Source organism: Delphinus delphis, chromosome 20, assembly GCF_949987515.2.
Source record: "Delphinus delphis chromosome 20, mDelDel1.2, whole genome shotgun sequence".
NCBI classification, from domain to species: Eukaryota; Metazoa; Chordata; class Mammalia; order Artiodactyla; family Delphinidae; genus Delphinus; species Delphinus delphis.
This window is the reverse complement of record NC_082702.1, coordinates 4843149-4960496: the sequence shown is the minus strand read 5'-3', so window position 1 is coordinate 4960496 and position 117348 is coordinate 4843149. Positions and strand designations below refer to the sequence as shown.

Below are 117348 nucleotides of genomic sequence, written 5' to 3'. Positions count from 1 at the left end.
CTTCAGTGTGGCAAAGCCTTACCTATGATTGGATAATCCATGCTAGACAGAAACCATAGAAATGTAATGAATGTCTCAGAGTCTTTAGTCAGAATTCATACCTTAATATCCACCGAAGAATTTATACTGGAGAGAAATAGAAATCTTTCAGATATAATGTGTGGCATATCCTTCAGTTTACTTTCAGTCCTACCTTACCATCAGGTAATCCATACTGGTGAGAGACTTTAAGTGAGGGTTTTAGCAGGTGTGCACATGTTACGCTTCCTTGGAAAAATCACGCTGGAAAGAATCAGATAAACGTATTTAGTATGACCAGGCCTTTGGAGAAGAAATTCATTCACCAAAGAATTCATTCTGGAGACTACCTCACAAATGCCATGAATGGGAAAAACCTTTACTCAGGGCTCACGTCTCACCAATCATCAGATAATCTATACTGGACAGGACATTCCAGATGTAATGAATGTGTCAAAGCTTTTGTGTTGTGCCTTAAACTGAGTGTTCACCAAATACTTCATACTTGAACATTCAGTGAGTATTGCAAGGTTTCAGATTATTGCTCATTCATCACTAGATATCAAAATACTTATCCTGGAAGGAAACCACACAAATGTAATGTGTGTGGCAAGAAATGTAAAGGTTTTCATCAAGTATCAACACCTTTGGTGTAATGATATGGAAAGTTTTTGAGCCCTTCTGACAACAGACTGTATCAGAGAATCCATACTAGAAACAAATGTCTTTAGTTCTTTGAGAGTAATCTGAGATATTGCATACAAGAGAACAATTACAAGTCACGTATGGTAAAACGTATGACATGATGTGTATGACAGGAAGAAGGACGTGTGTGGAAATGGCCTGTTATCTTCAGTGTATAAATATTTGTCTTTTCTTGAAAAGGCTATGTTGCTCTTAATGCCTTTCAACCTGAAGTTTGAAGTGTGTTCATTTTATGCCTTAACTACAGGACTTTCAGAACGGTCTCTGGGAAAGAGTCAATAAGATGAGGGGGCTGACTTCATTAACTGTAGTTCATCCACATCCATGTCCCCTGGTAAAAGTGGGACCCTTTATTATCAAATTCAGTAGCGTGTGAATTAGCATTAGTTGGGGGGTGGCAGTGAGTAGTGTAAAACTGGGACATGACTAATCATGCTTACTATGTTCAGGCTCTTCTGTAGATAGGCCATTACAGGTTACAGCACAGAATGGTCTACCAACTGGCCGTGAACAGAGCAGAAGGGACATTAAGGAACTGGGCTTTTCCCGGGAGGAGAGTGACAGGTTCCTAGGGGCTGATTATGTGGTAGAAACAGTACAAAGGAAAAGCTGATCACTTTTTGCAGTGAATGGGAATAGCTGTTGTATATATGTGTGTTTAATGAAAAATTAGTTTTTTTCTTGGAACTTGAAAGAGAGCAGTTAGTGTGAGAAAAACAGTGTGTGCATGTGTATGATTTACATTTGACTGTTGCCATTACATTTTGCTTTGGTTTAATTCTGAATCAATTAAAATAGGTGTTCTTTAATTAATAAAATCAATCGTTTTTCATAACCCTGGATGAATCATGTTTCTTCCACCAACACAGTTTTATTCCACCTTAATACTTTATAACAGAAGCTAGCATTGCATCATTAGGCTCTCAGGGTTGAAAGAATCTGTAAAAATTTCTTTCCCTGATGGAATCAAACAACATACAATTTATGGATTATATATTCATAATTTGTATCTGATTTATTCTCTGCAAACTCTGCTCCAGAATATTTATGCGGCTATAGTGAAAATACCGTAGGAGTGCATTTCAGACTCTGCCTTCTGTTAAAGAACAAAAATTGAACGGAGTAAATTTAAAGAACTAACTGGCTTTCATGAGTGATTTGTGAATCAGTGTGCATCCCATCTAGTATCAATAAATAAAGAGGGGCTCAAAGCAGCTGTACAAAATGCAAATCATTTGTAAATAGAAACCAGGCAGGATAAGAAAGATATTTCCAAAAGAAAAAAGTTTTTTTGGCAAGGTTACCTTTTGCTGGGGGAGGGATTGCAAAGGTCTTTTCCTGTAGGTTACATCTGTAGTGTTGTTCAGGAAATTCCAGAGTGATTGATTTAAGGTCACATTCCTGGAAGGGGTGAAACTGCAAGTAAGTCTTGGTTTGCTGTCCTGGGGGCAGGCGACTCCACATTGGGGCTGTGCTTTTTGAACATTCCTTAAAACCTGCTCCACATCCATGAGTATGCATTACGTGAACGTAGTGCTTCATATTCTTTATTGTGTCCAAGGTAAACCGAAGGCATGCACCTTGATTTACATGACGGGAAAATAACAAATATAGTACGCGTATGCAAAATATTAGAAAACTTAAAAATCATAAATCTCTCTTTTGTGCTTGAATCACTCAGTGAAATAATTTGAAAATATTGATGTTCATGCGTTTTCTCTTAAAAATGAACAATGTACAATGGGAATATTTTTGTTTGATAGATAAACTTGAAATTTCATACATTCACTCCCCAAATATTTTTTGTTGTTGCTAATTGTAATTGTAGCCATTCAGTGGAAAAAGGTGGGACCCCACTAAAGGTCATTTAGATTGATATTAACGTTGAAGTGTTATGAGAATGTGTGTTACATTATTCAGGTTTCTAGGGGGACAGGGGAGACTTCTGAGTTGTTCAAAAAATGATTTGAGACAACAGGGAATGGTCACTGGCTTGGTTCGTTAACGTGATCACTATTTGAGGCTTGTTGGAGGATATGCATATGGTTTGAACTACCAGTTTGCATCGCAGGAGGGATCCATCAGGCTTCCTCATCAGCTTGCCCAGAGAAGCAGAATAGGAAGAGGTTGTGAGACTTAGAAGGTGTCAGTAATCAAGCATCAAAAACTGGAGTCAGACGCTTTAATAAAACACTGAATGTTTACTCCTGAAACTCCTGATTTCTTGGTTAGGATACACCATAGTTTTTTTTCCTTTTTTAAAAAAAAGTATTTATTTGGCTGCGTTGGTCTTAGTTGCGGAGCGCGGGTTCTTCGTTGCTGCATGCGGGCTCCAGAGCCCGCAGGCTTATTTGCCATACGGCATGTGGGATATTAGTTACCCAACCAGGGATCGAACTCACATCCCCTGCATTGGAAGACGGATTCTTAACCACTGGACCACCAGGAAAGTTCACCATACTTTTCTTCATGCTAATAATTCATTACAGTTTTCCCCCTGCAGCAGACATACGTTCCGTTGTTCAGTAGGGTTGTTGAAAAAGTTTGTAAAATACTATTTAAATAAATTGCCCAAGATATTTTTACCCTCGTTTAATAAAAGTTAATGCGTGGAACTGTTGTTTAGATAATCTAAGCAATTTACCAGAAGAGCAATTATCCAAAGGCTATTAAAATTTTGATTATAATCATTGTATTAAGCAATAGGTTACATGGTTTCTTTTCTTTTGATTTTTTTGTTTGTTTTTGTTTTGTTTTTTTGGCAGCACCGCATGGCTTGTGGGATCTTAGTTCCCCGACCAGGGAAAGAACCCAGGCGGTGGCAGTGCAAGCACTGAGTCCTAACCACGGGACTGCCAGGGAATACCCTACATGGCTTATTTTCTACTGTAATACATATATGTTTTAAATACCCCTTTTCTTCTGCATTATTTTTAAGGGTGAATAACAAAGATCACAAGATTCCAGCTATAGTTTTTGACAAGGAGACAATCTCCGTTGCCCGATATCTAGAAGCCATTCTCAGTGATTGGTATTCACATTCAGAGTCAGTGAATTCTGCAGAGAAAATAAGATTTGTGCTACTCATACCATGACAACTGACACTAGATATCCTCCAGTTAGAATTTGATCCTGACCAAAAATAAAATGTTTTCCTTGGATAAGTGATCTTAATTTTGATTTGTATTATCTTTTCTCTCACAGTTCCAAGTAAGAGTCACTGTTATTAAGGCTTTATGCCCAAAAACTTACTGAATTTTCATGTCTGAAAAAAGCACTGACGTTTACTTTCATTTCACAAATGAAGGATTTTAGGGCAAAGACAGATTTAGACCCATTCAGTTCCATCCCAGCAAGTGACTGAATCAGGAATTGAATCCATGTTGTCCAGCTTTAAAAACAAATCTTTTAATCAAGTTGCTACACTAGCAAGGCTAATTATGTCTATCCTTCAATTATTCAACATCTGTATTTAATTTTGCATCTGTTGCCTTTTTTTTTTTTTTTTTTTGCGTTATGCAGGCCTCTCACTGTTGTGGCCTCTCCCGTCGCAGAGCACAGGCTCCGGATGCACAGGCTCAGCGGCCATGGCTCACGGGCCCAGCTGCTCCGCGGCATGTGGGATCCTCCCGGACCGGGGCACGAACCCGTGTCCCCTGCATCGGCAGGTGGACTCTCAACCACTGCGCCACCAGGGAAGCCCTGTGCTGATGTTTTTATGCTGCAACTTTTGTAAAGTTTTCTTTTGAAGTAGTCGTTTTTTTGTGGGATCTTTTTGTTTTGTGTATATAAAACCTTGTCACCTGCAAAAAAACAATTTTAACTTTTTTCAATTTTCGTATCTTTGATTTCTTTGTCTTGTCTAATGGCTCTAGCTAGGACGTTCAGTACTTTCTTGAACAGCAGTGTAGACATCTTTTCCCTTTTAAAAAATATTTTATTTTATTTTATTTTTTTGGCCATGCTGTGTGCCATACAGGATCTTAGTTCCCCTTCCAGAGATCAAACTCATGCCCCCTGCGGCGGAAGCAGGGAGTATTAACCACTGGACCGCCAGGGAGGTCGTGCTTTTCTCTCTTTTGTTGTAAGCATTTAACATTGTAGACCTTTTTTTTAGGCCGTGCCATGCAGCACGTGGGATCTTAGTTCCCTGTCAAGGGATCGAACCCACACCCCCTACAATGGAAGCACAATCTTAACCACCAGAGTGCCAGGGAGTCCTTGACTTTTGTTTTAATACAGCTTTGACTGCATGTTATAAATTTTAGTATGTTGCGTTTTTATTCTCATTCAAATATTTTTAAAATTTCCTTGTGATTTCTTCTTTGACCCATTGCTTCTTTAAGAATGGGCTGTTTAATTTCCTCATTTGGGGGATTTTCCTGTTTTCCTTCTGCTCTTTATTTCTAGTATCTTTTCATTGTGGTTGGAGAAGATACTTTTTATGATCTCAACCTTCTTAAATTTGTTAAGATTTGTTTTGTGGCCTAAGATGTGGTCTTTCCTGGAAAATGTTTCATGTGTGCTCTAGAAGGATGTGTTTTCTGCTGTCATTGGGTGGAGTGTTCTGTACATGTCTCTTAGGTACAGTTGTCCTATATTGTTGTTTAAGGCCTCTGTTTCCTTATTGATCTTTTTGTTTCTATCTGTAGGTAGAACTAGGGTGTTGAAGTCTCATACTGATATTGTGCTGCTGTCTACTTCTCTCTTCATCTCTATTAACGTTTACTTCATTTTGGGGGGAGCTCTAATGTTATATGTGTTTATAATTTTTATATCTTCTTGGTGATTTGTACCTTATATCATTATATAACAGCCTTTGTTTCATGTCAGTTTTTGTCTTTATTTTGTATGGTATAATATAGTCACCTGTGCTCTCTTTAGGACGGATTATCTTTTTCCATCCTTTAACTTTTTGCCTGTCCATCTCCGCAGATTTGTGAACGTTAACTGTTCCAACTCTCTGACACATTTTCTGTTTTTCTCACTCTTGTTCTCTGTTTTTCCTGTTATTTCTTCTAGTTGCCTCTACGCAGGCACGTCGTACCGTGGCAAAAGGCAGGAGACCTAGTCAGCCCCCTTCACTCCAGGGTAGTTACAGAGAAACGCATCAAGTGTTTTCTTTTGATTATGGTGTATGGTGAAATGTTCTAGTTAACTGATTAATACCTTCATAGGTCAATTTTAGTGGATAAAATTGTATTTATATTTTTGAATATAGGTATCTATTGAGATCAGAGTTAAAGTATCCTATGTTTTCATGTTAGTACCATTTACTATAGCTGATACGTTTTCATTGTCCCAAAGATGCTGAAATTCACTTGAATAAAATTGATGATGAAAAAAATGATGCAAAAATATGTCCAGAGACAGCTCTCATTTCAGTTAATTGTGTGTTTACATATTTATGCAAGAGTTTGTGAATGTTCAAGTGCATGGTTTGATAAAGGACATCATGATTTTATTACTGCGTAAGATATCTTTTTCAGTTGAAATGATGTCTTAAATATATTCCATGGCCTTGAATTTTTTCTACACTCTCCTGTTAATGTTTTTTGTTTTCTCTTTCATTTTTTAAATGTTTTTTGGCCACACTGCTCGGCTTGCAGGGTATTAGTTCCATGACCAGGGATTGAACTTGGGTGCTCGGTAATTAAAGTGCAGAGTCCTAACCACTGGACTGCCAAGGAATTCCCTTAATGGTTTAAATAGTAATAATATTACTAACATTTTATGTACATTTTTGTGTGTGCCCACATCTGTAGTGACCTTTCAAGGTTTCTCCAGGAATTCTCTGTCAGTGTACTTTCACTGGTCTTTCTGTTACTAAATTTTCTGCTTCTTTAGCTTCAATTCCAGAGCCCAGCCACCTTAGTTCATATGCTTGCTCTGTCATTTCTTAGCTTCTTAACCTCAGTTGCGTTGCTCAGACTGTCTCTGACAGTTTTCTCCTCTGTAAGATGGGAACAGATCTTACTGTAAAGAGCTGTTAGGTTGATGACAAGCTCACATGTATAAAGCCTTTAGAGTAGTTTTTTGCATATAGGAAGTATTCAACCACTGTTAGTCATTGCTGTTGTCATCATCATCATAATTTAAGATTTTGACTTTTTTTAAAGCCACTGTGGACTTAAGACATCACTCATTCTATAGCTCATCTAGATATTGAGTATCACTCAGTATGTAGAACATAATATGTAATACTTCTGCATATATAGACAATCCATTCTTGAATTTTATTTGTATATATTTCATATATTTCCACAAAAATGAAAACTCCACATTAATTGGAAGATATCATAATCTCATGAAAAAGCATAAGAAATTAAAATTAGAGACTGATCATTTGCTCCAAATACCTTTACGTGGATTTGTCAGAAAACGTACTTCAACTGAATTCATCCTTACCCCTCTCTTCTTGTCATTTTGTGTGCAAATAAGAACTCTCCCCAGGACCCCCTGGTGAAATGTATTTTCATTTCAGGAACAGTTGACATTCAAGGATATTGACATAGAATTCTCTCAGGAGGAGTGGGAATGCCTGGAACCCGCTCAGCAAGCCTTGTACAGGGACGTGATGTTGGAGACCTACAGGAACCTGCTCTCCCTAGGTGAGGATAACTTCCCTCTAGAAGTAGGGATCTTCCCTTGGTATCTTTGCATTTCCTTTGTGTGCCTCATTTGAGCTGGTTTTCCTTGACTGATATGAAATCCCTGTTGACTCAGATGTGAAACGCTTCATGATATGGCATCAGGAGCATAAACCTACCTTTTCTTACGATGACCTGCGCACTTCATGATGCATCAGGGGTTGTTCCAGAGCCCACGTAGTTACGGCAAGCTTTTGATACACCCACTTTCCTGTTTTCTACCCATGGGCTTTTGATTATGGAGTTCTAGGAAAAGAACTATGTTTCTGCATATTATACTGTTCCCTGTGTATTCAGAAGGAGGCAAGTAGTGGATGGATTTTTGAAATACTTTTCTAGACCCATTGGTAAAGTCCTCCATCCTCTGGTGAACAAAGAACTAAGTTTCCGGAAAATCCATAGCTGATCATGTTTCTTGTTCTTAACTGGAGGAATTTCTGTTTCTGAATATTTTACCCACTTTGTAGCAAGAGAAAGAGCCCTAGGCTGTAGATAGTGAGGTGAGTGCCTTTGGGATTGTATCAAAGTTTGAATATAGGTCAGATCTCAGAAGGGCTGAGGGGAAGCCTCATTATTATAATAGTGTTTGAGAAACTCTGAACACTCCTGTTGGAGAGTTCTGTGAGAATACCAATGTTTGTTTATTATTATGAACTCTCAGAGGGAAGTTTTTCTTCTCCATAACTTATCACTCTTTCAACATGTAAAATGCATTCTTTCACCCTGCAGTGGTGCTGCAGCTCCTACAGAGACAAAGGCAAAGTCTTTATCATGATCTACAACGCTCCGTATCTGGCTCCCGTGAACTGGTTGTTGCTTGACTTTGAGGAGTGTGAGGCGGGCTGTTTTTCGTTTCTCTTTTAAATAGTACCACATTTTATTCGTGTCATTTATTGATGTCTCTGTGTTGTGTTGGCAGCAGGGGGAAAAACGGTCAGCTTTCTCATGCATTGAATATGACGGTAAAATTTCCTCAGTGTGCTCCTGCTGGCTAAGGGTGGCCTGTGGTGAAAGTTGAAAGCCAGTTCCCATTCCTGGAACATGCCCAGCATGGGCTAGGAGGCGCTTTGTGGAGGGAGGAATCCATCCCCTCCCTGGCACTCGTATCTTGCCTAGGGATGTTCAGCAGAAAAGGTTGCCAGTCCGGGCTGGCAGCGGCCCTGAGCAGAGAAATGCCCACCAGGAGGGTCGAGACCAGGCCGTGAGTCTGGCAGGCTGGCGGTGAGTCCCTGCTGCCCAGTGATCCCAAAGCCTCCCGCTCAATTGAGTGCCAGTTGTCCGAAGCGAGCTGTTTTATTGGGGTTTCTGGCCCCCTCATCTCTCCCTCAGGGCATGATTTTATTGGAAGCTCAGTTCTCAGTCCATATAGATAAGAGCTGATGCCTCCAGACTCAATACCTGAACCTTTCCCAGTTCCATCCACATTTGATGTTTTTAGGATACGTAATCAGAAGATGGGAGACACTGGCTGCCCTCTTACTCCATCTGGCACCTCAGAACCTGCATGGAGCCGTCTCAGGCCCTGCCTGCTTATTGAGATCCCTCAGCCATTTCTTGTGTTCTGCTTTTGCCACAAACTGCAGGATGTGTGTAACAGCCAGTTTGAATGGATCGTATGTAACTTTTACTTAGGAAAACTGTAAAGATAATGGACAGAGAGATCCTTTTTTTAATCCCCAATCTTTCATGAGGTGACTATGTGAATATTTCAGGGCTTTACTTTGGCATCTGTGGGTAAAGCTCATGGTTCCATCTGAAGGTCCTATAGAATCTGACACACATATCTTGCATTTTTTCCACTCGTGTACTGTGCTACCTAGTTGGGAAACGTATACCCTTCCTGATTTTGTACTCCTCTAAGTTTGTATGATTGTGCCTCTATAACTCTTTTTTTTTTTTTTTTTTTTTTTTTTTTGCGGTACGCGGGCCTCTCACTGCTGTGGCCTCTCCCGTTGTGGAGCACAGGCTCTGGACACGCAGGCTCAGCGGCCATGGCTCACGGGCCCAGCCGCTCCACGGCATGTGGGATCTTCCCGGACGGGGGCACGAACTCGTGTCCCCTGCATTGGCAGGCGGACTCTCAACCACTGCGCCACCAGGGAAGCCTATAACTCTGTTTTTGAAATACATAGTCCAAGGCTCTGAAATTTTTCTAGTTTGTTTGCTGTGATAATCCACCCTTAGTTAATGGACAACTTCTGGTGGACTCTCTATGGAGTGGGTTTACTGGGTAACAGAAAATTCTTACAGAGAATGCTTTTCCTCATATCTTGTAACATTTTCCTGCTACACACAGATTCACCACTTCAGGCTATTTAGTGGAGAGTTCAGCATGTTCCAGGTTACCATCAGAGCCTGGCCGATTAGTCTTTCCACATTCTTTTTTCTGCTTTTGTGGAGTGACACAAAGGCACGTCTCAAGGGCACTGTGACAGTGTTTCATATACGCTAATGACCATTCCCTTTCAGCCTCAGTTAAATGGCATAGGAATTTCTCCTAAGAAAAGTGTCCAAGTTCACATCCCCATATTTGTGCCACTGTTGAGTAAACTGTTGTTGATGCCATATTTTTCATTACCTGTGTGTGCACCATCGTTCATTCTACGTCTACACCTAATTTTGAAGCATCTTAATGAGAGAGCTTATGAGGTGGAGTGACACCTCCACTGATGAACCAGAAACCATTTCCAGGAGGGATGCCGGAACAACATTTTTAGTTACACAGCTCACGTCTTCTTGCATCTCCTTTGAAGTTTTCTTTTTAAACTCTTGGAATTTTCTGTAATATTATGTAATTTATACTGCTTGTCTGGGTAGTCATGCTTAAGTGATGTTGTCTTAGTCTGTAGGTCTAGGTTCAAATCCTGTTTCTCTCACTACTTTCTGTGTCAGTTGGGATCATGTACAGAAAACTGTGAGTCTTCTGTCCTAATTTGAAAAATTGTGGTAAGTTTCTTCAAGCCATTTAAAGGAAATTATTGCTGTTAGATGCCTTAGAATAGTGCACGTTTTTAGTAAAGACTCAAAAGGTAATTTTATATATCAAGATATATTAATAGTGTGTCATGTTTATTGACGTCCCTTTGCATTTTATATCGTATGCTTCTTTTGTTTGTTTGTTTTGCAATATGTCTCAACGACGTCGTTTCTGAGCGTAGTTAATAAATTTACCAGTTGCTCACTCTTTATTGTGTATATTGTGGAGCCAATGAGCTGGATGTTTAAGGGCACTTCATAGGTTGGGAATTGCTCCATTAATTGGTTGTAAATGTAAATGGAGAATATTTTATTCATAAATATCTAATTTTGATTTACGGATGATTGGCTTTTAGATGTTTTATGCTTTTTCATGGATACATAGTTTTATAGGAGGTACTGAGAAAAATATTTTGTTTTTTAAAAAGTTGTTTTATCAAATTCTTCATTTTCTCTATGCTATATTTGTTTCCCAATTCTATCTGCAACTCATTTAGATTATTCATCAATATGCTAGTTTTCTTTTTTTCCTTTTATTTTGGCCATGCTGCACAGCTTGTGGGATCTTAGTTCCCTGACCAGGGATTGAACCTGGGCCCTCTGTAGTGAAAGTGCGGCGTCCTAACCACAGGTCCGCCACGGAATTCCTGCTAGTTTTCTATTACTGACTGTTACAATATATTGTCTGCTATTTAGCCGTTATTTATGAATAATAGGTATGCAGAATATACGCATAGTGTGATGTTTTTTTCTCCTCAGCTATGAGACAGCAGTATGTTTACTGTTAATTGGTGTGTGCTTATACATCATGGTGGAAATATACTTTCTTTGATAGCTAACAGAAGTTATTCCTATGTGAGTATTTTTGGCATACGTTGTTTGAAAGTACAGTACCCTAAAATTAATCACTTTTTCTTTAGTGAAGAATCATTCCTTTTGTGTTCCTAAAAACTTGAAGATCTTTGTTGGAAAGTTAATAACTTTGGTATAAGTGTTAGTTTTGGTGTAATGTCAGGTATTTAACATGAAGCGTTTATTTACGAATTAAAATGAATAGGCTACTTATGGTTCTTTTATCTTCTAGACATCTCTGCTACACACGTGATCAAGAAATTACAACTAAAAGTAAACACTGGTAGAGGAGAAGTATTACAAAAAGTGATGTTGGGAAGACATGAAAGGAATAAAGTGAAACGTTTTAACCTCAGGGGAATCCAGGAAAATATATCTGACTTTGAGCCTCAGCAGAGAGATGAGGTAAGAAATTACGAAGGAACTCCTATGTCCCATAATGAAAATCCTACTGATAAGAGAGATGGACTTGGTAGGAGTGTTGCAGGAATTAAGCCTATTGAAAATAGGCTTGCATCAAGCTTTCGGGATGAATTGCATATATTTAAAAGTGAACAAAAAATTGGTGAATTTAATCAAGCTGACAAGAATATCAACAGTAGTGCCTCATTTTCACCACCTCAGACAGTTACTCCTGTTGTCCAGACAAGCATTTCTGATACAAATGGGAACGATTTTGTGCATCCTTCAGTACTGACACAAGACCAGAGGGCACACAGGGAACAACCTTACAAATGTAATGAGTCTGGCAAAACCTTTCATCAGGTCTCAAACCGCACTCGACATCAGATCATCCATACAGAAGAAAAATTACATAATTGTGATGTATGTGGCAAAGTTTTTAGTCAAAATTCAGACCTTGCAGTTCATCAGAGAACTCATACTGGAGAGAAATCTTACAAACATAACGTGTGTGGCAAAACCCTTGATCATGGCTCACACATCACTGGACATCAGGTAATCCATACAGAAGAGAAGTTTTATAAATGTGACATGTGTGAAAAAGTCTTTAGTCACAAATCAAACCTTGCAGTTCATCAGAGAATTCATACTGCAGAGAAACCTTACAAATGTAATGTGTGTGATAAAGTGTTTAATCACAACTCGAATCGTAGAAGACATCAGTTAATCCATACAGGAGCAAAACCATATAAATGTGATGTATGTGGCAGAGTCTTTAATCGAAGTTCAATCCTTGCACATCATCAGAGAATTCATACTGGAGAGAAACCTTACAAATGTAACGAGTGTGGGAAGGTCTTTAGTCGAAAAGGAACCCTTGCAAGTCATCAGAGAATTCATACTGGAGAGAAACCTTACAAATGTAATGAGTGTGGTAAAACCTTTTATCACAGCTCAATCCTCGCTCGACATCAGATAATCCATAAAGGAGTGAGAATATATAAATGTGATGTATGTGGCAAAGTTTATAGTCGAAATTCAAATCTTGCAGTTCATCAGAGAACTCATACTGGAGAGAAGCCTTACAGATGTAATGAGTGTGGCCAGGTCTTTAGTCAGAAAGCAGCGCTTGCATGTCATCAGGCAGTTCATACTGGAGAGGATCCTTACAAATGTAATGTGTGTGGCAAAATCTTCCGTAAGAGGGCGTACCTCAGGAGTCATCAGGTAATTCATAAAGGAGGAAAATTATATAAATGTGATGTGTGTGGCAGAGCCTTTAGTGTACGTTCATACCTTGCAAAACATCGTAGAATTCATTCTGGAGAGAAACCTTACAAATGTAATGACTGTGGTAAGGTCTTTATTAAAAAAGCAATCCTTGCAATTCATCAGAAAATTCATACTGGAGAGGAACCTTACAAATGTGGTGAGTGTGGCAAGGTCTGTAGTCTAAAAGCATCCCTTGCAAAGCATCAGGTAATTCATACTCAAGAGAGATGTCACATATGTAATGAGTGTGGCAAAACCTTTCATCAGAGCTCAACCCTCACTCGACATCAGATAATGCATAGAGTAGAGAAATTATATAAGTGTGATGTATGTGGCAGAATGTTTAGTCAAAATTCATATCTTGAAAGACATCAGAGGATTCATACTGGAGAGAAACCTTACAAATGTAATGAGTGTGGCAAGGCATTTAGTCAAAATCCAACCTTTGCAAAGCATCGGAGAATACATACTGGAAAAAAAACCTTATAAATGTAATTAGTGTGGTAAGGTCTTTATTCAGAATTCACTGCTTGCATCTCATTGTAGAATACATGCTGCAGAGAAACCTTTCAAAAATATTGAGTGCTGAAAAGGCTTTACTCAGATTTCAACCCTCACTACACACTAGGTAATAAGTACAGAGGGGAAACCATATTAATGTAATATAGGTGGGAAGGACTTCCTTGAAAATTGACACTTTAAGTTCATGGGAGATTCATAGTGGTAGAAATCATGCAAATGTCTTCAGTGTGGCAAAGCCTTACCTATGATTGGATAATCCATGCTAGACAGAAACCATAGAAATGTAATGAATGTCTCAAAGTCTTTAGTCAGAATTCATACCTTAATATCCACCGAAGAATTTATACTGGAGAGAAATAGAAATCTTTCAAATATAATGTGTGGCATATCCTTCAGTTTACTTTCAGTCCTACCTTACCATCAGGTAATCCATACTGGTGAGAGACTTTAAGTGAGGGTTTTAGCAGGTGTGCACATGTTACGCTTCCTTGGAAAAATCACGCTGGAAAGAATCAGATAAACGTATTTAGTATGACCAGGCCTTTGGAGAAGAAATTCATTCACCAAAGAATTCATTCTGGAGACTACCTCACAAATGCCATGAATGGGAAAAACCTTTACTCAGGGCTCACGTCTCACCAATCATCAGATAATCTATACTGGACAGGACATTCCAGATGTAATGAATGTGTCAAAGCTTTTGTGTTGTGCCTTAAACTGAGTGTTCACCAAATACTTCATACTTGAACATTCAGTGAGTATTGCAAGGTTTCAGATTATTGCTCATTCATCACTAGATATCAAAATACTTATCCTGGAAGGAAACCACACAAATGTAATGTGTGTGGCAAGAAATGTAAAGGTTTTCATCAAGTATCAACACCTTTGGTGTAATGATATGGAAAGTTTTTGAGCCCTTCTGACAACAGACTGTATCAGAGAATCCATACTAGAAACAAATGTCTTTAGTTCTTTGAGAGTAATCTGAGATATTGCATACAAGAGAACAATTACAAGTCACGTATGGTAAAACGTATGACATGATGTGTATGACAGGAAGAAGGACGTGTGTGGAAATGGCCTGTTATCTTCAGTGTATAAATATTTGTCTTTTCTTGAAAAGGCTATGTTGCTCTTAATGCCTTTCAACCTGAAGTTTGAAGTGTGTTCATTTTATGCCTTAACTACAGGACTTTCAGAACGGTCTCTGGGAAAGAGTCAATAAGATGAGGGGGCTGACTTCATTAACTGTAGTTCATCCACACCCATGTCCCCTGGGAAAAGTGGGACCCTTTATTATCAAATTCAGTAGCGTGTGAATTAGCATTAGTTGGGGGGTGGCAGTGAGTAGTGTAAAACTGGGACATGACTAATCATGCTTACTATGTTCAGGCCCTTCTGTAGATAGGCCATTACAGGTTACAGCACAGAATGGTCTACCAACTGGCCGTGAACAGAGCAGAAGGGACATTAAGGAACTGGGCTTTTCCCGGGAGGAGAGTGACAGGTTCCTAGGGGCTGATTATGTGGTAGAAACAGTACAAAGGAAAAGCTGATCACTTTTTGCAGTGAATGGGAATAGCTGTTGTATATATGTGTGTTTAATGAAAAATTAGTTTTTTTCTTGGAACTTGAAAGAGAGCAGTTAGTGTGAGGAAAACAGTGTGTGCATGTGTATGATTTACATTTGACTGTTGCCATTACATTTTGCTTTGGTTTAATTCTGAATCAATTAAAATAGGTGTTCTTTAATTAATAAAATCAATCGTTTTTCATAACCCTGGATGAATCATGTTTCTTCCACCAACACAGTTTTATTCCACCTTAATACTTTATAACAGAAGCTAGCATTGCATCATTAGGCTCTCAGGGTTGAAAGAATCTGTAAAAATTTCTTTCCCTGATGGAATCAAACAACATACAATTTATGGATTATATATTCATAATTTGTATCTGATTTATTCTCTGCAAACTCTGCTCCAGAATATTTATGCGGCTATAGTGAAAATACCGTAGGAGTGCATTTCAGACTCTGCCTTCTATTAAAGAACAAAAATTGAACGGAGTAAATTTAAAGAACTAACTGGCTTTCATGAGTGATTTGTGAATCAGTGTGCATCCCATCTAGTATCAATAAATAAAGAGGGGCTCAAAGCAGCTGTACAAAATGCAAATCATTTGTAAATAGAAACCAGGCAGGATAAGAAAGATATTTCCAAAAGAAAAAAGTTTTTTTGGCAAGGTTACCTTTTGCTGGGGGAGGGATTGCAAAGGTCTTTTCCTGTAGGTTACATCTGTAGTGTTGTTCAGGAAATTCCAGAGTGATTGATTTAAGGTCACATTCCTGGAAGGGGTGAAACTGCAAGTAAGTCTTGGTTTGCTGTCCTGGGGGCAGGCGACTCCACATTGGGGCTGTGCTTTTTGAACATTCCTTAAAACCTGCTCCACATCCATGAGTATGCATTACGTGAACGTAGTGCTTCATATTCTTTATTGTGTCCAAGGTAAACCGAAGGCATGCACCTTGATTTACATGACGGGAAAATAGCAAATATAGTACGCATATGCAAAATATTAGAAAACTTAAAAATCATAAATCTCTCTTTTGTGCTTGAATCACTCAGTGAAATAATTTGAAAATATTGATGTTCATGCGTTTTCTCTTAAAAATGAACAATGTACAATGGGAATATTTTTGTTTGATAGATAAACTTGAAATTTCATACATTCACCCCCAAATATTTTTTGTTGTTGCTAATTGTAATTGTAGGCATTCAGTGGAAAAAGGTGGGACCCCACTAAAGGTCATTTAGATTGATATTAACGTTGAAGTGTTATGAGAATGTGTGTTACATTATTCAGGTTTCTAGGGGGACAGGGGAGACTTGTGAGTTGTTCAAAAAATGATTTGAGACAACAGGGAATGGTCACTGGCTTGGTTTGTTAACGTGATCACTATTTGAGGCTTGTTGGAGGATATGCATATGGTTTGAACTACCAGTTTGCATCACAGGAGGGATCCATCAGGCTTCCTCATCAGCTTGCCCAGAGAAGCAGAATAGGAAGAGGTTGTGAGACTTAGAAGGTGTCAGTAATCAAGCATCAAAAACTGGAGTCAGACGCTTTAATAAAACACTGAATGTTTACTCCTGAAACTCCTGATTTCTTGGTTAGGATACACCATAGTTTTCTTTTCCTTTTTAAGAAAAAAGTATTTATTTGGCTGCATTGGTCTTAGTTGCGGAGCGCGGGTTCTTCGTTGCTGCATGCGGGCTCCAGAGCCCGCAGGCTTATTTGCCATACGGCATGTGGGATATTAGTTACCCAACCAGGGATCGAACTCACATCCCCTGCATTGGAAGATGGATTCTTAACCACTGGACCACCAGGAAAGTTCACCGTACTTTTCTTCATGCTAATAATTCATTACAGTTTTCCCCCTGCAGCAGACATACGTTCCGTTGTTCAGTAGGGTTGTTGAAAAAGTTTGTAAAATACTATTTAAATAAATTGCCCAAGATATTTTTACCCTCGTTTAATAAAAGTTAATGCGTGGAACTGTTGTTTAGATAATCTAAGCAATTTACCAGAAGAGCAATTATCCAAAGGCTATTAAAATTTTGATTATAATCATTGTATTAAGCAATAGGTTACATGGTTTCTTTTCTTTTGATTTTTTTGTTTGTTTTTGTTTTGGTTTTTTGGCAGCACCGCATGGCTTGTGGGATCTTAGTTCCCCGACCAGGGAAAGAACCCAGGCGGTGGCAGTGCAAGCACTGAGTCCTAACCACTGGACTGCCAGGGAATACCCTACATGGTTTATTTTCTACTGTAATACATATATGTTTTAAATACCCCTTTTCTACTGCATTATTTTTTCCTTCCAGACATATTCCCCTTTTACACCAAGGGATGTATAAATCTGTGGGTTGTTTGGGGACTCTTGTGACATGAATATGCTCACAACGCAATGACATGTACAAAGTAGGGGCACTATAAACATGATAGAAGAGTGTTCTTTTAGGGGTTCAGTTAAATGGAAGAACTGGAATGGCCAAATGGTGAAGTGAAATCTTTTACCTTGTGAGTTGGCTATGGTCGGGTGTTTGAAAATCAAGTTTGTGGAGTTGAATAAACAGTGAACTTGTTACCGAGTCCAAGCTTGCTCTGTTAGCCACACAACAGGCCAGTAAATCGGGAGACGAGGAAGGTGTTGAGTCAAGGAACAGCACCTCTTTCGGAGAGATGGCAGACTAGTGTCTCAAAAAAACCCATCTTATCGGGGTTTGGATGCCAGTTTCTTTTATAGAAAAGAGAGGCAGAGGAGGTGGGGAAGTAAAGTAGAAAGGCCGTAAGTCTTGCGAATATCTCCTGGAATGGCCAGCCTTGGGCAGGGGATGTGTTAATTTCTTCTTTCTTGCAGCCATTCACAGGTGGACAGGGTCAGGGTGCTTCCCTGAACAAAGGCACTTTGGTTTAACATTCAGGCAGATGGGTAGGGTTCCCTGAGGTAGGCTGTTGTGTATAGACAGTATCCTTTTAGTGAACAAAGGCAACAGGAAGCAAAGGTTAAAGTAAAAGAAACAGATCCAACATGGAGTCAGGATTGACTCTTCCCTGTTACAAACTGAATGAAATTTTAAGGGTGAATAACAAAGATCACAAGATTCCAGCTATAGTTTTTGACAAGGAGACAATCTCCGTTGCCCGATATCTAGAAGCCATTCTCAGTGATTGGTATTCACATTCAGAGTCAGTGAATTCTGCAGAGAAAATAAGATTTGTGCTACTCATACCATGACAACTGACACTAGATATCCTCCAGTTAGAATTTGATCCTGACCAAAAATAAAATGTTTTCCTTGGATAAGTGATCTTAGTTTTGATTTGTATTATCTTTTCTCTCACAGTTCCAAGTAAGAGTCACTGTTATTAAGGCTTTATGCCCAAAAACGTACTGAATTTTCATGTCTGAAAAAAGCACTGACGTTTACTTTCATTTCACAAATGAAGGATTTTAGGGCAAAGACAGATTTAGATCCATTCAGTTCCATCCCAGTGAGTGACTGAATCAGGAATTGAATCCATGTTGTCCAGCTTTAAAAACAAATCTTTTAATCAAGTTGCTACACTAACAAGGCTAATTATGTCTATCCTTCAACTATTCAACATCTGTATTTAATTTTGCATCTCTTGCCCTTTTTTTTTTTTTTTTTTTTTTTTTTTTTTGCGGTACGCGGGCCTCTCACTGTTGTGGCCTCTCCCGTCGCGGAGCACAGGCTCTGGACGTGCAGGCTCAACGGCCATGGCACACTGGCCCAGCCGCTCCGTGGCATGTGGGATCTTCCCGGACCGGGGCACGAATCCGTGTCCCCTGCATCGGCAGGCGGACTCTCAACCTCTGCGCCACCAGGGAAGCCCCTGCATGCGGATTTTATACCTTGAAAATTTTCTGAATTCATTCGTTTGTTGTATCAGGGTGTTTTTTGCGTATTCCAATGGATTTTCTACTATTAGATTATGCTGGCTGTAAGCAGAGATATTTCTGCTTCTCCTTTTCCTAATTACCCAATTTCCTAATTACCTTTTATTTATTTTCTTGCCTGTTTGTCTTGCTGGAACTTCCTGTTATGTGTTCTTTTTATTTATTTATTTTTTTGGTTGAGTTGGGTCTTTATTGCTGCGTGCGGGCTTTCTCTAGTTGCGGCGAGCGGGGGCTACTCTTAATTGCAGTGCGCAGGCTTCTCATTGTAGTGGCTTCTCTTGTTGCGGAGCATGGGCTCTAGGTGCGCGGGCTTCAGTAGTTGTGGGACTCGTGCTCTAGAGTGCAGGCTCAGTAGTTGTGGTGCACTGGCTTAGTTTAGTTGCTCCGTGGCATGTGGGATCTTCGAGACAAGGGCTCGAACCCGTGTCCCCTGCATTGGTAGGCAGATTCTTAACCACTTCACCACCAGGGAAGTCCCCTATTATGTGTTTTATAGAAATAATGAGAGCAGGTGTCTTGTTTTGTTCCTGATCTTAGAGGAAAAGTTTTCAGGCTTTCACCGAGTGTGATGTCAGTTTCAGGCTTTTTATATATGTTCTTTTTTGTTCTGAGCTATTTTTTTTTTCTGTTTTTAGTCTATGATTGTTTTTATCATAAAGGCTTTTAACTAGTCTAATCCTTTTCTGCATCAATTGAGATGGCCATGTATTTTTTTCCTTTCATTCTTTTTTTTTTTTTTTTTTTTTTTTTTTGGTATGCGGGCCTCTCACTGTTGTGGCCTCTCCCGTTGCGGAGCACAGGCTCTGGACGTGCAGGCTCAGCGGCCATGGCTTACGGGACCAGCCGCTCCGCGGCATCAGGGATCTTCCCGGACCGGGGCACGAACCCGTGTCCCCTGCATCGGCAGGCGGACTCTCAACCACTGCACCACCAGGGAAGCCCTCATTCTTTTGATATAATTATAATGAAATATTTCCATATGTTGAACCATCCTTGCATGCGAAGAATATGTCCTCCTTGGTCATGTTGAATAATCCTTTTAATGTGCTGTCAAATTAGGTTTAATATTGCTTTATTGATAATTTTTGTATAAGTATTCATTAGAGATATTGTACTCTGGTTTTCTTGTAGTGTCTTTGTCTCGCTTTGGTATTAAAGTAATTCTGGCACTGTAGATTGAGTTTGGAAGTGTTCCCTCCTATTCAATTTTTTTGGTAGGGTTTGAGGAAGATTTGTCTTGTTTTAAAATATTTGGCAGAACTCTGCAGTGGAACTCTCTGGGTTCCCTTTATTTTTTTTATTTTTTATTTTTTTTGCGGTACGCGGGCCTCTCACTGCTGTGGCCTCTCCCGTTGCGGAGCACAGGCTCCGGACGCGCAGGCTCAGCGGCCATGGCTCACGGGCCCAGCCGCTCCGCGGCATGTGGGATCTTCCCGGACTGGGGCAGGAACCCGCGTTCCCTGCATCGGCAGGCGGACTCCCAACCACTGCGCCACCAGGGAAGCCCCTTTATGTTTGATTAGTGATTTTCAATTAGTGTTCTTCATGACTCAGTCTTGGTAGGTTGCGTATTTCTAGGAATTTATGCATTTCTTCTAGGTTATTCAACGTTTTGGCCTATAACTCTTTGTAGTATTCTCTTCTAGTTCTTTTTATTTCTGTAGAGTCAGTTGTAATCAGTCCCCTCTTTCATTTCTGATTTTAGTTATTCAATCTCCAAGACCCCCTTCAATGAGGATTTTATTCAGTTGCTTTAGCAGCAGTCGTGGGTCGGTTAGGGTCTCAGACCGCTAGTCTTTTCCACACACTCAAACTGTGCCTGAAGAATTATTCCTCCTTCATGTATGGTATTGTCCTTGGACTGCAGCTCCAGACATGCCCACCTACCCAGATTCCTGATACATCTAACTATACAGAATCTGTCTCTCGGTCTGAAATAGAAAACACTTACAAACTGCTTCCTGCTGCCCAAACTGAGCTCAATATAATGATCAAAACAGCCGAAGCATGTGTGTGAGGGAGGATGCCAGAGCCTGGGATATGGTGTAGTGTTCCTATGACCTCATCTCCTCAAAGAATTTCAATCATCTTTTCACCTTTTTTAAAAAAATATTTATTTGGCTGTACCACGTCTTAGTTGCGGCATGCAGGATCTTTTTCTTGTGGCATGTGGGATCTAGTTCCCTGACCAGGGATTGAACCCAGGTCCCCTGCATTGGGAGTGCGGAGTCTTAACCACTGGACCACCAGGGAAGTCCCAATCGTCTTTTCAACTTGAGTGGCAATGGCGGTTCACACTTGAGCATAGGAGCTGGGAATAGTTTTGAAAAACTTAAATTTCTTGAATCTATTAGGAATTTCTAGTGAGCATATCCAAAAGGGGAGAAATTCTTCCTTTTCCATTATTCCTGGTGGCAGACAGGGTATCATGTGGACGGAGGAGGAAATACTGAGGTCTGAGCCATGGAAGACCCACAGAGCAGCACATGTGTCTCAGTGGATTCCCTGCCTCCCTGAGAATTTCCTTTACCCCAAATGTAACGCTTTCTGAAATCTCTGAGGACCCCTGAAATACCACCATTTATGGGCAAAGAAATGGAATCACACAATCAAGGACTTTCAATTTTTAAATTTTTCAGTACAATGAATTTTTAATTAGCACAAAAGAAAGACAGTGAGTCAATAATTGAGATTAGACAATATTTGCCCCATTTCTCCAAATCAATACAAATCAACTGCGAAGCCTAGATGAAATGGACATTTTCTATGAAAATATATTCTACCAGTATTGACTCCAGTAGGAATAGGAGTCTAAACAAATGAATATCCATAGAGGTAAGGGAGAGTTTTATGAGTCCCATACAAATAAAAGCACCAGGGTCAGATTAGCAGGTAGATTCTTCCATTCTTTTAGAGAACAGATAAGCCAATGTTATGTACTCAATTCAAGCCTTAAAGAGGAAGTACAATTTCCAAATAGTTTACATAAATCAAATAAAATGCTGATACTCAAATGTCCTAAAGTTTGTACCAAAAAGAATACTATGGAAAGATCTCACACCTGCATACAGATGGCAATATTTAAAATAAAATATAGCAAAATAATAGATGACTGTGAATTTTATGTCTGGAATTTAAGCATGATTCAGTGTTTGTAAATCCATTAATATAGTACATCGTAGTAGTGGGTATAAAGAGAAATCAGGGGATCTTACTCATAGTTACAAAAACATATATTTGGAAGAATTGAACTTGTACGTATGTTAACTTAAACTCAACACTGGGAATTGATGCATTTTTTCTAACATGTCAAAATGAAGTGATTATCTTGCTCTTTGGGAAGCACTAGAGTTATTCCACTAAGGTTAGAAAACCACACTAAAAAAAGCATATGATCACCTGTTCAATTCATTTCTCATGTGTTGGAGGTTTAGCCAGGGCGATTTAAAATGGCATGAGAATGGGAAAGAAAAATATAAAACTATGTTTGCAGATCATGCAATCATACATCTGGAAACAAAGGAATTGATAGAAAATCTACAAAAGATAAGTCAGGAAGATCATATAAATATACAAAAACAGTAGCTTTCATAGGTGCAAGAAAGAATCATTTTACAAGTTATAGTGCAAGAAACTTTAATTAGAAAAGCATAACCAGAAATGAAATAAACTAATTGGGAGTAAATCTAACAAACTTTTTAAACCTATGTGAAGAAAACTATAAAACATTCCTGAAATATATGAAAGCGGATATAAACAAATGGAAAATCACATCATATTCCTGGGTAAAAAATTCAGTATTATAACAAGGTCAATTCTCCTTAAGCTAATTTATAAACTTAACCTGTTCCCGATATAGACACTCAGTTTCTGAAGCTAGCAATGTTATCGAGAAAATCTTACAGAATAAAGAACAAGTAAGAATAGCCACAAAAGAGAAGCAAAAAAGAGTGGCTATCCGTAGGAGACCTGTTTATTCATGACTGGTAGATCAATGAAGTTAAAAATTCAGAAATATGCCAAAGTGCGTAACAAAAGTTAATAAGTAGCAAAACCTATAGTGGAGATACTAGTATTCGGGAAATGGAAATTCCTATCAGAATGACAAGAAATGGATTTATTTGTCACATCCTATAGTCAGACAAAGGTCAAAGAGTAAAAAATAATTAAAATATGGTTGAATTATTTAATAAGGCTTGATTCTCAAGCACCTGAGTGCAGCCAACTCCTTGCTCACAGTCTCCAAAGGAGTCCCTCATACAATGACACATTTGGGGTTGAAAATTTTCCTCTGATTTTTTTTTCCGTGCTGCCGGGCTTGCGGGATCTCAGTTCCCCGACCAGAGACTGAAACTCGCCGGGCAGTGAAAGTCCAGAATCCTAACCACTAGGCCACAGGGAAATTCTGATATTTGATGCCTCCAAGTGAATGGGGAACACAAGAAAAAGTTATGCTCTGAAGGGAAGTATAAAATTGCACATTCCGCACAGGCACAATTTTGCATTTCCTGTCACACTCCAGTTTCCATCACCTACTCTAAAACTCAGGCTGTCGCTTAATTGAAATAAGAAGTTGTACCTGCTCTGCACCTAACCTGGGTCCAGAGGACACCAGACACGTTCAAAGGATCCGAAGTAGAGAAGCAGAGCCTCTCAGGAGAGAAGAGGAACAGACCAGAATCTCCCAGGAGCGGGTCCGAGGGCCAGACCCGGCGTCCGCAGGGCGGCACCACCAGAGACACGGCCTCCACCCTCCGGAGCGTCCGAGATGCGCCCCTAGGCGGCTCCGCCCCCTGGCCCGGTGGTGCGCATGCGCACGCGCAATTACCTAGGGACGTGGAAGCGGATCCTGCGGTCAGACTGGCGCCCGCGGGTGAGTGAGTCGGTTTTTTGGTTCGTAAGTGCGCTATGCGATCTCCAAGCCCCGCTTCTCCATACCTGGGTTTCGAGGGTGTCCCAGCAAATTAAAACCTCTGAAGGCGGTCGTCTCTCTCGCTCTGAGTCCGCCCCTTTCGCCTGTCGCGGCGTCGCCAGAAGACTCGGTTCGGTCCTGGGAGTCTGGGTCCGGTTCCGGTTAAAATCGTTCTGACGCAGGTACCGGCCCCAACTTTTTGCCTTCAGTCCGTAGAGACACTGACCTCCTGCATCGTTTTCCTAGTCTGACTTCTTTTCTCAAACCTTTGTATGACTCCCGGCTCCCCTCCTTCTCCCACCGCCCCCCCGCCCCATTCCGTTAAGTCCTCACTCAGGAGGTGGATCGCCCTTGACCTCCCTCCAGGGAGAGCAGAGACGGAATACAAAGGCAGAAGTATATGCAGTTAGTGAGGCATCAGAACGTTTGGGGAGAAAGAACGACAGGAATTGCAACAGAGATTTCAACAGAGCGAGGCCTAACAGTCTGAGAGGAAGAATAGAGAGGGAGGGAAACAAAATGATGCGTATGAACAGAGAGGAGGAAACACAGAAATGGACACAAAAGGAGAGGAGAGAAACAGAGGACCCAGGGAGACATATACAGGAAACAAAGCGCGTGGTGGTGGAGAAAGCGGGAACCCAAACCCAGGTGAGTATTGAGTTGATTAAATATGGAATATTAAGTTGTGAAATACTAAGTGGTGTCTCTAAGCTAATCTCTTTAACATTTTTTGACATGTTTAAATTATGCAGAAGAGAATGACAGTTGCAAAAGCAGGTGTTTGAGGCGTCTGCATTTTCTAATCATTGCTTCAGATGATAACTCCATTTGCAAGCCCCGTTCTTCCAGAGGGCGGATTCTTAGGTCAGTCAGTTCAGGGTCATTCTCTTCCCTTCTAAGAAATGGGGGGAAGTATTTGTGCCACCACACCGTGCTTTTGTACTGTTGCCTTACTATGGCTCATGTCAATCTTTTTAAGATTTGATATATCCTCACACTTGTTTTAACTTTAATCTCAGAAGCGATTGGGTATGTTTTAAATGTCCAAATTGTTTTCACTCTAAATTTCATTGTTCAGATTATGAGGTTTATACGCTTTCTACTGTATCCTGTATTGGAACTATTCTTTGATGTCTGCTAAATAACTTCACTATGCATGTGGTAAGGGTGGTGATCGTCTTTTAACACTCAAAACCTAGTTTAACCAGTTAGTTTAGTACTCAGTAGCTTCTTTCTTCCCTCAGGTGATCTGCTCAATTAGTGAGCTCTGAGTTTAAGTGTCCAACTAAGTAGATTGTCCCCCCAAGTCCCCTTTGTCCTTTCTGTGCAGATGTTAACTGATGGGCTGGATTTGTTACTGACCTGGGTTCTTGGACTCTAATCAGTAGAAATTGATAACAGGCCAGACGAAGGATTCAGGCAAAGCTTTATTGGGACTCGTGCTGTGGCACAAGTGAGCGAGAACAAGAAACAGGTGCCCTTGCTCGCCCCCTGATGGGGGTGTGTGGTGCGAGCTGGTCCCTTAAAGGGGGTGAGGGTAGGGGCAGATCGGTGGGTCGGGCCTGAGGTGTAGCTTGGGTGGTCTGCCCACCCCCTTGGTGGTGCTGGGTGCAGGGATCATGTGCAGTGCCCTGCTTTTGCTCTCAGCACCTCAGAAGTGGCAGTTGGGTTTTGGCCTTTTTGTTTCTTATTGTTCATAAGCTGTTTGCCCAAGCTGTGCATGTATGCAGTTATTTTTAGTGCCTTATGGCTTCTTTGTAGTCTGTGTTCAGGACACAGCTGTCCAGGTGCAGGCACTGTAGTCAGGGGCCCCAGGTTCCAGCCTTTTCTAGATTGATGTGAAACTTTGTTCCCACAGAACCCATGTGTTCATGATGAAGAGATTGTTAGGGCTTATCTCCACAGGTGACCCTCTTTCTTGTTTTTCTGGAGGACTAACTATTTGTAATTTCATATTTTTTGACTATAACGTTTTCTGGAAAAGAGGAATTAAACGTTTGAATTTGATTAAACCATGAAAGAGAAGCTTCTCTTGCTCGGGAATATGAAAGGTAATCTGGAATTAGGACAAACTTTTTCTGTTTAAACCTATCCAGGCTGCCACTTCCACCTAGTTCTGTTCATTCAACTCAGACTTCTTCAGGGTAACTTGGTAAAATTACTCCCCCTCCGAGCCTCAGTGTACCCACCTGTGACATGGAGAAGATAGAGGAGAGCAGTTTGCCTGGTTATAATTGAAAATTTAAACATATTCCAGTCCTCCAGCAATTATGGAAAATGCTTAAAAAAGAGGCCAGGGGCATAGGCCCAGAGATGGAGGCATACCTTTTTCTCAGCTTGTCTGTATCAGGAGTAAATCATAAGTTTGATTGCATCATCTCTTGGCATTAAATCTTTTATGGTTTCCCATCACCCTCGGGACAAATTGTTCAATATCGCTCCAGCAGGGAGCTCTGGAGCTGGGGTGGCCCCTCCAGAGTTGCTCCCAGTTAACAACAGGGACAAGCTTCCACATCCTGTGCCGACCGGTCACCGGACGCTGGCTGCCTCCGGAAGAGCGGGACTTGGAGGAGGCACTGTCCTTTGGATAGTGCCAAGTGGACAAAGGACGAAGCAGTTGCAGTCAAGTGGGCGTTTTGGCAGCAGGGAGGGCTTCCTGAAGAAGTGGGTGACAAGCTCACTAACTGATCTTCGTGTAGGAGTTTATTGTCCCTGTATCCCTCGTGTTAACAGCTGGCAGCAAAGGACTGTCTTTCCCCCACGTTCAGGTTCTCCTTCTGGTAGCTTTGTGGCGGATGCCAGAAGGGGGGTATGTTGGTTGTAAGCATTAAACAGCGTATTTCGCTCCCACAGAATCATCTTACCTGAAGAATCTAACAAGAAATTCAGAGGAGGAGGAAAGAAGAAGGAATGGAGCTGTCACAGGTAAAAGTCGTATTCTTTGTTGATTTGTTCTCTCCTTCCTAAAATGACACAGTTTGGGCTCATTAATCTTCTCTGTCTCTGAAATGTCCGATTTACTCACACACAGGGCCTTCCCTCAGTCTCCTCTCACCTCCCTGCAGTTTCCATGTCACTGTGACCCAGTGAACTTTTAATTTATTATTATTTTAATTAATGTTTTTGAACAAGAAAGATGATGTTGTTCAACATTATAAATGTACTAAGTGCCACTGAATGGTACTTTAAAAATGGTTGACTTTATGTTGTATGCATTTCACCTCGGTTACATAAAGAGAAGCGTAACTTGCTCAAAATTATCTTACATGGATCAGTCAGAACATTCACCCCAGACAAGTCAGTCCTTACACGTGTCTGTTTCTGTAAGTTTGTGTCAAACTCAGAAATCTCTCCTTGTCCACTTGGTGAAATGTGCTTTCCTTTCAGGGACTGTTTACGTCCAAGGATGTGGCCATCGAATTCTCTCAGGAGGAGTGGGAATGCCTGGACCCTGCTCAGAGGACCTTGTACAGGGACGTGATGCTGGAGACCTACAGGAACCTGCTCTCCCTGAGTGAGGATAACTTCTCTCTGGAAGTCGGTAACTATGGGAGCACCTAACATGCTTTTGGATATATTTCCAGAAGTGGTATTGCTGGGTGATATAGTAGTTCTATTTTTAGTTTTTTGAGGAACCTCCATACTGTTTCCACCAACATCATAGGAGGGTTCCCTTTTCTCCACATCCTCACCAGCATTTGTTATTTGTGTTCTTTTTGATGATAGCCGTTCTGACAGATGTGAGGTGATATCTCATTGTGGTTTTGCTTTGCATTTCCCTGGTGGTTAGCCATGTTGAGCATCTTTTCATGTGCTCATCGGCCATCTTCACTTCCTCTTTGGAAAAATGTCTACTCAGTTCTTATGCTCATTTTTTAATTGAGTTTTATGTTTTTCTTATGTTAAGTTGTATAAGCTGTTTATATATGTTGGATATTATCCCTTATTGGTCATATAACTTGCAAATATTTTGTCCCATTTAGTAGGTTGTCTTTTCATTTTGTTTATGGTTTCCTTTGGTATGCAAAAACTTTTAAGTTTAATTAGGTCCCTTTGGTTATTTTTGCTTTTATTTCCATTACTTTAGGAGACAGATCCAAAAAAATATTGCTGCAGTTTTTCAAAGAGTGTTCTGCCTATGTTTTCCTCTAGGATTTTTATGGTTTATGGTCTTATATTTAGGTCTTTAATCCATTGTGTGTTTATTTTTGTATATGGTATTAGAGAATGTCCTAATTTCTTTATTTTACATATAGCTGTTCAGTTTGACCACCACTTATTGAAGAGACTGTCTTTTCTCCATTGTATATTCTTCCCTCCTTTGTCATAGTTTAATTGACCATAAGTGTGTGGGTTTATTTATGGGCTCTCTATCTTGTTCCATTGATTGGTGTGTCTGTTTTTTTGTCAGTGCCATACTGTTTTGATGATCTCATAGTATAGTCTGAAGTCAGGGAGCACAATTCCTCCATCGCTGTCCTTTCTCAAAATTGTTTTGGCTATGTGGGGTCTTTTGTGTTTTCATAGAAATGTAAAAAATTTTTGTTCTAGTTCTGTGACAAATGCCATTTGTGCATTGAATCTGTAGATTGTTTTTGGTAGTATGGTCATTTTAAAAATGATTCTTAATATTGATTCTTCCAACCCCAAAACATGGTATATCTTTCCATATGTTTGTGTCATCTTCAGTTTCTTTTATCTGTGTCTTATGGTTTTTGGAGTGCAGGTGTTTTACTTCCTTAGGTATGTTTCTTCCTAAATATTTATCTATTTATTTTTGATGTGATGGTAAATGGGATTGTTTCCTTAGTTTCTTTTTCTGATACTTTGTTGTTAGTGTATAGAAATGGAACAGATTTCTGTATTATTTCTGTATCCTACAACTTTACCAAATTCATTGATGAGCTCTAGTAGTTTTCTGGTGGCATCTTTAGGATTTTCTATATGTAGTATCATGTCATCTGCAAAGCTTGAGAGTTTTACTTCTTTCTTTCCAGTTTCTATTCCTTTTATTTCTTTTTCTTCTCTGATTGCTGTGGCTAGGACTTCCAAAAGTATGTTGAATAAAAGTGGCAAGAGTGGGCATCCTTGTATTGCTCCTGATCTTAGGTGAAATTCTTTCAGCTTTTCACCATTGAGTATGATGCTAGTTGTGGGTTTGTTATATATGGCCTTTATTATGTTGAGGTATGTTCCCTCTGTGTCTGGTTTTTTGAGAGTTTTTATCATACATGGATGTTGAATTGTGTCAAAAGGTTTTCTAGCATCTGTTGAGATGATCATAAGGTTTTTATTCTTCAGTTTGTTAATTTGTATATCACATTGATTGATTTGCAGATATTGAGAAATCCTCGCATCCCTGTGATAAATTTCACCTGATTGTGGTGTATGATCCTTTTAATGTATCGCTGGATTCAGTTTGCTATTATTTTCTTGAGCATTTTGGCATGTATGTTCATCAGTGATATTGGCCTGTAATTTTCTTTTTTCGTGATATCTTTTTCTGGTTGGTGTGAAGGTGATGCTGGCCTCATAGAATGAGTTTGCAAGTGTTCCTTCCTCTGCAATGTTTTGGAATAGTTTCTGAAGGATAGATGTTAACTTTTCTCTAAATGTTTTGTAGAATTCACCTGTGAAGCCATCTAATTCTGGACTTTTGTTCTTTGGGAGTTTTTTTTTTTTTCAATAGAAGTATAGTTGATTTATGAAGTTGTTATTAGTTTCAGGCGTACAGCAGTGGGATTCAGTTATACATATATATATATAATCTTTTTCAGATTCTTTTCTCTTATAGGTTATTATAAAATATTGAGTATAGTTCTTTTTGCTGTACAGTAGGTCCTTGTTGGTTATCTATTTTATATAGAGTAGTGTGTACATGTTAATCCCAAACTCCTAATTTATCTCTCCCCTATCCCCTTTCCCCGTTGGTAACCATAAGTTTGTTTTCTATGTCTGTAGGTCTATTTCTGTTTTGTAAATAAGTTCATTCTTACCATTTTTTAAATTTTTAGATTCCACATATAAGCAATATCGTATGATATTTATCTCTGTCTTACTTCACTTAGTATGATAATTCTAAGTCCATCCATGTTGCTACAGATGGCATTATTTTGTTCCTTTTTATTGCTCCATCATGTTCAATTGTATATATACACCACATTTTCTTTATCCATTCATCTGGTGATGGACGTTTAGGTAGCTTCCATGTCTTGGCTATTGTATATAGTGCTGCAGTGAACATTGGGGTGCATGTATCTTTTCTAACTTTGGGAGTTTTTAAATTACTGATTCAGTTTCATTACTGGTAACTGGACTGTTCATATTTTCTATTTCTTCCTGGTTCGGTCTTGGGAGATTTTATCTAAGAATTAGTCCATTTCTTCTAGGTTGTCCATTTCATTGGCGTATAGTTGTCTGTAGTAGTCTCTTACGATTCTTTGTATGTCTGTGGTGTCATTTGTAACCTCCTGTTTCATTTCTGATTTTATTGATTTGTGCCCTCTCTCTTTTTTTCTGTATGAGTCTGGTTAAAGGTTTATCAATTTTGTCTATGTTTTCAAAGAACTAGCTTTTAGTTTCATTGATCTTTTCTATTTTTTTTTTTAGTGTCTGTTTCATTTATTTCTTCAAATACATTTTCAATCCCCTTTTCTCTTTTCCTTCTGGGATCCCTATTATGCAGATATTGGCATGCTTTATATTATCCCATAGGTCTCATATGTTGCTTTCATTCTTTTTTCATTTGTCTTTCTGCTCTGCTGGTTGGATGATTTCCGTTATTCTATCATCCAGGTCACTTATTCGTTCTTCTGCATTACTCATTTTGCTCTTTGTTGCCTTTACCTCGGCTTTCATCTTGGCAAATGAATATTCTAATGTTACTTGTTCCTCTGTATAGTTTCTAGTTACATTTTACAGTAATCTCCCTTTGTGTTGATAGCCTTTCTTAATTCCTTCCTATTTTTATTATCTTCTTTTTGAATTTGGAGCCTGTTACACTGGAGAGGTTGGTTTCACTGTTTGTTCTTTCAGGGGAATTCTCTTGATCTTGGAATTGGGAGTGGTTCCTCTGATTCTTCATTTTACCTATATTTCTCTCACCCTATGATTGAAGGAGATAAGTTATCTATTACTACCATGACCTTGGAGGGCTGTTTTTCTGTGAGAGCATCCTTGTGTAGCCTGCATGAGTGTGATGTTTTTGGTGCCAGGGCCGATTTCAGTGTGCATGCCTGCCGCGTCCTTCTTCAGTGTGTGCTGTTTATTATCCCCGTGATAGGTGGTGTGACTAGTGCTGTGGGGACCAGAGCCTGCGCTGGATGTGGAGCAGGACCTCCTCTTTGCTCTGTATTTGTCTCAGCCCTCTTGGGGGCAGGGTGCTCCCCAGTTGTTGGAGTAGAAGCTCCCATATCTGTCTCTGAGCTTCAGGGTGAGGTACTGCTGCTGGGAGAGGAGCCGCTGAGTATTCCTCCGCAGGAGCTGTCCACTGACGAGTGTGCTCTGTGGTGCTGCCTGTCACCCGTTGTTCGGGTTCACAGAGTACACTCTTGTTGGCATTTCCCTCGGCCCCACCTCAGCCGTGTGAATGCCAGCAGTTGGCCCTGGTGACCCTCAGGCTCTGTGTTCATAAAGTCACCAGCGAAGATCTGTAAGTGCAGATCCACTAAAGTCATGTGCCGGTACCACAGTAGTTGCCCTTCTGGACCCAGTGCAGGAGGTGCAGAAGTAGCCTAGACCTCAGCCCTGCCTCTCCATGCACGCACCCGCAAAGCCCAAAGCTGCTAACACTGGACCTGTTCCAGCCACGGGAGCACCCGTAACGCTCTTGGGTGTCCTGCAGACGCTGAGTTTACAAAACTGGTGGGGCTGCAGCTGCAGAGTAAATCTGCGGATTGCATAGCTGCAGAGAGTGGGCTCAGATTTCAGTCCTGTTTCCTAAATCGCATGGCCCCTGGGGATCGGCTCTGATTTCAGCCTTGCCTCTGCACCTGGGTAACACGCTGGTGCTTCCGTGCTCCGAGAGCTCATAGAGGCGGAGTTGCACCTGCTGTGAACTTGCCAAGAGTTAGGCTGCCATGGCAGGGGCCCTTCCCCTCCCCTTCGTATACCCGTTAACAGTGGCACTTCTGTGGCAGGCCCTGGTTCCGTCTGTATACACCCCCAGTTGTGGCACGTACCACACTCCAGTCCCTGCAGCCTGTCTCCGTGCAGCCAACTGCAGTCCACTCCCTGGGTCTGTCTTCTGAAGCTCAGGTTTCAGCACCCAGTCACCTCGTGCACCAGCAGACATGCATCTTGGCCTGGGGAATGCAGTGAGGTGGCATGGATCGTCAGTGCTGGCTTTGTTCTGCCTGCCACGGGCTGGTTGGTGCGCACCCCTCTGAGCCTCTGAAGCTCTCTGTCTGCCCCAGCTGATATCCCAGTCAGTCAAGGGGTTCCCAGGGTGAGGGAACATTTCCTCTTTCACATCTCCCGCCCAGGGTTGCAGGTGCTGTTCCGATTCCTTCTTTTCTTTTTTTCTTTCTTTTCATCCCACCTGGTTACGTGGTGATCTTTCTTGCAATTTTTTGGGTTTTTTGGCCAGCATGTGCAGCATGCGGGATCTTAGTTCCCTGACCAGGGCTAGAACCCATGCCGCCTGCAGTAGGAGGGCAGAGTCTTAACCACTGGACTGCCAGGGAAGTCCCTTTTTTGCAATTTTGGTTGTCTGAGATCTTCTGCCAGCCTTCATTAGCTATTCTGTGAGACTTGTTCCACATGTTGATGTGTTTTTGATGTGTTTGTGGTAGGAGGTGAGCTCCACGTCCTTCTATTCCATCATCTTGGTTCCTTCTCTTTTCTCTTGTTTTTTCAGTCTCCATTTTATTTATTTCTGCTCTGATTTTTATTATTTCTTTTCTTCTACTAAGTTTTGTTTTTGTTTCTTTTTCTTTCTCTAGTTACTTTAGGTGTAAGTTTAGGTTGTTTGAGATTTTTCTTCCTTCCTGGGGTAAGCTTGTATTGCTATAAACTTCCCTCTTGGAACTGCTTTTACTGCGTCCCATAGGTTTCAGATCATCGTGTTTTTGTTCTCATTTCCCTCTAGGTATTTTTTATTTCCTCTTTGATTTCTTCAGTGATCCATTGGTTGTTCAGTAGCATATTGTTTAGCCTCCATGTCTGCGTTGTTTGCAGTTTTTTTCGTTGCAGTTGATTTCTAGTCTGTGTTGTGGTTAGAAAAGATGCTTAATATGAAGTCAGTCTCTTTAAATTTACCAGGTCTTGTTTTTTGGACTGGCTTGTGATCTATCCATGGGGAATGTTCCATGCATACTTAAAAAGAGTGTCTATTTTGCTGCTTTTGGATGGAGTGCTCTTTCTATATCAGTTAAGTCCATTACGTTAAGTCCATTACAGTTAAGTCCATTAAGTCTAATACGTTATTTAAGGCCTGTGCTTCCTGATTGATTTTCTGTCTGCATGACCTGTCCATTGATATAAGTGGGGTGTTAAAGTCCTCTACTATTGTTACTGTCGATTTCTTCTTTTATGTCTGTTAATATTTGCCTTACATATTTAGGTACTCCTATGTTGGGTGCATATGTAATTGTTATATCTTCTAGGATTGATCCCTTGATCATTATGTCATGTCCTTTTTTGTCTCTTTTAACAGTCTTTATTTTAAAGTCTATTTTGTCTGATATAAGAATTGGGATTCTGGCTTTCTCTTGATTTCCATTTGTATGGAATACCTTTTTCCATCCCCTCGCTTTCAGTCTCTGTGTTTCTCTAGATCTAAAGTGAGTCTCTTGTGGGTAGCGTATATACAGGTCTTGTTTTCGTATCCATTCATGCACTTTATCTCTTTTAGTTGGAGCATTTATTCCATTTACATTTGAGGTAATTATCGATATGTATATTCTTACTGCTGTTTTATTAATTATTTTGGATTTGTCTTTGTAGGTCATTTTTTCCCTTTCTTCTGTTCTCCTACAATTTGATGACTATCTTTAGTGTTATATTTGGATTCCTTTTTCTTTTTTGTGTGTATTATCTATTATAGATTTTTGGTTTGCAATGACCATGAGGTTTTTGTATAGCAGTCTCATGTATGTGATTGTTTTAAGTTGCTGATCTCTTAATTTCAAATGCATTTTAACAACCCTGCATTTATACTCTACTCCTCATGATTACTGTTTTCGATACCATATATATATATTTTATTTTTTAATTTTTATTTATTTATTTATTTTTTGCGGTACGCGGGCCTCTCACTGTTGTGGCCTCTCCCATTGCGGAGCACAGGCTCCAGACGCGCAGGCCCAGCAGCCATGGCTCACGGGCCCAGCCGCTCCGCGGCATGTGAGATCCTCCCGGACCGGGGCACGAACCCGTGTCCCCTGCATCGGCAGGCGGACTCTCAACCACTGCGCCACCAGGGAAGCCCTATATATATTTTAAATTTATTTATTTTTATTTATTTACTTTTGGCTGCATTGGGTCTTCGTTGCTGTGCGCGGGCTTTCTCTAGTTGCAGTGAGGGGGGGCTACTCTTCGCTGCAGTGTGCGGGCTTCTCATTGTGGTGGCTTCTTTTGTTGCAGAGCACAGGCTCTAGGCACATGGGCTTCAGTAATTGTGGCATGCAGGCTCAGTAGTTGTGGCTCACGGGCTCTAGAGTGCAGGCTCAGTAGTTGTGGTGCACGGGCTTAGTTGCTCCACGGTATGTGGGATCTTCCCGGACCAGGGCTTGAACCCGTGTCCCCTGCATCGCCAGGTGGATTCTTAGCCACTGCGCCACCAGGGAAGTCCCTGATAGCATATTTTACATCTAATTGTTTTTTTGTGTATCCCTTAACTGCTTATTTTGGATATAGCTGATTTTACTACTTTTGTCTTTTTGCCTCTGTGCTAGCTTTGTGTGTGGATGATTTCCTGCATTTACTTTATGTTTGCCTTTACTGGTGAGCTTTTTCATTTCATAATTTTCTTGTTTCTAGTTGTAGTCGATGCTGACGTTTTAAAAGTCTATTGTTATTTGTTTTGTTCAAGCCACTGATACTTTCGTCTTGTAAATTTCATTGTTATAAATGACCTTCATTTTCTTTATTCAATCATTAGTTCCATATTTTTTATGATATTCTTTTTTAAAATAATTTATTTATTTTATGTATTTTGTTTGTGGCTGTGTTGGGTCTTCATTGCTGCACGCGGGCTTTTCTCTGGTTGCGGCGAGCGAGCACTACTCTTCGTTGCAGTGCACTACTCTTCGTTGTGGTGCGTGGGCTTCTCGTCGCGGTGGCTTGTCTTGTTGTGGACCATGGGCTCTAGGCGCATGCCTTAATAGTTGGCACACAGGCTCTGTAGTTGTGGCTTATAGGCTCTAGAGTGCAGGCTCAGTAGTTGTGGCACACAGGCTTAGTTGATCCATGGCATGTGGGATCTTCCCAGGCTGGGGCTCGAACTCGTGTCCCCTGCATTGGCAGGTAGATTCTTAATCACTGTGCCACCAGGGAAGCTCTATGGTATTCTTAGTGTTGTTTGTTTTATACCTACAATTTGGGGTTGTGGACTCATGAATAAATATCTCTTTTTATATTTTACAGGATTTCTTAATCTTGAGTGTTTATGACTTAACATTTCTTTCCCCAAAAGCTGTATAACCTCTAGAAATTTTTGAAAAACTAGTCTGAGTTATTCCTCTTACTCTGTTTCATATTCGTTAGTACCTGCTATGAACACATACACCTTCTTTTAATAGACTATTTTTTTTAAGGAGTTTTAAGTTCACGGAAAAATTGAATGGAAGTTATAGAGAGTTTCCGTGCATTTTCTACCCCAGACATGCAGGCCCCCCCCAGTGAGCAATACCCGACTCGAGAGTGGTATGTTTGTTATCACTGATGAACCTGCGCTGACACAAACTAACACGTCAAAGTCCATGTTTATGTTAGAGTTCACTCTTGCTGTTGTATATTCTATAGGTTTAGACATATACTGACATGTTTGTAGCATAATAGTACCATAAAAGGTGATTTCATTATTTAAAAATACTCTGCTCTACCTATTCATCTCTCCCTCCCTCTCAAAGTGCAGTTGCTTGGTTATGTGGTAATTTTCTGTTTAATCTTTTGAGAAACCCCCAGACCGTTTTCCAAAGCAGCTGCACCATTTGACGTTTCCACCAGGAGTGAGTGTATGAATTTTTCAGTTTCTCCACATCTTCACCAACACTTGTTATTGTCTCTTTGATTACAGCCATTTAAGGGGTGTGGAGCTGTGTCTCATTCTGGTTTTGATTTGCATTTCCCTATTGAATAATTATGTTAAACATCTGTTTTTTGTGTGTTTATTGGATATTTTTCTATATTCTTTGGAGAAATATCTGCTCAGATCCTTTGTCCATTTTTAAATTGGGCTATTTGTCTTTCTATTGAGTGTAAAAAGTTCTTTATATCTTCTAAATATAAGTGCTTTGTCAGATATATATACGTATATATATATGGTTGGTAAGTATTTTTTATATTCTGTATGTTTCCTGTTCACTTTTAGGGTGCAGAGGTTTAAAGGCTGCAGGAGATATTATTTATTTAGATTTTTTTTTGTATACGAGGTTTCTGTAGTATCCACAGTTAACAGTCCCAAAATGGATTTTCATGACTGGGAGGCCTTCAGGTTAGCCATATGAATTCCTGAGTCTTAACTTTCTGGGATGAAAGGTGCTTAGGCCCACTTGGGAGTGCTTTCGTTTCAACTAATATCAACCTTGCCTGCAGCCTCTGAGAACTGTGTTTGCAGAAATAATCATGTTGGTCACAACACCCATGCTGCTCTCCTTAGATCCCGCCATGGCTACTCTCTACTGGCCACATTCATCTTGGCTTTACATTTCCTGTTTACAAAAGTAATTTTCAACATATAATACCTATTTTGACCAAGATAAAAATGTTTCACTCCCAGAAACCTTGGTCTAGGGGGCACAGTGTCACCTCATTTGACAGGAAAGCCACCTTCCATTGACTTAATCCTTTGGGAAGATGATAGTGTCTTAGTTGATCCTTTTCCTAATATCTGTCTAATAAAGTGGAGCTAAAGTGTATTTGTTTCTTTTTTGTCCATCCTGGCTTGTTACTAGGATGCATTTAGTAGGAAAATTCATGATGTGGATAATGCCAAAAAGTGAAAATTCAAAAATTAGATGTAGTTTGCTTTAAATACAGCACTGGTGATTGATATCTGTAATTAGCTTTTCTGTAAAAAACAAACAAAAATGCATCATTTATTATAAATACGTTTTTTGAATTCCTAGGGTATAGAAAATAGAAAGCAGCACATTAACAACTTTTTAAAAACTGTTTGATCCCCTTTGTCCATTTTTCCCAACCTTCCCACCCCACGCCTTAGTTAACTACAAATCTGTTCTGTGTCTTTAGGTTTTTGTTTTTTTTTTTTAAGATTACACATGTAAGAGAAATCTTAAGGTATTTGTCTTTCTGCATGTCACTTCAGGTAGCATAATGCCTTTCATGTTGTCACACATGTCAAGATTTCATTCTTTTTTTTTTTTTTTTTTGCGGTACGCGGGCCTCTCACCGTTGTGGCCTCTCCCGTTGCGGAGCACAGGCTCCGGACGCGCAGGCTCAGCGGCCATGGCTCACGGGCCCAGCCGCTCCGCGGCATGTGGGATCTTCCCGGACCGGGGCACGAACCCGTGTCCCCTGCATCGGCAGGCGGACTCTCAACCACTGTGCCACAAGGGAAGCCCAAGATTTCATTCTTTTTAATGGCTGAATAATATTACATTGTGTATAGATACACATCTCACAGTTTCTTTATCCATTTATTTTTTTATGGACACTTAGGTTGTTTACTCATCTGTTGTAAATAATGCTGCAGTGGGACTTCCTCGGGTCCAGTGGTTAAGACTCAGTGCTCCCAATGCAGGTGACCTGGGTTCAATCCCTGGTCAGGGAACTAGATCCCGCATGCTGCAACTAAAGGAGCCTGCATGCTCACAACGAAAGATCCCACATGCCACAACGAAGGTCCCACGTGCTGCAACTAAGACCCGGCGTAGCCAAATAAATATTTTTTTAAAAATGCTGCAGTGGGGCTTCCCTGGTGGCGCAGTGGTTGAGAGTCCGCCTGCCGATGCAGGGGACACGGGTTCGTGCCCCGGTCCGGGAAGATCCCACATGCCGCAGAGCGGCTAGGCCCGTGAGCCATGGCCACTGAGCCTGCGCGTCCGGAGCCTGTGCTCCGCAACAGGAGAGGCCACAACAGTGAGAGGCCCGTGCACCGCAAAAAAAAAAAAAAAAAAAATGCTGCAATGAACCAGGAGATGCATATATCTTTTTAAGATAGTGTTTTCATTTTCTTCATGTAAATACCCAGAAGTGGAATTGCTGGATATTATGTTAGTTCTGTTTTATTTATTTGAGGAACATCTGTATTGTTTTCCATGGTGTCTGCACCGATTTACATTCCCACTAACGGAGCACAAGTGTTCCCTTTTCTCCACATCTTTGCCAGCACTTGTTATTTCTTATCTTTTTTTTTAAATAAAAGTCATTCTAAGAATTGTGAGATGATATCTCATTGTGGTTTTAATTTTCATTCCCCTGATGATGAATGAAGTTCAGCGTCTTTTCATGTATCTGTTGGCCATCTGTATGATTTCTTTGGAAGAAAGTCTGTTTGGATCTTCTGCCTAATTTTTAATCAGAATTTTTGTTGTTTTTGTTGTTGAGTTGTGAGTTCTTTATACATTTTAGATATTAAGTCCCTTATCAAATATATGATTTGCAAATATTTTCTCCCAACCTTTAGGTTGCCTTTGCATTTTGTTGATAGATTCCATTGTTGTCCACAAACTTCTTAGATTGATGTAGACCTACTTGTTTATTTTTGTTTCTTTTGCTTTTACTTTTGATTTCAGATTCAAAAAATCATTGACAAGATATCAGGGAGCTTTCTTTGTTTTCTTCTAGAAGTTTGTTTTTCAGGTGTTACACTCAAGTATTTATTTCTGTTTTGAGTTAATTTATGCATATAGTGTAAGATAGTGGTCCAGTTTCATTCTTTTGTATGTGCCTTTCAGTTTTCTCAATACTAATTATTGATAACACTGTCCTTTCCCTCTTGCATATTCTTGGCTCCTTTGTTGTGAATTTATTGATTGCATATGCATGGGTTTATTTCTGGGCTTTCTATTCTCTTCCATTGACTTATGTGTCTGTGTTTTTTTTTTTTTTTTTTTTTTTTTTTTTTTGCGGTACGCGGGCCTCCCACCGCCGTGGCCTCTCCCGTCGCAGAGCACAGGCTCCGGACGCGCAGGCCCAGCAGCCATGGCTCACGGGACCAGCCGCTATGCAGCACGTGGGATCCTCCCGGACCGGGGCACGAACCCGCATCCCCCACATGGGCAGGCGGACTCCCAACCACTGCACCACCAGGGAAGCCCCTATGTGTCTGTTTTAAGGCCAATAGCATGCTGTTTTGATTATGATACTTTGTAACATCATTTGAAATCAGGGAATGTGATGCCTTCACCTTTTTTATTCTTTTTCAAGATTGCTTTGGCTATTTGGTGTCTTTCTGGTTCCATACAAATTTTAGGATTATTCGTTCTATTTCATGTGCATGTTTTTGCATGCAGAGAAGTTTTTGGCTCATTTGTGTAACTTCCAGGTGGTGTGATTGCTAGATCATATTTAAGATTATGTTAGTTTTGTAAGAAACCACAAACTCTTCCAAAGTGGCTCTACCATTTGGCATTTTCATCAGTAATGAATGAAAGTTTTTGCTGCTCCACGTCATTTCTAATGTTTGGTGTTTTCCATATTTTGGATTTTGGCCATTGTCATAGGTGTTTAATGGTATCACATTTGTTTTAACACATAGTTTCCTCAATTAAATCTATGGCATTTTATAAATAGAGAATTTTTCATATCTTCAGAACATACTTTTAAAATTTAGTTATTGTCTTAGCCACAGAGATAACATTCAATTGACTTGCCAGAGTTTTCTACAAGTAAGTTTTTAAAAAATATTTATTTATTTATTCGGCTGCACTGGGGCTTACTTGCAGCATGCTGGATCTTCATTGCTGTGTGCAAGATCTCCGTTGCAGCATGTGGGATCTTTTTACTTGTGGCATGCAGGCTCCTAGCTGCAGCATGGGTGGATCTAGTCCCTGACTTGGGATCGAACCTGGGCCCCCTGCATTGGGAGCATAGAGTCTTAACCACTGGATCACCAGGGAAGTCCCTATAAATAAGTTTTGATTTCTATTTTAATTTCAATGTTTTGGGATTTTTGCTACAAATAATTTATTCTAATAATTATTCTCCCTGTCTAGATTCTTCTTGCACATCATGGTATACTAATATTTAAATATCTCATTTTATTTAAGGAAGTAGGTAATTTTTTTACACTCCATGGTTTCCTCATTATTATCGCTTCTAACACTTATTGTTTCCCAGAAATTTTCTTACATTCTTTGTACTACATATTTCTAGGAAGCCTCTTTTTTCCCAGTTGTCTTTACAGTTTTATCAAAAGTCACCTGGTCCTTGTTGATATACATCCTATTATCGTCCTGTTCTTCAGGCTGTTAATTGGCTGCTTATGTTGTCAACCACATCTCTGCACATAGAACTCTGCCATGGATCAGCTGGGCACTCGCAGAATTGTTTCTATGCTTAAACCCTGCTGTGAACAACACTTGTCCATACAAGTCGTTCTGTGCTCTGGGTCATTTAGTAATGCTCCTTCAGGGTACCGTTTTCTGTTGCTGTTTCTGAAGTCAGAATTCATTACTTTTGGGGACTTCCTTGGTGGTGCAGTAGTTAAGAATCCGCCTGCCAATGCAGGGGACATGGGTTCGATCCCTGGTCCGGGAAGATCCCACATGAGGCAGAGCAACTAAGCCCGTGCACCACAACTACTGAGCCTGCACTTTAGAGCCCACGAGCCACAACTGCTGAGCCCGTGTGCCACAACTACTGAAGCCCACACGCCTAGAGCCCGTGCTCTGAAACAAGAGAAGCCACCACAATGAGAAGCCCACACACTGCAATGAAGAGTAGCCGCCGCTTGCCGCAGCTAGAGAAAGCCCGCATGCAGCAACCAAGACCCAACACAGCCAAAAAAATAAATAAATCTATTTTTTAAAAAATTCATTACTTTTGGATAAGTACATGTTATTTTCTATTGATTCATTATAAGAGTAAGTATTATCTATAGTAATAAATATAGTAAGAGCACTTCTCATCTGATGTCTCTTAGATATTTGGGATTATGTTAAAAGATCCAAAGATGTGATTTCAAATACTTTAAACAATTCCAGCAAAAGAGATTCTATTACTTTTATTAAAAAAATCTCTTTTTTTAAGAGATTCTGTTACTTTGCTATATCTATAACAAAGATATTTGCACTGAAAATTCATGCTAAAATTGATATTCTATTTTAAAAATATATAATGTAGTTCACAAGTTATTCTTACCAAATATAATCACATCCACACAGAGTTTAAACGTTGGCAAAACCCTCCTGTTAGCTTTGTTTCCACCAGTCAACCTCTGTCGCCCCTGCCAAGAGATCATCATCCAGCAACCATGATCATCCTCCACTGCTGTACCCTTGAGAGGGTTTTATTGCATCCACATGTGTTCACACAGAGTGAATTCATTCATTCTCCAGGTTTTGCTTTTAGGTCTCGCAAAGCACATTCTTGTACATATCTTCCGGAACAAATAATACATGCCTAGGAATGGAATTTGTGGGATACTCAGCTTGATCATGTTTAGAGCAAATATTGGAATAGATGTAAACCTACAGTCTTCCCATAACAGCACTCTCTGTCTTCCTAGTATCTTCCACATTTCCTTCATACCAACAATAGTGTTTCCATAGAATGAGTCATGTTTATGCTTCTTGCTATGACAGTTCTTTTCCCAAGGTTAGGCCTTCATCTGCTGCAGTACAGTCCTCTTCCCATAGATTTGCAAGCACAAGCAGTGCTCCCACATTGCCCACTACTTCACTCTTGCTTTGTTAAATCCCAGTCCTGGCCTTCCCTCAGATTTTTGTGGATCTAAGTGAACTCTATTGGTACTTCTTAGTACTGTGTCAATACTTAGCACTTGGGCTCCCCAGTTCCCATAAGACCCCACCCCTCCCCATACCCCACACACTGCATAAGGAAGGACCCATACTTGCACACAGTACAGTTTGCTCAGATCAGCAACTCGGTCTGGTCACTGTGTACATCAACACGTGCTGTACGTGATTCCTATCATCTGGGAATGGTAGAACAGTCACAGTATAAGTGACACAACTCACTGCCCTTATCTTCCTAGAAACATTTCTAAGAAACTGGTATGACCTGGGACCTCTTAAAATCTGTACTGCCTGGATGGGCGGTGCTGCTTAATACATATGAACATGTCAATGTTATGCTGCACATCCAGGTTCAAACCTTGGCCTTTGAATTTCCTTTCTGAGTTAGGGATAGATGTGTAAGCATTTTGGGTCCTTTATTTTTATTTATTTAGGCTGCATTGGGTCTTAGTTTTGGCATGTGGGATCTTTGTTGCAGGATGTAGGCTCTTAGTTGTGGCATGCGGACTTCTCACGTGGCGGCCTGCAGACTCTTAGTTGCAGCATGCGAGATCTCAGTTGCGGCATGTGCACTTCTCAGTTGTGGCATGTGGACTCTTAGTTGTGGCATGCGTGCGGGATCTTGTTCCTCGACTGGGGATCGAACCTGGGTCCCCTGCATTGGGAGCATGCCGTCTTACCCACTGGACCACCAGGGAAGTCCCAGTGTCCTTTATTCTTGTTTCTACTTTTTTTTTTTTTAAGGCCATGCCACGTGACGTGCAGGATTTTAGTTCCCTGACCAGGGATCGAACGCATGCCCCCTGCATTGGGAGCATGGAGCCTTAACCCATGGACTGTCAGGGAAGTCCCAGGCCCTTTATTTTTCTATGAAAATGTGTGATAATTTAGCTCAAGAATAATTAATTAATGCTGTTATGGGGTTTGAAATATTGCATGGCATATAGTAAGGGCTGTAAAGTTACCTTTAGTTAATAACATGTCATTTTTTGGTCATATTTATTACGAGATTGACCTTGGCTTACACTATATGTTGGCTGTTGTCTTTTTGTCATTTTTTTCCACACAGATGTTCTCTCTGACTTTAGAGAACAAAATTTCAAAGCATGGATTATATACTCTATATGCATATATTTTTGCCATATAACTATAATTCTTAAATTTCATACATATGTGTGTTGGCCTGAAGGTGATATTTCAAAATTCAGTGCTTATCAAGATATTTTAAAATTTTTCCTATCGTGTGTTCCTTCTGGAATGAAAATTCTCTGTTTTTCTTTGTTTTTGTTTCGGTGCTTACTCAAATCTTGTAAATTCCAGAGACTATTGTTTTGTTTTGTTTTTTTTGTGGCACGCGGGCCTCGCACTGCTGTGGCCTCTCCCGTTGCGGAGCACAGGCTCCGGACGCGCAGGCTCAGCGGCCACGGCTCACGGGCCCAGCCGCTCCGTGGCGTGTAGGATCTTCCTGGACCGGGGCACGATCCCGTGTCCCCTGCATCGGCAGGCGGACTGCGCCACCAGGGAAGCCCCAGAGACTATTATTTTGTATAACGGTGGTTACTTACTAACTTACCTGCTAGATTTATCATGGTTTACAAAAATGTTTTATCAAGTATTGTTTTGATGTACAGATTCGTAAAAATATTTTTTCTTGCATCATATTCATGTTATTAAACATTATTATAAATTTAAGGATTAGGGAAGACAGTCTCAAATCTCAATTTTGATTTTATGCTTCCAGTTCTATAAGCCAGTACGTATCAATAGATAAGCTTTCTAATTATGGAGGATCATTTAATTATCCAGTTATCTGGCAAAAAATATGTGTAGTACATTGGGTGTGTGCTTGAAATTTAATTATCTAAGATCAGAGAAAACATTAATATGGGAAAATGTATAAAAAGAAAACTAAAAAAAACTATATCACAGTAGTGTTTGAAGACCATGCTTGAAGAATTTCTGTGTTCATTGTATTATTTTTTGTGTAATTATCCAATTCAACGTAAAATATTTTCCAACTCTATATAATAGGAAGCCATTCTGCTGGATTTGCAATCAAGGAGTTATCACCAAGAGAGGACATTACTAAAGGAGAATTAGGTCATCTAGTGACATTAGAAAGAAGTAAAAGTCATGGCATCAAGGATTTTGACCTCGAGGAAGTCTGTGCAGATGTGCAGGAATGTGAGAGTGAGTGGGGATGTGATGCAAGAAATGACAAAGAAGAACTTTTGACCCATAACAAAAATATCACTCATGGAGAAGATCAAGATAAGAAGTCCTTAATTAATCTTCCTCAGAGTGTTTCTGTAAGAAGTAATGCACGTGAATATTTCACGCACGACAAGCCATTCATAAGAAGTTCGTTAACAACGAAAAATAACGTCAGCGTTGCTAGAAACAGAGATCTCAAGTGTTTGGAAAGTAGACCTGGAGTGAGGCTGCAGGCCCAGGCGGCTCAGCTGCAGAGATGTGCAGCTGAGGAGAAAGTGTATGCGTGCGGTCAAGGTGAGAAGCCAGTCAGCAGTGGTTCCTCAGTTTCACCACTTCACAGAGTTCCTCCTAGTGTGGAAAACACGTTGCCACCTGCGCAGCACAGGAGAACACACACTCGAGAAAAATCTTACAGCTGTAATGACTGTGGGAAGGCTTTTAGCAAAAGCTCAAACCTCAGGAATCACAGGAGAATTCATTCTGGAAACCTTACAGATGTAGTGAGTGTGGCAAAGCCTTTAACCACCAGTCACACCTCACAACACATCAGAGAGTGCATACAGGAGAGAAACCTTACAAATGTCATGATTGTGGCAAGGTCTTTAGTCGAAATTCACACCTTGCAAATCATCAGAGAATGCACACTGGGGAGAAACCATATAAATGTCATGAGTGTGGCAAAGCCTTTACCCAGTTTTCACACCTTAGTAGACATCAGAAAATGCATGCTGGAGAGAAACCACACAGATGTTATGAGTGTGGCAAGCATTTTACGCAGCGTTCAAACCCTCTGGCACACCAGAGAATTCATACAGGAGCAAAACCTTTTAAATGTAATAAATGTGATAAGGCTTTTATTGAACGGTAACAACTTTGGGGTCATGAGAGAACTCACACTGGAGAGAAACTTTACAAATGTGATGAGTGTGGCAAAGCCCTCACAAGACATTCATATCTTACTCAACATAAAACAATCCACACTGGAGAAAAACCTCACAAATGTAACGAGTGTGGCAAAGCTCATACTCAATTAGCAAGCCTCACCAGGCATCTCAAAATACATATTGAAAACGAACGTAAGCCTCACACATGTGGTAATGCTATCATTCAAAATTCAAAAGTTTAGGGATCATCCGATTTCATAGTAGAAAGGAACTTTAAAAATAAAACGATTCAGACAAAATTTATGCGTGTATTCAAGCCTTACTCAACATATGGGACTCTATCAGGGAGAAAGAACACATACAGATGGCCAGCAGGCGCATGAAAAGATGCTCAGAATCACTAATCATCAGGGAAGTGCAAATCAAAAGCTCAACGAGGGCTTCCCTGGTGGCGCAGTGGTTGAGAGTCCGCCTGTCGATGCAGGGGACACGGGTTCGTGTCCCGGTCCGGGAGGATCCCACATGCCGCGGAGCGGCTGGGCCCGTGAGCCATGGCCGCTGAGCCTGCGCGTCCGGAGCCTGTGCTCTGCAACGGGAGAGGCCACAACAGTGAGAGGCCTGTGTACCGCAAAAAAAAAAAAGCTCAACGAGATATCACCTCACACCTGTTTCCGATGGCTGTCATCAGAGAGACAATAACAAGCATTGGCAGTGGTGTGAAGGAAAGGGAAGCCTGTGCACTGTTAGTGGGATTGTAAATTGGTGCAACATTTATGGAAAACAGTATAGAAGCGCCTCAGAAATTAAAAAAAAAAAAAAACAACGAAAACTAACCTGTTATATGAGCCAGGTATTGCCCTTCTGGCTCTTTGCTGGAAGAAACGGAAAACACTAATTTGAGAAGATACAGGCACTTGAATATTCATTGTAGCATTATTTCCAGTAGCCAAGACATGGAAGCAACCTAAGTGTCCATCAATAGATGAATGCTTAGAGGAGATACAGCGTGTGTGACACACACACACACACACACACACACATACACAGAGGAATCTTACTCAGCCATAAAGAAATCCAGCCATTCACAACAACATGGATGGATCTAGAGGATATTACACTAAGTGAAATAAGTTAGACATAGAAAGACAAATACTGCGTTATCTACTTATATGTGGAATCTAAGAAAAAAAAACAAAAGAGAATGAAGACAGATTCACAGATATGAAGGACAAATGTGTGGTTGTTGCCAGAAGGAAGGGCGGTGGGGCGGTCGGTAAACTAGGTGAAGGGGATTAAGACGTACAAACCTCTGGGTATTTAGATAAGTCATGGGGATGTCATATCCAACGTTAGGAACATGTTAAAAAATATTGCAGTAAGTGAGGACAGATGGCTACACATATCGTTGTTATCATTTCATAAAGTAAACGTTACCTCGTGTGTAGTACAGCCGAAACGAACAATGTTATAATCAATTATATTTCAATAAAAAGAGACTCTACCGTAGAGAGAAACCGTATAAAACTAATGTATGTGATCTTTAATATTTACTCAATTGAATTTTTGTTACAAACACTAAACCTGCAGACATCAGTAGGATAGGGACTGTTACAAAAACTCTATACACACACGCTTGACAACATACGTGAAATGGTAAAAGCGGAACTGACCACAAATCACCCGTCTGAAACAGATCATTTGAATAAATACTTTGAATTACAGAGTGAACGTGTATTTTTGTCTGTATAGGAATTACTGCGATGTGAAATACAAAACTCTCGTTGGTTAGAATGAGCAATTTCATTCGCACACCCTACAGCACAGCATTTCTGTTTCTATTCACCATTGTGCTCAGTTGCAGAGACTCATAAGGACAAGACCTGGGGTTTGAGGCTTGGAGGACTATGGCATGTGTTACTTTAGGTCACTAACCATTGCTTTAAAAAGAGCAATGTTTAAAAATTCTTTTTTATATAAATTGCATTGTTCTTTATTTTTTGCTTAGGCATTTTACTTATTTGCCTTTTTAAAACCATCTTTCCCTCATCCCAGTTTTATAATTGTCATATATTAACTTTAACCTACAGCAGAATGGTCTTACATATGTTGTGAAATGATTGCCAAAACAAGTTTACTTAGCATCCATCATCTCATATCGGTACGATGAAAAGAGAAAAGAAACAAAAATTTTTTTTCCTTTTAATGAGAACTGTATTGTTTAAAATACTTTATTCCACACTTGTGATGCATTACATTCAAATACCTTTGAGAAAAACTTGTTTACATCATAATATACATAAATCAGTAATGAATGTCTAAATGTAATGTAATTTCAGATTATACATTCATTTTGAGGGTAGACAGTTTTATTTTTAAAATTGTAATGTATCTTAGCTCTTTTCTCTGTTCTTTATCTCAGAAAGTTTTGTCAAATGTGGATAATAAAGCCTGTAAAACATGAAGTCACTGGGATTTATTTTTACCTAAAGTATTAATGAAGTTTGCAGTATTTCTGCAAGGGCATTTTGTAGGGAAGTACATTCTCTTTAATATGAGTAAAACTAGATTATCAACTATCAAATAATTTCATTTCTATAGTCAGGAATTTTTATGGCAGTATCTGTCACTTAACACCTACTAGGTATGTTTTCTCACATCCTTACATGTGAAAGATTTCATGTGCAGGAAATGGTAATCATTTGAAATGTATTGTTTGGATAGGGTAAGTAGCGTATTTAAATATTTTCACAGAAAAATGAGCAGAATGTCTTGGCATGGCACACATGAACAGAAGAAGATATGTCATCACATTTATAAAAGATCTAGCGACTAGGATAGACTTTAGGATCTTTATAAGGTAGATTACTTTGTATTATGTAATATTGCTAACTAGTCATCTTGGCAAGAAAGGCATTTCAGCATGGAGTTGACAGTGGAATTTTTCAGCAAACACAGGAGAAACTAATTATAGGCAGAAGTCATGAATCCATTTTGTTCCTGGTGAGTTTTGTTTTAATAACAATTTCAAGGCAGCAAAATGGACATATTCACAAGAAAAGGACATGTCCTCAATCACAATAGATTTTGAAACGTCTCTGGTAATATTAAGGAACAGATGCAAATTATTAATGGTCAAAATGTGAAAACACAATGATCTTGTTTGACCTGTGTATATATATTAAACCCTGCGCTAGAAGACTAAAGAGTATACAGTTTGGAGCACAGATGGAACAACTAAAATATTCACCACTGTCAAATTTAGGTAAAGAGATTTTATTCCAAAGGATTATGACAGTAGAGAGAGTGCTGCAACCACAAAATCCGAAGTCTCAGCAACCAGACAGAAAAGAACTTTTCATTTATACCGAGGGCTAAACAAGTCTAGGGAAAAAATCCCATATTCAGAATAAATGAGCAGGTGGCATGACGCACAGTTGATCAGGGAACGTTCTACCCTTAAGTCACCTACTCTTGGGAGTGGATGGTGTGGCAACAGGCTTCTTCTGAATTACAGTGCTCAAGAGTGGTCCAAAATTCAGGGGCCTTGGGAGAGGAGAAAAACGTAAGTAAATGTTGCTTAAATCATGTTTACAAGCATTGTTCTGAGTGATCAATGAGGACAAACAATTCAGTAATCGTTGACAAGGCAAAGGGTGGGATTTTGGAGGGTCTGTATCTGGATGGTTCCTAAGTAAACAAAGGGGCCAACGTAAGTCTCATTGGAAACTAATGGGGAAGAGTGGTTCTTAGTAAGCTGTTAAAAGGGGAAAGGAATCCTTTTACCTTTGCTGTTTTCCAGAGTTACAGAATTAGACTGAAGTCCAATGTCACTATATAATGACACCAAGGAAAATTCAAAAGATAATGTATGTTAATTTTGAAAATTTGAACATTAGACAGTTTTTGAAGCTAGTGATGTTATCGAAAAATCTTACGGAATAAAGAACAAGTAAGAATAGCCACAAAAGAGAAGCCAAAAGAAAGTGGCTATCCGTAGGAGACATGTTTATTCATGACTGGTAGATCAATGAAGTTAAAAATTCAGAAATATGCCAAAGTGCGTAACAAAAGTTAATAAGTAGCAAAACCTACAGTGGAGACATTAATATTCGGGAAATGGAAATTCCTGTCACAATAAGAAAGGGTCTTATTCATCACATCGTATGGCAAGATAACGGTCAAAGGGTATAAAAAATAAAATATGGTTGAAACACACCATTATAAAGCAATTATGCTCCAATAAAGATGTTAAAAAAAAAGACAATATGAAGAAGGAGGAAAAAAAATACGGTTGAATTATTCAGTAAGGCATGGTTCTCAAGCACCTGACTGTGTAGCCAGTTACTTGCTCACAGCCTCCAACAGAGCCCCTTAGACAATGCCAGGTTTGGGGTTGAAAATTTTCCTCAGTGATTTTTTTTTTTTTTGTGTTCCTCAGTGATTTTTGATGCCTCCAAGTGAATGGCGAACAGAAGTGAAAATTATGCTCTGCAGGGAAGTGAGTGCAAAATGGCACATTCCGCAAGGCACAATTTTGCCTTTCCTGTCACAGTCCAGTTTCCATCACCTACTCTAAAACTCAGGCTTTCGCTTAATAAGAACGTATTAACTGCCTGGGGTCTCAGAAGTTCCCGGGTCAGGCCCCGCCCACAACCTCGAGACCCGCCCCCTCCCCCGGTCCCAGAGCTCTCAGCGCCTCGCGGCTCAGAGGATCCTCGTCTTTGCTCGCATAACGTTCTCACCTCTCCGCTTCTGCACCTAGCCTGGCTCCAAAGGACACCAGACCAGTTCAAAGGATCCAAAGTAGAGAAGCAGAACCTCTCCGTTGGGAAGAGGAACAGACCAGAATCTCCCAAGTGCGGGTTCGAAGGCCACATCCGGCGTCCACAGGCTGCGCCCAGCCATCAAACACCGCTTCCACCCACCGGAACGTCCTTTGACGCGCCGCTTAGTGGCCCCGCCCTCGACCCGCCTCCTTGCGCAGGCGCAGTGAGGTGCAGACCCAGAATAAGAGGCGCTCTCTCGCGAGTGAGTCTCGGTTTTTCGGTCCGAAACTAACGGCGCTATGCAATCTTCAGGCCCCGCTTCTCCACACCTCGGTTTCGGGGGTGTCCCGGTAAGTTAAACCCCCCTGAACGCGGTCGTCGCTCTCGCTCTGAGTCCGCCCTTTTCGCGTCTCGCGGCGTCGGCAGAAGACTCTGTTCGGTCCTGGGAGTGTGGGTCCGGTTCCGGTTTAAATCGCTCTGAGGAGGTGCCGGCCCCAACTTTCTGCTGTCGGTCCGTAGAGACACTGGCCTCCTGCAGCGACGTTTTCCTACTCTGACTCCCTTTCTCAAACCTTTGTGTGACTCCCGGCTCCCCTCCCCACCCCCACTCCTCAGTACTGTTGCCATCACCCCCTTTCTTTGATGGCTCATTGAGTCATGACAGTTGATGTATCCTCACACTTGTTTTACCTTTAATCTCAGAAGCCACTGGGTATGTTTTAAATGTCCAAATTGTTTTCACTCTAAATTTCATTGTTCAGATTCTGAGGTTTATACGCTTTCTACTGTATCCTGTATTGGAACTATTCTTTGATGTCTGCTAAATAACTTCACTATGCATGTGGTAAGGATGTTGATCACCTTCTAACACACAAAACCTAGTTTAACCAGTTAGTTTAGTACTCAGTAGCTTCTTTCTTCCCTCAGGTGATCTGCTCAATTAGTGAGCTCTGAGTTTAAGTGTCCAACTAAGTAGATTGTCCCCCCAAGTCCCCTTTGTCCTTTCTGTGCAGTTAACTGATGGGCTGGATTTGTTACTGACCTGGGTTCTTGGACTCTAATCAGTAGAAATTGATAACAGGCCAGACGAAGGATTCAGGCAAAGCTTTATTGGGACTCGTGCTGCAGCACAAGTGAGTGAGAACAAGAAACAGGTGCCCTTGCTCGCCCCCTGATGGGGGTGTGTGGTGCGAGCTGGTCCCTTAAAGGGGGTGAGGGTAGGGGCAGATCGGTGGGTCGGGCCTGAGGTGTAGCTTGGGTGGTCTGCCCACCCCCTTGGTGGTGCTGGGTGCAGGGATCATGTGCAGTGCCCTGCTTTTGCTCTCAGCACCTCAGAAGTGGCAGTTGGGTTTTGGCCTTTTTGTTTCTTATTGTTCATAAGCTGTTTGCCCAAGCTGTGCATGTATGCAGTTATTTTTAGTGCCTTATGGCTTCTTTGTATTCCTTGTTCAGGACACCTCTGTCCAGGTGCAGGCACTGTAGTCAGGGGCCCCAGGTTCCAGCCTTTTCTAGATTGATGTGAAACTTTGTTCCCACAGAACCCATGTGTTCATGATGAAGAGATTGTTAGGGCTTATCTCCACAGGTGACCCTCTTTCTTGTTTTTCTGGAGGAATAACTATTTGTAATTTCATATTTTTTGACTATAATGTTTTCTGGAAAAGAGGAATTAAACGTTTGAATTTGATTAAACCATGAAAGAGAAGCTTCTCTTGCTCAGGAATATGAAAGGTAATCTGGAATTAGGACATTTAAACCCTTTCTACCTAAACCTATCCAGGCTGCCACTTCTACCCAGTTCTGCTCACCTAACTCAGATAGCTTCAGGGTTAACTTGGTAAAATTTCTCCCCCTCCGAGCCTCAGTGTACCCACCTGTGACATGGAGAAGATAGAGGAGACCAGTTTGCCCGGTTATAACTGAAATTTTAAACACGTTCCAGTCTACCAACAATTATGAAAAAACACTTAAAAAAAGAGGCAGGGGCATAGGCCCGGAGTTGGAGGCATACCTTTTTCTCAGCTTGTCTGTATCAGGAGTAAATCATAAGTTTGATTGCGTCATCTCTTGCCATTAAATCCTTTTATGGTTTCCCATCACCCTCGGGACAAACTGTTCAATATCGCTCCAGCAGGGAGCTCTGGAGATGGGGTGGCCCCCCAGATTTGCTCCCAATTATTGTATCAGATGGTAACTCCATTCACAATCCCTGTTGATCCAGGGGGCAGAGACTTAGCTCAGTCAATTCCACGTCCTCCTCTTAGCTTTCAAAAAATGGGGGAAGAATTTCTGTCACCACATGGTGCTTTTTAAAATAGCTATTATTAACAGTACTATTTTCCTCTCCCCCTTTCTACTGTGGCTCATGCCATCCTTTTCTAAATTTGATGTATCCTCACACTTGTTTTAACTTAATCTCAGAACCCAGTGGATATATTTTTTAAAATATTTATTTGGCTGCGTCTGGTCTTAGTGGCAGCACATGGGATCTTTAGTCGTGGTGTACAGACTCTTAGTTGCGGCATGTGGGATCTAGTTCGCTGACCAGGGATCGAACCCAGGCCCCCTGCATTGGGAGCACGGAGTGTTAGCCACTGGACCATCAGGGAGGTCCCTGGATATTTTTTTTTTTTTTTTTTTTTTGCGGTACGCGGGCCTCTCACTGTTGGGGCCTCTCCCGTTGTGGAGCACAGGCTCCGGACGCGCAGGCTCAGCGGCTGTGGCTCACGGGCCCAGCCGCTCCGCGGCATGTGGAATCTTCCCGGACCGGGCACGAACCCGTGTCCCCTGCATCGGCAGGCGGACTCTCAACCACTGCGCCACCAGGGAAGCCCCCTGGATATTTTTTAAATTTCCAGATTGTTTTCCCTCTAATTTATTGTTTAGATTATGAGGTTTATATGCTTTTTATCCTAACTTGGAACTATTCTTTGATGTCTGGTAAATAACTTTACAGTATTTCACTATGCGTGCGGTTAAGGATGTTGATAATCTTTTAACACTCAAAACCTAGTTTAACTAGTTTAACATTCAGTAGCTGCTTTCTTCCCTTAAGTGATTTGCTAAATTAGTGAGCTCTGAGCTGAAGGCTCCAGCTAAGCAGATGCTCCCCTCTAATCCCCTTTATCCTTTCTGTGCAGATGTTGAAGGATGGGCTGGATTTTTTGTTTGTTTTTAATTTTTTGGCCACGCCACACGGCGTGTGGGATCTTAGTTCCCTGACCAGGGATAGAACCCGCACCCCCTGCAGTGGAAGCGTGGAGTCTTAACTACTGGACCACCAGGGATGTCCCAGGATGGGCTGGATTGATGTGGAATTTTGTTCCAACAGAGCCCATGTGTTCATGATGAAGAGACTGCTCAGAGTTCATCTCTACAAGTGACTCTCTTTCATGGTTTCCTGGAGTAATAACTATTTATAATTTTGTATTTTTTATTCTGTTTTTTTGGGGAATGGAGGAATTAAATGTTTGGGTTTGATTAAACCCCTGAAAGAGAAGCTTCTCTTGCTCAGGAATATGGAAGTTAATCTGGAATTAGGACAAACTCTTTGTATTTAAACTTATCCAGGCCACCACTTACACTCAGTTCTGCTCACTCAACTCAGACTTCTTCAGGGTAACTTGGTAAAATTACTTCCCCTCTGAGTCTCATGTGCCACCTGTACCATGGAGAAGATAGAGCAGACCAGGTTTTCAGAGTCTGAGCAAATGGGATCCCTGAAATGATTTTGAAAATTGGTCTTGTGTTTGCATTTGGCAGGTTTTTTGGATGTGTGCCCAGTTATCATTAGAATTTGAAACATATCCCAGTCCTCCAACAATAATGAAATCCACTAAGAAAGAGGCAGGCGCATAAGCCCAGAGAAAGAGGCATGACTATCAGCTTCTTTCTCTATCTATGAATCGTGGGGTAAATCTTTTTTCTTTTTTCTTTGAGACCTGTGATGGTTTCATAGCGTATGCAGATGTCAAATCACTGTTTAGTATATTTGAAACATGTATTGTACATCAATTATACTTCAAAAAAATAGAAAAAAGCTAATGTGTCTTAAGAATACATTGATATAAATGCAACATTCGATATCAATATCATAAAAACAGATGGTTGGTTCTTCATCTCTTCAATAGAATATTCTGTTTTGGACTTTGGGCCAAATTTTAGGAAGAACCTTTGACAACGTAGGATGCCTATATGAGAAAGCAGAACCAGGCCAAAGGACCTGAGACAACTTTCTGAATAACTGCTTGATTACAATCTTCACATAAACACTGGAGCACTGTAACTGAGTTCAAGAAACAATATTTATTGGCTTATGATGTTTGTCATAAAAAAATACACAGTATGTTTTACTGAAGGCAGAGGTTATGAAGAAAAGATTAGACCATGTGGAAACGTGTAGTGTTGGATGTGTTGCTGTGTGTGTCCACGCTAATCAGTATCAACGAGAGGATGAGTGGGCAGGTAATGCAGTCAAATGGAGAACAGTTCCTACTCTGATTGCATTGAGGGGGTAAGAAGGCTACTTGTTGAAGATAGAAAATACCTCATCAGTATGGACTACCCTAGCTCCTTAGGTGTTATTATATCCTCATATTCAATGACCTGGGTCCAGTCCCAGCTGGCATAAGATCCACTTTTTAAATAGTGCTCGAGAGTGAACTGATGAGGATGATTATAATTTTTGTGACTTTCTGTTTGAATCAAAAAAAAAAATCCCACAAGGACTCAGAGGCAAAGAATATTCAAATCAATTTTCACTGCAAAGTAAAGGAGCTGTTACAGTGGAGGATTCCTGGACTGATGTCAATATTATGACATAGTGTGAGTGTGTTTCGTGTTTGGTAATTGCAGTCATTGTTGCTTCTGTGGTGGTCATCCATTTCCAATGCCTGGTGTCAGTTTATTTATCTCTTGTGAAAATAAAATACAGTGTGTGTGTGTGTGTGTGTGTGTGTGAGAAAAATAAATAAAAATAAATAAATAAATAGTGCTCGAAGTTGCACCAGTGGACGTGTTGGGAGCCACATCCTTGTACCTTCTGGTACACAGACAAATTTTAGCACTAGTAATCCAGTAGGAAGGTAATAAAATGATCTTCATAATAAAATGATATTACTATGAAATGATATTGCTGTAAACACAATGACATCTTCCAACTGGTGTATGCTTACTTCTGCTTCTGCACTTATACCTCTGCTCATTCAATCTCAACAACTTATTTTCAGTGAGACACTGAAACACAGATATTTGTTTCCTAATAATTATGCTTTCATTAAGTGTTACATGATTAAGGATATCGTCTCGGGAGTTCCCTGGTGGTCCAGTGGCTAAGACTCCGCACTGCCAATGCAGGGAGCCTGGGTTCAATCCCTGGTCAGGGAACTAGATCCCACATGTTTCAACTAAAGCTTTTGCATGCCACAACTAAAAAGATCCCACGTGCCGCAACTAAGACCCGACGCAGCCAAATAAATAAATAAATACAATTTTGAAAAAAGGATATTGTCTTACCACTCAAGCGCCTTGTTTCAAATGGCCTATAAGCAGACCCCACCGAATGATGAGGAGCTGGGTAAGTCAGTTACCATAAGGTGGGCTTTCAAATTATGTTCAGAAGAGATCTCAGGAGGTGGCTGCCAGCATGTGGAACCGAATGCAAGCTACCAGAGTGGAAAACATGTTCCCTGTTACACAGAGCTTACATTCTTTTAGGGAAAATAGATATGTGAATGTTTTTAAACATATCTTGTTAAATGAAATAACAGAAGCATGCGTAAACTGCAGAGGTGAATGATTCTTTCTGGGTGGGATTAAATGGGACCGTTAGGGGAAGAGAAAGAATCAGGAGAGGCAGCTCTTACAGCCATTTCATCTTAGTTTATTTTTATTATTCAAGTTGGATTTAAATAGTTTATATTAATTCAACAACTAATGAAGGAGAAGCAGCATTCCAAAATAAAGAAAGTAAGTGTATTGTCAGGGTGGAGAAGAGGATATTAGCATCCTGTAACGTTGCTTGGACGCAGAGCGTGACGCAGAGAGTGAAAGAAATGCAGGCAAAGCAGGGGTCCTGTTACCGGGGGACTCACGACATAGTCTCTCCTAAGGAGTTTGATTTGATCCTGTTGACACGAAGAGGTCATTGAGAGGCTAAAACAAGATACTAATAGGTCAGTGTTGCATTTTAAATAGGGAACTCTCATAAGTAGGTGGATTATGGATTGAAGGAAGAAGAAATCACAGGCAAGGGAAACTTCGCAGATCTTTGAAATTATCTGAGTGACACGTGAGGATGCGTGTGGGGTAGAAAGCGTCATGTGAAAGGAAAGGATGAATTTGAAGCCTATTGAGAAGGTAGAGTCTGTGTCGTTTGATGATTTACTAGATGTAGGTAAGAGGAAAGGATGGAGTAATTGAAGATGATACATTGTTCCCTGGAAGAATAGATACTGTGCCACTAATTAAGTTGAAGAAACAAGTATAATTACAGGTTTTAGGGTAAATCTTAAGTTTAATTGTGTCATCTCTTGGCATTAAACCCTCTTAGGGTTTCCCATCGCCTTCAGGACAAAAATCTGAAGTCTTCAGTATAGCTTCAGGGAGCTCTGGAGCTGGGGTGGCCCTTTGGAGTTGCTCCCACTTGTGGGATGGGGCAAGCATCCTATCCTGCATCAGCCAGTCACTGGATGCCGGCTTCGTCGGAGGAGCCAGGGGCTGGGACGAGGCACTTGCCTCTGGCTGAGGGCCAAGTGGACAAGGACGGTGCCGTTGCAGCGCTGGGCGTTCCAGCAGCAGCAGGGAGGGCTTCCTGAAGAAGTGGGTGACGGGCTCACCGACTGGGCTCCTTACAGGAGGTTGTTTGCCTGCATCCCTCCTGTTGCTGCGGCCCTTCTCTCCCCCGTATTAAGGTTCTCCCTGTGTGTATACTTGTGGCGGGGGGGGGGGGTATGTTGATTCTAAGCATTTAAGAACGTGTTTTTGTCACACAGAATAATCCTACCTGAGAAAGAAGCTCAGAGGAAGAGGAGAGAAAGGAGAAGGAATGGCCCTTTGCCAGGTGAAGGTCATACTCTTTGTGGACTGTTCTCTCCTTCCTAAAATGACACGTTTTGGACGCGCTGAGCTTCTCGGTCTCTGAAGGTTCCTGTCTAAAATACTTACTCACACACAGGGCCTTCCCTCAGTCCTGTCACCTCCCTGCAGATTCCATGGCACTGTGACCCAGTGACGGGGAACTTGGGCAGAGCCCCCTTTCAGGTGGTCACCCCGTGAAAGGTTTTATACTCAGGTGTGGATTGGAGATGGGGAGTTGGCTCTGTGGTGTCAGTGAGGTAGGGCGTGAGGATTGTGTAGTGCACCCTTCTGAGTGCCCCTTCATCTCCACGTAAACCAGGATGAAAGCGACTACATGTGTAAGTGATGTACTACTGTGCACAGATACCTGAGGAGGTCTGGGAAGGAAGACTGATATGGGGAAACTTGCTTTGTCAGATTTTATAAGTGCCTTTGAAATAAAAGGAGTGAATCAGTGTTTTTCACTCTAAAATACCAGTACTGTAAAGTAGAATGGGAAGTTGAGAAACAAATAAATAATAGGGTGTTATCTAAGAATAAGGGTTTTAAAAATTATTCACAGCACGTTCGTCTTACAGAGACCCTCCTGTTCATGTAGGGACTCTCATGCAGCATGTGTTTTATTTGTTTATTTATTTATTTTAAAAGATTTATTTATTTAGGCTGTGCCAGGTCTTCGTTGCAGCATGTGGGATCTTTGTTCCAGCATGCGGGATCTTTGGTTGCAGCATGTGGGATCTTTTTTAGTTGCGGCATGCATGTGGGATCTAGTTCCCCAACCAGGGATTGAACCTGGGTCCCCTGCATTGGGAGCGTGGAGTCTTACTACCCACTGAACCACCAGGGAAGTCCCAGCATGTGTTTTAGATAAAGATGGTTATAATTTAGCCAAGACACAGGAGCACAAATTTCTGTCATCAGATAGACTGGAGCCAAATTATGATTCTACTGCTTGTTGTTCAGTGTTATATTTTTTTGTTTTAAACACTTCATAGATACAGTTTTGTAATTCAGCTTCACACAGCGATGCAGTTTAGAGACTAAGAAGTAAAATATCCCCTTCCCTGTCGCATCTTAACACCATCACTTACTGTCTCCATCAGAAACCACAGTTCATTCTCAGTGCAGATCTTACAGCAGTACATTTATATATGGAAATGTGATTTTAGAAAATATTCTTTACTAAATATTTTGTTATGGTATTTTATTCTTCAAATTTAAATATCGACATACCATGTATCTTAGACTTGTTTTCATGAACAGACATAGAGATGACTTTCTTTTTTGTATCCTCAGTGGAGCATTCTCTTAATGAAGATAAATGGGTCCTTTACAGTTTTTACTGTTATAAGAAAAGGCCGGGACTTCCCTGGTGGTCCAGTGGTTAAGAATCCACCTTCCAATGCAGGGGACGCAGGTTTGATCCCTGGTTGGGGAACTAAGATCCCATATGCCGTGGAGCAACGGAGCCCCTGCACCACAACTACTGAGCCTGTGCACTCTAGAGCCCATCCGCCACAACTAGAGAGGCTGCGTGCCACAACAGTTGTCCGTGTGCCTCAACTAAGACCTGATGCAGCCAAATAAGTAAATAAATTTATTATTATTTAAAAAAAAAAGCCACAGTGGCTGCTTCTGAGCATGCCGACTTTACTACAGATTTCTAAGAATTTCTCCAGAATCGGAAGGTTGAGCATGATTATCGGGTTAATGATGGTGTTCATAAGGAAGGACAGATACTACAGTTACTAAATAAAGATTTTAAATCAACTGTCTGAATCATACTCAGAGACTTAAGGGGAACCATGGACAGAGAACTAAAAGAAAGTAGGAGAAAACTGTTTCAAGAAACAGAAAATATCAATAAAGAGAATTAGAAATTCTAGAGCTGAAAAGTACCACAAATGAAATTGAGAATTCACTAGAGGATTTCAACAGCAGATTGACAATCAGAATAAAGAATCAGTGAACCTGAACATAGGTTAATTGGAATTATCCACTCTGAATAGAAGAACGGTGGTAAAAAGAAACATGAACAGAGACTAAGAAACTTTTGAGACATTCCCAAGAATACCAGTATACACATAATAGGAGTCCTAGAAGGAAAGGAGAAACAGGAAAGGGCAGAAATAATATCTGAAGAAATAAGAGCTGAAAAACCTCACAAATTTATTAAAAATGTGAACCTGCAAATCCAAGAAAGTCAACGAACTCCAAGTATGATAAATTCATAGAGAGCTTGGACAAGACACATAGTCAATTGTTAAAATACAAAAAAAGAATGTAGAGAGTAGCAAGACAGAAATGACTTCTCATGTACAAAGATGCTTAATAAAATTAACAGCCTCTTTCTCAGAAACTGTGGAGGCCAGGAAGGAGTCTGATGATATATTTAAATTTCGAAAGATTAAAAAAAATTCATTATCAGGCAAACTATGCTTTAAAATTGGTAATGAAATTTAGAGACTCCTAGATAAACAAAAGCTGAGGAAGTTCACACTGACAGACTTGTACTACATGAAACACTAAATGGAATTCTTGAGGCCAAAATGAAGGGCTACTAGCAGTACCTCAAAGGCACAGGAACAAATAAAGAACAGTGGTAATATAACTACATAGGTGTATATAAAAGGCAGTATTACTGTATTTTTTGGTTTATAACTCATTTTTTAACCTGAATTAAAAGGCAAATGTGTAAACAATCATTATAAATCTGTTATTGAATGCAAAATGTATAAAGAAGTAATTTTTGACAATAACAATATAAAGGGAGACAGGATATATATATAAAATATATAATCTGCAGGGTGACCACTAAGAAAATAATTTTAACATATACAGAAATGTGAATATGAAGGGAATCAAAATGTTATGCATGTACAGACATACACAAAGAAGGAAACGAGGAATTACAAGACCAAGAAAATATTGGACATACAGAAAGCAAATAGCTAAATAGCAAAAGTAATTCCTCCCTTGTTTATTGGGTACTTTTAAGATAAGTAGATCAAACTCTTCATTAAAAGTCAATGATTGCAAGAATTTTTATAAAATGATTCTACTGTATCTTTCTACAGAATGCTTGATTTAAGATACTCAAATAGGTTGAAAGTGAAAGGATAGGAAAAAACATTGTGGAAATAGTTACCAATCTTAGCTACACTAATGTCAGATTAAATAAACTTTGAGTCATAAAATTGTTACCAAAGAAGTTCAAGGATATATATATATATATATAAGGTACATGTAACGTATATGTATTTATATACATAAAAGAGTCAATTCATCAAGAAGATGAAACAACTGTAAACAATATATACATAAGTACAAATCCCCACATTTTTTGAAGCAAAATTTGAGGAGAGATAGTTCAACTATAATAGTTGGAGACCTCAAAATACTCTCCTTTTAAACTTTTTTTTTTGGCTGTGTTGGGTCTTCGTTGCTGCGCACGGGCTTTCTCTAGTTTTGGCGAGCGGGGGCTACTCTTCATTGCGGTGTATGGGCTTCTCATTGCAGTGGTTTCACTTGCTGCGAAGCATGGGCTCTAGGCACATGGGCTTCAGTAGTTGCAGCCTGCAGGCTCAGTAGCCGCAGCATACGGGCCCTAGGGCAGGTGGGCTTCAATAGTTGTGGCGTGCAGGCTCAGTAGTTGTGGCTCACGGGCTCTAGAGTGCAGGCTCAGTAGTTGTGGTTGCATGGGTTTAGTTGCTCCACAGCATGTGGGATCTTCCCAAACGATTCTTAACCACTGCACCACCAGGGAGTTCCCTCAATACTCTCCTTTTAATAACCAGACAGGAGCTCAATAAGGAAATAAAGGACTGAGCAAAACTGTAAACCAAGCAAACACTGTAGACCTAAGAGAAATATACAGAACACTCCGTATGACAAAAACAGAGTGTACTCAAAACTAGGAATAGAAGGGATTATCTTTGGTCTTAAAAAGGATATTTATTAAAATCTCACAGTTAACATCATACTCATTGTTAAAGATGGAAAGCTTTCCCATGTAATCAGGAAGAAGCAAGTGTGGGGACGCATTTTGGCACTATGTGTCAACATTTTACTGAATATCTAGCCAGATAAATTAGACCCAAAAAAAGAAAGAAAGAAAAGTCAAAATTAAAAAAGAAGTCAAACTATATTCACAGAAAACATGCTCTTATATGTAAAAACATCTGAACAATCCTTAAAAAGACCATTAGTGATAATAAACAAATTCACTGAGGTTACAGAATACAGTATCAGTACCCCTTTCTTCAGAAGTTTGGCACATGCTTGATTAGTGGTGGTTTGTAGAATGTTAGCAGTCTGAACGCCTTATGGCAAATTTAAAAACATTGCAGTCTGTGGTTTTACTCTTGAGCGTCTGATTCAGTGGTTCTTGGAAGGGTGCTAGATGTGTACACATTTTAAATCATCTCTAAACATCCAGGAGGCAGTCGGTCGGTTACTTGTTGAAACACTTTTCTAGATCAATCTATAATATCCTTTCTTCTTAGCTGAACAAAGCACTGAGTATAGCATTATCATGTTGGGTTTTTTTTTATAAATTGAACTCTCTTTTGAGGTGAACAGTATTTTCACTATGGAACAAGGGGAAGAGCCCTGATCTGTGGAAAGTGAAGTGAAAATACGGAAAAATACAGAGAGGTCAGGATGTATTACTGTTGTTATTTTTTTTGGCCTCACCATGCTGCTTGTGGGATCTTAGTTCCCCGACCAGGGGTTGAACCCAGGCCCTCGGCAGTGAAAGCACAGAGTCCTAACCACTGGACTGACAGGGAATTCCTGGTCAGAATATATTTAGATGTGAACTTAAATGAGAGCTCAGATGGGCACAGAGCAAGCTTCTTCATTAGATATTCTTTGAGAAGTTCTCCTCAAATGGGAAAGAACCATGGGAAAATAAAAGTCCATTTCATATGAGTTCTCAAAGGAAATTTAACCCTGCACAAGCATCCTTATCACTGTGTTACTCAAATATATACAAGTTTAAACTCGCACTCTGCTATGGTACTCCAGCTCATTCAAAGCCAAAGCAAAGGCTTTATCATGACCTATAACACTCTACTATCTGGCCCCTCCTACCATTTTGATGTCTTGGTTTGAGAGGGATGGAAAGCCCTCTTTCCCCTTCATCTCTTGGTTTTCAGTTAATACATATCAGAGCTAAGTCCCTTATAGTTCTGACCCCAGGACCTATTTGGTTTCCTCCACATTTTATAGTTTTGGGAGAACTTCTCAGGGGATAGAGAAAATATCTGGTCTTCCACTGTATCTGGGGTGCCGTGAATCTTCTGGGGCTGGGTCAGGCCTTCTCTGCCTGTTCAGGCTCCTGAGCCATTTTTTCAGTTTGCCACATGTATGTAAAGAGGAGTGGGGTGCACATTTTGAGGTTGTTACTCAGAAGTAATGTAATGACTACAGCCTGAGATCCTCTTTGATCCCAGCTGCTACGTGGTAGTATATCTCAGTCTTTCAGGCGTTCACCCTCCTACAGCCTGTGGGTGGAGCATACCACCCCTTCTCAAGAGGACCACAATTTGACCCTGCCTTTTTTTTTTCATATCTTGTATTTTTCTCCCTCTTCCAGCTCTCTGCCTAGTACTAGAACGTAAAAAGACCTTAGTCGTTCTGACTTCTTTCTCTCTTCTAAGATTTTGCCTCTGAAACTTTTTTTTTTTAATTTTAATTAAAAAAAATTATTTGGCTGTGTTGGGTTTTCGTTGCGGCACATGGACTTTCTCCAGTTGCAGCGAGCGGGGGCTACTCTTCGTTGCAGTGTGAGGGCTTCTCTTGTTGCAGAGCACAGGCTCTAGGCATGTGGGCTTCAGTAGTTGCAGCAGCAGGCTCAGTAGTTGCAGCACGGGGGCTCAGTAGGTGTGGCACATGGGCTGTAGGGTGTGGGGGCTTCAGTAGTTGTGGCACATGGGCTTAGTTGCTCCGCGGCATGTGGGATCTTCCTGGACCAGGGATCAAACCCATGTCCCCTGCATTGTCAGGCAGATTCTTAACCACTGTGCCACCAGGGAAGTCCCTGAAACTTGTTTTTTAAACACACATTCCAGGGGTCTAAAGTTTCAATCTCTCTTTGCGCCTTTAGTTCATAGGCAGCTTATGGTGGACACTTTGATGCAGGGGGTTTACTGTTTAAGAGAAGATTCTTGGAGCAAAACACTGAACAATATGTTCCAATATTATCCTGCTCTACATGCAGAAATGTTTCTTGAAGCCACTGGATAGAGTGGTCAGCATGTCCAAGAAACTAAGGTAGAAAGTATCAGGAGACCCTGACCGATAAGAACCTCCAGTTGTCCTTCTAGTTCTTGTGGAGTTTAACAATGCCTCTCTAGGGCAGGGTGACAATGTGGGTAGGAAACAATATGGTCATCAACTTTGAGGTGGCAATAAAAGGTGTAGGAACTTATCCTAAGGAGAACAGTGTCCAAGTTCACAACCTCATACCTGTGAGACTAATTAAACTACTGTTCATGCCACATTGTTAATCCTGTGTGTGCCATCCTTCATTCACTTTCAACAAATATGATTTTGACATGTTTTATTGAGGAAGCTTATAAATTTGGTGCTGACATGTTTTCTTTTTTTAATTGAAAAAAATTTTTTTAATTTTATACAATTTTTTTTTTTTTTTTTTTTTAGATGGAGAATTTTAATTAAATTGGCATATTTAAGACCAAAAAGATAAAGTGGACATTGTCAGTGTATCTTCAGCCCTTGCCTTAACAGGTGAATGAACACAACTTGAAACACAGGTGAATCTTGCTGGTCTATGAGACAGTGAAGGGAGCTTCTCAATATTTATATATATTAATATAACCAGTTATAGAAATCTAAATATAAAACCAATCTCCTATAGGGTTTGAGAAGGCATTCACCATATCCCTGAAAAGTTTAACATTCCTTATTCAAGTTTAATCATCTCTTTAGAAGGGGAAAACACTGACAGTACTTGCTGAACCAGAATTACTATCAAAATTCAAAAAGCTGACCATATTCATTTAGCCACAAGCCAATCTTATTTAAATCAGGACAGAAATATTACATCAGCTATTCATGACCTGAATTCTAGTGTATGAGATCAATTTAAATATGGTACACATAAAAAGTCATGAGACAGCTGTTTCATAATAAATAAGGCAGTGGCCAACTATTACTCATTAGTAGCTTTTTTGAGATAAGCTATCAAGTCTGCCCTTTCTGACTTCTTCTTAATGCCAGCGAAGATCATTTTTGTTCCAGGGATGTACTTCTTGGGATTCTCCAAATACTCCATCAGCGTCTCCTCTCCCCAGGTGATGCCTTTGTTCTTGTTGGCATCTGTGTAAGAGAATCCGACAGCCTGACCTGTCTTTCGCCCAAACAGACCATGGAGATTTGGCCCAGTCTTGTGCTTGCCTCCCTTTTCCACAGTATGGCACTGGGCACACTTCTGAACAAAAATCTTCTTGCCCTTCTCAATATCACCCATTTTTAAATCGTTCTTTCTCCGTGTACAACTAAGCCGTTCCCGCTCACAAGCCAAACGTCCCGCTCTGTAATCTATACAATTTTTAAAGGCTACGTTCCATTTACAGTTATTACAAAATATTGGCTATATTCCCCGTGTTGTACAACACATCCTTGAGCCTATCTTACACCCAATAGTTTGTCCCTCCCACTCTCCCACCTCTATATTGCCCCTCCCCTGCTGTAACCACTAGTTATATCTCTGCATCTGCTGCTTTTTTGTTGTATTCAGTAATTTGTTATATTTTAAAATTCTACATATAAGTGATACCATACAGTATTTATCTTTCTCTGTCTGACTTACTTCACTTAGCATAATACCTTTCAAGTACATCCATGTTGCTGCACATGGCAAAATTTCATTCTTTTCTATGACTATTATTCCACTGTGTGTGTGTGTGTGTGTGTGTGTGTACGTGTGTGTGTACAGCACATTTTTTTTAATCCATTTGTCTGTTGATGGACCCCGAGGCTGCTTCCATATCTTGGCAATTGTAAATAATGCTGCTATGAACATTGGGGTGCATGTGTTTTTTTGAATCACTGTTTTGGGGCCTTTTTGGATATATACCCAGGATTGGAATTGCTGGGTTATATGGTAATTGTAGCTTTAGTTTTATGAGAAAACCTCCATACTGTTTTGCTAAGTGGCTGCACGAATTTTTAAATTCCCACCAGCACTGTAGAAGGGTTCCCTTTTCTCCATATCCTTGCCAGCACTTTCTCTGTTCTTTTTGATGGTAGCCATTCTGACAGGTGTGAGGGGATATCATTTAGTTTGGATTTGCTTTTCCCTGATGGTTAGCGATGTTGAACATCTTTGCATGTACTTGTTGGCCATCTGCATTTCTACTTTAGAAAAATGACTGTATAGTTCTTGTGCCCTTTTTAAAATCGGGTTGTATGTTTTTTTGATGTAATGTTGTATGAGCTGTTTAAATATGTTGGATATTAATCCCTTATCATTTATATCATTTGCAAATACTTTCTCCCATTTAGTAGGTTGTCTTTTCCTTTTGTTGATGGTTTCCTTTGTTGTGCAAAAGCTTTTAAATTTAATTAGGTCCCATTTGTTTACTTTTGCTTTTATTTCCATTACTTTAGGAGATGAATCCCCAAAAATACTGCTGCAATTTATGTCAGAGTGTTCTGCCTGTTTTCCTCTCGGAGTTCTATGGTATATGGTCTTATATTGAGGTCTTTAATCCATTTTGAGTTTATTTTTGTATACGGTTTTAGGGAATGTACTAATTTCATTCTTTTACATGTAGCTGTACAGTTTTCTGAGCACCACTTGTTTGAAGAGACTGTCTTCTGCATTTTATATTCTTGCCTCCTTTGTGGTAGATTAATTGAACATGAGTACCTGGATTTTTTTATAAGGCTCTCTCTCTTGTTCCACAGATCTATGTGTTTTGTTTTGCCAGTGCCATACTGTTTCAATTACTGTAGCTTGTAGTATAGTCCCTAGGGAGCATGATTCCTCCGTCTCTGTTCTTCTTTCTCAAGATTGTTTGGCTATTTGGGGTCCTTTGTGTTTCCATACAAATTAAAAAATTTTTTTTTCTAGTTCTGTGAAAAATGCCATTGGTGTTGTGATAGGGATTACATTGAATCTGTAGATTGCCTTAGGTAGTATGGTCATTGTAACAATATTGATTCTTCCAATCCAGGAACACAGTATATCTTTCCATCCTTTTGTGTCATCTTCAGTTTCTTTCATCTGTGTCTTGTAGTTTTCAGAGTACAGGTATTTTGCCTCCTTAGGTAGGTTTATTCCTAGGTTTTATTCTTTTTGATGTGATGGTAAATGGGACTGTTTTCTTAATTTTCTCATTCTAATACTTCATTGTTAGTTTATAGAAATGCAGCAGATTTCTGTATATTAATTATGTATAACTTTATGTAATTCATTGATGAGCTCCAGTAGTTTTCTGGTGGTCTCCTCAGGCTTTTCTATATACAGTATCATGTCATCTGCGAAGAGTGATAGTTTTACTTCTTCCTTTCCAACTTGTATTCCTTCTATTTCTTTTTCTTCTCTGATTGTTGTGATAATTTATTCAAAATTATGTTGAATAAAAGTGGCCTGAGTGGGCATCCTCGTCTCATTCCTGATCTTAGAGGAAATGCTTTCAGCTTTTCACCATTGAATATGATGTTAGCTATGGGTTTGTTATATCTGGCCTTTATTATGTTGAGGTATGTTCCCTCTGTGCCTGCCTTTTGGAGAGTTTTTGTTTTATCATAAATAGATGTTGAATTTTATCAAAAGGTTTTCCAGCATCTATTGAGATGATCATAAGATTTTTATTCTTTTTCTTATGATCGGTATTTTATTATTATTTATTTATTTATGGCTGTGTTGGGTCTTCGTTTCTGTGCGAGGGCTTTCTCTAGTTGTGGCAAGTGGGGGCCGCTCTTCATCGCGGTGCGCGGGCCTCTCACTATCGTGGCCTCTCTTGTTGCGGAGCACAGACTCCAGACGCGCAGGCTCAGCAATTGTGGCTCACGGGCCTACTTGCTCCACGGCATGTGGGATCTTCCCAGACCAGGGCTTGAACCCGTGTCCCCTGCATTGGCAGGCAGATTCTCAACCACTGTGCCACCAGGGAAGCCCTATGATCAGTATTTTTTAATTGAAGTATAGTTGATGTACAATGTTGTGTTAATTTCTGCTGTACAGCAGTGATTTAGTTATATATATATATTCTTTTTTTAATGTACTTTTCCATTATGGTTTATCATAGGATATTGAATATAGTTCTTTGTACTACACAGTAGGACCTTGTTGTTTATCCAGTCTATATATAAAAGCTTACATGTGCTAACCCCAACCTCCTACTCCACCCCTTCCCCAACCCCATCCCCCTTGGCAACCACTAGCCTGTTCTCTATATCTGTGATTCTGTTGCTGTTTTATAGATAGGTTCATTTGTGTCATATTTTAGATTCCATATATAAGTAATAACATACGGTATTTGTCTTTCTCTTTCTGACTTACTTCACTTAGTATGATAATCTCTAGTTGCATCCATGTTGCTGCAGGTGGCATTATTTCGTTCCTTTTTATGGCTGAGTAGTATTCCATTGTATATATGTACCACATCTTCTTCATAAATTCTTCTGTTGATGGACATTTAGGTTGTTTTCATGTCTTGGCTATTGTGAATAGTACTATGGACATAGGGGTTCATGTGTCTTTTTTTTTTTTTTTTTTTTGCGGTACGCGGGCCTCTCACCGCTGTGGCCTCTCCCGCCGCAGAGCACAGGCTCCGGATGCGCAAGCCCAGCAGCCATGGCTCACGCGCCCAGCCGCCTCGCGGCATGTGGGATCCTCCCGGACCAGGGCACGAACCCGAGTCCCCTGCATCGGCAGGCGGACTCTCAACCACTGCACCACCAGGGAAGCCCCATGTGTCTTTTTGAATTATAGTTTTGCCTAGATATATGTCCAGGACTGGGATTGCTGGATCATATGGTAATTCTATTTTTAGTTTTCTGAGGAACCTCCATACTTTTTTCCACAGTAGCTGCACCAACTTACATTACCACCAACAGTGTAGGGTTCCCTTTTTCCATACCCTCTCCAGCATTTGTTATTTGTAGAATTTTTAAGGATGGCCGTCCTGACTGGTGTGAGGTGGTACCTAATTTTAGTTTTGATTTGCATTTCTCTAATAATGAGCGATGTTGAGGATCTTTTCATGTGCCTACTGGCCATTTTTTCTTTGAAGAAATGTCTATTTAGGTATTCTGCCCATTTTTCAACTGGGTTGTTTTTTTGTTGTTGAGTTGTATGAGCTGTTTGTATATTTGGAAACTAAGCCCTTGTTGATTGCATTGTTTGCAAATATTTTCTCCCATTCTGTAGGTTGTCTTTCCGTTTTATTGATGGTTTCCTTTACTATGCAAAATCTTGTAAGTTTGATTAGGTCCCATTTGTTTCTTTTTGCTTTTATTTCTATTGCCTTGGGAGACTGACCTAAGAAAACATTGGTACAATTTATGTCAGGGAATGTTTTGCCTATGTTCTCTTTTAGGAGTTTTATGGTGTCATGTCTTATGTTTAAGTCCTTAAGCCATTTTGAGTTTATTTTTGTGTATGGCGAGAGGGTGTGTTCTAACTTCACTGATTTACATGTGGCTGTCCAACTTTCCCAACACCACTTGCTGAAGAGAATGTCTTTTCCCCATTGTATATTCTTGCGTCCTTTGTTGAAGATGAATTGATCATAGGCATGTGGGTTTATTTCTGGGCTCTCTCTTCTGTTCCATTGATACATATGTCTGTTTTTGTGCCAGTACCATGCTGTTTGATTACTGTAACTTTGTAGTATTGTCTGAAGTCTGTGATGATTATGCCTCCTGCTTTGTTCTTTTTCTTCAGGATTGCTTTGGCAATTCTGGTTTTTTTATGGTTCCACATTTATTTTGTTTGGGACTCTCTTTACTTCCTGTACCTGGATATCTGTTTCCTTTTTTTGCGTTTGGAAATTTTTCGGCCATAATTTCTTCAAATACATTTTTGATCCCCTTTTCTCTTTCTTCCCCTCTGGAATCCCTATTGTATACAGATTGGCACACTTTATTATATCCCACAGATCTCTTATATTGCTTTTATTTTATTTTTTCATTTGGTTTTCTGTCTGCTGTCATGATTGTGTGATTTCCATTATTCTATCCTTCAGGTCACTTATTCTTTCTTCTGCATTATTCATTGGGCAGTTGATTGCCTTTAGCTCAGCTTTTGTATGTGCAAATGAGTTTTCTAGTTTTTATTGGTTCCTCTTAATAGTTTGTAGTTCCTTTTTACACTACTCTGCATTTCTGTTGATAGCCTTTATTAATTCCTTCAGTATTTTCAGAATCTTCTTTTTGAAGTCGGTGTCTGTTAGACTGAAGAGATCTGTTTCATTGTTTGTTGTTTCAAGGAAATTCTCTTGGTCTTTTAACTGGGAGTGGTTCCTCTACTTTTTCATTTTAATTATATTTGTCTTACCCTGTGAGTTTAGGAGAAGCAACTGTCTGCTGTGGTCTTCGAGGGCTATTTGTATGTGGGGGTTGTGTGGGCTTAATATATTTGGTGCAAGGGCTGTTTTTAGTATGGATGCCTGTCGTGTGTGTCATCAGTGTGTGAGAATCGTTATCTTCTTGATAGGAGATGTGCAGGTGAGGTGGCTGGTGTCGGGTCCTGGGGTTTTAGGCAGCGGTGGTGGCTCAGGTGCACCCCCTGAGCATGTAATGGGAACGGAGGTGGCTTGTGACCATTCCTGGAGTCCAGGTAGTGGTGGCAGCTCCTGACCACTTCTGGAGTCTGTGAGGGTGGCAGAGGCGGATCATGACGAGCCCTGGAGCCAGCACAGGTGGTGTCCTGTTCTGAGAACAGGCACGTGCACAGGGGAAAAGGGTATGATGGTGAGTCACCCCTTCCCTCACACACCCCTCAAACAATGGTGCCTGGCCTCTAAGGCACCCCGGGCTTCCTCCACATACACCCTCAGTTGTGGTTGCACCAGAATCCAGTCTCCCCGTGCCCCCCCCACCCCCAGGCCTGCTTCCACACAACCATCCCCAGTCCTCTTCCCAGGCCTGATCACCAGGGCCTGAGTTCCAGCTCCCAGGATGTGCATCTCAGGCTGGGAAGTGCAGGGCAGTGGCACTGACTATGTGCTTCTCCCTCCACTCTGGCTGCCTCAAACCATCTGCTGCGTTCTCCTCGGAGGCTCTGAAGCTCCCCTTCTGTCTCAGCAGATCTCCCTGCCAGTGAGGGGGCTTCCCAGGGTGCAGGAACCTTCCCTCTTTCACAGCTCCCTCCCAGGGGCGCAGGTCCCGTCCCGACTGCTTTCTCACTTCCTTTTCTTTTCTTTTTTTTCCTACCCAGTTATGTAGAGATTTTCTTGCCCTTTCAGCAGTCTGAGTTGGTCTGCCAGCGTTCAGTAGATATTATGTGAGAATCGTTCCCCATGGAGATATTTGTGGGAGAAGGTGAGCTTCACATCCTACTGCTCCACCATCTTGGTTCCTCCTTCTGGTTTTTATTTTTCAGTTTGTTAATGTGTTGTATCATATTGATTGATTTGCAGATATTGAAAAATCTTTTCATCCTAGGATAAATTCCACTTGATCATGATCTATGATCTTTTTAATGTATTGTTGGATTCGGTTTGCTAATATCTTGTTGAGCATTTTTGCATCTATGTTCATTGGTGATACTGGCCTGTAATTTTCTTGTGATATCTTTGTCTGGTTTTGGTATCAGTGTGATGCTGACCTCATTTTTTTTTTTAATTGAAGTGTAGTTGATTTACAATGTTCTGTTAATTTGTGCTGTATAGCAAAGTGATTCGGTTATACATATATGTACATTTTATATTCTTTTCCATTAAGGTTTATCACAGGATATTGCATACAGTTCCCTGTGCTATAATAGTAGGACCTTGTTGTTTATCCATTCTATATATAATAGTTTGCATCTGCTAAACCCAGACTCCCAGTCCATCCCTCCTGTGCCCCCTCTTCCCCTTGGAAACCACAAGTCTGTTCTCTATGTCTGTGAGTCTGTTTCACAGATAAGTTCATTTGTGTCATATCTTAGATTCCACCTATAAATGATGTCATATGGTATTTGCCTTTCTTTTTCTGACTTACTTCACTTAGTATGATAATCTTGAAGTCCATCCGTGTTTTTGCAAATGGCAAAATTTCATTCTTTTTTATGGTAGAGTAATATTTCATTGTATGTACATACTACAATATCTTTATCCATTCATCTGCTGATGGACATTTAAGTTCCTTCTATGTCTTGGCTATTGTAAATAGTGCTGGTGTGAACATTACAGTGCATATATGTTTTTGAGTTATAATTTTCTCCAGATATATGCCCAGGAGTGGTATTACAGAATCATATGGTAACTCTATTTTTAGTTTTTGAAGGCACCTCCATACTGTTTTCCGTAGTGGCTGTACCAGTTTACATTTCCACCGACAGTTTAGGAGGGTTCCTTTTTCTCACACCCTCTTCAGAATTTATTATTAGTAGACTTTTTGATAATAGCCTTTCTGACCGGAATGGGGTGATAACTTCATTGTAGTTTTGATTTTCATTTGTCTAATAATTAGTGATGTCAAGCATTTTTTCATGTGCCTGTGGTCATCTGTATGTCTTCTCTGGTGAAATGTCTATTTAGATCTTCTGCCCATTTTTTAATTAAGATTTTGTGTTTGTTTTTTTGATACTGGGCTGTTTGTATATTTTGGAAATTAATCCATTGTGGGTCATATCTTTTGAAAATATTTTCTCCCATTCTGTAGGGTTGTCTTTTCGTTTTGTTTATGGTTTCCTTTGCTGTGCAAAAACTGTTAAGTTTAATTAGGTCCCCTTTGTTTTTATTTCCATTGGTCTAGGAGACAGATTCAAAAAGATACTGCTGTGATTTATGTCAAAGAGTGTTCTGCGTATGTTTTCCTCTAACAGTTTTGTAGTATCTGGTCTTAACATTCAGGTCTTTAATCCATTTTTAGTTTATTTTTGTATATGGTGTTAGAGAATGTTCTAATTTCATTCTTTTACATGTAGCTGTCCAGGTTTTCCAGCACCATTTATTTATTTTTATTTATTTTGTATTTATTTATTTATTTATTTTTTGCGGTACGTGGGCCTCTCACTGTTGTGGCCTCTCCCGTTGCGGAGCACAAGCTCCGGACATGCAGGCTCAGCGGCCATGGCTCACGGGCCCAGCCACTCCGCGGCATGTGGGATCCTCCCGGACCGGGGCATGAATCCGTGTCCCCTGCATCGGCAGGCGGACTCTCAACCACTGCGCCACAGGGAAGCCCCTCGTGTAACTTTTTTCTTCCAATGCTATTTTTTTTTTTTTTTTTTTGCGGTACGCGGGCCTCTCACTGTTGTGGCCTCTCCCGTTGCGGAGCACAGGCTCTGGATGCGCAGGCCCAGTGGCCACGGCCCACGGGCTCAGCCGCTCCGCGGCACGTGGGATCTTCCTGGACTGGGGCATGAACCCGTGTCCCCTGCATTGGCAGGTGGACTCTCAACCACTGCACCACCAGGGAAGCCCTCAGCACCATTTATTGAAGAGATTATCTTTTCTCCATTGTATATTCTTGCCTCCTTTGTGGTAGATTAATTGACCATAGGTATGTGGGTTTATTTCTGGGCTTTCTATCCTGTTCCATTGATCCATGTCTTTTTTTGTGTATGCCAGTACCATACTGTTTCAGTTACTGTAGTTTGTAGTTTAGTCCTTAGGGAGCCTGATTTCTCCAGGTCTGTTCTTCTTTCTCATGATTGCTTTGGCTATTTGTCTTTTGTGTTTCCATACAAACTAAAAAAATTTTTTTTCTAGTTCTGTGAAAAATGCAATTGGTAATTTGATACGTATTGCACTGAATCTGTAGATTGCTTTGGGTAGTATAGGCATTTTGGCAATATTGATTCTTCCAATCCAGGAACATGGTATATCTTTCCATCTCTTTCTGTCCTCTTCAGTTTTTTTCATCAGTGTCTTACAGTTTTCAGAATACAGTTCTTTTGCCTCCTTAGGCAGGTTTATTCTTAGGTATTTTATTCTTCTTGATGTGATGGTAAATGGGATTGTTTTCTTAATTTCTCTTTCTGATCTTTCATTTTTTGTGTATAGAAATGCAACAGATTTCTGTGTATTAATTTTGTATCCTGCAACTTTACTGAATTCAACTAGTAGTTTTCTGATGGTGTCTTTAGGCTTTTCTATGTATAGTATCATGTAATCTACAAACAATGACACTTTTACTTCTTCCTTTCCATGGATTTCTTTTATGGCTAGGACTTCCAAAATTATGTTGAATAAAAATGGTGAGAATGGGCATCTTTGTCTTGTTCTTGATCTTAGAGGAAATGCTTTCAGCTTTCCACTGTTGACTGTAATGTTAGCTGTGGGTTTGTTACATATGACTTTTATCATGGTATGTTCCCTCTATGCCTGCCTTCTGTATTTTTTTTTTTTTTTTTTTGCGGTACGTGGGCCTCTCCCGTTGCAGAGCACAGGTTCTGGACGTGCAGGCTCAGCGGCCATGGCTCATGGGCCCAGCTGCTCCGCGGCATGTGGGATCTTCCTGGACCGGGGCACGAACCCGTGTCCCCTGCATCGGCAGGCGGACTGTCAACCACTGCACCACCAAGGGAAGCCCTTCTGTAGAGTTTTTATCATAAATAGATGTTGAATTTTATTAAAAGGCTTTTTGGCATCTATTGAAATGATCATATGGTTTTTATTCTTCAATTTGTTAATGTAGTGTATCACATTGATTTGCAGATACTGAAAAATCCCTGTACAGCTGGGATAAATTCCACTTGATCATGGTGTATGAACCTTTTAATGTATTGTTGGAGTAGGTTTGCTAGTATTTTATTTTATTTATTTATTTTTCGGTACGCGGGCCTCTCACCTTTGTGGTCTCTTCTGTTGTGGAGCTCAGGCTCCGGACGTGCAGGCTCAGCGGCCATGGCTCACGGGCCCAGCTGCTCCACGGCATGTGGGATCTTCCCAGACTGGGGCACGAACCCGTGTCCCCTGCATTGGCAGGTGGACTGTCAACCACTGCACCACCAGGGAAGCCCGGTTTGCTAGTATTTTGATGAGTATTTTTGCATCTATGTTCATCAATGTTATTGGCTTGTAATTTTCTTTTTTTGTGATATATTTGTCTAGTTTTGGTATCAGGGTGATGCTGGCCTCACAGAACGAGTTTGGAAGTGTTCCTTCCTCTGCAGCTTTTTGGAATAGTTTCAGGATAGGTGTTAACTCTTCACTAGACGTTTTGTAGAATTCAGCTATGAAGCCACTGGTCCTGGACTTTTGTTCTTTGGGAGTTTTAAAATTACTGATTCAATTTCATTACTGGTTATTGAACCATTCATAGTTTGTATTTCTTCCTGGTTCAGTCCTGGGAGATTGTACTTTTCTAAGAATTTGTACATTTCTTCTAGGTTGTCCATTTTATTGGCATATACTTGTTCATAGTAGTTTCTTAATAATCTTTTGTATTATGGTGGTGTCTGTTTTAACTTCTTTTTCACTTCTGATTTTATTGATTTGGGACCTGTCCCTTTTTTTTTTCATGTTTCTCAGAAAAGGTTTATCAATTTTGTTTATCTTTTCAAAGGACCAGCTTTTAGTTTTATTGATCTTTTTTTTTTTGTCTCTTTCATTTATTTCTTCAAATACATTTTTGATCTCCTTTTCTCTGTTTTCTTCTGGGATCAGTATTCTGCATAGATTGGCATGCTTTATATTATCCCATAGGTATTGTATATTGCTTTCATTTTTTTTCTTTTGTTTTCTGCCTGCTGTTCTGAGTGGGTGATTTCCATTATTTTATCTTCCATATCACTAATTCATTCTGCATTATTCAGTTTGTGATTCATTGCCTTCAGCTCAGCTTTTGCCTCAGCAAATGAGTTTTCTAATTTTACTTGGTTCCTTTTTATAGTTTCTAGTTCTGTTTTACAGGAATCTGCATTGCTCTCAATAGCCTTTCATAATTCTTTCAATATTTTTATTACCACCTTTTTGTACTTCGAGTCTATTAGACTGGAGAGTTCTGTTTCATTGTTCTTTCAGGGGAATTCTCATGATCTTTGATTTGGGAGTGGTTCCTTTGCTGCTTCATTTTACTTATATTTCTCTGACTCTGATTTTAGGAGAATCAGTTATCTTCTGTGGTCTTGGAGGGCTGTTTCTGTGTGGGAGCTTCCCTGTGTAGCCTGTGTGAGTCTAATATTTTTGGTGCTAGGGCTGTTTTTAGTATGGATACTGTGCACGTCTCTCCTCACTGTGTGCTGTCCGTTATCCCCTTGATGTGGGTGTGACTGGTTTAGGGGTGACTAGAGCCTACGATGGGTATTGATTAGGCACTCCTTTTTTTTTTTTTTTTTTTTTTTTTGAGGTACGCGGGCCTCTCACTGTCGTGGCCTCTCCCGTTGCGGAGCACAGGCTCCGGACGCACAGGCTCAGCGGCCATGGCTCACGGGCCCAGCCGCTCCGCGGCATGTGGGATCCTCCCAGACCGGGGCACGAACCTGTGTCCCCTGCATTGGCAGACGGACGCTCAACCACTGCACCACCAGGGAAGCCCAGGCACTCCTTTTTGCTCTGTGGTTGTCACAGCCCTGTTGGGGCAGGGTCTGGTCCCCAGTTGTTGGAGTAGAACTGCACATCTGTTTCTGAGCTGCCATGTGAGGCAGGCAGGACTGGAGCACTCGCATTGGGAGAGGATCCTGAGTATTCCTCCGCAAGAGCTGTCCACCGGTGACTGCGTTGTGTGGTCGCCCGTCACGTGTCGTGTGGGCTCAGAGTAAAGTGTTGTCAGCACTGCTCTCGGCCCTGCCTCAACCGTGGGAATGCAGGCAGTAGGCCCTGTTGGCCCTCAGATTCTCTGTTCATGAAGCCACCAGCACAAATCAGTAGATACAGATATACTGAAGTCAGGTACCAGGATCACAGCGCAAGCTACGGAAGCTGCTGAGACCCTGGCCCTGCCTCTACGTGGGTGTACCCACAAAGCCCGCAGCTGCTGATGCCAGACGTGCCCCCGCCATGGGAGCCCCTGTAACCCACTTGGGTGTCCCACAGATGCTGAGTTTACAAGACCTGTGGGGCAGCGGTGGCAGAGTAAGCCCACAGATGGCACAGCTGTGAGGAGAGGGCTCTAACGTCGGCCCCACGTCCACGGGTGGGCAGCCCACACTTGCGTGCTCCGAGAGCTCGTAGAGGTGGAGCTGTGCCTGCCGTGAGCGTGCCAAGAGGGGGGCTGCTGTGGTGGGCCCCCCCTTCACGTGCCTGTTGAGGGTAGCACTTCTCACGCAGGTCCGGGCCCTGTCTGGGTACACCCCTGGCTGCAGCCTGTGCCACACTCCAGCTGCTTCAGGCTGCTTCCATACAGCCATCCCGTCCTCCCCCAGGGTCTGTCCGCCAAAGCTCGAGTTGCAACACATAGGTGACACAGGCCTTCTGTGCTCATCCGTCTCTGTCCTGCCTGCCGCAGGCTGCTTGTTGCCCTTTCTCCCCGGAGGCTCCCTTCCCGTCGTGGCTGATCTCCCACCAGTGAGGGGGGGTTCCCAGGTTGAGGGAACCTTTCCTGTTTCACAGCTCTCTCCCCAGAGTTCAGGTCATGTCCCAATTCCTTCTTTGTTTTTTCCTTTGATCCTGCCCTGTTATGTAGTGATCTTTCTTGCAATTTCAGTTGTCTGACACCTTCTGTCAGCGTTCACTAGGTATTCTGTGAGAATTTTTCCTCATGTATTTGTGGGAGGAGGTGATCTCCACGTTTTTCTGTTCTGCCATCTTGCTTCCTTCTATTTCCTATTGTTTATTTAGTCTCTATTTTTGTTCTGATCTTTGTTATTTCTTTCCTTCTACCAACTTCCGTTTTTGTTTGTTCTTCTTTCTCTAGTTCCTTTAGGTGTAAGGTTAGGTTGGGTTGTTAATTTGAAATTTTCCTTGATCCCTGTATCGCTATAAACTTCCCTCTTAGAAGTGCTTTTGCTGTCTGGATCGTCATGCCTTCTTTTTCTGTTTTTCTTGAGGCTATTGTCTCCAGGTATCTTTTATTTCCTCTTTGATTGTTTCAGTGGTCCACTGGTTACTTAATAGCATATTGCTTAGCATCCACATTTTTGTGTTTTTGCAGTTTTTCTTTCCTGTAGTGGATTTCTAGTCTCAGTGCTGTAGTTGGAAAAGATGCTTGATATGATTGTAGTCTTAAATTTACCAAGACTTGATTTGTGGCCTGGCATGTGATCTATCCATGGTGAATGTCCACGTGCACTTGAAAAGAATGTGTATTCTGCTTTTGGATGGAATGCTTTCTATATACTTATTATTATTATTTTTAAAGTTTATTTTTAATTTTTCTTTATCTTGGTTGCACCGGTCTTAGTTGCAGCATGTGTGCTCCTTAGTTGAGGCATGTATGTGGGATCTAGTTACCTGACCAGGGATCGAACCTGAGTTCCCTGCATTGGAGGGTGGATTCTTAACCACCGCATCACCAGGGAAGTCCCCCTCTCTATATTTATATCAAGTCAGTTTAGTCCAATTAAGTCAGTTTAGTCTAATATGTTATTAAGGCTTGTGTTTCCTTATTGGTGTCTGGATGATCTGTCCATTGAGGTAAGTGGGGTGTTAAAGTTCTCTGCAGTTATTTTGTTACAGCTGAGTCCTACTTTTATGTCTGTTAATATTTGCCTTATATATTTAGGTGGTCCTATGTTGGGTGCACGTATATTTACAATTGTTATATCTTCTAGAATGATCCCTTGATCAATATGTAGTGTCCTTTATCTCTTATAACAGTCTTAATCTTTTTAAAAAATTATTTTTGGCTGTGTTGGGTCTTCACTGCTGCACGTGGGCTTTCTCCAGCTGCAGTGAGCAGGGGCTACCCCTTGCTGCAGTGTGTGGGCCTCTCATGGGGGGCCTCCCCTGTCGTGGAGCACGGGCTCCAGGCATGTGCGCTTCAGTGGTCGTGGTATGTGGGTTCAGTAGCAGTGGCTTATGGGCTCTAGAGTGCAGGCTCGGCAGCTGTAGCACATGGGCTTAGCTGCTCTGCACCATGTGGGACCCTCGAAGACCAGGGCTTGAACCCATGTCCGCTGCATTGACAGGCGGATTCCGAACTACTGCACCACCAGGGACGTCCCAGCAGTCTTAATTTTAAAGTATATTTTGTTTGATACAAGTATTGCTGCTGTGGCTTTCTTTTGATTTCCATTTGTATGGAATACCTTTTTCCATCCCCTCACTTTCAGTCTCTGTGTTTTTAGTTCTAAATTGAGTTGCTTGTAGGTAGCATATATACACATCTTGGTTTTTTTTTGGTTTGTTTTTCTTTTTTGCGGTATGCGGGCCTCTCACCGTTGTGGCCTCTCCGGCTGCATAGCACAGGCTCCGGACGCACAGGCTCAGCGGCCGTGGCTCACGGGCCCAGCCGCTCCGCAGCATGTGGGATCCTCCCAGACCGGGGCACGAACCCGTGTCCCCTGCATTGGCAGGTGGACTCTCAACCACTGCGCCACCAGGGAAGCCCACACGTCTTGTTTTTATATCCATTCAGCCAGTTTATGTCTTTCAGTTGGAGTATTTAGTACTTTTATGTTTGAGGTAATTATTGATATGAATGTTCTGCCATTTTGTTAATTGTTTTGGATTTGTTTTTGTAGGTCTTTTTTTCCCTTTTGTGATTTGCTAACTATCTTTAGTGTTGTGTTTGGACTCCTTTTTCTTGTGTATGTATCTATTATAGCATTTTGGTTTGCAATTGCCATGAGGTTTTTATATAGCAGTCTATATATACATGATTAAGTTGCTGATCTCTTAATTTCAAATACATTTTATAAACCCTGCATTTGTACTCCTCCTCTCATGATTACTGTTTCTGATATCATATTTTACATCTAAGTGTTTTGTGTATCCCTTAATTACTGTGGATATAGATGATTTTACTACTTTTGTCTTGTTACCTCCCTGCCCTGTTAGCTTTGTGTGTGCATGATTTCCTATCTTTATTGTACGTTTGCCTTTATTGGTATACAAACTATTTTGTAGTATTTTTAGTTTCTAGTTGGGGTAGATGCTGACATTTAAACTCTACTGTTACTTGTTCTGCTTTTAGACCACTGATAACTTTCATCTTGCAAATTTCATTGTTATAGCTGGCCTTCATTTTTCTTTATTCAATCATCAGTTCTGTATTTTTTTTTTTTGCGGTATGTGGGCCTCTCACTGCTGTGGCCTCTCCTGTTGCAGAGCACAGGCTCTGGACATGCAGGCTCAGCAGCCATGGCTCACGGGCCCAGCCGCTCTGCGGCATGTGGGATCCTCCCAGACCAGGGCACGAACCAGTGTCCCCTGCATTGGCAGGCGGACTCCCAACCACTGCACCATCAGGGAAGCCCAGTTCTGTATTTTTGATGATATTCTTAGTGTTCTTTGTTTTATATCTACAATTTGGGGTTTGGAATGAATATTTCTTTAATATTTTATAGGATTTGTTTTTTGAGTGTTTGCCTTAACTTTTTTATTTTTTTTGATGTGGACCATTTTTGAAGTCTTTTATTGAATTTGTTACAGTATTGCTTCTGTTTCATGTTTTGGTTTTTTGGCCACGAGGCATGTGGGATCTTAGCTCCCCATCCAGGGATCGAACCCACACCACCTGCATTGGAAGGCGAAGTCTTAGCCACTGGACTGCCAGGGAAGTCCCTGACTTAACACTTGTTTCCCCGAAAGCCATATAACCTCTAGAAATTTTTGAAAAGGTAGTCTATTCCTTTTACTGTTTCATATTAGTTAGTACCTATTATGAACCCATACACCTTTGTTTTAATGGGCTATCTTTTTTAAAGGAGTTTTAGGTTCATGGAAGAATTAGGTGGAAGTTATAGAGATTTCCCATGTATTTTCCACCCCAGATATGCAGACCCTCCCTCATAGTCAACACCCGACAGAAGAGTATGTTTGTTTCACTGAGGAACCTACGTTGACATGAATTACCCCCTCAAAGTCCACATTTATGTTAGAGTTCACTCTAGGTGTTATATATTTTGTAGGTTTGGGCAAATGTATACTGACATGTGTGTACCATAATAGTACCATAAAAAGTAATTTCATTATTTAAAAATCCTCTGTGCTCTACCTATTCATCTCTCCCTTCCTCCTGACTGCTGCAATGACAGATCTTGTTACTGGCTTCATACATCTGCCTTCAGCAGCATGTCATCTAGTTGGAATCAAACAATTTATATAGCGTTTTCAGATTGTCTTCTTTGACTTAGTTATATCCATTTAATTTTCTCCATGACTTTTCATAGTTTGATAGCTCATTTCTTTTCAGTGGTGAATAATATTTCCCTTGCCTGGATGTACCACAGTTTATTACTCCATTCACCAACCGAAGGACACTTTGGTTCCTTCCAAGTTTAGATGATATGGATAATGCTGCTATAAATACTGATATGCAGGGAATTTATTTCTGCATGTTTGTTTTTTGTTTTTGTGGCATGTAATAGTTCCTCATTCCTTTTTGTTGCCTTGTAATAGTCCATGAACGAATACAACATTTTGTTTATCCATTTGTGAGTTGTTGGACATTTGGGTTGTTTCCACCTTTTGGCTACTGTGAACAATACTGCTAGAAACATTTTTGAACATTTTTTGTGGACGTATATTTACATTTCCTTTTGCATAAAGCTAAAAGTGCAGTTGTTTGGTCATGTGGTAATTTTCTGTTTAATCTTTTGAGGAACTGCCAGTGTCTTCCAGAAGCGCTGCTGCACCATTTGGCGTTTCCACCAGGAGTGAGTGTATGAGGGTTCCAGTTTCTCTATAGCCTCCCCAACACTTGTTATCTGTCTCTTTGACTACAGCCATTGTAAGGGGTGTGGAGTTGTACCTCATCCTGGGTGTGACTTGCATTTTTCTATTGAAAAATTATGTTAAACATCTTCTCTGTGTGCATATTGGCTATTTTTCTTTGTTCTTTGGAGAAATGTCTGTTCAGGTCCTTTGCCCATCCTAAAATTGGGTTGTCTTTTTTTGTTGAGTATAAATAAGTTCTTTCTATCTTCTAAATGCAAGTGCCTTGTCAGATATTTATGATTGGTGAGTATTTTTTATTGTTTTGTAGGTTTCCTTTTCACTTTTAGAGGGTAGAAGCTTAAAGGGTGCAGGAGATAATTGAGATTTTGTTTTTAAACTAGGTTCTTATAGCATCCACAGTAACAGTTCCCAAATGGATTTTCGTGACTGGGAGGCCTTTAGGTTAATTATAAGTATTCCTCAGTCTTAACTTTCTGGGATTAAAGGTACTTAGGCCCACCTGGGGGTGCTTTTGTTTCTACCTGCAGCCTCTGAGAACTGTGTTTGCACAAATAATCATGTGGATCACAACACCCATGCTGCTGTCCTTAGACCACGCCCCCTCCACCCATGGCTACTGTTTTCTGACTACATTCATCTTGTTTTTACATTTCCTGTTTTTACAGAATTAATTGTCAATGTATAAGACATGTTTTGAGCAGATAAAGTTTCACTCCCAAAAACCTTGGTCTAGAAGACAGTGTTACCTCATTTGACAGGAAAACCACCTTCCATTAACTTAATCCTTTGGGAAGATGATAAGTGTATTGTTGATCCTTTTCCTAATAATATCCGACTAATAAAGTGGAGCTAAGTCTACTTGTTATTTTTTTGTCCATCCTGGCTTGTTACCAGGATTCATTTAGTAGGAAGAAGTCATGATGTGGATAATGACAAAAATTGAAAATTCAAAAATTAGATGTAGTTTAAATACAGCACGGCTTACTGATATGTCTAATTAGCTTTTCTGTAAAAAAAAAAAAGACCCCCCCCCCAAAAAAAATCCCCCATTCATCATTCAGTCATAAGGTATTTGTCTTTCTGTGTGTCACTCACTTCAGGTAGCATAATGCCCTTCATGTTGTCACACATGGCAAGTTTTTTACACTATATATATTTAGACATGTCACAGTTTCTTCACTCATATTCATTGATGGACACTTAGGTTGTTTACTATTGTAAATACTGCAGTGAACAGGGGGATACATATATCTTTTTGAGATAGTGTTTTCATTTTCATCATATAAATACCCAGAAATGGAATTGCTGGGTATTATGTTAGTTCTATTTATTTGCAGAACATCTGTACTGTTTTTCGTAGTGTTGGCACTAAGAGAACACAAGGATTCCCTTTTCTCCACATCCTTGCCAACACTTGCTTGTCGTATATTTATGTCTATGTTAAAGCCATTCTAAGAATTGTGAGGTGAGATCTCATTGTGGTTTTAATGTTCATTCTCCTGATGATGATGTTGAACATCTTTTCATGTATCTGTTGACCAACTGTATGATTTCTTTGGAAGAAAATCTATTCGGATCTTCTGCCCATTTTTTTTTTTTAATCAGAATTTTTGTTGTTTTTGCTGTTGAGCTGTGAGCTCTTTATGTAATTTAGATTTTAAGCCCCTTAAATATGATTTGTAAATATTTTCTCCCAACCTATACGTTGCCTTTGCATTTTGTTGATAGATTCCATTCTTGTGCACAAACTTTTTAGATTGATGTAGACCTACTTGTTTATTTTTGTTTCTTTTGCTTTTACTTTTCATTTCAGATTCAAAAAATCACTGACATGATATCAAGGAGGTTACTATGCTTTCTTCTAGGAGTTTTTTTTTTCAGGTATTACATTCAAGTCTTTACTCTGTTTTGAGTTAATTTATGCATATGGTATAAGATAGTGGTCCGGTTCCATTCTTTTGTATGTGCCTTTCAGTCTTCTCAATACTAATTATTGATGACACTGTCCTTTCCCCCTTGTATATTTTTGGCTCCTTTGTTGTAAATTTATTGATTGCATATGTGTGGGTTTACTTCTGGGCTTTCTAGTCTCTTCCATTGACTTACGTCTGCTTTAAAGCCAGTAGCATTTTAGTTTCCATTCTTTGTAACATCGCTTGAGATTAGGGAATGTGATGCCTTCACCTTTTTTATTCTTTCTGAAGATTGCTTTGGCTATTCGGTGTCTTTCTGGTTCCAAACAAATTTTAGGATTATCTGTTCTATTTCATGTGCATGTTTTTGCATGCAGAGAAGTTTGTGGCTCATTTATGTAACTTCCAGGTAGTGCGACTGCTAGATCATATTTAAAACTGTAAGAAACCGCAAACTCTTCCAAACTAGCTGTACCATTTAGCATTCCCATCAGCAATGAATGAAAGTTTCTGCTGCTCTGCATCATTTCTAATTTTTAATATTTTCAGTGTTCTGTATTTTGGCCACTATCATAGGTGTTTAGTGGTATCACATTTGTTTTAACACACATTTTCCTCAATTAAATTTTTCTTATTAAGTTTTAGTCACAGGTTACCATTCAATTGATTTGCTGTAGTTTCTATAAGGAAGTTTTGATTTCTATTTTAATTTCAATTTTTTTTTGCTGAAAATAATTGTTTTGCTGGAAGTTTTACTTTCATTTTAGGTTCGTAGGATTTGCTGGCAAAATAACCACTCTTACACTCAGTTAAACAAGAATTCAGAGAGTTCATTGAATTAAAAGATTACAGTATACTAATTAAGAATAATATAACTAAGAAAGTATAGGAAAGACAGGTTTATTACATCATGGAATTGGGGAAGCACCTACATCCAGATCCAAGCAGCACTGGGAAGTCCCCTCAGCAGCAATCTGGAATCCCAGCTGGGAAGGCCCGGACGACAGTCAGCCTGCGTGCAAATTTGCAGCTCTGGTTATTGTCATAAATGCCTTGGTTTTAAGTCATAAGTCTTGGAGTGTTCTCTGATCCCTGGGGGCTGGCCAGGCCCTCAAGGCCCCAGACTTATGCCCCATCTTATCTAATGATTTACAAGGTGTGCTGCCTGCAGGGAGCTCAGCAGCTTGGCATGTAGCCAGCTTTTAGGGTCATTGCCAGGTCAGAGAGGCCTAGTGCTGCCTCTGAAACCTGAACAAGACTACTTTACTAGCTTCCCCAACATTAATTTATTCTAATAATTATTCTCCCTGTGTAGATTCTTCATGCACATCTTGGTATGCTGATATTTAAATAGCTCATTTTATTTAAGGAAATGTAGGTAATTTTTTTATACTCCATGGTTTCCTCATTATTACTGCTTCTAACGATGTTTCTCAGAAATTTTCTTACATTCCTTGAATTACATATTTCAATGAGGCCTCTTTTGTTCCCTGTCCTCTCTTTCAACTAAATTTCATCAAAAGTCACCTGGTCCTTGTTGATATACATCCTATTATCGTCCTGTTCTTCAGGCTGTTAATTGGCTGCTTATGTTGTCAACCACATCTCTGCACATAGAACTCTGCCATGGATCAACATGGCACTCGCAGAATTGTTTCTATGCTTAAACCCTGCTGTGAACAACACTTGTCCATACAAGTCGTTCTTTCCCCTCTAGGTTGTTTAGTAATGCCCCTTAAGCCCTTAAGGTTACTATTTTCTGTTGCTGTTCCAGAAGTCAAAATTCATCACTTTTTGTTAAGTGCATATTAATTTCTATTGATAAGAGTAAGTATATCTTTAGTGATATATCTTCAGTGATACACATACAGTAAGAGCACTTCTCATCTGATGTCTGTTTTATGTTTGGGATTGGAATGTTAAAAGATCCAAAGATATGATTTCAAATACTTTAAAAAATTCCTGCAAAAGAGATCTGTTACTTTTATATGACAAAGCTGTTTGCACTAAAAAACTTCATGCTAAAATTGATATTCTGATTTAAAAATGTATAAGTAGTTTAAAAGTTATTCTTACCAAATATAATTACATCCACAGAGGTTAAACCTTGGCAAAAGCCTCCTGCTAGCTTTGTTTCCACCAGTCAGCCTGTCACCCCTGCCAAGAGATCATCATCCAGCATCCATGATCATCCTCCATTGCTGTACCCTTGAGAGGGTTTTATTGCGTCCACATGTGTTCACACAGAGTGAATTCATTCATTCTCCAGGTTTTGCTTTTAGGTCCCGCAAAGAACATTCTTGTACATATCTTCAGGAACAAATAATACATGCCTAGGAATGGAATTTGTGGGATACTCAGCTTGATCATGTTTAGAGCAAATATTGGAATAGATGTAAACCTACTTCCCATAACAGCACTCTCTGTCTTCCTAATATCTTCCACATTTCCTTCATACCAACAATAGAGTTTCCATAGAATGAGTCATGTTTATGCTTCTTGCTACGACAGTTCTTTTCCCAAGGTTAGGCTTTCATCTGCTGCAGTACAGTCCTCTTCCCATAGATTTGCAAGCACAAGCAGTGCTCCCACATTGCCCACTACTTCACTCTTGCTTTGTTAAATCCCAGTCCTGGCCTTCCCTCGGATTTTTGTGGATCTAAGTGAACTCTATTGGTACTTCTTAGTACTGTGTCAAGATTTAGCACTTGGGCTCCCCAGTTCCCATAAGACCCAAGACCCCACCCCTCCCCATACCCCACACACTGCATAAGGAAGGACCCCTACTTGCACACAGTACAGTTTGCTCAGATCAGCGACTCGGTCTGGTCACTGTGCACATCAACACGTGCTGGACGTGACTCCTATCATCTGGGAATGGTAGGACAGTGACGTGACAGTGTAAGTGACACAACTCACTGCCCGTATCTTCCTTGAAACATTTCTAAGATACGTTTCCTTTAAATTTTCTTAAAATCTGTACTGCCTGAATGGACGATGCTGCTTAAATACATATGAACATGTCATGTTACTCTGCACACCAAGGTTCAAGCTGTCTTAAATTTGCTTTCTGTGTGAGTTAGAGATAGATGTGTGTTTTTATATGAAATACTGTGATAATTTACCTCAAGAATAATTAAATAATTAATGCTGTTATAGGGGCTTGAAATATTGCATGGCAGATAGTAAGTACTGTAAAGTTACCTTTAGTTAACTAGATGTGTCATTTTTTGGTCATGGTTATTATGAAATTGACCTTGGCCTACACTATATTTTGGCTGTTGTCTTTTTCTAATTATTTTCCATACAGATGTTCTCTCTGACCTTAAGATAACAATTTTAAAGCATACATTATATACCATATATATATATATATATTTTTGCCATACAAGTGTACAATTAAATGACACTCCACAGTTAGGTAGTTGAACTATGTAGAACCACAGGCATGACAATGATTGAAAATTTCAGACCATTTTCCCTAATTCTTAAACTTTATACATACATTTACCTGAATCTGAAATTTCAAAATTCAGTGCTTATCAAGATATTTTTCCTATAGTGTGTTCCTTCTGAAATGAAAAATTTTTGTTGTTGTTGGTACCTACCGGAGAATCTTTTAGAATTCCAGAGACTTATTATTTTGTGTAAATGTGGTTATTTATTACCTTACCTGCTTGAATTATCATGGGTTATGTAAATGCTTTATCACTTATTGTGATATACAGATTTAAAAAAATTTTTTTTTCTTACATCATACTCACATGTGATTAACATTATTATAAAGGTTAAGGATTAGGGAAGACAGTCTCAAATCTCAATGATGATTTCATGCCTGGATTTTTATAAGCCAGTACATAGGTAGACATTCTAACTATGGACTATCATTTAATTATCCAGATGCATTGCAAAATATATATGTAGTATGTAGTGTATGGTTGAAACTATTATCTAAGATCAGAGAAAAAAAAAATTAAACTGTATATAACAATGATGTCTGAATACCATGTTTGAGAAGACTGTTCATTGTATATGATTTTTTATGTAATTATCTAAGTCAGTATAAAATATTTATTTTCCAACTCCATTTAATAGGAAGCCATTCTGCTAGACCTGCAATCAAGGAATTATCACCAAGAGAAAAGACTCTGACAAAGGAGAGTTATGCCATGTAGTGGTACTGGACAGAAATCAAAACCACGGCATCAAGGATTCTGACCTCAAGGAAGTCTGTGCAGATGTGCAGGAGTGTGAGTGAGTGGGGCTACGATGCAAGAGATTATGAAGAAGTGCTTTTTACCCATAACAAAAATCTCAGAGAGAAGATCAAGATAATAAGTCCTTAATTAATTTTCCTCAGAGTGTTTCTGTAAGAAGTAATGCACGTGAATATTTCACCACGACAGGCCATCCATAAGAAGTTCGTTAACAACGAAAAATAACATCAGCCTTGCTAGAAACAGAGATCTCAAGTGTTTGGAAAGTAGACCTGGAGTGAGGCTGCAGGCCCAGGCGGCTCAGCTGCAGAGATGTGCAGCTGAGGAGAAAGTGTATGCATGCGGTCAAGGTGAGAAGCCAGTCAGCAGTGGTTCCTCAGCTTCACCACTTCACAGAGTTCCTCCTAGTGTGGAAAACACGTTGTCACCTGCGCAGCACAGGAGAACACACACTCGAGAAAAATCTTACAGCTGTAATGACTGTGGGAAGGCTTTTAGCAAAAGCTCAAACCTCAGGAATCACAGGAGAATTCATTCTGGACAGAAACCTTACAGATGTAGTGAGTGTGGCAAAGCCTTTAACCAACAGTCACACCTCACAACACATCAGAGAGTGCATACAGGAGAGAAACCTTACAAATGTCCTGAGTGTGGCAAAGCCTGTGCTGAGCATTCAAGCTTCAACAGACGTAAGAGAATCCATGCCAGACAGAAATCGTACAGACGTCTTCAGTATGGCAAAGCGTTTACAGTGCGCTCATATCTTACTCAACATGAGACAGTCCATACTAGAGAGGAACCACACAGATGTTATGAGTGTGGCAAGCATTTTACGCAGCGTTCAAACCCTCTGGCACACCAGAGAATTCATACAGGAGCAAAACCTTTTAAATGTAATAAATGTGATAAGGCTTTTATTGAACAGTCACAACTTTGGGGTCATGAGAGAACTCACACTGGAGAGAAACTTTACAAATGCGATGAGTGTGGCAAAGCCCTTACAAGACATTCATATCTTACTCAACATAAAACAATCCACACTGGAGAAAAACCTCACAAATGTAACGAGTGTGGCAAAGCTCATACTCAATTAGCAAGCCTCACCAGGCATCTCAACATACATACTGAAAACGAACGTAAGCCTCACACATGTGGTAATGCTTTGGTCCAAAGCTCAAGGTTTAGGGGTCACCAGAGATTTTATAATAAGAAAGAAACTTTAAAGCGATTCAGACAAAATTTGTGCATGTATTCAAGCCTTACTTAACGTATGGGAGTCTATCAGGGAGAAAGAAGACATAGAGATGGCCAGCAGACGCATGAAAAGATGCTCATCGTCACGGATCATCAGGGAAGGGTAAATCAAAAGCTCAATGAGGGGGCTTCCCTGGTGGCGCAGTGGTGAAGAATCCGCCTGCCAATGCAGGGGACACGGGTTCGAGCCCTGGTCCAGGAAGATCCCACATGCCATGGAGCAACTAAGCCCGTGCGCCACAACTACTGAGCCTGCACTCTAGAGTCCACAAGCCACAACTACTGAGTCTATGAGCCACAACTACTGAAGTCCGGGCGCCTAGAGCCCATGCTCTGCAACAAGAGAAGCCACTGCAATGAGAAGCCCACGCGCCGCCACAAAGAGTAGCTCCTGCTCTCAGCAGCTAGAGAAAACCTGTGTGCAACAGCAAAGACCCAATGCAGCTAAATAAATAAAAATTTTAAAATTATATTAAAAAAAGCTCAATGAGGTACCACCTCACACCTGTTTACAATGGCTGTCATCAGAAAGACAACAAGCATTGGCAATGGTGTGGAGGAAAGGGAACCCTGTCCACTATTGCTGGGATTGTAAGTTGGTGCAACATTTATGGAAAACGTTACTGAAGTTCCTCAAAAATTAAAACCGTCAGATGAACCAGGTATTGCACTTTGAAGTATTTACTGGCAGAAAAGAAAAACAGTAATTTGAGAAAATATAGGCATTTGAATATTCATTGTAGCATTATTTCCAGTAGCCAAGATAGAGAAGCAGCCTAAGCGTCCATCAATAGATGAATGCTTAGAGGAGATGCTGTATGTCCATTCCGCACAGTAGAATATAAGTCACCCTTAAGGAAAGGAGTCCAGCCATTTGCAACAACATGGATAGATCTAGAGGATTTTATGCTAAGTGACAGAAGTCAGGCATAGAAAGACAAATACTGCACGATCTTACTTATACGTGGAATCGAAGAAGCAAAAGCACAAGACAAGGAAAACAGATTCACAGATAAAGAACAAATGTGTGGTTGTTGCCAGAAGGAAGGGCAGTGCGGTGGCAGGTAAAGTAGGTGAAGGAGATTAAGAGGCACAAACCTCTATGTAATAGATAAGTCGTGGGGATGTAATATCCAGCATAAGGAATATGTTTAAAAGGAGCATGGTAGTAGCTGAGGAAAGATGGCTACACATATCACTGTGATGATTTCATAAAGTATGCACGTTACCTCATATAGTACAGCCAATACTAACATTGTTGTATATCAATTATATTTCAATAAAGAGAGACTCCATCGTAGAGAGAAACCATACAAAACTTACGTGGAAAAGCCTATAACTAGGGCTCATGTCTTACCTTATATCAGAGTATACATCTTTGAGAAACCAAGCAAATGTCATGTATAACTGCATAGCAGGGTGATAATTAGTTGGAAATAATATATGTTAGTGCAGCTTCTATCAGAAATAATTTGTCCCTTCTTTGTTCACACAAAATACATCCAACCTTGTATGTTAAGGATAGAAGAAAAGGAAATGAGAAAAAGTTCTACCAAAACATGACTCCAGTCACACATGAGGATTTCATAAGTTTCATGAGATTCCTCTTGAGTCAGAGTCCTATATGGAGTCCTCATCACTCATAACACATTAGGCTGAAACAGAGAAATAAAACTTAAACAAATCCTACCATTTACTGAAGAAAAAGGAGGTACCCAGTGGTCTTTGGTCCACAGCAAATGTGCAGTTTTGCTGAGCAGATGTTCTTAGGTCCCTATTCCATACGGCCAGGAATGGGAAATGATCTTTTCTGGACTCTTGTCTTTTCCCCTAAGAATGGATATCCAATATTTTGTGTTTTGTTGTTCTTCACTTAACCTACTAACATCCAACAGAGTATTACAAACTATGCCTTCCTTGAGCAATAAGAACTTTTCCCCAGTACCTTCCCAGGACCTTTAGCCCATGTGCCACAACTACTGAAGCCCACATGCCTTAGAGCCCGTTCTCTGCAATGGGAGAAGCCACTGCAACGAGAAGCCTGCGCACCACAAAGAGGAGTGGCCCCTGCTCGCCACAACTAGAGAAAGCCTGCGTGCAGCAACAAGGACCCAATGCAGCCAAATAAATAAATAAATAAATAAATAAATAAAATTTATTAAAGAAAAAAACTACAATGAGATATCACCTCACCCCCCTTAGAAGGGTTATCATCAAAAAGCCAAGAGATAACAAGTATTGAGCAGAATGTGGGAAAGAAAAAGGATCACTAGTGCACTGCTGGGAAGAATGAAAACTGTTGCAGCCACTATGGAAAACAGTATATAATTACCTCAAAATATTAAAGAGAAAAAAACTATCAAATAATGCAGCAGTTCCACTGCTAGGTATATACCGGACAAGATAAAATCACTCTTAAAAAGATACCTGCACTCTCATATTCATTATACCAGTATTCACTATAGCCAACTCATAGAAACAACCTAAAGTGTCCAAGAGATGAATGGATAAAAAAAAATCTAGTAAACATACACAATGCAATATTATTCAGCCTTAGAAGAGAAGGAAATTCTGTTATTTGTACCAACAAGTATGGACATTGAGACTATATGCTCAGTAAAAGAAGACATAAAAAGTAATACTGATCTCACTTATATGTGGAATATACATATATAGAAGAAAAAAGACAAAAGCTAACAGAAGTAGAACAAAGTAGATTAGAGATAAATGAAACAGAATAAAAAGTACAGAAAACTACAACCCTACAATATGGTTGTTTGAAAAGGATGAAAACACTGACAAACACCTAGATTTACTCACAAAGAGAACACTCAAACTACTGAAATCAGGAATGAAAGAGGGGACATCACAACCGTTTACAAATGATTCTACAGAAATCAAAAAAATTCTAAGAGAATACTAAGAACTATTCTATATCTAAATGTTGGATAACCCAGAAGAAATGGATACTCTCCTAGAAAATATAACCTCTCAAGACTGACCCATGAATAAATAAAAAAATGTGAACAAACCTATTTCTATTAAGGAGATTGAAATCACTAATCGAAAACCATACAACAAAGAAAAGCCAGATAGCTTCACTGCAGAATTCTTCTCAACATTTAAAAACAATTAAGAGCAATCTTGCTTTCACTCTTCAAAACAACTGAAGGAAAGGGAACCCTTCTAAACTCCCTCTATGAGGCCAGAGTTACGTCAATAACAAAGCCAGACAAAGACACTACAAGAAAACCAGAGGCTACAATCTCTAATGAATAATGATGCAAAAATCATCAATAAAATAATAGTAAACTGAAACCAACAGCACATTAAAAGGATTATATACTGTGACTAATAGGGATATATTTTTGAAATATAAGGATGGTTCAACATATGAAAATCTTTTGATGTAAAACAGCACATTAACAGAACGACGGGAAAAAAAACTACATGATCATTTCTACTGAAAAGCATTTGACAGCATTTCATGGTAAAAACACTCGGTAAACTAGAAATAAAAAAAATACTACCTCAGGCTTCCCTGGTGGCACAGTGGTTGGGAGTCCGCCTGCCGATGCAGGGGACACGGGTTTGTGCCCCGGTCCGGGAGGATTCCACATGCCGCGGAGCAGCTGGGCCCGTGAGCCATGGCCGCTGAGCCTGCACATCTGGAGCCTGTGCTCCGCAACGGGAGAGGCCACAACAGTGAGAGGCCCGCGTACCGCAAAAAAAAAAAAAAAATATTACCTCAACATAATAAAGGCCATATATTAACAGCCCACAGCTACCATCACACTTGATGGGGAATGACTTAAAGCTTTTCCTCTAAGATCAGGCACAAGAGAAGGATACCTACTTTCACTATTTCTAAAAACATTACTGAAAGTCCTAGCAAGGACACATAGGCAGAAATATAGATAGAAGGTATCCGAATAGAAAAGGGAAGAAGAATTTTTTCTGTTTACAACCTACATGATCTAATGTGTAGAAAAAACTGAAGATTCCACAAAAAAAAATCCTGCTGGAACTAATGAATGAATTCAGAAAAATTAGAAAAATAAAATATGTAGGTATAACCTTATCCAAGGAGGAAAACATTTTTACACTATAACCTAAAAACACTGCTGAAAAATATTAGAAAAGATACCAGTAACTGCAAATATATCCCGAGTTCATGGGTTGGTAGGCAGTACTGTCAAGATGTCAGTACTACCCAAAATGGTCAACAGATTCAACACAATTCTTAGCAAAATCCCAACAGCATTGCTTGAAGAAATACATAAATCCATCCTAAGATTCATATGCAATCTCAAGACCCTCAGAGCAAAAACAAGTTTGAAAATAACAAAGTTGGAGGTCACACAATTATTTCAAAATTATCACAAAGCTAAACTAATCAAAGTGGCACACTACTGGCATGAAGACAGACCCGTGGAACAGAATAAAGATGTCAGAAATAAACTTGTGTATACGGTCAAATGATGTTCCACAGGGTGTCAGTACCACTCAGTGGGGGAAGGGCAGTCTACTGAACTATGCTGAGAGGAGACCAAGATGGTGGAGTAAAAGGATGTGGAGCTCCTCTTCTCCCACAGATACACCAAAAATACATCTCCACATGGAACAAGTCTCACAGAACACTTACTGAAAGCTGGCAGAAGATCTCATACAACGAAAACTGCAAGAAAGATCCCCACTTAACCGGTTAGGACAAAAGGGGGAAGAAAGGAGTCGGGATGGGACCTGCACCCCTGGGAGGGAGCTGGGAAGGAAGAAAGGTTCCCACACCCCGGGAAACTCCTCGACTGGCTGAGAGGTCCGCCAGGACAGGGAGGGGAGCTTTCGACGCCAGAGAGGAGAGTGCAGGAGCTGGCTTGTGGCCAGTAGGGTAGGGAGAGAGCAGCACAGCCAGTCCTTGCCATGCTGCTGCACTTCCCAGCCCGAGATGTGTGCCTCCTAGTGTGCACAGCAACTGGGTGCTGAAACTCAGGCCTCGGCGACATACTCGGGGAGAGAATTCGGTTTTGCTGTGCAGAGATGGCCCAAAGGTCCTGGAGCGTGGTCTGGGCCACAGCTGGGGCTGTGTGCAGGACAGAGTGCAGGTCTGCAATAGGAGCCCACTATCAATGCACAAAGAGAGGGGCGTGGGTCTGCTGTAGCAGCCTCATTGTCAGGGTGCTCAGGGGGGCACAGCTCTGGCCATCGCAGGCTTTGGGAGTGCGCATGGGTGGCAGGTTTGGGGAGCGCACACGTGTCACTGGAGGGGCGTCTGACCCGATTATTGGTACTCTGGCAGCAGGGTTGAGTTGGGGAATGGCACCAGCAGCAGTGGACTTTGTGGGCTCACACACGTGGAGTTGGGCTGAATCTGAGCCTATTACCAGTGCTCCTGCAGTGGAGGTGGGTCTGGGGGCAGCACCAGCAACCGTGGACTCTGTTGGCGCACACACACCGGGTAGCAGGCGGTGTCACAGAGTCACACGTCCCAGTGGAGGGCTACTGGGGAAGAACACATAGCTCCTTTCCCAGCAGGGTGATCAAATCCTGCCTACCTCATGGCACAGCTTAGAATTGGACCTGGAGGCTTCTACCCCAACCAGTACTTCAACTACAGGGCTGTTACAACCACCGAGCAAAGAAGAGGCCCTGCCAAACATCCACTGCAGGCTTTGGTCACCACCACAACAAACATACCACCTATCAAGAGGAAAATGGGGGCTTCCCTCGTGGCGCAGTGGTTGAGAGTCCACCTGCCGACGCAGGGGACACGGGTTTGTGCCCTGGTCCAGAAGGATCCCACATGCCACGGAGCGGCTGGGCCCATGAGCGATGGCCACTGAGCCTGCGTGTCCAGAGCCTGTGCTCCGCAACGGGAGAGGCCACAGCAGTGAGAGGCCCGCGTACCGCAAAAAAATAAATAAATAAAGAGGACAATGGCCAGCACACCCTGACGAAAGATGTGGCAAGCGTCCATACCAAAAGAGCCCTTGCACCAAAAATTCTGGACTCACACACACAGCCTATTCAGGGATGCTCCCACATAAAAGCAGCCCTTCAACAGTAGGTAACTGTTGCTCCTAAATTCACAGAGAAATATAAATAAAATGAAAAAGCAGAGGAATACTTCCAATTAAAAGAAGAAGATAAATCTGAAACAACAAAAAATACACAGACCTCTTCAGTCTATAAGCCCCAAGTACACAAAGGAGGTAATAAAAATGCTGAAGGTATTAAGAAAGACTATCAAATAGAAATGCAAATCACTGTAGCAAGGAACTAGAAAACATAAAGAGGAGCCAAACAAAACTAGAAAACTCAATCGCCAAGATAAAAACCAAACTAAAGGTAATGAATAAGGAGACTAAATAAGGCAGAAGAACAAATAAGTGATCTGGAAGACAGTGTAACAGAAATCACACAATGAGAAGAGCTGAGAGATCTACACCAAGACATATTAAAATGGCAAAAGTTAAAGAGAGGATTCTAAAGGCAGCAAGAGAAAAACAAAGTCAGTTACAAGGGAACCCCCATAAGGCTATCAGCTGACTTCTCTACAGAAACTCTTGCAGACCAGAAGATAGTGGCAAGATATATTCAAAGTCCTGAAAAGGACAAACCTGCAACCTAGAATACTCTACCCAGCAAGATTATCATTTAGAATAGAAGAGGTAAAGAATTTTTCAAGCAAAAACTAAAAAAATACAGCAATCCTAAACCCACCCTAACAGAAATATTGAAAAGATCTTCTCTAAATAGAAAAGAAGAATCTATAGGAAAGGGAAAAATCACAATACAAAAGGCAAATATACAAAAGGATTGAAAATCACATAAATGAGCCAATTCACAGATTAAAAAACAATCAAAAAAATTTTATGAAAGCAATTATAACTACAACAAACAGCAAAAGGATAAACATGAAGATGTAAAATAGGACATCAAAATCACAAAATGTGAGGGTTAACATCCTTGAAAACCAGGATAACCACAAATCAAAAACATACAAAAGAGTCACAGAAACCAAAAAGAAAGGAACTCAAGCATAATGCAAAAGAAAACTATCAAACCACAAAAGTAAAACCAAAAAGACAAAAGGAACACGGAAGAAATACAATGTCAACTGGAAAACAAGGTTTAAAGTGGCAGTAAGTACATACTTATCAAGAATTACTTCAAATGTCAATGGACTAAATTCTCCAGTCAAAAGACACATAGTGGCAGATCACAAAATAAAACAAGAACCTACAATATGCTGCCTATAAGAGACCCACTTTAGGGCAAATAACACATACAGATTGAAAGTGAGGGGATGGAAAAAGATAGTTCACACAAATGGAAATCACAAGAAAGTGGGGGTAGCAATACTCATATCAGACAAAATAAACTTTAAAACAAAGGCCATAAAAAAAGACAAGGACACTATACCATGATAAAAGGATCACTACAAGAAGAGGACATTACACTTATTAACGTATACGCACCCAATATAGGAGCACCTAAATACATAAAACAAATACAGGTATAAAGGGAGGAATCGAAGGGAATACAATAATAATAAGATGCTTTAATACCCCACTAATATTAATGGACAGATCTTCCAGACAGAAAAACAATAAGGCAACAGAGATCCTAAATGACACAATAGAACAGTTAGGCTTAATTGATATCTACAGGATATTACATCCAAAACACCCAGAATACACATTCTTTTTCAAGCGCAGATGGAATATTCTCTACAATACAACACATACAAGGACAAAAAATAAATCTCAACAAACTTAAATGGATAGAAATTATTTCAAGCATCTTTTCTGACCACAACAGCATGAAACTAGAAATTAATCACAGAAAGAGAAATAAGAAAACGATTACATGCAGACTAAACAACATGCTACTAAAAAACCAATGCATCAACGATTAAAGCAAAGAGGAAATCAGAAAATATGTTGAGACAAATGACAATGAAAACACAACCATAAAAAAAGAAATCTATGGAATGCAGCAAAAACAATCCTAAGAGGGAATTTCAGTGATAGAGGCCTAATTCAAAAAAGAAGAAAAATCTCAAACAACCTAAACTATCACCTAGAAGAATTAGAAAAAGAAGAACAAAACCTAGTCAGCAGAAGGAAGAAAATAATAAAGATCAGAAAGGAAATAAAACACAGTGATAACAAAATAGAGAAAAATTAATAAAAACAATTGCTGTTTTTTTGAATAGATAAAAATTGACAAACTTCTGACCAGCCTTATCAATAACAAGAGAGGACCCAAACAAACAAAAGAAGAAATGAAAGAGAAATAACACCTGATTCCACAGAAATACAAAAATTCATAAGACAATTCTATGAAGATATGCCAACAAAATCAACAACCTAGGAAAAACATACAAATTTCTAGAAACATACAGCCTCCCAAAATTGAATAAAGAAGAAACATAATTTGAACAGACTAATCACTAGAAATGAAATAGAATCTGTAATTAAAAAAAAACAAAACAAGAGGGGCTTCCCTGGTGGCACAGTGGTTGAGAGTCCGCCTGCCGATGCAGGGGACACGGGTTCGTGCCCCGGTCCGGGAAGATCCCACATGCCGCAGAGCAGCTGGGCCCGTGAGCCATGGCCGCTGAGCCTGCGCATCCGGAGCCTGTGCTCCGCAACAGGAGAGGCCACAACAGTGAGAGGCCCGCATACCACAGAAAAAAAAATAAAAAATAAAGTTGGGTAGAAGACCTAAATAGACATTTCTCTGAAGACATACAAATGGCCAATACGCACATGAAAAGATGCTCAGAATCACTAATTACTAGAGAAATGCAAATCAAACCTACAATGAGGTACCACCTCACACTGGTCATAATGACCATCATTAAAAAGTCTACAAGTAACAAATGCTGGAGAGGGTGTGGAGAAAAGGGAATGCTCCTACACTGTTGATGGGAATGTAAGTTAATGCAGCTACTATGGAAAACAGTATGGAGGTTCCTTAAAAAACTAAAAATAGAGTTACCACATGATCCTGAAATCCCACCCCCGGGAATATATCTGGAAAAGATGAAAACTCTAATTCAAAAAGGATACATACATGCCAATGTTCATAGCAGCGATATTTACAACAGCCAAGACATGGAAGCAATGTACATGTCCGCTGACAGATGAATGGATATGGTGGAATATTACTCAGCCATAAAAAAGAATGAAATATTGCCATTTGCAGAAACATGGATGGACCTAGGGATTATCATACTAAATGAAGTCAGACAAACATTATATTACTTATATGTGAATCTAAAAAATGATACAAATGAACTTATTTACAAAACAAACAGACTCACAGATATAGAAAACAAACTTACGGATACCAAACAGGAAAGAGGGGGAAGGATAAATTAGGAGTATGAGATTAACAGATACACAAGGATAGTTCAACATATATATACTACTATATATAAAATAGATAAAAAACAAAGATTTACCATATAGCACAGGGAAGTATATTCAATATCTCATAAAAACCTATAATGGAAAATAACCTGAAAAAGTGTGTGTGTATATGTATGTATCTGTATATATATAAATATAAAACTGAGTCACTCTGCTGTATGCCTGAAACTAACACTATTGTAAATTAAGTATAATTCAATAGAATAAACAAGCAAATGAACAAATAAATAATTTGTAGAGTGAATTAAAAAAAAAAAGATGTTGAGGAAACTAAATATCCATATGCAAAGAATGCAGTAGGACCATTATCTTACACAATATACAAAAACTAATGGATCAAAGACCTAACATAGGACCTGAACGTGTAAAAGTCCTATAAGTAAATACAGGGAAAAACTTGTTGACACTGGATTCAGCAATGATTAATTGGACATAACACCAAGAGCACAGGCCACAAAGTAAAAACAGATAAACTGGACTACATCAAAATCCTAAACTTGTTCATCAAAGCACACTCAATCAAGTGAAAAGACACTATGAAATGGGAGAAAATATTTGCAAATGATATAACTGAGTATAGGTAAAAATTGAGAATACATAAAGACCTCTAAAAGGGTCTGATCACCAGTTCCACCACGGCAGGGGGCCTTTCCCCAATTCAATCTTCAACACTAATATCATAAAAAATACAGAGCTGATGACTAAATAAACAAAAATCAAGACCATACATAATGCACAGAAATGTACAAAATGAAAGTAGCAGTGCCTTAAACAAAACGAACTATAGCTTATCATTGAAGGTATCACACCAGTTCATAAGCTTTTATTAACATGCTTCAAAATTAGGTGTTGAGGTAGAATGAATAAAGGCACACACAGGTGACAAAATATGTAGCGTGAACAACAGTTTAGTCAACAGCCTCACAGATATGAGGACGAGAACCTGGGCAATGTTATTCGTAGGAGAAATTCCTATACCATTTACTGAAGTTCATAAAGGATGGTCATTAGTATGTGCAAGCAACATTGTCACAGTGCCCTTGAGACATGCTTCTGTGACACTCCTCAACCAGAATAAAAACCTGGAAAGACTTATCAGTTAGGCTCTCATGATACTTTCTACCTCACATTGTAGAACATGCTGTCCACTCCAGTAAGCAGCTTCAAGTGGTGGTTTTGTATGCAGCTAGAGAATACTGCAACATATGAGGGAAAGTACTCTCCATAAAAACTTTCTGTTGCCAATAAACCCACTCCACAGAGTCCACCAGAAGTTGTCCACTAACTAAAAGTGGATTATCACAGTAAAAAAACTGGACAAAATTTCAGACCCTAGGAATATCTATTTCAGAAGCAAGTTTTAGAGTCAAATCAAGCAAACTTAAAGAACATATGAAATCAGGAAGTGTCTACATTACCCAACTAGGAAGAGCACTCCAATAGAGAAAAAACTATAAGATACGGGGGTCAGATATGATAGGATCTTGAGATGGGACCATGTTCTCTACCCACAGATGCCAAGCTAAGAGCCTGAAAAGGTTCACATATGCTCCTCTTGTAGGACTGGGGATCAAAGAGAGGATGTCTGTCCATGGTCCTTACCGTTTTCCTAAGTAACAATTACGTAAGGTTCAGTCAACCTGGCCGCCACTCGCATCACTGAAGTATGCGGCAAAAGCAGGATGGAAGAAATGGCTGGGAAATCTAACTAAGCAGACAGGGCTTCAGACAGCTCCATGTAGGTTCTGAGGTCCAGACGGAATTAATGTACAGCCAGTGTTCACTATCTGTTACTATCTGTTGATTACATCTTCTCAGAACATCAAATTGGGATTAAACTGACATAGGTTCAAGGCTTGGACTCTGGAGGCATCAACTCTTATCTCTACGGACTAAGAACTGAGCATCCAGTGGAATCAAGACCCGAAGGAGAGATGAAGGGGCAAGAGACCCCTTTAAAACAGCCCGCCTCATGCTTCTTAAAGTCAAGAAAGACCGAGTTCACAGAAGGCATATAACAAAGTGCTGTGGATCAAGATATAAAGACTGACTTTATCTTCGTTGCAGCTGCAGCACCACTGGAAGGTGAGGGGGTAAATTTCACACGTTGAAGCACAGAGTGATAAGTTGCAGAGAAAAATTTCCTCTGAAAGTTCACAAGAAATAAACTTTTGTTTTCCCAGAGAACTCTCCCAACAATGGGAGAGTTTCCCAATGCCCTTCTGACATCTGACCTGTGTTCACACTTTTGCTACTTTCCCACTCGTTAGGTTTACTGATACTTTCATGTCACTCTTGACAGTCCAGGGCTCATTCTCTTGCTTCAAGATGGAGATAATACTCAGATCAGAAAAAGAAATTCCTGCTTATTAGAAATAAGAAATGTGAAGTGCTGTGGCTCTTCCAGAATCCCAGCTCTTTGTTCAGCTGGATAGTAAAGACATTACAGGTGGGTCTGCAAAAACATTTCACAAATTCATCCACCGCCTCCTTTTGAACGCAGAGGGAACAGTGTAATACGCAGACACCTAGCTCTCTTCCTAGAACTACTGAATCTAAAGCACAGGGGTAGAAAACACAGGAAATTGGGTATTTTAAAAGTTTCCCATTGTGCTTTATAAATACTCAAGCTCTGGAACAACCCTCGACGTATCATGAAATGGGCAGATCACCTGAAGAAAAGGACAGTTTAAACTACTGACACTGCACATCCTGAAGCATTTCATGTCCAAGTCAACAGGGATTTCAGGTCAGTCAGGCAAAACGGGCTCCCAAGAGGCACACAGGAAAAATGCAAAGATATCCAAGAGCGGATCCCAACTTCTAGAGGGAGGGAAGTTATCCTCACCCACAGAGAGCAGGTTCCTGGAGGTCTCCTCCATCACGTCCCTATACAAGGCCCTCTGAGCAGGGTCCAGGCGTTCCCACTCCTGAGTGAATCCTACGGCCACATCCTTGCAGGTCAACGGTGCCTGAAATGAAACACATTTCACCAAGGGGCCATGAGGAGAGTCCTTATTTTTACACAACGTGAGAAGGGGAGACAGGTGTAACAATCAATCTGGTTGAAATATGTAAATGGCAAAGCTATGTAAAGGTATTTGGAGCAAATTATGTGTCTCTAATTTTAACATCTTATGTTTTATGTAAGAGAGTACGATATCTTCCAAACAATGTGGATTTTTTCATGTTTGTCGACAATACATGGAATACACACAAATAAAACTGAACACCAGACTGTCTATACAGATATTATGTTCTACACACTGAGATATTCACTATCTAGATGAGCTACATTATGAGTGGTGTTTTCAGAGATGACAAAGTCCAGAGTGGATTTAAAGAAAGGTCAGAATCTTAAATTATGATCAATAACAACCACAATGACTAAAAGGGTCTGAGTACTTCCTATATGATAAGCAGTACTCTAAATGTTACATGTATTAACTTGTTATCAACAGAATAACTCATTAGAGAAAGATGTGTTCCCATCGTACAGAGGAGGAAACGGTCAGAGACACTCTGAGAAACTCGACTCAGGTCAACAGATAAGAAATGACACAGCAAACAGCTGAACTCAGGTGGCTGGGATCTGGAATTGAAGCTAAAGAGCGTCAAAGAATTGGAACTGTTACAATTCACAAATCTAAGGACACGTATAGGCTAAAAGGATGGAAGAAGATATTCTATCCTACAGAGAGTAAAGGTGGCTACATAATGTGAGACAAACTAAAAACAAAAACTGACACAAGGGACAAAGGATATTATATAATTAAAAATGGTCGATTCAATAAGAAGATTCAACAATTATAAATACACACACACACACGCACACACATCTAACATTAGAGCTCCCAAAGACGTGAAGTAAAAATGAACAGAAATGAAGAGAGAAATGGACAGCAGCACAGTAATAGTATGACATTATAAGACTCCAGTTTTATTTATGGACGGAACCATACAGAAGATCAATAAGGAAACAGAGGACATCAATAACACTACAGACTGACTGGACGTAACAGACACGTACACATCACAACCACCCAACAACAGCAGAAAAGACATTCTTCCCAACTATCCATGGAACATTCTCCATAACAGACCACATGTTGGGGCACAAACTAAATCTTAAATTTAAGAAGACTGAGGTCATAAAAGTATCTTATCTAACCACAATTAAATGAAAATACAAATAAGCAGATGGTGAAAAAAAAACACCAAAAATGTGGGGAAAAAAGCCAAAAACCAATGGGCCAAAGAAGAAATCACAAAGGAATTTTTAAAATATCTGGAAGAAAATAAAAATAAAACATACCAAAATTTATAAGATACAGTGAAAGCTACACTGAAAAATGCTTATAATAAAGAAAAGATCTCAAATCAGAAATCTATTTTTACACCTAAAGGAAACAGAAAAAGAAGAAAAAAACTAAACCCAAATTTAGAAGAAGAGGTAAATCAGAAAGATGAGATCACAAATAAATGAAATAGAAAATAGAAATATATAAACTAACAAACCAAGAGTTGGTGTTTTGACAAAATTTACAAACTTTTAGCTACACTATGAAAAAAACAAGATTCAAATAACTAAAAACAGATATAAGAGGGGAGAGATTGCAACTGATGTCACAGAAATTTTTTACAGGATTATAAGCGAGTACGATATACAATAGGCCAAAAAATGACATAATATAGAAGACAGAGGAAAATTCTCAGAAACATATAACCTACTAAGCCCTAATCACTGAGAAAAAGTCTGAACAGAAATATAACTGAAGAGATTCAAGCAGTAATCAAAAACTCCAAAGAAAAACCTAGGATCAGATGGCTTAATTGCAGAATTTTGCCAAATATTTACGGAAGAATTACCTCATATCCTAATAAAGATCTTCTGAAGAGTTGAAGAAGGAACACTGGCAAACTTGTTCTATGGAGCTGGCATGATTCTGATACCAAACTCAGAGAAAAACACAAGAAGGAAGGAAAACTGCAAACTAATATCCCCGATGAATACTGATAAGAATATCATTAACAAAATACTAGCAAACCAAATTCACAGCAAATTAAAACAATTTTACATCATGACCAAGTGGAATTTATAAGGCAAGGATGATTCAACATACAGAAATCAATTAATGCAGTGCACCACATTAACAGAATAAATCAACCCATGATCATCTCAACTGCAGAAAAAAGCATTTGACAAAATTCAACAACGTTTCAGGATAAAAACCTCAACAAACTAGGAACAGTAAACTATCTCAACATAAGAAATGCCATATATGAAAAGAACACAGTGATCAACACATGCTCAATGGTGAAAGAGTGAAAGCTTTCCCTCTCAGATCAGGAAGGAGTCAAGGATGCACTCTGCGCTACTGTCCAAAAAAGTACTGAAAGCCTTAGCCAGAGTAATTAGACCAAAGAAAAAAAAAATCAAAAAAGTAAAATTATCTTTTTTAGTAGATGATGAGGTTTATAAAACTGTAAAACTGTAAAGATTCCACAAGAAAACTGCTACATCAAAAAACAATTTTAGAAAAGTTGCAGGATATGACAACATGCAAAAATCAGTTGTACTTCTATACACAATGCACAAAGTCAAATGAAAATTAGAAAACAATCCTATTTCTATAGCATCAAAAAGAATTAAATACTTAGGAACAGATTAGCCAAGGAGGTAAAAGACTTGCACACTGAAAACTACTAAATGTTGCTAAAAGAAATCTAAGATGATACAAATAAATAGAAAGACATCCTATACTCATGGATTGGAAGACTTAAAATACCCAGAAAATCCTAAATGTTTTATAGATTCAGTGGAATCCCTATCAAAATTCCAATGGCAATTTTTGCAGAGATAGAAGAAAACATGGTAAAACTGATAGGGAATCTCAAGGGACCCCAAATAGCCAAAATATTCTTGAAAAAGAAGATGGAGGCCACCCTCCTTTAGATTTCAAAACATAGTACAAACAAAGTAATCAAGAATGGTGTGGTATTGGGGCTCATCTGGCGGTTCAGTGGTTAGGACTCACTCTCACTGCGGAGGGCCTGGGTTCCATCCCTGGTCGGGGAACTAAGATCCTACAAGCAGCAAGGCTTGACCAAAAAAAAAAAAAGATGGTGTGGTATTGGCATAAACACAGATACTTAAACCAATGGAACAGATTAACTCAGAAATAATTCTTGGAATATATGTAAAGTGTATTTAAATATATATATATATATAAAATTTATTTATTTTTGGCTGTGTTGGGTCTTTGTTGTTGCACGCAGGCTTTCTCTAGGTGTGGGAAGCAGGGGCTACTCTTCGTTGCGGTGCACGGGCTTCTCATTGCGGTGGCTTCTCTTGTTGCGGAGCACGGGCTCTAGGCACACGGGCTCAGTAATTGTGGCACACAGGCTCAGCAACTGTGGCTCGCAGGCTCTAAAGTGCAGGCCCATTAATTGTGGCGCACAGGCTTAGTTGCTCCGCAGCATGTGGGATCTTCCTGGACCAGGGCTCGAACCTGTGTCCCCTGTATTGGCAGGCGGATTCTTAACCACTGTGCCACCAGGGAAGTCCCTTAAAATGTATTGACAAGGGTACCAAGACTACAATAAGGGGAAAGGACAGTCTAACAAATGGTGCTGGGAAACCAGGTATCTACCAGCAAAAGAATGAAACTGGAACCTTACCTGCATCAAACGCAGAAACTTCTTTGTGTCAGAGGAGGCAATCAACACAGTGAAAAGAAAACCTCTGAAGAACGGAGGTGATCCAAGTGATTTAAAGAATTTCTAAAATCAGTGATGGAATAAAACACCCTCTATCACTGATGTTCCTGAACTTTCCATTCCATTCTCAATCATGAAGACTTTGAAGTCAGTGACTCACTCATTTAAATTCAACTGCATTAGAAGAAGTCAGAGCAAATTTCTACTTACTGGTCTCTTTTCTAGCACTTACCAGGTATTGTGCATATTAATACCATCACTTCCATGTGCAGCTTCTTTATCCCGGTTTACAGAGAGCAGACAGTGCATCCTGATGGCGCCCTAAGAAATCCTTGCTGCCCAGTAGCACTGACACCACATCTCCAATCCATGGATGTGAAGCCCTGCCCAGTGGGGACTCCTCACAAGTTCCAGGTCACTGAGTCATGGGGAGATAGGATCTAAGTGGAGATGACAGGCCCTGAGGGAAGGACCCGGGTGAGTATGAACGTACAGGTGTCAGGCAGGATACTTCAGAGTCAGAGATTAGCGAGTCCAAAGAAGGGCATTTCAGGAAGGACAGACAGAAGAAACAACTGAGAATATGACTTTACCTGAGAAAGAGCCATTTCTGACTCCTTTTCTTTCCTCTCCCTCCTCTTCCGGGCTTCCTCCTCAAGCAATAGGAGTCTTTAGAGGTCTATCCTGAAAGTTGGAAACAGGCTGTTTAATGCTTAGAATCAACACACCCCCTTCCTGAGTCACCACCACACACACAGGGAAGCCCTCAGCATGGGGAACAGACGGTCCTCTGCTGCCCACTGTCCCAGGAGGGACTCAGGACAGTAAACTCCCACATAGAGTCTAACAGGTGAGTTTTCCCACCCTTTCCTTCAGATCTCGCTCCCCTCCTGGTGAGGCCCTCACGTACCCAGCAGCAGCGGGCACCTCAGCTGGACCCGACGATCCCCTGCAGGTCACAGACCAGCCCTGATCCATCCCCACGCAGAGCAGAGCCCTCACCCTCAGCCCAGATCTCAGCCCTCAGGAACGGGGGGACTCAGAGTCACGATGCTCAGTGACGGATCCAGATTAGAGCCATCTGGGGCACCTTAAATATTACTGAGGCTGGGCCTCACCGCAGCTATTTAAAGGGGAATCTTTGGTCGGGGGCACAAAACATGTATATGCAAAATGCCTCACTGATCTAATGGGAAGCCTGGGTTGAGCACCACTCAGAGGAAAGCCCAACACACCTTCTTTTCCTTTTCCAGCTTAATCGAGGTGTAACTGACGAATAAAAATGGTGCACATATAAGGTGTACAATGTGATTATTTGACAGATGTATACACTGTGAAATAATTATCACAATCAAGTAATTTACACTTCCATCAACTCACAATTACCGTTTTGTGTCTGCGTAGTGAGAACACTTAAGTGATACTCCCTCAGCAAATTTCAAGTATATAGAAACACAGTATGGATAACTATAGTCAGCATGATGTATATTAGATCCCCAGAACTTATTCATTTTATACCTACGAGTTTGTACCCTACGACCAACATCTCCCCATTTTCCCCACCACCCAGCTCCTGGTAACAAAACAACCTTGCTATTCTGTTTCTATGAGCTTGACAATTCTAGTTTCCACAAAGAATATCTTTCTCTGTGAGGCTTATTTCACTAGCGTGTTCTCTAGGTTCATTTATTTTGTAATAAATGGCAAAATCCTTCATTTTTATGGCTGAATAACATTTGTGTGTACACACACACACACACACACACACACACACACACTTTCCTTATCCATTCTTTCGTCAACAGACATTTTGGTTCTTTCCACATCTTGGCTGTGGCGAATGATGCAGTACTGCTCACAGGAGTGCAGGTATTTCCCTCAGAATAGCAGTTTTGTTTCATTAGCTACCTAGCCAGAACAGTCTTAGATAGACTGTGTGCCTGTTCTTTTTTTAATTTACTGAGGAACCTCCACATCGTTTTCCACGATAGTCGTACCATTTACATTCCCACCATCAGTGCACAAGGGTTCCCTGTTCTCTGTATTGTGTGTGCGTGCGTGTGTGTCTGCATGTTTTGGGACAGAAAGGGAGAGGATAATAGAGTAACCAGCACTGGCCTGGTAACAAGAAAGTCTCATACAGCTTCCCAAGGATGAGCCTCTGGACCGCAGATCACTGTGGTGTTCCTGCCCTCTGATTCTTGGAAGAATCTTTCCCTACATCACAGGACTTTGTCTCCTGTTAAGTTGTGCCCATAGACCCATACATAACAAGACCTCCCTAACGAAAACCTCCTGCCATTTGAAGCTTAGTACTCATAATTTCCCTTCTGGACTCAAACTTACAAATTCTCATGAGGTCCAACACACTCTCCATGTACCCGATAATATCCCCCTCCTATCCTGCTATAAAATACCACAAAACATTCCAACCTCTAATAACTGTGCATTCATGCTGGAATAATATATATGAAGACACCTAAGGACCCTCTAGACCCAAGACACTATATTTTAATATAAAGCATTATTTTTTTAAATTAATTAATTTATTTTTGGCTGTGTTGGGTCTTCGTTGCTGCCCGCAGGCTTTCTCTAGTTGCAGAAAGCGGGGTTTTTTGTTTGTTTGTTTTTTGTGGTACACGGGCCTCTCACTGTTGTGGCCTTTCCTGTTGCGGAGCACAGGATTCAGACGCGCAGGCTCAGTGGCCATGGCTCACAGGCCTAGCCGCTCCGCGGCATGTGGGATCTTCCCGGACTGGGGCACGAACCCGTGTCCCCCTGCATCGGCAGGCAGATTCTCAACCATTGCGCCACCAGGGAAGCCCCGGGGGCTACTCTTTACTGCGATGCACAGGCTTCTCATTGCGGTGGCTTCTCTTGTTGTGGAGCACGGGCTCTAGGTGCGCGGGCTTCAGTAGTTGTGGCACTCAGGCGCAGTAGTTGTGGCGCACGGGCTTAGTTGCTCTGCAGCACGTGGGATCTTCCTGGACCAGGGCTCGACCTGTATCCCCTGCATTGGCAGGCGGATTCTGAACCACTGTGCCTTGGAACCAGGGAAGTCCCAGGACACTAATACTTTAATTCACAGTGCCCCTAGCCCAAACAATGTCATCTCCAAATCTAATAATAAAAGCAAGATGTCTCCAACGATGCACATGCCTCAATGAGAACATACATCTTCCAAGGAAACACTCCAACTTCTCTTTTGTATCTTTCAAAGTACATCTAAAAGTTTCTTCACTTGCAACCCAAAATACTCAAAAATACCAAAAGTAACCCAGAAAATGATTTCTGAGACTTTCCCTATATTACTCCATGGGTTGCATGATGATGACGCTTGCCCTCCAAAAATCCCAACAAAAGTCAGCGTGTGGAGTGGATGCTGGGGGGCACCCTCTAGATCCAGCACCTCGGGACTAAGGCACCCATCCTCCTGCACCCACAGCTCCCTGTGGGCTCAGCTCAGGCCTTGGTTCTACCATCACTGCACGATATTTATTTCCCTCTGCCTATTTCCACGCCTTACATTCCTCCTCAGCTGTGATCATGACTTACCCAATTAAAACCAGTACATGCAAAGCCGTTTCAGCACGTGTCCCAGGCAACCTGAGTTGACACCAGGGCACCCCAAACCATTCCATGCAGCCCACCACCACCCATAAACCCACTTGCAGATGCTCCAGCCAGAACTGAGACATGCCTTCCCAACATTCCGCACACCCACTGATCCCACAAAGAACAGGAGCATGCAGCATGCACTGGGCTCTTCTGTTTGACCACACCTGCTGCCATACCCCTCCTGCAGACCCCTCCACTTCCCCCATTTTACTACCTCTCCTAAGGGCACGGCTGAGCAAATAGGGCTAAAAGGCACAGAGGCTTCTGGGCACAGACATCACAGTAGGAATGCTGCCACCCAAAGGACGCTAGGCATTCTGTATGAATATCAAGAAGTTGGCCCTCCTGGGAAAACTTGCCAGCAACTGGGGATGATATAGAGTCCAGTCACAAAGGCTACTGAGTTCAGTGAGGAAGTCTCCAAGAGAGAGGGTCCCCAGGTCCCACTGTGTCCTGATCTCCCCACGCACAGCTAACTGCAAGATACCCTAGCTCTACGAGGGGCCTCCTTCACGCCCCCTTACGTTCCTGACTTTCTGCCTGCCTTTAACACAGTGAAATCAGTATCCCCGACTCTGAACAGATGAACTGCTGGAAGGCAAAAACCTCTTGTCAAGGTGGCAATTGGTCCCTGGATGTTTAGAGCCTGGAAGACCTGAGAACTATAGTGGATCAATGACACAGCGGACGACACGTGAGGACACCTCAGCACACTGCCTGCGGGTACCGGTCTAAAGTGCTTACTAGGGTTCTCTAAATCGTTTTGTTCTTATTTTGAGTAATAAGCAGCCACAGCGGATAATTAAAGTTGAAATTTCCAAAAAGAATTACCATATGATCCAGCAATCCCACCCCTGGGCATATATCCAGACAAAACTATAATTCAAAAAGATACATGCACCTCTATGTTCACAGCAGCACTATTCACTATAGCCAAGACATGGAAACAACCTAAATGTCCACCGACAGATGAATGGATAAAGAAGATGTGGTACATATATACAATGGAATACTACTCAGCCATAAAAAAGAACACAATAATGCCATCTGCAGCAACATGGTTGCAACTAGACATTATCATACAAAGTGAAGTAAATCAGAAAGACAAAGATAAATACCATATGATATCACTTATATGTGGAATCTAAAACATGACACAAATGAACCTATCTACAAAAACAGAAGCAGACTCATGGACATAGAGAACAGACTTGCAGTTGCCAAGGTGGAGGGGATTAGCGGAGGGATGGAGTGGGAGGTTGGGGTTAGCAGAGGTAAGCTTTTATATATAGAATGGATAAACAATAAGGTCCTACTGTATAGCACAGGGAACTGTACTCAATATCCTATGATAAACCATGATGGAAAATAATTTTTTTTTAAAAAGTTCAAATTTCCAGCACAAATATGCAAACCATCATCATCACTTGTCCAAGTCCCTTGGTCTGCCCTGAGGATTACTCAGCCCAACCCACAGTCCTAGCATCTAAACACGTTCTCAAAGTGATGTACTGCAGTCATCCTGGGAAAAAGAGGAACGCTGTGTGCACTTCAATGGAGGGAAAACGGGAAAGACTCAAAATAATCAATGGAGAAGGGCGTTTCTGTTAATGACAATTGATACAGAGGCAGTAAAACCTGGGTAACCTGACGGAGATTGTCAGCAGGGGATGGGGAGACCTCCCTGAGCCTAGACCTGAAGGAGCACAAGGGGCCTGAGCCATGGTGACTTCAAGGCCAAAGGTAAGAACAGGAACTAAGATCTGACACAGGAAAGGTGTTGGTGTTTGGAAACAGAGAACAGGTGAGTATGACTGGGGCACAGTGAACCATGAGAAAAGCTCCCAGGATGAGGCTGGGGATACTGGCAGGGCCCTGATGACACAGGGCTGAGCAGCCACAGGGAGGAGTCGGGATTTTGTCCTGAAGACAAATGGAGGCCATTGGAGGTCTGAGTGCCAGGACCGACATAAAATCCCTTTAGGTTTACACTTAATGCAGAGAAGGGTGACTGACTATGGGCTCTCTGACTCGGAGCCTAGCTTCCGGCCTCCATCCTAACACTTTTGTTTTTCATCCTGGGAGGGCTGGGACCCATTTAAAAAATTCTAATTACAACTGCACACTCTTTCCAAGAACCGCCACACACGGACACACACCCAACTTGGCCAATCTTTTCAGGGGTCACTGTTGCTCAGACCAAGAATTTCTGGTCTAGTCTGTCATCTCATCTCATCTCCTTGAGGCCTAGAGGGGAGACATTTCTGAGAAGGTCTGAGTTTACAGAACAGACCAGGTGGAACTGAATTCTGAAAAGGTCACCTGAAGGGCCAGTGGGCACAGTTTGTCCTTATCACCTGTCCCATTTATTTATTTATTTAATCACAATAATGAAAGGGACAGTTTTTTGGAGAAGTGCAACAATTAGAAAATTCCAGCTTGCTTTTTTTTTTAATGCTTAGACAACTTCTTAATTTGCACAAGTCCAGAGACACTCAACCCACAAGAGGGCAGAACCCTCTGAATTCTTCCTAATAAAATGAAAGTCTGTTTTCCCAGAGTACTCAAAAATATTTATGTGAATGAAAGAGAAAATGAGTGAGTTATTGTTATACTGAAATAAGCCCTTACAGAATTAAATAATTTGCTTTATTAAATTTTCATCAGTGTATTTCTTCTCCCTAAAACAGGCAGGAATTGAATAGAAAGGAAGAAACAGAAGTGGGTTGTTATATTCTTGGAAATTACATAAACATGCCAAAGCAAGGGAATGGTTAATAAGTAAATCTCCAGCTCCAATCACTTCCCGATTCTGGACGCTATTATGGGTTGAACTGCTTCTCCTCAGAAAAGATATGCTGGAGTCCAAACTCCTAGTACCTCAGAATGTGACCTTATTGGAGACAGGTCTTCATAGAGATGATCAAGTTTAAATGAGGTCATTAGTGAGTATGCTAATCCAATATGACTGTTATCCTTGTAAGAAAAGGAAATTTGGACACAGAGACACACACAGGGAAAATGCCATATGAAGATGAAGATTCTTCTTAGGCAGAAAAATAACTATGCCAAGGAATGACAGTGACCGTCAGGAAACCACCAGAAGCTAGGAGAGAGGCAAGTAACATAGTGTGTCCCTCGCAGACCTCAGAAGCGACCAACCAGGCTGACACCCTCATCTCCGATTTCTCGTCTCCTCAACTGTAATGCAATACATTTCTGTTGTTTGAGAGACTCAGTTTGTGGAACTTTGTTGCAGCAGCCCTAGCAACCTCATACAGGAGCCTAGAGACCTAGTTATTTTTCTACATGAAAATACTTTCCTCTTAATACTATTTAATTTCTTTATGAAATAATCAACAGCGATATTTTTGGAAGAAAAGAATTCATCAAAAGGTCAAAAGTTAGAAACATCTTACTCTCAATTTGCTTTTATATGTAACTATTAAATCTATTTTTGAAGTTTCTTTTATGAAAATAGTGTCATTTTCATAGGAAAAACAATTTCTCTATTTCATCATTATATTCTAGGTAATAAAATGGCAAACACCATTTTGATTCTAACAATTATAGAAAATTTTTATACACAATGTATTCAATTTCAGACCATGAGCTTCAAGAAACTATAACAAAGTTCTCAGAATTAGAAAAATAGAGAAGTCAATGTGGTGTTATAACATTAAATTAAAATCAATTACACATCCACTTACCTAACACAAGGGATATAACATACAAATAAAGAGAGAATTAATAAGAGAATTGTTACAGACTTGCAGGATGATCTTCAGAGGATGACTAAAATAGAACTGTATCCTGTATTTATTGATGCCATGATTTTCTCCCCATCTTCATCTTGGGAATATATATGAATAATTCAATCAATAGTAAGTTCTACTGCTGTGTGTTTTAAAATATTTTCCTGGTTCAAAATGTTTAACAACAAGGTTCATATATAGGATGCCAGACTGACTGCCATCAGCAAGAAAATAAAAACATTTTCTTTGGAAATCTAATCATTAATTTGGATTTGACCGTGGCAGTTACCACATAAAGATTAAGCACTCAACTAATAGATAACTATTATCTTTCGTCCCCTCTTAGCAACAAGCTACTAAAGCATAAAAGTGTGTATAATTTGAGTGAAATTATTTTCCAGTTTAAAAGTGAGTTGCGGGCTTCCCTGGTGGCGCAGTGGTTGAGAGTCCGCCTGATGATGCAGGGGACACGGGTTCGTGCCCTGGTCTGGGAAGATCCCACATGCCGCGGAGCGGCTGGGCCCGTGAGCCATGGCCGCTGAGCCTGCGCGTCCGGAGCCTGTGCTCCGCAACGGGAGAGGCCACAGCAGTGAGAGGCCCGCGTACCGGAAAAAAAAAAAAAAAGTGAGTTGCATGTGAGTACCTGATAGAGCTGTAGCAGCAACAGGATTTGTTTTTAAATGTTTATCAGAAACCTTTTTCTTGTTTAAACCTACCAGCTTACTAAGACAGATGTGTTCGTTCAATTTTCAGAAGAGAGATCAGATGCTCAAATTCAAAAATAATGGATATGGCTGATTTTAAATAGCAAAGATGAAAGTTGATTTCCCAATCTTATTTTCTTGCCAAGCAGCTGGGCAGCCATAAAGCAGGCTTACCTAATTGGTGCCAATTAATTACCATGTGGGTTCAGTTTAGTGCTGAATCCAACACTGGTTCAGAAGCCTATACCGTTCAGGGACTCATCAGACACCTTCAGAAATGCTACAAACATACTACTTTTCAAAATGTGGGTGGCAACTCCTTTAATGTCTCACTGTTAAGGGAAATATGTATTTAATAAAATACTGCCTATGAGATCAAAGCCCCTAGCACCCATCCCCCTCACTAATTACAATAGTAAATTTGGATACATTACAAAAGAAAACAAACACTATGAGGACTCTGGAAGGTAAACAAGAGCAGAGAGGTGATGGGAATGAGCCAATAGCTGGAGAAGCAGCCCAGCCGCATGGTTTTGCACCAAGGGTAGACACCACTTGCACAGTGGCACGTAGCACGTGCGGCTAAAGCTCTGACAGAAAATTTGGATATTTCTGGCCAGGGAACGACGGAACAAAGTCAGTTGGTTAGACCAGAGTATGGGAAGAAAATCCTAGAGGAGAGGAAGCTTGAAAAGAGGCACCAGCATTTCTGTGCAGAAGCCCATAATACTCCCAGCCTAACATGTGAACCACACGTGCTTTGCACAAACCCAAATCAGCATAGCAACAACTTTGAGCACTCAGCTGACATTTAACCACTTGCAAAATCTCAGCCTAACCTCAGCCTAATCCCTGAACTTAACAGGTTCAAAGGAGACAGGCCAAATCAGCATGACCAAGGTTTTGAGACAACAACTGAGACTTGAGCCACTGCAACAAAAGGTTAAACACAACTGGCAGTCTGAACAAAATAAACTCGATCTCCTACAGAAACAAACCATCAACATTCTTCAGAGGATTATAGCAAAGCCCAGAGTCTACACAACTCACAACATCCATGAAATAATAAAAGAACAGTTAACATACCAAAACTGAGGAATATAGGAGTCATTCTCAAGGGAAAAGGCAACTGAGAGACAGTGATTCTGGGATGACTCAGATGATAAAGTTATCAGATAAAGATTTTAAAAGCAGCTATTATAAAACCATGCTCTATGTGGCAAAGAAACATACGTGAAAAAAATTAAAAAGGTAGAAATTTTAAAGAAATACAAAATTTTATAAGAAGGACAAAATGGAAATTTTACAAATAAAAAAATATTATTTAAATAAAAAACTCCCTGGCAACTCCATGAAGACATGCCAATTTGTCTTCAAACTGTATTTTAACCAGCACTAGTAACAGTTTCTGCTCAGAATAGGTCCATGAAAATACTTAATGAATAAAACCTTAAGTCTGGTAAAATGAAATATTATTTAAAATATTTTAAATACAACATATAATTCACATAGGCTGAAAAATTTATATGAAAGCACATATAAGTTTTTAATGGAGAAACCTCAGTCCTTTATAACAAGGATAAACCACATTATCATCTTTACCTTTTTTTTTTTTTTTTTTGAGGTACGCGGGCCTCTCACCACTGTGGCCTCTCCTGTTGCTGAGCACAGACTTCAGACGTGCAGGCTCCGCGGCATGTGGGATCTTCCCGGACCAGGGCACGAACCCGTGTCCCCTGCATAGGCAGACGGACTCTCAATCACTGTGCCACCAGGGAAGCCCCTATTTTTACCTCTTGAAATACTAAATATTCCATACTAAAGACAAAATACAAAGCAATCTATTAAACGTCCTAGATATATAAAAAAATTAAAATTTTCCCATGTGTCTTGAATCTGCTTGAAAGGAGACTGGAAGTTGCAACTATGTTCTAACCACAAGGCTGAACGAACCAAAAAATCAACAACTTTAAGAAAAGTAAGGTCACAGAGCCAACAACAATTTTCAGTTGAACCGATAATTGGAGAGACAGAGAGGCAGACAAAAAGAATCACAACTTACCGCAGTGGAAACTCATGAGTTGAAACTCCACCAGAACCTGGTCCCAGAGTAAAACAAGAAAAAAACCCTGAACTGTAATTAACAAATTGCTGGAGGTTCCGAGCAGACAAGTCCAAGAAGTAAAAACTCCAAGGGACCCAGTCATAGGTGGGTCTCTCCATGCAACTGTTTCACCTGCAGGAGCTCAACCAAGTTCTCATAGTAAATACTGGAGAAAAAGACTCTGGAGCTTCCAGCGGGGACAGAGAAAAAGGAACTATTTTGAAATACACCTGAGCATACTGTTCTTTTTAAAAAGGCCTGCCCACAGGTAAGACTATTTAACCATAGCCTTACCTACTGAGGTTTTGAACCTAACTGACTTGCTGGGAGGGAAACACCCAACTGCAGACCATACTAGTCATCCTGTCCCACAAAAGGGAGAATGAGAATTATATATGCAGTTCACAGTGCAGAGTTATAGGCTCACTAAAAGACTGAGACCCACTCATTGAACTCTGAACGCTTCCCGTCCCCCCACACCCCACCATCACATTACTAAAGGCCTATTTACAGCAACTGCTTTTACCCAGTGCATCATGTCTATCACGAGAAAAATTACAAGGCACATCAAAGGCAGCAATTACAGTTGGAAGAGGCAGAGGAAACATCAGAATCAGATACGCCAGGGATGCTGGGATTATCAGATTATTTCTGCTAACGCCTGTCTCGTTTAAAACACTGGGACCATCTTTCATGTTCCTGAGCAAAGGAAACTTCTTTCAAGGTCTGATCACACTGATACCAAGAATTTAATTCTTCTTTTCCAGAAAAATCAGAGTAAAATACTTTAAAAATACAGAATTGCAAAAACATAGCTGTGGAAAACATAGCAAGGGGTCAACTTAGAAATAAGCTCTGAGCAAACTTCTTCATCATGAACACAGGGGCTCTGTTGGAAGATTCCAAGTCAATCCAGCCCATCCTTCATCAACTGCAGTGACAATTAAGAAGGACCTGAGGGGGCTTACCTGGTGGCGCAGTGGTTGAGAGTCCGCCTGCCGATGTAGGGAACGCGGGTTCGTGCCCCGGTCCGGGAAGATCCCACATGCCGTGGAGCGGCTGGGCCCGTGAGCCATGGCCACTGAGCCTGTGCATCCGGAGCCTGTGCTCTGCAACGAGAGAGGCCTCAACAGTGAGAGGCACACGTACCACAAAAAAAAAAAAAAAGAAAGAGGGACCTGAGGGAAACATCTTCATGTCACCTCACAGCTCACGATTTTCACAGATCACATAAAAGGGAAGGCAATGTATTATTATTAAGCCTAACTGGTTAAACTAAGTTTTAACTTAATAGAGAAGGTCACTGACATCTTTCCAAGTCCTTATCAAAATAGTCAAATTGTTTACTAGTTACCAAAGAACATTTCCTATATATAACTTAATGAGGAGAAAGCAGGCAGGCCTCGAATAAGCCTGAAACATTTTAAAAAGAAACATTTTGTGAAATTCAAAAAATTTATTTATTTATTTATTTTTGGCTGCGTTGGGTCTTTGTTGCTGCGCGCGGGCTTTCTCTAGTTGCGGCGAGCAAGGGCTTCTCATCGTGGTGGCTTCTCTCGCTGCGGAGCACAGGCTCTAGGCATGCTGGCTTCAGTAGTTGTGGCTCGCGGGCTCTACAGCGCAGGCTTAGTAGTTGTAGCGCACGGGGCTTAGTTGCTCCGTGGCATGTGGGATCTTCCCAGACCGGGGATCGAACCCATGTCCCCTGCATTGGCAGGCGGATTCTTAACAACTGCGACACCAGGGAAGCCAGTGAATTATTTATAAATCTAAAAATTCCGGTGTCAAAGTTTAAAAAACTTGAGAATATATCATATTTAGAAAAGTAGTACACGAGTTGATTATAGAAGGTCACCAAAGCTTATTCCAGAAGTTAAGAATTATTTACAGGAAAGTTCAAATTGTACATACTAAAATTTATTCCAAGCTGTGTAAAGAAATGATAAAGAAAACGTAAATCCATCACAAAAACAACACTTCCAGTTGTTCCTTTACAAAGGTACCATGCGGTGACAGAGTCAATCATTTCTTGCCCCACTTGTCCTCTCCCTACTCCTCTGCTCCACATCAGGAAAAGGGAAGGGGGTGACTCACAACTGAGTGAATCAAGTCACTGCCCCCTGGCTGAACATGGTGGGCAAATGCTATCTTCGCATACAAATAATTCCAAAATGCACAAGCCTTGCAGACAGCACCTTTGCAATTCCCATCCTCATCTGCAAAATTTAAACAAAAAAAAATTTTTTTTTTTTTTTGGCCGCACCATGCCACATGCAGGATCTTAGTTCCCCAGCCAGGGATCGAACCTGTGCCCCCCGCAGTGGAAGCACGGAGTCTTAACCACTGGACCACCAGGGAAACCTCAATTTAAACAAATTTTAAATGCATTAGATTCTAAAGACACAAATCAGTATTATCACAACTTAATCATCCACATCCAAACAACTCACCACCCATCTGGACCCAGTTTCCCCCTCCATCTGCACCACTAGGTATTTCCATTTCATTCTGTTTCTCTGTCTCCCTATTTCTTTCTCTGTCTCTCTTCTTGTTCCCCTCCACTCTCCTGTTTCTTCCCTCCTCTCTATTTCTTCCCTCACACCTGTCCTGCTCTGCAACCGTTTCCCCTCTTGTTGCTCTTTCTGCCCAACCAGACTGCCCTCAATGTCCATTACTTCTGCTTCTTTCTTCCCCCACCCCTCCTCCCTCTCTGCCCTCTCGGTTACACCTTTTCTGAGACAGGACAGAAGGGGACAGGGCGCAACCTTTAGAAGAATGACACAGCTGTTGAGAACACGACAAAAACTGGTTATAACCGATCAGGCCCGACTTCCAGTAGACTCAGCCTCGTTATAGGCTCACTGTAATG

The 117348-nt window shown here is 40.6% G+C and overlaps 2 protein-coding genes, 1 long non-coding RNA gene and 1 pseudogene across 3 annotated transcripts; 2 read left to right on the top strand and 2 right to left on the bottom strand.

Moving 5' to 3' along the window:
* Positions 1-11510: 11510 nt before the first annotated feature.
* LOC138413925 (zinc finger protein 83-like) lies at positions 11511-13364 on the top strand. Its single transcript, XM_069540260.1, has one exon. The coding sequence runs from the start codon at positions 11511-11513 to the stop codon at positions 13362-13364; it is 1854 nt and encodes a 617-aa protein (XP_069396361.1).
* Positions 13365-26656: 13292 nt separating this feature from the next.
* LOC132416982 (zinc finger protein 665-like) lies at positions 26657-90180 on the top strand (annotated as a pseudogene).
* Positions 63505-64403, bottom strand: LOC132415982 (cytochrome c). Its single transcript, XM_059999207.1, has one exon. It carries the CDS (start codon positions 64335-64337, stop codon positions 64020-64022), a length of 318 nt encoding a protein of 105 aa, XP_059855190.1. The 5' UTR covers positions 64338-64403; the 3' UTR covers positions 63505-64019.
* A 7286-nt stretch (positions 90181-97466) lies between the features above and the next one.
* LOC132415984 (uncharacterized) lies at positions 97467-115578 on the bottom strand. The gene is made up of 3 exons (XR_011246290.1): positions 115448-115578; positions 104531-104982; positions 97467-100550 (listed from the first exon to the last, which is right to left on the bottom strand). It is a non-coding gene; the product is annotated as an uncharacterized lncRNA (long non-coding RNA).
* Between the last annotated feature and the right edge of the window lie 1770 nt (positions 115579-117348).

Bases quoted from the DNA above. Each gene is read 5' to 3' on its own strand.
- LOC132415982 (XM_059999207.1), bottom strand. From the start codon at position 64,337: ATGGGTGATATTGAGAAGGGCAAGAAGATTTTTGTTCAGAAGTGTGCC.
- LOC138413925 (XM_069540260.1), top strand. From the start codon at position 11,511: ATGTTGGGAAGACATGAAAGGAATAAAGTGAAACGTTTTAACCTCAGG.